The following is a 124,754-nucleotide window of genomic DNA, read 5'->3' as shown; positions in this document are numbered from 1 at the left end:
GCTCTGGAAAGGTTTGCTAGCAGAGACAGAAAAGGAGCTCGAACTCAAAGGCAGCATTCCACGTGGAGAAGGGGGAGGCGTTCCATGAGCCAGGAGCAAAGATGAGGTAGGCAAGCACAGGGCATGTTTCCGGGAACAAGTCTAACTTAGAGGAAAGGAATCAAAAATATACCTCATGGGGCAGGAGCCCCAGGTTCCAGACCTAACTCAGCCCCTCACTGCTGGGTCACCTTCAGCCCGTCTATGAAGCCAGCTGTCCCTGAGCCTATTTCTCTGAAAACTGGGAATACTGCTTCCTCCTCTGACACACGTGAAGGGTACTTGTAAAGAGCAAATGAGGTAATACACATGAGAACGCTTGGTGATACCAGCATAAGGGACAGATTAGAGAATGCCTGAAATGCCAGCCGGGCTTGACTCTAATCCTTTAAGTAATAAGAAGCCATCGGACATCTTTGAAGAAGGGGGTGAGTGACATGACAAACAAGATGTGAGGAACCTAATTCCTTCTTCAAGTCCCTCCTACAGCCGGGCAATCAGTCTCTCTTCTCTGCTGACAATTTTCTGTGATGTCTATTCAACATCTCCTGCAGGTGCTGGGAGGGAAATCCAGCCCAGCTCTTGGGAAGGGCTGTGCACGCCTTGAAACAATCATGCCATGTAAATCAAAGGCCTTGCTGCCCCTGAGCCTTCCTGTTCACTTGAGCATATCTATTGTCTTTGGAACGTCATCCAATTTATTCACATTTCAAGATGCCTCAGACTGTGTACAGAGAATTCTTGTACTGTATCACCAAAAAGCATCCTTGTTTTATGATGTGCTGTCTCTGGCTAGGCAGCTCTAAAGATCATTAGCTCTTTTCCCCATTTCTCTGCCTTGCTAAATCCAAACACACTTCTAAGCTCCTAAATCTTTTTCAATATTACCCACCTTTGGGGAGGAATAGGTTTACTCTTTCTTGTATTTGAATATCACTTTAATCACTACTAAAATTTATGATATAACAGAGTTTAACTTAGGGATGAGTCATTTTTCAGCAACAAATTAGAAAAGTATTAAGTTTCCAAGATATCAAATACAGCTAATTTTAAAAAGCATACTATCCAACTTAGATTTTCCTTTCTTTGTTTGAAACAACTGAGAGGTTTGAAGAAAATTAAAGGACAATCTCTAAAGTCCTTTTTAACTAACTCCTTTTGTGTGTTTCTGTGATTTTTAGTTCTTACCTGTCTAGGTAAATGACTAGGTGAATGAATGCATGAATGAATGAATGAATGAATGAGTTGAAATAATTAGATCTAGAAAAATATGTTTATTTATGTATCACTTCAGTTCCTTTAGCAAATGTTTCCCATAACGGGCCAGTCAGTAAATATTTTCAGGTTTACTCTTATGTGGATCCTGAGAAACTTAACAGAAGACCATGGGGGAGGGGAAGAAAAAGCAAAAAAGTTAGGGAGGGAGCCAAACCATAAGAGACTCTTAAAAACTGCGAATAAACTGAGAGTTGACAGGGGATGGGAGGGAGGGCAAAGTGGGTGATGGGCACTGAGGAGGGCACCTGTTGGGATGGGCACTGGGTGTTATATGGAAGCCAATTTGACCATAAATTTCATATTAAAAAAAATATTTTCAGGTTTGTGGGCCTCATGGTCTTTGTCACAACTACTCAGTTCTGCCATTGTAGCGTGAAAGCAGCCATGGCCAATACAAAAATGGTGGGTGTGGCTGTATTCTAATAATGTGTTATTTACAAGAGTGGGCAGTGGGCATGTTTGGCCTTTGAGGTGGTCTGATTAATTTGTTCTCAAATTTCCACGTGCACCAGGATGACCTGAGTGACTTGTGACCAGAAAAGATGCCGAGACCCCAGATTCTGATTCCATGGATTCAGGCTGAGGCTCGGGGTCCCAAGGTTATTCTGATATACCAGAGTTTGGGAACCTCTGCTCTTTTTCCTTAAGAAATGCAGCTCTAAAATGTTAACTACCAAAATTTTGATAAGAGACTCATAAGGGACTCATAGAAGGGAGGTTTAGACAAGAGAATCAAAGTTGGCCCTCTGACAATTAACACATTTTAAATTGAAAAAATAGAACAACTTCTACATTTCTAGAAGTTTTAGGGACCAATAATTTCGACCCGTAATTCTAGCTAGCATCAGTTTTCATAAATCATCTAAATTGTGGCATTCAAATAAGTTATAGAACTATAGCCATAGCCAAATAATATTTTGGATGTAGTCCTTAGGATGTAAATTGAATTTAAAGAATTTCAACTGATTTTAAAAGGTTCATCAGCCTTCCAGCCTCTAAAATAGTTTACTACTACTATTATTAAAATTATCTCAACCCAAAAATTATTTAATAATAAGAGCTTTACAGCCCATAAAATATCCCCATTGTTTTAGCATAGCATCAGTTGATACTTTATAAATCTGGATCCAGACTTTTTCCAAAAGCTTGTTGAAAGCTACTCAGCAAAGCAATGAAAAGATAGAAAATATTTTTTTCCATATAGAAATTGAGAGGAGCATGGGTCCCACCCTGTGCAAAAGCATTTCTCATACAAAGAAAAGACACTCAAATTATAAACAGATGGCCAATCACATGACAATCAATTAAAATATATCAGGTGAGGTCTGGTTCCAAATTTGAATTCCATTTTTGTTGGCTAAGCCCAAGAGTTTCCTTCACAGTGGGATGAACGGCTACGTGGAACTGTAGGCTCTGGCCACTCCCTGTCCTCCCTCCCAGAATGGCAACGACAAAGACTACTGAGTAAGCAGAAAACTTGGCATCTGTGGAAGTTTGCCTTGAGCCCATCTGCCAGCTGGTGGTGATGGATGGGGGAGTGAACGAGAGCCCTTCTTGGCGAGTGGATGAGTTTCCATTTGGCGCTCTTTTGTTATTCAACCCGAAATGAATAATTTTTATTATCTTACTATTTTCCTTCTTTTTTTCTTTACAGTATGCTGCCCTCCTGACATACTGTACAAATACTGGCAGGGTTTAAAAAAAAAAAACCATCAGAGTTCAATTCTCGAATTTTAACACTGGATCGATGAACATATACGCACAAATTGCCTCATTTCCTTGCACTGCAATTTTGATAAATGAGGAAATTACACTTTTTAATGTATTTACTAGGACAATAAACAGGTTAATCTTGCTGTAAGGCAGTTGGGTATTAGAACAGAGGAAGTTCAATAATCTGATATTTGAAGTTGTTTTTATTAAGTGATACAAAGCTGTTTCAAATATGTGGTTAATGATGCAAGACTTTAATGCCTGTATAATTAAGAAATGATTTTTATATTTGCATTTGGCAAATATAAACTAACTTATAAATGCTTAGTAACATAGTAATGATCTCTGCATGTGTCCAAATCCTCTTAAACCCAAAGTACCCCCTCCCAATGATGACACATTTAGTACTCTCTGGTTTTTATTTTGAAAAGCTGCTAATCCTCAGCTTGTCCTCACTAAAGCGAACACTGGTGATCTCATTGGTTTCGTTCAAAGCAAGGTGAACCACACTGAAATCCTTTCTGAAGCCTCTGGTAATGCCTAACAAACGGCTCTCAGCAATGAACGATTGTCTGCCCACACACCACACATGCTGATCCTTTTCCAGTGGATGGTCAATAAAACCCATAGTATTCTGGAACTGATTCTTAGAGGTCAAACTTGTAACTGCATTTTCCCCGAGATAGTGAAATAAAATGTCTTTATGTTTGCTTGATTTAATTTTCCCCCAAAGAACCAGCATCATGGCCCAAGAATGTTGGTTTACTACCAAAATGATATTTTATCTTAAAGTCACAATACTCTTAATTTATTCCTCTGGATTGTATTCCTCCCGTCTCTCTCTTCAGTTTGAAATCAACCCCTGTACTTCTCTCATATTGTGATCCAAGAAGATGTACATTCATATCACGTCTAATATACATCTCCCAGACCTCCACTGTATGACTTCCACTTTTGATCTTGAAGTTAAACAGTGATTTGCTTACTCACACCTCCTACTTGTAAAGTGAGAGATCTTTGAGTGGTTTCTTAACTTTCTACATAACGTGCTACTAGCCTCCTTAAGAACAACATAAGGAACATTTTGTTGAAAACTTTTAGGGTATATTTCTAAAAGCAAAGTGGATAAAGAAAAATAAAGAATGACTCATCCATACTAAAGGAAGACTTTGCTTATAGATATATACTTTTTCCTTTCTTTTTCTTCTTCTATCAAGTATCCAACTGTACTATATCAACATCTCAAATAAATAAGGCTCCACAGTTCCCAAACAAGAAAAAGCCAACACAAAGATACTCTTCTGGGGAAATTTGTGTCTTCAATTCTCTCTTCTCTAAATGATGATCCACCATTTTTGAAGTCAAGTATTCCCCCTCCACTATTGTATCGGCTGAAATCCTGTTCATTCTGACACTTGACCCAAGTTCTACACCCTCAGTAGTGTCCTCTAACCTGCTGCAACCAGGCAACTATACTCATTCTGATTTAATCTGTTTCTGACAGTATAGTGGCCATAGACTAGCCTTCATGATTTCATACCTGTGCGTTGTGGCTTGCCCAAGTCACATAACCAGTAAGCTCCTATGAAGAAATGAAACACCATGGCTGCCACGCCAAGTTCTAGAATCTTCCTCTCCACATCATGAATTGATGAATGTCCTTGAGCACTGCTGTCTGTCACTCTTTACTCAGAAGAAGGAAGAGGTTTTTCTTTCCCCAAAGGACTATAACTTAGTATTTCATGTGCTTTCCAGCTACTTTGTCTCCCAAGGTTACATTCTTCCAACTGGTTCTCTACTCCTTGGATTTCTCCCTCGGTCCTTCAGGGGTTCCTCATCCTCTTATCGCTCTTTGCAGTTTTGAAATTCCCCAAAGTTTATCTTCAGTCACCTTCTCCTTTTGCATTCTTTACATCGGTGACTTCATTTATACCCATGAGTTCAGAGACTGCTCAAGTGTAGATTACTTAGCTCAAGTCTCTAGCCCTATAGTCTCTCAAGTTCCACTATTATATTTTCTGGTATCTGTTTAACACCTGCAGAGTGTGTGTGTGTGTGTGTGTGTGTGTGTGTGTAATGATTTCACCAGTTTTCCTGTATCAGCTCTTTCTCATACCCTACCAAGTTCTCCCCAGAGAGAATAGCAAAGTTATCATTTCTTTCTCCCGCATCCTCACTCCAAATGCTAAGCAAATCATAGAAGTCTGTCCTTCTTTTCCATTCCTAGTGGCATCTCCTTAATTCAGGGCCTCTTCATCCTGCTTCATGAACAAGTACAATAGTTACCTCTTTTTCTCACTTCCTATCTCCCTGCTCCAGCCCTTCCTACACGTCACTTGAAGCCAGGGAATAAATGATGCCAAAGCAGAGGAGGCAAGTCTAGGCAAGTACCTTGACCTAAATAGATGGAAAACCAAGATTCAAAGATCAAGGCAGGATAAATCAATACATCAGTATTTTTAAACTATTGGAAAATATAGGTGGAAAGAGAGAGAGAGGGAGAGAGAGAGACCCTGAAGGGGTATCGTGATAGCCAAGTAGGGAGGAGCCAAATACCAAAGAGGTCAAAGATATTTCTTTATCTCTGATGCATTCTACTTCCTTACATCTATTTTCTTATCATATCACCAACAAGAAATCATATTTACATTAAAGCAAAATAAAAAATTGATGGCCAGTTCATTTTAGTTTTTACAATTAATTGCACCTGTCAGATTAATGAGTCTCAAAAGATTCATCAAGTAGGAAGTCAGAGCAGTATTAAATAAGATATAAACCTAGATCCTGGGAATGTGCCAAAGTGTTCTTTTTGTGGGAGCAATTATTTCTGCTGTATCAGTCTCAACACAATCTCCTTTATAAGGTTGTATTGTATATGTGTATCCACCAATGCTGAAGAAAAAGTGTTAGGTTTACCCCAGGTAAACATTTAGACTTAACGGAAAAAACAAAAAACAAAAAAACAGAATCAAACACATTGCATCCTTGAAACAAAGTGTTTCTCATTTGACCACACTTTACCATTTGCAACTGAATCAAGACAGGACAGAATAACCAACCATTAAAAACTCCTGGGTACATTCAGGCTCCAACCAAAGGTAATCAGCCCTGAGGAGGGTTTATAGAGTTATAAAATTCATATGCATCTTTATTTAGAACAGATTTTTGCCAACTGTGGTTTCCAACCCATTAGTGAGTTGTGAGAACAATTTAGTGGGGCTTGATCAACATTTTTTTAAAACCATGAAATACAATAAAACAAAATTGTTCGAATGCATCAAAAATTGTAAGACTATTATTTCAGGAAACTTTTTATTTCAGTAAGTATATTTGTGTATATGTGTGCACTACACCATAAAAGATATATCTTCTTGTGTGTTGTGGTCAAAAAAGTTTGAAAAATTTAGGGCAGTATAATATGCTTCCTGCTGCTTCGAAAAAAATAACAGCAGCAAATTCCATCAGATTATACTGCCTTCCATTATCCTAGCTCTTTCTAGAGAAGCTGCATTAAAAAGACACCCTTCCTCTCTCCTCAGCAGTACCTTCAGTGCATTCTTATGCCTGCGATTCTCAAAGTGCTGTCCACGAAACCTTGCAGGTCCCTGAGACCCTTTCCGAGAGTCTGCAAGTTCGAAAATACTTCGTTGTGACACCAGGATATTATTTGCATTTTCAGTGTGCTTCTATCTGCATTGGTGGAGCAAAGGCACAACAGCTAAAACTTCTGGGGCCCCAAGCACCAGCCGAGGCAGTGGCACCGCATCGTAGCAGTCAGTGTGTGTGGCATTGCCACGCATGCATCCGCAGATTTTTCTTAAAATGCCAATTTCGCTTAACAGTGACCTTGATGCAGCAGTAAGATGTATTACTTTTATTGGGGCGCCTGGGTGGCTCAGTCAGTTAAGCGTCCAACTTTGGCTCAGGTCATGATCTCCCGGTTCATGTGATGGAGCCCCGTGTGGGGTTCTGTGCTGACAGCTGGGAGCCTGGAGCCTGCTTGGGATTCTGTGTCTCCCTCTCTCTCTCTGCACCTCCCCCACTCGTGTTCTGTCTCTCTCTCTGTCTCAAAAATGAAATAGAACATTTAGAAAAGTATTAGTTTTATTAAATGTTTACCCTTGAGCACATATCGTTCTAATATTCCGTGTCAGGAAGTAGGAAGTTGTCATAAGGACCTGGATGCATCCCAGTTGTGATGGTCATGTCTTAAGGAGAAACCTTTGTGTGGTGAGCGAGCTAGCTGCTTTTCAGTGAAAGAGCATTTTTACTTGAAGAAGCTATGCTTATTCAGATGTTGGTATTTGGCAGACATCGTCTCTAAAATGAACAAAGTGAGACCATCACTTCAAGGAGAACAACTGAAAGTATTTATTGCCAAAAATAAAATTTCAGCTTTACAGAAAGATGAATATTTTAGAAAACTTGACAGTGTGGCAATACTTAAAGAACTGTAGAGTGAAATCAGTGGTGATATTGACAGAAGTGACTGTTCGATACGGTGGAATGAAATGTTTGGAACATTTGGAAGATCTGCATAACTCAGCGAACCAATACTTTCTGAACCACCACTGCACGGTACTAGTACAAGATAGACCGTTGGGTTTTACAGGGATGGGGTACAAAAAGCCACTGACACGGTTTTAGAATCCACCGACTTTTCAGAAACCAACCTTTAAGACACTATCACTTGCTGAGTTCTGGTGTCACATCAAAAGGGAACATCCAGTTATCTAAACGGGTTCTTAAAATACTTCTCCCTCTTCCGGCTACATATTTGCACAAGGCCAACTTTTCTTCATCTACTTCAACCCAAATGATGCATCGCGTGAGATCGGACGCAGAAGCAGATATGGAACTACAGCTGTTTTCTATTAAGCTAGACATTAAAGAGACTTATAAAAATTAAAACAATGCCACTCTTCTCACTTTTTCTCATTTAAAGCCCCTTATTTATGTTATTATGTAACTGGCTTATTATTTTTAACGGAAAAAATAAATTAAATTTTTTTTTCACGGCTTTAATTTCTAATACAATAAGCACTGGTAAATAAAACACGCATAAACAAGGCTCTCTGGAGTCCTCAATGATTTATTTTTAAGAGTAGAAATGACCCTGAGACCAAAATATTTGAAAACCACTGTCCTGGATCTTATTTGATTCTTCTTTTAAAAATCACCAAATCCAAAAATAGGAATGTATATTTGAGCTTCCGAGCCACCAATCAACTGTACTGTTTAAGACAAGCTTGCTAACAGGTATGAATTGGGGATATTTAAGGCCACTTCTAGATTTAAAAAATAAATTTCCTGGGGCGCCTGGGTGACTCAGTCGGTTGAGGGTCCGACTTTGGCTCAGGTCGTGATCTCACGGTTCGTGAGTTCGAGCACCCCCACAATCAGGCTCCATGCTGACAGCTCAAAGCCTGGAGCCTGCTTCGGATTCTGTGTCTCCTTCTCTCTGTCCCTCTCCCGCTCGTGCTCTGTCTTTCTCTCTCAAGAATAAATAAACATTAAAAATTTTTTTAAATAAATTTCCTAACTGAAGAATATTTAATGTTCACATCATATAGCAGGTAAAGTTCACATAGGGCCCCATATAAAACCCTTAATTATTCTCTCTCCTGCTGATCTTGATTTTTAAAGTGTTTGCTTTTAATTACTATATTGTCAAGCTGGGGATCATGTAAAACATAACCTCTATTGATCAGTATAAGCCACAATTCTAATCTGACACTTTAAATTCCTCATCTCACCCTAGCTGTGCATCACACACGATGCAAAATGCCTGTCACAGTGTTCCCCACATCAAGAGCTTTTGTTGATGAAATGTCAGTACAAGAACCCATGCCCCAATGTCTCCAGAACACTCCAGAAAAGACGTTAGCCTGCAATGAAAGTTTGTATGAAATCAACATGACTTAATTACATTCATCATACTGAAAATCAAATTCTGTGCCAATGATACATGGCACTTGGAGCTTATTTTACAAACATTAACTAATTAATCTGCAAAACATCCCTGAGAGGCAAGGCATAATGATATATGAGCTGACAACCTAATTATGTCTAATTATTCATAAGATTTCTCCCTTCCAAGTGTTTTCTATTGCCAGTTCAGAGAAACAGGCCTGCTACGTGCTTAAATCAGATGTGGAAATCAACTATCACTTATTCCATCCAGAATTCTCTTGCTAAGAGTGCCCACATTTCCTTTTAGAACAGATCATCCTGTACCATTTTCCAATGGAACAGTTCATAGAGACCCCAACGCCCCCCCTACCCCCAAACATTAATCTAGTGCTGAACTCACAGTTCTAGATCTTAAATGATAATTCTTTGCTCCTTTCTTTCCCCCAGGGCAATTTGATCATTATCCCAATTTCTCTGACCAGTTTTGCTCTATTGTCCTTTCTTCCCACAGTATCTTTTTCCACTGTAAAGATACTCACAGACACAGACCCAATTGCCATGCATTTTCTTTCCTCCAAATTTTGTCAGCAGAAGGCCAAAGCTGCCTTCTCTGTGCTTTCGTTTCTGTCGCCTCCTTGACTTGAACACTTTTGGGAGTTCCTCAAGCTCTCTGCATAATTCTTTCACTTCTCATCCCACTTGAAACTAGGCAACTTTGTTCTGATAATTCCACTTCGGCTTCTAAATTTTCTCTTTAGCAGCAAGTTGGGCCTTGAAAGTGAATGCCATATGTTTAAAAACATTGCTAGAAGACATATTGTGAAGTGGGATGTTACCATTTGTGGGGGGGGGAGGGTATTATACAATTCTGCCTAAAAATGCATAGATTATCTCAGGAATGGGAAATAAATAACAGTTCTTATGAGAACTATATTAGGGTTCCCCAGCAAAACAGAACCAACAGGATGTATGTGTGTGTGTGCACACGTGCATGTGTGTGCGTGTGTACAGAGAGGAGAGATAGATGTATTTAAGGAATTGGCTCACACGACTGTGGAAAGCAGTACATTCAAAATCTGCAGGGTAGGCGGATAGGCTGAAAATTCTAGCAAGAGTCGATATTGCAGTCTTGAGTCTAAAGGCAGAATTTTCCCATCTTGAAGGGAACTTCAATCTTTGCTCGTAAGGTCTTCAACTGTTTGGATGAGGACCATTCACATTGTGGATGTCTACTGATGTAGATGTACAAAGTCTACCGATGTAAATGTGAATTGCAACTAAAACATGCATACCTTCACGGCAACATCGAGGCTAGTTTTGACCAAACAAATGGGCACCGTAGCCTCGCCAGGTTGACACATGAAATTAGCCTCACAAGGTCCTACCTTGTTTCAGAAAGCATTTAAGGCAACCGTCTACATTTTCCATCTTTGTAACTTTACCAGCTAACAAAGTACCTCCTATACTAAGTGTTCACTCTTCGGTGGCCAAGTAAATAAATGTGTGTTGGACTTGTGTTTCCAATAAAATTATAAACTTGAGGGACAATATTTATCTTGCATTTCCTAAAGCAATCGAATAGTTTAACCCAAATTCTCCAGGGTAGTACTGATTTCAGTACTTGTCACACCATGTGTCCTCATTTTTAATTTGTAGAAAACGTGGTTACCATACCTCTAACAAGTAGTTTCATGCTGAACACAGTCCTTAAATCTCACTAAATACTTGCTGATTAAAATGGAAATTTCAGCCCGTGGACATTTTGCTTACAATTTGACAAAATGCAACCAGAGGAGATCATCGTTTCTCCTCTCATTTATTCATGAGACACAAAATGCAGTCTGGTTCTTGTGTTTTAAATTCTCCACGTCCAGTACAGGGTGTGGTTATAATGAATTGCCGAGCCAACGTGAAGTAAGATACTTGGTAATCAAGGGCAAGTTTAAACAGTGTTGAACATTTTTTTAGAGTGAGTAAACATGCAGGTAATACATCCAGGAAAGGGCTTGTGTAGAAAGGGAGGGGCACAATTAGACAAATAAAAATCCCTATTTATGGATTCTCTATGTTGGTAATATGACCTTACAATTTCAAGAGGAAGGTAGATGATTTTTTTTAAGACATAAGAAGACATTAGAATCAAAAAAAATAAATAAAATGTATTTCCAACAAAAATTACTTTGGGGCTTTTCTGGACTGCTGGAATTATTTTCCTACTTTATAATCTGATGTGATTTTTAAAACTGCTGGTTTGTTCCAAAATGATATCTCGAAGGAGTACACGTTATACCACTCAGAGTTTGGATAGCCTTGGTGAAAATTTAAAGCTATTATAGAAAAATGAGTGATGAATTATCTTCAAGGAAGCCAGAAAGTGCTTGAACCAAAGCCTTCAGATACTCAGTCAAAAAATCAGTGAGATTTAGTGATGGCTTGGGTACAGGGGTGAAGATATAGAAGAGATGAAAGATGTCTTAGCTGCAGGGGGGACTGAAATTATGCTGATCTCATTATGAGAGACAGAGAAATTAGGATAGAGAACCGGTATGGAATATTTAGCAGAGGAGTGAAGGTGATGAGTGATTTGGAACATGCTGAATGTAAGTGAAACATGGAGATACCCTGTAAACAGCAGGCAAGAAATCAGAACCAGAGCTGGAGTTCCTAGGATCTTTACAATGGAATTTAAATAAGGCCCTACCTGTTAACCACAGTTATTCCTTGCCTCCTCTATGCCTACCCAAGCCACAAATTTAGTCTTCCCAGACTCCAGCTGGATGGGATGATTTGCAGACCCCCTACTTTGAACCCTCTGGAACATGTGATTGTTCTCTTCTCACCTGGAATGTTCTCTTTCTTTCTCCAGCCCCACACCCAACAACCCCACACTCCAATTTTAACTCAAACTTCAGGTTTTACTTTAGATGTTGCTTCCCTGATTGCCCCTTACACACACACACACACACACGTACACACACAGACTCCTGTGTTAGGTTAGTTGCCTTCCTATGAGTTTCCAGAGAACTTAGTATTTATTCCCCCCATTATACCATGTTATAAGCTGCTGGGGCACCTGGGTGGCTCAGTCGGTTAAGCATCTGACTTCGGCTCAGGTCATGATTTCATGGCCTGTCAGTTCAAGCCCCAGGTTGGGGGCCCTGTGCTGACAGCTCAGAGCCTGGAGTCTGTTCCGGATTCTGTGTCTCACCTCTCTCTCTGCCCCTCCCCTCCCCCTCTCAAAAATAAATAAACATTAAAAAAAAAAAAGGATCCTGCTTACTCATCCTCCTGTCCAACCCAAGTTTAACATTCCCAAGGGCAGGCACTGACTGCATTCTTCCTGCTCGTTACCATGCTCCTAACTCTGCTGCATATAGCAGGCCCTCAATAAGTGAATTACCAGAGAGGGTTGAATAAAGGCCAGATCACAGTGGGAAAAGATCTCCAAAGGCATGACTGAAAAAAGAGGATGGTAGTTGACACTATTAGATCACTGATATTTCAAGTAGCAAGCTTGGAAATGCCTTGAAAAATTAATTCCCTGTTGTACGGGTATATCCTGTGGAATGGGCGTTGAGGCTATGGTGTTGTGTTCTCGTATGGTTTTTCTAGGGAGACATGTAAGGGCAGAGCACAGCCATGTGGGTGGTGGGTGTATCTTCTAAGAAGCCTGAAGCCTTTCTCTAGGGCAGCCACCTGGGAAATAAGTGGGTCCTCAGACAGGAAGTGAAACTGAAGGGTGGGTTTGAGGGTGCATGGAAGAAGAGGCTTGATCTTGCTTTCTTAGTCTGTAGCTATGCCTTCCAATATAGGGGCCACTAGACACATGAAGCTGTTGAGCACGTGAAATAGGCTCTCTCGGGGTGCCTGGGTGGCTCAGTTGGATAAGTGGCTGACTTCGGCTCACATCACAATCTCACAGCTTGTGAGTTCGAGCCCCGCATCTGGCTCTGTGATGACAGCTCAGAGCCCGGGGCCTGCTTTAGATTCTGTCTCTCTCTCTCTCTCTCTTTCTCTCTGTCCCTCCACTGCTCTTGCTCTGTCTCTCAAAAATAAACATTAAAAAAAATTTTTTTAAAGAAATATGCTGCCTGAATTGAGATCTGCAGCAAATTCAATACATACCAGATTTCAAACTTAATACAAAAAATATTAAATAATTTTGATTTTGATTTTAATTTTGATTATTTGTTGAAATGATAATATTTTGGATATAGCGGGTTAAATAAAGTACATTATTAAAATGAATTTCACTTATTTTTGTTTACTTTACCAAAGCTACTAAGAGTTTTGAAATTCCATATGTGGGGGGGTGCCTGGGTGTCTCAGTTAGCTAGATGTCTTACTCTGGATTTTGGCTCAGGTCATGATCTCGCAATCATGAGATTGAGCCCCACATCGGGCTTCACGCTGAGCATGGAACCTGCTTAAGAATCTGTCTCTCTTTCCCCCTCTGCTCCTGTCCCCTCCCTAAAGAGATAAATAAATAAACTTAAAAATAAAAATAAAATAAAATTCCATATGTCGCTCACATCATATTTCTTTTGGACAGGACTAGTCTGGAGTAAAGAGGGGGTCTCGACATCTCTGAATGTCCTCCTGGGTGGAATTGTTTAGGCAGAAGACGACATAAGCCTGAAAGCCTGAAAACTAAGCCAGGTCTTGTCAAAGAAGAATGACTTCTGAGCGTCTCTTTCTCGTTTCCACTATCAGTAAGGGCTTTCTTTCTGGGGTCCGCATGTGCTGGGCACCCTGCTAGCTACTGAAGCTATAGGATAAACCAGGTGGAGATGGTCTTGCCCTTATCAAGCATGATTCAATCCCTCTCCTCAGGACATTTTCCTTTCACTACTGCCACCCTTGGAGGAAAGCCAGTGGGGGAAGGAAGCACAGCACTTGTTATTACTTTTGTTTGTTTGCAATTGTGATGAAATTTGTGGAATGCTTGCTCTGTCTTCTTCAGGCTCAGTGAATGCCTTGTCTCGCTGAAAGTTCATTCATAATTCTACAAAGCAGGAATTATTATTATTGCCATAAAGAGCAAGAAACTGAGGCATGAAGAAGTAAAATGACTTGCCCAAGCCACACAGCTGGTTAGAGACAAAGCCCAGATTGAAACTCAGATCTGCCTTAATCCCGTTCCCGCTGGCAACTGCTATAACCCTACACTTCATTTCCTCCCCAATACACCGGCGACACTCATACTAATGGCTCCAGTTCATGGATATTTACTATGTGTAGGCACTGTCCTAAGGGCTTGATGCTTACATATTTAATCCTCACAATTCCCTTCAGGACTGTGGTTCTTGTCATTGTTATTATTATTACACAAATGAGGAAACTGAGTCCCAGAAATTGAAGGAACAGGTTCGAGATCATACAGCTACTAAATTGTGGCATTATTTGAATGTTAGTCCTCCTACATTTAGAGTTCTCTAAATATTCCATCTTTTGAAAATACCCATAAAAGATATTTTTTTAATGTGTCTGGTAGGGGGTGCGTGGGTGGCTCAGTCGGTTAAGCGTCTGACTTTGGCTCAGGGCATGATCTCATTGTTCTCCAGTTCGAACCCCGCTTGGGGCTCTGTGCTGTCAGCTCAGAGCCTGGAGCCTGCTTCCAACTCTGTGTCTCCCTCTCTCTGCTCCTCCCCCACTCATGCGTACACGCTCTCTCTCTCTCTCTCTCTCTCTCTCTCAAAAATAAATAAGCATTAAAAAAATGTGTTTCGTAGGTAAAAGCCAACTCTCTTTGATTAGGGACTAATATCTCAAGCCATTTTAGAGAGAGGAATGAGAACCTTCTAGAGCTACTCTCTCCTCCCTTAAGCAGCCAGAGGAGAAAAACACTGTCTGATGCAATTCAAAGAAGGTACAAATTCTCCTAAACTCATCCTTCAGAGTTGGAAACATTCTGCATGGTCATCAGTCCAAACCTCTCATTTCACAGATGAGCAAATGAGAGATAAAGGGACTTGCCTGAGGCCACACAAGTGGTTTGTAGCAGAGCAGGACTGGAGCATGTGTAGTTTCTCACAGTGTTTGACTCTCTCCTTAACCTACACAGCCTCCCGAGGACTGAGGAGGTCTGGGGAAATTGGAGGGAGGAAGTGAGCTGCACTATTGGCTGACAGGAAGCAAAGCTAACACTGTCTCGTCGCACGCACAGTTTCTATGCCGTCCCCAAAGCAAATTGAGCACAGCACTGAGCAGGGTCCTGCGGGAGAACCACTAGACCAGTCCACGCTTCCTTTAAAATCCACAGCACACCACTGCTGTGACAGGCAAACAGGACAAACCATAGAAAAACAGCATTAACTGTGCACGTGAAAACAGAGGCTTTTTCTTTAGTTGCTTTTTTTTTTTTCTTTTAATCAAGTGCAATTCCAGGCTTTTTCAGAGGGAGTGTGTGTCACTGGGTAGAGCAGCAGTGATTCTTGACCGGCTGGACAGGTTTAGGAAGTTGTGTTGGGGAAGAGACGCCTCCATGAGACGCAGATGACTCTCCGTGCTGATCCTGGAAAATTTCACACACAGTGACAAAATTTTAATTAGCAACCTGGACCTAAAGCTGTTCCTGGATGCTACTCTCCAGGCATCAAGCTGTTCGATGGCTCAGGAGCCCACTAAACCGGGACTTGCTGTCTGTCCCTGCACACACTGACACTTTTCACTTTTGTCCAGGGCGTTCTCCCTTCCTGCTGTCGTCTCTCTCCTTCCTGACACTTATTTTGGACGCACTCTTCCCTCAGGCCCTGCTCAAAGGTCAGAAATGTCTTGAAGCTTTTCCAGACCACTTTCAGCTGCTAATCACTCCTTTTCAGCAGTCTTAAGACGAAGGTCCCACCGCACTTAGCACCTAGTTAACTAGTTCATAGTTGGTTTGCATTTACCCGTCTCTTTACGTGTATGTTCTGTCTCCTGAACTGTAATTAAGCCACTCAAAGCAAGGGATAGATCTAGTTCTCCCCATGAATCCCAGATTCCTTCCTGGCACAGAGCTATGAGAGCAGCAGGTATTCAATAAACCTTGGCTACTGCTGATGACAGTATGATGATAATGTCGATGCAGGAGAAGGAAAAGGAGAGGCGGAGAAAGATAGAAAGTAAATCCTGTTCAAGTGAAACGGTCATAGAAAACCTACAGGGTAAATTGGGTTACTACAGAAACCAAGCTCCAGGCCAAAGAAAAGTGGTACAAATGATCAAATTTATGTCTGTGAGACTTGTGCCTGCCACATTTGTCACACCTGGTTCCACAGCCATTTCATTGGTATTCAATGCAACACAGGATCATCTTATTTCCCTCCTTGAGGAGCTCACTGTCATGGTTAATTTTAAATGTCAACTTGACTGGGCCACAGGGCACACAGACGTTGGGTCAAACATTATTCTAGGTGTAATGTGAGGGTGTTTCTGGATGAGATTAGGATTTGTGTCAGTAGACTGGTAAGCAGATTGTCCTCCCTGATGTGGGTTGGCCTCCTCCAATCATTTGAAGGCCTAAATTAAAAAAAGAAAGATTGAGTAAGACAGAGCTCCTTCTGCCTGATTGATGAGCTGGAACATCAGTCTTTTCCAGCCTTCATTATTGAACTGAAAATTTGACTCTTTTTGGGTCTCAAACCTTCTGTTTAGACTAGGACTGACACCATCAGCTCTCCTGGATCTCCAGCTTGCTCACTGCAGATCTTGGGACTTCTCAGTCTCCATAATCACATGAGATCTGTATCCATATCTCTATATTTATATCTGCATCTCCTATTGATTCTTTCTCTCTGGAGAACCTTCACTAATTCGCCCACCTAGCTGGCCTTCTTAACTGAGCAGCAGAAGTCTGGACTCCGCCACAGCACGGAAGATATAAACTGGAAGAAAAGGATAATACCAAGATATGGGTAACTACATCTTGACCTCGGGTTTGTGGCCATTTGTCTAGCCCTATATTTCCCACATCAAGGCATCTTCATTTGGCAATTACATCTAAAATCTGTTGTGTTGTCACCTAAAACTAAGGTTCTTATTTTTCTCTTAATGTCTTCTCCAGTTCATGACAAGCCCCATCAGTGACAAACCTATTATATGGTAAGAGCTGAGAGGCAACTTTGCATGCCCCACCTCCATCTGCCCAATTCTTATTCCTTTGACAGAAAAAATCCTTTGGGTTAAGATGTCATGTTACCAGGAGAGTCCGTTTAGAATGCAAATAGCCATGGAAGAAGACCTATTAACGTTAGTATCTTGGCATGCACCCATTCCTAGATGCCACCTTGAGAGTGGAGACCAAAGGAATGAGACACAACACAGTACAGTTTCAGAGGAGGCAGAGGGAAAGATGTTGGGGGACTGGCTGGGGAGGACCAGCTTGGGTGGGACACAGCCTTGGGAAGTCCCACACAGTCAGATGTCAGTAAAGGCAAGAGAGACAGGATGCAGAAGGAGGACAGGGGCTAAGGAAAGAGGCCTGGAAAGAAATCAAGAGAAGGTCAGAGTCCCAAAAGGGCGAGGGCACTAGACTAATATTTTGCCAGTTGGACACTTGTGTTAGGACTGGCTCTGGTACCCTTTCTCCAGGCCTGAGCCCAGATACTCTTATCAGCTCTCTCCTCCCTTGGCCTCTCTCACCTCCCTCGTGATCTCTCACTAAATCCTGCTGTTTTCAATTCCACGTCGCTTGGATCCTGCCTTCATGTCTGGTTCCCAGATACAATTCTGCTGCTGTCGGCCCTGAGGGTCACACCAGGACTGTGCTCCACCCTTCATCCTGGTTCCATCCTTGCGGGATATATTTCCCACTTCGAAAATTACCTCCCTCTCATGTGGGTGATCCCAACACTCCCTTCTCCCTCAGGCCACCTGTGGCTTCAAAGACACGCGCTAGTAAGTGAAACTCTTGACTCTCCCTTAACAGACTCCTAACCTGCTCCCTACCTAAGGTCCTTTTTAGGAATAGCTAACACTCGTATAGTGAATTACAGTTTATGGAAATATTGCCATCAACTATAACCTGGTTGGCACCCCCAACACTGAAACCACCCAGGCTTCTATTGGTCATTATTGCCAAAGCCAGTGAATACCTTTCATTTATTGTCTTGCCCTTCTCTTTGCCACCTGTGGCATAATTCAACATACCTTCATTTTTGTTACTCTCCCCTGCCCGTCTCCCTGGCATGACTGTATGCCACTTCTTCACGGCACTGGCTGCAGCCTTTGTCCACTCAGCCTCCCTCTCCTCACCTTGGTAACTGCCCCCACCTCCCTGAAGAGAGTGAGCAACAATCCCTGTGGGCCAAGCATAAAACCAAATCTCTCTGCTCTCAGTAACTGAGCCAGAGATGGGTCACACGTCCCAAATCAGGCCAGTTTTCCACCAGGACTTCTAAATGAAGCTGGTTGGGGCACACCTTTAATGGATCTGTGTTGCTGTATAACAAATACTCTCAAAATCTCAGTGGCTTATAACAACCAATATTTATTTTCTCATCCATGAGTCTGTAGGCCCGATGTGGCCAGGATTGGCCTCAGGTGTGCTTCCCAGGCTTCATTCTCTCTGGACCAGTGGCTACTTAGGGCCTACTCTTCTCAGAAGAGAGCCCAGGAATATAGAGCAAGATGAAACACAGGATGCCTCGGATGACCTTGACCCAGAACTGTCACATTGTCACTATCCACATTTCCAAAGCAGACCGTGTGGCCAAACCCAGCATCACTGAGAAGCTGCCTGTAAGTGGGAGGAATTGCAGTCACTTGGTAATTGGAGGGGAGGGAGGTGGGGAGGAGTGGGAGTAGATAATACAAATATCCCTGCATGGGAGTGGGGCACGAAGAACCGGGAACAATAACCAACCTGTCACACTCCCTTTACCTTTCTGAACCCAGGCTCAGATATTAGGAGTGGATGGACATTAGGAGTTGCTCTGGCCATGCCCCCACCATGTGGGGCTGGCCTGAGGATGAAGCCCGTGCCCAAAAATCAGTTCCTGGATCTAGTGGTCCGGCTCCATCCCTGCCGTCTAACCCTGCAGGTTTTAGTTATCAGTTACTGAACTTCCCTTTGGTTTGGGATTCTGTCACTCACTCGCCAAGAGGACCGGCAAGTTTCTTCTCTTACCTCTCAAGTGGTCCTTGTTGGCCTTGTGTTCTGCACTCGGCTCTTCTCTCTCTAGAAAAGGAAGGAGTCAGCAAACTCTGGTTTGTGCCAGCCACCTGTTTTTTGTAAACAAAGCTTTATTGGAACACAGCCATGCACATTAATTTACATACTGCCTGTAGCTGTTTCTGCACTGCACTGGGAGAGTTGGATAGTTATGGTAAGAGACCATATGGTCCACAAAACCTATTTACTATTTGGCCCTTTATAGAAAAAGTTTGCCTGGTCCTACTCCAAAAGATGGAGGCCATGTGGTTTCCCTGGCCAGTCTCACCCACCTGCACACTGGTGACTCCCAAATCTCTCTGGCCCCAGGCCTCACCCCTGCATCTTAGGATAATCGTGCACATCGTTTTCTGCTCAGATGCCCCACAAGCTCCTCAAATTCAAGGAGCCTTCAACTCCAGCTGAGCTCACCCTCTCCCCCTAAACAGAATCCTCTTTCCTAGTCCCCAGTGTGGGCAAGTTGTGCTGCCTTAGCAGCCAGTAGCCCAAACTAGAACACATCGTAGACTCTCTCTTCTCTCTCGTCCCGCTACTTCCCATGTCCTCCCCCTCATTCCCTTCTTCTCTCTCCCTCCCCTGCCCCATCAACAGGTTGTGCTGGTTTTGCTTGGAAACATTTCTGAAATCTCTCCACTCTCCAGCCGTCTCGTCATGTATCCTCACTTGAGTCATTGCAGCCTCTTAACTTGTCTCTCTGTCTCTGGTGTTTTCCACCTAAACCATCCCTGCCCTTCCGGCAGGGAATCTTTTAAAGCACCAATCCTGACCTGTTGTAAACTTACTCAGTGGCTCCCATTAGGAGTCAAGTCCAACCCTGATACCCCAGCACACGAAACCTAAATTTCCTGGCCCTGCTGGTCCTCCTGTCCCTATTCTAGGGTAGATCTCCTCTCACCCAAGACTAATGTGGAAATATGCACACTATGCTGTCTCTGGCCTCTGGCCTTGGTTTATGCCTGTTCCTGCTGTCAGCCCTGCTCACCCCCACCCCTCTTCTGCACTGGCTAACTCATCCTTCAGGATTCAGAACACTCATCACCCCCTTCTCGGTGACCCTCTCAGGTACCACTTACCTTCCCAAGCTGAGCTGCGAACAACTTTTTTCTTGTCTCCCAGCTCTCACCCTAAAGTTACCTGTTTACCTGTCTGCTCACCTCGCTGTCAGCCCCTGGGGCACAGAGCCCATGTTTTATTCATCCCTGTGCCTCTGGCTCCTGGCACCAAGTGTTTGGTGAACAGAGCTGACTGTAAGGTGTTTCTCGCTCATATTACCAAGTACTGAATGTTTACAACAGCCTTTGAAATATCATTCCCAACTTTATGAATTAGGAAACTGACTTTCAGAGAATTTGCCCAAAGCCATGCCGCTGATAAGGAATAGAAGACTGAACTTAAATCCAGGTCTACCGACCTTGAACTGTTGGGAAATTTTGACCACAAAACCTTGCTTTTTTTTTCTTGATTAATCCATTGTATTAGTTATAAAATATATCACAGTTATGAAAGTTATGTCACAAGACATAAATGTGTATCTTTTGTAGTAATAATAAAATAAAAAGCTATCCAGTCAGTAGTATTTTGTTATAGCAGCCCCAATGAACTGAGACAATATAAATTAAAAAAAATTTTTTTGCTTTCCTGATTATCGGTGAGATGGAACCATTTTATATATTTATCATTTTACTTTACCTTATGAAAAATGCCTGTTTATGTGCTTGCCCATTTTTCCACTGGGTTATCTGGCATTTTCTTATTGACCCATGGGAGTTATTTATATATTCTGGATGTGAGCCCCTGTCAGTTATGTGTCGTGACAAATAATGTTCTCACTTTATGACTTATCTCTTTATATTTTATGGTCTTGATTTATGAAAGTTCTTAATTTTTATTGCAATTGCGTGTATCAATCTTAACCTCTGTGGTTTGTATTTTGTGTGTGTTTATTTGTTTAAGGAATTCTTCCCTCCCCCAAGGTCATCAATAGTAAAAGATAGCATTTACTGAGTACTCTCTATGTTTCAGTACTCATTATCCCCCCTTTTACAGATGATGAATGCAAAGCACAGAGAAGTCAAGCAACTCCACAGCAAATCAGCCGTGGAGTCAGGTTTTGGCTTCAAATAATGTGGCATCTGAATAGAATTCCTTGAGTTAACTGAGGAACAGACCTCCACCATTTCAGCACTAAAAATAGGCAGTTGATTAAAGGCTTTTGGTGTCCTGTAAAGTGAACAGGACATCCCCTGAAGAAACCTCCTAAGAGGTAGAGGCCTTCACAAACCCCAGAGCAGCCTCCAGCAACTCCTACGCAGCCGGGACCAAAATAGCTCACACAGCATTCCTGCCGCCTCCTTGTGAACTGTGTGGAAAAGAACATTGGTCACGAATTCTTTGTTCCAACCACCCCCACACACCAGGACAGCCACAGCAACTTCAGGGGCATCTTGGAATCTGGAGAACAGCATGTCACCGGCTACACATCACACGGACCTAGTCTGTACCAAGTGCTGTCTTCCTCCACAATTAGAAGTTGTTTAAATAAATGCAAAGAAACAGAAAATGATTTTTTTTAATTAAAAAATAAGATGGGGGCGCCTGGGTGGCTCAGTCGGCTGAGCGTCTGACTTCAGCTCGGGTCATGATCTCACAGTTTGTGAGTTCAAGCCCCGCATTGGGCTCTGTGCTGACATCTCAGAGCCTGGACCCTGCTTCAGATTCTGTGTCTCCCTCCCTCTCTCTCTCTCTGCCCCTTCCCTGCTCACACTCTGTCTCTCAACAATAAATAAATGTTAAAAAAAAATTTTTTTAAGAAATAAAAAATAAAATGGGAGTGAATTGAGTGTAGCAGAGTATGGGGGTCAGATTATAAAGTGTCTCATATGCCAAGCTTAAGAAGTGTGAACGTTATTGTGTCAATGGAGAGGTTTGGTAGCATTTTAAATAGCAAAGTAACACGATCCATTTATTATCTTGCTTGTTAGAGACTGTATGACTAGTTACAATCTGGCTGATAGAATATATTAAGCAGTGGTTGTGCCAGGCTCTGCTGATAGTACCCTCCCACCCCATCCTGGTTTCTTCCTTGCTGACAGAGCTCGCCTCCCACTTTGGAGACTGGAAATGCTCAAGAATCACCTTCCCAGCCTCCCTTGCTGGTAGAACGTGGATGGGCATGTGACCCTAATCCTAGCTAATGGGACCTGAAGGGGAGTCTGCTGGGAGAGTTTGAAAAGGTTTTCCTCTCCAGTAAAAAGATGCATCAGAAGAAATGCCTTGACTTTTTTTTTTTTTAATTTTTTTTCAACGTTTATTTATTTTTGGGACAGAGAGAGACAGAGCATGAACGGGGGAGGGGCAGAGAGAGAGGGAGACACAGAATCAGAAACAGGCTCCAGGCTCTGAGCCATCAGCCCAGAGCCCGACGCGGGGCTCGAACTCACAGACCGTGAGATCGTGACCTGGCTGAAGTCGGACGCTTAACCGACTGCCCCACCCAAGCGCCCCGACGTTTTTCTAAATGCGGTCATGTTTGCATGTGATGCCTGGAGCCGCCACTGTGCAAAGGGAAAAGCCTGATACATCAGGCATAGTAGAGCAGAAAGATTCAAGTGATGACATCACAGAGCCACATAGAACCACATTCCCTCCAGAGATAACAGGTGTTTTTTCTCTAAGCCACTTGCACTGGGATATTCTGTGACTTGTACCCTAAAGCATCTCAACTGATGGAAGCATTAATAAATCGCCAACACAATGTGATATTACAGAAGATATTTAAAAAAACATTCTTCCTTCAGATACTAATTTGAAATAAATGAGCCTCTTAAAATTGCAAGTAGTTAGCTACCATATTAACTGTTCCTTGAACATTTTGGGTGCTCAAGCAAAAAACTGCAGAACTTGGTGATTACTTGCCTTCATACTTCTCTACCTAAAATGATTTTTTTTTTCTCATTTCCTTCTCTCACCCATGCACTTCCCCTAACAAACACTGAAAACTTTCTCCCAGTTTTTCCACTAGGCAACTATTCTCTTTTCATGAAGGTCTCTCTGTAATGAAGTCATGGCAGTCAAAACACGTTATGTAAGAAGAACCTCAGCATTTTGTGAACAAAAGAATTGTAAGTTCCAGTGCTTCAGGCAGCAATATAGAATCTTAAAAATCTCAAGATATCTTACAAATCCTTTGTAGTAACCCAGTAGAATTTAAAAAAAAATTTTGTTTTTACGTTTTATTTATTTTTGAGACACAGAGAGAGAGAGAGAGCCTGAGCAGGGGTGGGGCAGAGAGAGAGAGGGAGACACAGAATCTGAAGCAGACTCCAGGCTCTGAGCTGTCAGCACAGAGCTCCCATGTGGGGCTCGAACTCGCAGACCGCAGATCATGGCCTGAGCTGAAGTTGGGTGGTTAACCGACTGAGGACACCCAGGCGCCCCCGATTCTAACTTCTTATATCCAGTAGCTGGCAAAGTTTCAGCAATTCCTTCTGGTTCCATCGGAAGGAAAACCCATTTCTGAAAGAAACGTTGGGGTCCTCCATCCTCCAGCTCCGCAGATTCCTTCCTTCCTTGCAGGGATATTTACTGAGGACCTATCAATTGTTGGCATAGAGATGTAATCGATCCAACCTTTATTCTCGTGTTGCTTACAGTATTCCCGGGAACTCGTGACTTTCCCACATACAAACAACTTTGAAAAAGCAAGTGAGAAAAGTCATAGCTGGAGCTGCCAGGTACAGACGGGGCGAAGGGAGGAAGGTGGATGGCCGCGCTGGGTTGGGCGCGTTTGTCTCCCATCCACTTCCGTGCGTTGCTGCCCGAGCGCTGGCCGGGGTTGGCAGCGAGACACCTCCCTCCCGGCCCTGCAGGTGCGGTCCCCCCGGCGCGCTCGGGGGATCCGCCCTGCGCGGTCTAGTGCGCCGCGAGCCGTCCCGGGAGGCCGCGGCCGGCCGGGCTCCCCGCGGGCACCTGGCGCGGGAAGACTGAGGCCGCGCGGGGCGGGAGCCGCACCTGCCGCCGCGCGGGGGGGGCGGGAGCCAGGTGGCCCCGGCGCGCCCGCCGTCCCCGGCGCCGAGCAGGAAGTGGCTCCGGCGCGGCCGGGGCGCGGCCTCGGCAGGGCGCGCCCTCTCTGCGGCGCCTGGCGGAGCGGCGGGGCCGGGAGCGGCCGGAGCCCGAGCCCGAGCCCGAGCGCCGGGAGCGAGCCCCAATGGCCGCCGCCTCGGCTGCCGTGGACGAGCTGTCCCGGAACTTCACGTACGGGGCGCTGGGCGCCGGCAACGGCTCCCTGTCGGGTGCGTGGTACCGCAGGAACCAGGTAAGGGCCGGCCGGGCCCGTCGCCCGGTGGGGACACGGGCGGGGCCGCCCGCCTGCCGGCTCTCAAAGGACACCGGGCTGTGATGTTGCCAGCCGTTCACTTAACTGCCCCTGATTGGGGAGAGCGCGGGCGCCCCCGCCTTCGTCCCCCGGGCGTCGGTCCCTGGGACGGGGGCGCAAAGGTCCGCGGCTGTGACCTCCGCGGGGTCACTCCTGAGCCTCTCGGTCCCGAACACTCCCGCCCCTCCAGCCTGAATCCGCCTTCTCCCGGAAGGATTCTAGGAGTGTGGGGTGAATCTCGTTCCACCCATAATCCACCCCCCTCCCAGGATCGTTTTACAGTTAAAAAAATAATAATAAGTGACACTCCATTCTCAGAAGCAGGGAGCTCATGAAGGGCAACCAAATGTCACCTCCGTGCAGATGTTCTGCGTGCGTGTGTGTCCCCACAGTGTCAGCACACAGCTTTTCCATTTCCGTGCGAAGAACACCGGTATTCTCGGGTTGCAGCTGCAAGACTCCCTCCTGTCTCACCGGAGTATTATTGGGAAAACATGGTCGGCCTAAACAAGGCCAGTTTATGCTGGAAACATACATTGAACGAGATCAAAAGGGATTGGAGCTTTCCCTTTCTTTCTGGCTTGGTTTAAGATCAGAAACACAGTTCTGGCGAGCCCATCCTCTAGCCGTGTTCATATTCTTTCAAGTGGGGGCCAGTGATCTTGATGTAGTGGATCCCAGGCTTCCACCTGTGATCATAAGGGTGTTTTGTCTTGTTCTTTAACAAATCCGTGGGCCGCCTTATTTTACAACAATGTAATCAAACTGGTTGTTACTCTTGGTCTAAATCATGGTTTCATCAATAATAACAGGCCTAGCATTCCTTTTATGCTCGAAAAGCGTTCTGAATATACATTTCTAAAATGTTAAAATTTTGTTTTCAGAGATTTAACACAGACGATTACTTATATAAAGACAAAATAAGCATGTTCACCCTACTAGTTTTCAACAAAGAGGAGAGTTATTTGCTTTAAATCTGTTTTACCACAAAACATCCTAAAGTAGGAAAAATGAGGGAACTTTGAGCCTCTTTGTATGTAACCTATTGGACCTCTTCCTTCGCATGAGTTACAAAGAAAAGAATTGCTTTTTATGGGAAGCTCTTTGAGTCTGTTAAACGATGCTTATGCTCCTATAGATTATAAGCATGTTACAATGTGCTTATGCTAGAAGTACTCCCAGTAAAGGTTTAAGAATGGACTGTTTTTCTTTTGGTAAAGAAATTAGAGGGTCAGTAGTTGTGACCTACAGTGGCATCATCCAGAACAGGAAAAAAACATTGTTTTCACAGTGGAAACCCCTGTAATCAGTTTTCTTTGATGTTTCCTGGAATTCAATATTGTCTTGGCTCTCTAACATCAAACCACGTTACCACATGACATAAATGTGAGGCCTTAACTTTATGTTTGCAAGGTCTAACTTGCCATTGACAGTATATATTTGTACAGGTTTAAAAGGATGTATCTAGGATATGTTCGTTGAAATTACTCAGCTGACATCTAAACTATAGCTCGTTTGAGGTAAGATTGTATCAACTTTTCCCATTATTGTAGAAATTTAGGCCATCTTTTAAGACTTACAGGACTGTGAAAATTGATTTTTTAAAATCCATTCAGCAAACATATTATTGAGTGCCTCCAGTGCTGGCCAGGTCAAGTAAAGATAAAATGGAGTCTTTTTTTTTTTTTTTTCTTTTCTTTCTTGACATAGTTGAATGTAGATGACTGGAAATGGGGGTGGTTCCAGAAAAACAAAGTGTGAGATACAAGTTTAAGATGCTCCCGCTCAGAATTAGCTTTGGTTGCTGGATAGTCAGGGTTTAATCAATTTTACCACAACTAAACTATTTGATGACAGTGTCTGTTCGCCAACAGCTCAGTCTCTCTCTGTCTTTCCAAGTGATAACCATCAGACTGATAAATTAACCTTCCTCATAGAAAAAGACCAACACTTTCACATAACAGATGAATATTTAACAGTGGTCTCTTAGCATCAGTGTTGTCCAAGGCAAAAACGTGAGTGCTTCTAGAGGAGGAAATCTCAAAGCAGGTAGAAAGTAGTAGTTCAGTGGGGAAAATGTTTTGGGGAACCAGAGAAGTGAGGTCTTTGCCCCTTTTTTGGTCACTCAGGATCTACCTATGAAAGTACAGACGCAATAGAATTCTGTAAAGGTATTTTCTTCCTGTTCGACCCACAGGTTTTCAGTATAAAAGGTAATATTTCTAGGATGGTTATTGAGCCCTCTGCTTTGTACAAAACACTGTAGTCTTCAGATCCAGACCCTTCCTTCTAGGAGTGTTGCTAGGTGCTTGGAGAAATGAACTATGCAGGTAACTCCAAAAGCAGGCAGCATGCTTTAAGTGTCACGTGAGTGGTATAAAGTCCTAAAGAAATTCGGAGCAAGGTGGCTTTTCATAGGGGCCATCAGGGGTATTTTGTGGAAGGGTGGTATTTAAGCTGGGCACTTAAGGGTGGACAGAGTTTCGCTGATGGGAGTGCACAGGTGGAAGTCATTCCAAGAGAGGGAAAGTCTGGGGACCAAGGACAGACCGTGAGGCCGGGTCAGGTGTCTTTTTGAATATTTTTGTACCTGGTGTACAGGTCACTAGCCATTCTGGTTGCAGTGGAGCATGGAGACTGTAAGGTGGAAATACAATTGGGGGTCTTAAATATGGCCATGGATTGCCTTGAAGGACTGGTTAAGAAATCTGGACTTTGTAGACAATGGGGAGCCATTGAAGGCTTTTTGAGCAAGGAGTGTGAGAATCAAAGCAAATTAAATAAAAGGAACTTAAGGTTAGCAGGATGCAGAGGCCTCAAATTGGCTAAATCCAGCCCACAGATGTGTCTTGTTTGACCGGCAGAGAGGCTTTAAAAAATGTTTAATACATTGCCAGCCTTAAAAGCAAGTCGATTGTATATGAAGTTTCAAGTTTCAATGATATCTTTAAATGTTAGAAGTTCTAGCAGCACTTGGCCCTCTTCCCCACCTGTCCCACAAGCTAACTGCGCGTTGAAGTTCACAGTTTAGAGCAGCTGTGCTCCCCACCTAAGACCCTCCCTTTGCTCTCATCTCTTTTACCTACTGGCCCCTGTAGGCATTTATTTTGCAACCAGTGTTAGAGGCTGTAGTCTAGTCTCTGCTGTGAACTGGAGAGTGTGGTTAGGCAAGTAACTCTGGGCTTCAGTTTCCTTTCCAGTAAAACTAGGGTTGGAATAAAAGATCTCCAGTCTCCCTTTTGCTATCTGATTGATTAAGTAGTGCCAAACCAGCAAGGTTGTGGAAGGAATGGACAGAAAGGATGAATGTAGGAAATATTGTGAAGGAGGGGTTTTGACCCTGGTTCTTCAAGTTTAAGCATGTTGCTAAGTATCTAAATTCACAAGGACATTGTCAAAAAGGTTTATTCTGCATAGGGTGAAATGAAAATTCAGAATTTTTTATGTCCTTTATTTGCACTTTTAATTTCCAATGGCTTGAATTTTTAAAGTCAACATATTTAAAGGAAAATTGATATGACTTGGCAGAGAAGAGGCAAAACCAAGAGACTGACATTTGTTATGCATTTACTATGTGACACTTTATAGCTGTTATCTCAGCGGAGCCCCCCCAACAACCTCGTAAGGTACAGATTATCTTCTCTGTTCATGTAAGGAAACTTGTGTTAAATAATTTGCCTCTAGATCTTATAACAAGTAGGTCTAACTACAAGCTATTCTTATTCCTTGCCTGAAGGCCATTGCTTAGAAACTAAGGCTTGAAAAGAATGTGGCGGTAAGAGGAAAAATGAGGGGGGAATGAATAGGGCTTGTTTCATTGCACCAAAGAAGAATCACATTGAGTTTTATGTTGCCCTTTTATTAATTTTGCTTTGCTACCATCTATTTCTTTTCTGCTGGTAGCTCACCTGGCTATCTCTTAAAGAAAGAACCCAAACTTATAAATAACCAAAGGACTGGGTAGAGGTTGCTGGTCCTTTCCATTTCCTTCCCAAGAAAAATCCCTTTTTTGTTTTGTTTATGTTTATTGGGGTTTGTTTTTTGTTTTTTGTTTTTTTGCCTTCCTTATATATCCAACGTGGCATTGTCCCATTACCAGGTTTTCTGTGAGATGCCTGTATTATGAGGCAGCAAGAGGAAGGAAGAAACAGATTACCTCAAAGCAACTATATCAAAGCTTTCGTAAAAAAAAAAATAAATCATCATCATCATCATCATCATCATCATCCCATGGTTTTGTTAGAGGAAGAGTCTTAATGCCTCCGTGAATTTGGCAGACAAGATGTTTGCATTTCAATCTACCTGATATCCTCCTTATGGCTTGATTTATACTAACTAGTTATAATATTTGTATTGATGCAATCAACAAAATTCAGGCTATGGGAAACTTTGTCATTTTATAGGTTTAAATGGTTCCATTTCTTCAAAAATCATTTTTACAACAAAAAAAGGGAGAGAATGAATAGAGGAGCTGTAGATTAGAATAGACCTAAAAAAATAAAAAATAAAAATTAAATTAAATTAAATAGGCCTAAAAACCGTATCTGAAAAAGGATGCACACTTGGGTGATAAAACTAAAGGGAAGGCAAGAAAATGATTGCAGTCAAGTCAGGCCAGTGGTTCCTTGTGGGAAGGGAAAGGGTTGCGATGGGGTGAGGCAAAGGGAGGGCTCTGGGTGTGTGCCCAATTTCTGTGTTTTGATCTGGATGGTGTTATAAGAGTGTTTACCTTATAATAATTCATTTAAGTAATTTATTCATCTCTGTCATTCTCTCTGCGGTTGTCTGTATCCTACAATTTTTTTAAGTTTAAAAAATAATATTAGCATTGCTACAGCTGTTCAACTTACATGCTTTTTACCCAGGTAGACAATGGTATACCATATACACCCGGTGGGAAGTGGTATGCCATTGTCACTTTGCTTAAACAAACAACTGAGAATTATTTAGGCAGTTTCTTTTTAAGATGTTGATGATTGTTCACGTTGGCATTTGAGAGCTTACCATGGAAGGGATGATATTCCCCTAAACTATCCTTTTTGGTTTTGTATAGTGCAGTTTTAAAAGCTCAGTCTTTTTACCAGAGGTGTTGGCAAGTTTCCTAATTTCTCCAAATCTTGGCTTTCTCTGTTGGAATGGTAATAACAGTATGCCACATACTTTCTATGGTTGACAGAGGAATAAGAAAAGATAATGTATGGGGGAGCCTGAGTGGGTCAGTCAGTTAAGCACCTGACTTTGGTTCAGGTCATGATCTCACGGTTCGTGAGTTCGAGCCCCATGTCAGGCTCTGTGCTGACAGCTCAGAGCCTGCAGCCTGCTTCGGATTCTGTGTCTCCTTCGCTCTCTGCCCCTCCCCTGCTCATGCTCTGTCTCTCTCTGTCTCAAAAATAAACACTAAAAAAAAATTTTTTTTAAAAAGAAAAGCTAGTGAATGTCCAGAAGTTAGCAAAGTGCCAGGCACAGAGAAAGTACTCAAATACTGGCTATTATTACTAGTCGTATTGCAGTCAACCTATATTATAGGAAATGCCATGAAATATATATTTCTAATAATTAGTAATTGTTGGACTTAGTTCCTTGTAAATGGAAAGAAATAAGAGAAATCATACTAGGTGTTTGAGGTAACTTTTCTTTCTTTAATCTAAAACCACTGACTTCTCTATCCAGTGCCTTCCTCATTCCCTCTGGTGTTTGCTGCCCCTTCACTCTCCAAACGTATTCACATTCCAGAACACTTCCTAATTGCAGTAATTTCCTAACTGGAACGCTTGGTATCTTGAAGCACTAAGGCAAGGATTCTTCCTATGGCTTCGGCCACTTTCCAGACTCCTGGGCCAGGGAGATGGCTGTGTAGCACTGGGAACAGTGACAGACGTGTTTGGTAGCAGCAATGTGGTCACAATACCAGACACTGATCGTAGTTTAAGCAGAAGGACCAGCACTCCCAACCTGGGAGGGACTGTTAATGTTGAGACTTCTGTGCCATTTATTTTAGCTTGGGTGTGCTTGTTTATTTGTTTTCTCCCAAAGACCCAACATTACTCTATTCCGTTTGTACCTCTTGATAATTCATCTCCTGCTGTGTTCCAGATAAACCTACCTTTTCCATGAAGTAAAGCTCATTGCCCAGTCTTTCCTGCTTCACAGAATGTCCTGACTGCCTGGAAGCTGGAAGGAATAGTCCACGTCCCCTCACATAGTTCCCTGCCTGTACCTTCTCTTGTCACTTGCCTGGCCCTTGGTCATTCTTGGCATGGCCTCCTGTCATCTTTGGCACATGTCAGGAGGTACAGACTATTCCCTTATATAAATACAAGCTAACATATGCTTCATCCTGAGCGCTGCACCTCACCAAGGATTGTGTTTGTCCTGGCCTGACCCCTTCAGAGACCCTGGCCTTGACAGGTCGTTCCTACAATGAGAGTCCTGGTGCTTGCCTGCAGTCTCACACTGGTTTCCTAAATCACCCACCTCTCCTTCTGTGTACCCCTCCAACTGGTTTCTTCTTGGAGTAACTTGGACCACTGGCCTTTAGTTCTGTCTTCTAGCTTAGCTTAGCTTCCCTACCAAGAATGTTTTGTAATTAAGAGACCTTAGTTTGCAAGTCACAGAAAACCTGACATTAACTGCTTAAGTAAAGGAAAATTGATCAGCTTAACATGAAAGTCCAGAAGAACTCTGGGTCCACCTAAGCCTTGACCCAGAGGCTCTAAAAACATGGTGAAGGCTCAGTATCTCACTGTACTCTTCAACTTTTGTTCCTTTGTTCCTTTCGTTCAACTTTTGTTCCTAGAGTTTGTTGGTTCCACTTTTAGAAGATTTGCCCCACTAGCCCACATTCTCCCTTCCACTTCCAGGAGGGGAAGCTTGACTTTCTCAACCGATGAAAATAAATGGGCTTTAGTCTGACTGGATGAGGTTAGGTCCATGGCCTTTCCCATGCCAGTCACCAAAGCTAGAGTTACGGGGCTTGGTGTCCCCGAAGAATGTGGGAAGGGCTGGCTGCAAGAGGGGTCCTATAACCAAGAAAAGGAGTTACTATATGGCCCTAACAACAGTGTCCTCCTGCGGATTATGGTCTTCTTGGGCAACTCTCAAGCTAACACCCTTTGCAACTCATCTAGGACCTTCCTTTTCTGTATCCTGTCTCACATGAGCAGCCCCCAAAAAGTTGCCTCCTATTTAGCCTGCTTGTCTTTGTGGGTGAGACCTGACTAGTATAATCTCCTTAGAATCTTAGATTATAAGATCAATTTCTAAAATATTTTTATTAGCACAAGGTCTAAGTGGTGGCTTACTTCACCCCTCACACACCTTCAAAAAAAAATCTACAAAGGCCCCCTCTCTTTCCTATTGATGGAAAAGTCAAAGGGAATCATTTGGCAAAGGTAGTATACCTTGCTTAGTCTCTATCTTGACTCTACCTGCTTAGAAATTTCTTTACCATCAGCAATCACCTCTTCAGTAAGTTGGAAACTCCTAAAAGTTTGGTGGATTTAGGTGAAAAAATGTATGGTATATGAATGCAACACTGTGTGCAATCCTAGAAACCAGGTTAGCATTTCTAATATCTCATTCGAGTTTGGTGTTAATCCTGTGAATTCTGGGGTTTTTAAAATTTCTTATTCAGTCTCTGGACTTGTAGATGTCTGATTGTTCCAGGGCTGTTAGGGACATAACTTTGTGTTCCCTGTTGTCACAGCCCATATTGAGCTTGATCAGCTAATCAACAAATGAGAGCCTAAAATGCAGTCAGTATTCCACTCAATAAAAATCACATGCAGAGAGCCCTTCTTAACAAAGCAGTGTTGGACAGTGATGTCAAATAAATCAGAAAACATGGACCATGTCCTCAAAATGTAGACATATATATGATGTATCATATATGTGTGTGTGTGTGTTGTGTGTGTGTGTGTGTGTGTGTGTGTGTGTGTGCGCTTATGAGAGAGAAAGAGGGAGAGGGTCAGGGAGAGGGAGAGACTGTTTTATAATTACTTGATAAATAACATTTGAAGGCTGGTGTGAAGCTACCCCTTGCTTATACTATCTGATGGACTGTTTACATTAAGCTTCCAGACTAACATAGTACAGGTATGTATTTGTAAATAAAAGAGCCAAACAGAAGAGGAAATACTATCATATACCTTTAGATATGGCTCTCTGAGTCACAGCAGTGGAGAAGTTGAGTGGTTCTTTGTGAGCAAGGTACAAACAGACCTCATATTATAAGCAGCTGCCACAGCCATAAAGTAGAGAAGAATTGTGAGTTACATGTAGAATGTTTTATTAATCTTTGGAACTACATTTGCAGACCCAAATCATAGTCACTATCATTGGCCCGGAATGAGGAGCTTGGGGATAGGGGAAATTATCTTGGCTGTGAGGAGTGACCCTTTAGAGGTGATGAAATGTGCAAGTCACGGTGCCTAAGAGGTGTAGAAAATTTGAACTTGATTCCTGGCTTCTGTCAGGAAGATCTGGTGTGGTGGGTGGTAAGGGCCACAGAAGTCTCTGGCAGAAGTCTGTCAGAGAATGGCAATGTCGTTATTTCTCCCTCATATTGAGGCAGAAATTCCCCTGGTGGCTGATGCCTGACTAGGTGACAGAGTTCAGTCTCCAGGCGGATGGAGCTGACCAAACACAGAGTTCGAGGCAAGCCAAAGGCCTTTTGCTCTTCAGAAGGACAGGTACCCCAGAAACTCAGACAGATGTGCAGGAAGGAGTTATAACTATGAGAGCTCTCAGGTCCCCAGCTTTAGGGTGGAAAGCCTCTTCCACACGCGAGGCTGGCCCCGCAAAAGGCAGACTGCAGTCTTGCTGCTTTGAAGACAAGGGATTACAGAGTTTTAAAATTATTATTATGAATGTGTCCTTGCAAAATTTGAAAGTTATGGGACCTTATATCTGTCTGGATGGGAACAGTAGCATTCTTTGTGTTCAGCATGTCTGACTTTGTTTCAAAGATTCCCTTCCCAACCTTATATGAGGTTGATTTGTTTTATAATGGAACCAAGTTTAAGACTTCCTGAATTCGTATCTCACCTCTCTTGACTATTGTTGCTCTCCTTTTAAGAAAGTGTTAAAAGCACCCAAAGGACATATTATTAAATATATTACTTTTCCCATAAATTTTTTCTACTGTAGCTTAAATTTCTCTAAGGCAAAAAACATGATGGCTTCTTGGTAAGCTTAGGAAGGCTTATCCTTAATGGAGTTTGGTTTTTAAAAATAATGAATGTACAGTTATGTAAGTAAATGTGTTCCCAAGGAAAAGACAAAATGTAATAGTTCTTAATTGTATGAGAAGGCAATATGTTGGGCTTTTTCTGCCTAGGTTTAAGGTTGATTACAATTTGGCATGGAACTGCTTGTAGGATAGCAACAATATACTGTGTTATGTAATGCACATCTATTCTTTTGGCTTTAAATCACCAGATTTGGATCCAATATCATGAGACTTTTTCAGGATATAAAGGTAATAACCTTATAGCATACAATAACCAAGATAACAAATTAAAAATCTGTTCATGCCTGAACATTTTCTTTCTTTCTTTTTTTTTTCACATATGGGATTATAGTTTTAACTCAGTTTGGAGTATTGCAGACAACTCAATTATCTACAAGGGCAAAGGAAATTAGTGGTAAGAACAGTCTAACCCATTCAGTAATCCAAAAAGCATTACATATTTCAGGTTGTCTCCAGTGTTTACCACTATGAATATGAAGATTGTTTCTCCCTGGCCCTATTGTGATTAACTCTCCCATTGCCCCATTGCCCCTGCTTCTTCTCTGAATTCCTGAAGTAGTCTCCTGAATGGTCTTCCTGTTCTCTGGTCTTGCTCTGTGCCAGTCCATCCTCCACACTGCAGCCAGAATAAGTCTTCTGCTTTTTTTTTTTTAAATGTTTATGTATTTGTTCTGAGAGAGAGACAGAGAGTGTGAGAGGAGGAGGGACAGAGAGAGACACACACAGAATTCAAAGCAGTCTCCAGGCTCTGAGCTGTCCGCACAGAGACTGACATGGGGCTCGAACCCATGCATCGTGAGATCATGACATGAGCTGAAGTCAGACGCTTAACCGACTGAGCCACCCAGGTGCCCCAAGATGAGTCTTCTTAAAAGTAAAATCTGGGGGTGCCTGGGTGGCTCAGTCAGTTAAATGTCCAACTTCAGCCTAGGTCATGATCTCACGGTGTGTGAGTTCGAGCCCCACGTCAGGCTCTGTGCTGACAGCTCAGAGCCTGGAGCCTGCTTTGGATTCTGTGTCTCCCTCGCTCTCTGCCCTTCCCCCACTTGTGCTCTAGCTCTCTCTCTCTCTCAAAATAAATGAACTTAAAAAAAAAAAAAGGAAAATCTAGACGTATCCTCTAGTTTAGAGTCTTTTGTGCCATGCATAACACCACCTACAGATTCATGGCACACAGCGTCTCCTGCCTGCCTCTCCCGTCCAACTCTGCTGGCATCTTCTGCTGCAGGGCCCTTCAAGCACCCTGTTTACTGCAGACATAATTAAGTTAAAGATTTCGAGATAGGAAGGCTGTCCTGGATTATCTAGATGGACCCTAATGCTATCTTTGTGTAAGAGGGAGGCATAGGGAGATTTCATACAAAAAAAAAAGAGATGAGGTGGCCACAGAGGTTGGAGTGATAGAACCATAAAGCAATGATATGTCAGCAGCCGTCAGAAACTGGGAAAGGCAAGATATGAATTTTCCTCTAGAGCCTTCAGAGGGAATGTAGCTCTGCCATCTTGGTTTCAGCCCAGTGAAATAGACTCTGGACTTCTGGCCCCCCAAACTGTAGGAGAATGAATTTCTCTTGGTTTTTTTTTTTCAACGTTTTTATTTTTATTTTTATTTTTTTTTTAATTTTTGGGACAGAGAGAGACAGAGCATGAACAGGGGAGGGGCAGAGAGAGAGGGAGACACAGAATCGGAAACAGGCTCCAGGCTCCGAGCCATCAGCCCAGAGCCTGACGCGGGGCTCGAACTCACGGACCGCGAGATCGTGACTGGCTGAAGTCGGACGCTTAACCGACTGCGCCACCCAGGCGCCCCAGAATTTCTCTTGTTTTAAGCCGCTACCAGGTTTGTGGTAATTTGTCATAGCAGCCACTTCTGTGGCTAATATACTCTCCAAACTAGGCAGATGTGCACTCTCTGTCCCTTCTGTTTCCATAGCATCTATCTCTAGTACAGATTTCACAGGTGATAGTCTGTTTGTAATTGGTGCTCTTTCTACTTCTTCTGAGCTCCTCGAGGGTACTTTGCATCCTCAGTTCCTGACATAGAACCTAATGTTCAGCAGTTGTTAAATAAATACCAAACAGACGCATGACTGAATGAATAGCACCACAGGTGAGCTTCCTCAAGCTGTCTGTCTCCCATATCTAGCAGCTTCTCTCCAATCACTTGCATGGCATGTCCTTTCCCTCTACATTGTGCGTTTTTCCCAGGCAGTGTCTACACGTGGCTTTAAGTTAAGTGATGGTTTTATTTTTCTCCATAATATCTTTCCTTGGTTCAGCCAGCTTGCTTTGTGTTTCTTGCTTTTCTTGCTAACATGTCTTCTTTTAACTCTTTTTAAATGAATCCATATTCCCTTTAATTTCATTGAGTCTGTAAAGCAGTGATTTTTTTAAACTTCTTAGTTTGAAAATTTTCCAACTTCTAGAAAATTAAGAAGAGTGGATAATAAACACCACATGTCCTTCACCTGGAGATTCACCAGTTGTTAGCATTGTGAAACATTTCTTCTCTGTGTGTATGTTTTGTACTTTATGTTATGATATGCCATTTGGAAGTAAGTTGTACACATTATGAGTCTTCATGCCTAGTACTTAAGTATTACGAAGTATTACGAAGAATGTGGGCATCCTCCTGTCCCTTTCTAACTGTTCTAGAGATGAGGTAGTTGTCTACCTGTTTACAACGTGCAAATGCAGAACGGCCCCAGCTCATTCCTGAGAGTTTCCCATGAGACACGGTGAACTGAACACCCATTTCTCAGACGCGTCATCCCTTTGTCAATTTGGGCTCTTAACGGTCATTCCTACAGGGATTAGTTGACCTAAATCACTCAACCTGTGGCATTTCCAGTACTAGAAACTAAATGTGTCATTTGCGTGTTCAGGCATATTTTACTGCCTGGAACGGGAGAGACAGCCTTACTCCAGCTGCAAGGTGAATATGACTATTGCAGTGTTCGAAACTAGCCCTGAAACTGTGGTTCTTTTGAACCACGCACTAGCTCCACTGGGTTCTGATTCTAAATTTATGTTTGAAGGCAAAGCCAGGAATATGTTTGAGTTCAAAGCCGGAACTGAGACAGACTATTACCAAGTCCATACATCCCTGTTATGTCCCACCTCCATCTGGCCAAACCACCCCCACCCATGGATTAGAGGTCAACAACTTTATGCAAAATATCTGAAGAACCTTCTGGCACAAAAGGTAGGATAGAAGATAGTTCTTCCAGAGAACACAAAAACATCACTGATCCTTCTCAGTGCTGGTATTTTGAATCTCATTCCAGATAAATTCCTAGCTGTGGCTCCCACCATCTGTTTACCAAGACATCCTGGAAAAGTCAGGAATTAAGCTACAGTGGTGACAAGAGTCAGCACTGAACGAATTGAGGGTATGTTTCTGTGTGTCCGGCCCATGCTTCTAAGTGCATTATTAAGGGGCGGAGCAACCTCTCCCTTTGACTATTATCTTTGCTTTATTTTACTTGCACTGAGAGAAAGAAGCAGACTCTGATTTTAAAAGTGTAGTAAATTGACACTGACTAGCCAGAAGGTTACCTATTGCAGTCAGAAATAGTGATTCAGACACGAGCTGGGTGCCTTGCTGCCAAAGTTTGCCTGCTTCTAGCTGTGTGACTTTGCACAAGACACTTTCCTTCTCAGGCCCTCTGTTCTCTTTCCTGACCAGTCTCCAAATCAGTGAGGGGAGAAAGGGGGCCGGGGAAGGAGAGGAGATCTCAACTTCCAGTAATTCTAAAATGCTACAAAACATAACACTCTGAATAAAGTAATGATGTAAACTAGACACCTGTAATTTAAATGGCAAGTTTATAAGGGCCTGCTCACTATATGCAAATGATACTCCTGTTTGCAGATGAGGATTTTTTTTAGTTTTTTAACATTTTTTCTTCATTTTGAGAGAGAGCAAGCAGGGGAGGGGCAGAGAGAGAGGGAGACACAGAATCTGAAGCAGGCTCCAGGCTCTGAGCTGTCAGCACAGAGCCTGACATGGGGCTCGAGCCCACGAACCATGAGATCATGACCTGAGCTGTAGTCGGACACTTAACCAACTGAGCCACCCAGGCGCCCTGAAGATGAGGATTTTATAGCCATTAAAGCACATTTACCAGAGCCTCTAATTGCAAACAGCATTTAATCTTGGTGACTTCAAGTTACTGTATGTTCTTGAAGGTAATTAAATCATCTTATTTTAAAAACACTGCAGATTTGAAGTTTCCCTCCTTTCAATTAGGGACATTAATGAGGATTTACTGCACTACTATTATTTATAATTATGTGTGAAATGAACTTAATGAGTATGCAATTAACCTTAAATAATCAGGTAAAGTTTCTGAAAAATGAAGAATAAGATAGGCCAGTTTTACTGAGTGTTATCAGGAAACTGTTTCTGACACCTGCTTTATACCTACATATTTCTTATTCTTTGCATAATATGCATTCACTAGATTTTTAAAGTCGGCAAGCAGCTTTTTATTGTACACTGGTAGAAACTCTTAATTGTTGAAATCTGAGTTCCTGGGCAAGCTTGTGTTCTCACAAAAACTGAGAGCATGGTGTATTCAAACTCCAGTTGATTACAAAATATTCCCTTTGAGATCTTCCTAGGACCAAAGGCCAAAATGTACTATTTCTAGACAGTTTATAATCAGTTCAAACAGCATTTAATAAACAACTTCTTTGTGCCAGTTCCTATACTAGTCATTAGGGTTACAGAAATGAGTTGATAAGTAAGTCACAGCTCTGCCCTCAAGGAACTTAGAGTCTAGAGAGGAAATGAGCTTGTACAAAATCATCACAGTACAGCCTAGTATATGTAGACATAGAAGTGTATAAAGACTGCTCAAATCAGAGGAGGGAAGTCAGGAGACTGACCTAGAAGTCAGATCTGAGGAAATTATCCAGAATTCAGTTTACAGACATAAAGAGTTGGAAAACATGATATTTTAGGAAACAAGGAGGATAGAATTTAAGAGTCTCACATGCTGGTAACAGGAGTTTCCATGTGGAGGGAATAGAACAAAAGGGGGATGACATTCAGAGAGGAGGGTTAAGAACTTAACTCAATTGGTGAAAGACAGGAGTCCTCAAATTGAGGAAGCATGAGTTCTAAGCAGAAAGTAATTCACATGCTGAAAAATGGTAGGGAAGCTGCTGAAAACCAATGACAAAGACAATCTTAAAAGCATCCTGAGAAAAATACCAGACTACCTGCAAAGGAGCGGCAATTAGGTTGACAACCTACTCCTCAACAGCAAGGGCCGGGAGACAATGGAATGATATTACCAGAGCACTGAATGAAGTAACTGTCAGCCTGTATTCCTGTACTCAAAGGGAAAGATGACATAAAGATTTTTGCAGAATAAGAGAGAACTGGAATTCAAAGCTTTGACTGAAAGAGCTAATTGGGGCTCCTGGGTGGCTCAGTTGGTTAAGTGTCTAACTCTTGATTTTGACTCAGGTCATGATCTATCTCACAGTTATAGATGGAGTCTCGTGTTGGGATCTGTGCTGGGCATGGGGACTGCTTAAGATTCTCTCTCTGGCCCTCCAGCATGCACTCTCTCTCTCCATCTCTCTCTCTCTCTCTCTCTCTCTCTCTCAAGAAAGAGCTACTAAAGTTTTATTCAGGAAGGACATTGAACCCAAAAGAAAAACTAAGATATGAGAATGTGATACCCAAAAAGTAGAAACAACCGAAATGTCCAACACCTGATGAATACATAAGTAAAATGTGGTATATTCTTACAATGGAATATTTCCTAGCCGTACAAAGGAATGATACATTCTACATACCTGATACATGCTGATGCATGCTACAGCATAGTAAGCCTTGAAAGCAACATGCTAAGTGAAAGAAAACAGACACAAGAAGTCACATATTGTATGAGTCCATGTATATACAAGGTCCACAGCAGGCAAATCCATACAGACAGAAAGTAAATTGGTGGTTGCCAGGGACTGAGGGGACGAGAGAATGGGCAGTGACTGCTCACGGGTGTGGAAGTTGTTTTGGGGGTGAGGAAAATGTTCTGAAATCAAGACAGTGGTGGCAGTTGCAGAACTCTGAATGTTCTAAAAGAGTGTTGAATTGTACACTTTAAAAGGGTGAACATGATAGTATGTGAATTATATCTCCATAAAGCTATGTTTTTTAAAAGAACAGTGATCAGCAAAGAAGTAGATGAATGTGAACAAATAAGCAAGTATTGATTGTATGAAGGAATCATAACGACAACTCGTTTGGGGACATAAAAGCAAGGTGGAACTAATAATAGACCACCAAGAACATAGGAGGGAAGAGACTGTAGCTAAAACAAAGTTTTTATAATGTTCAGGAGGATAGAATGTTTATTAACAGTGGAATTTATGTCAAGAATGCATGATAGATTTAATATTAGAGCAACTGTATGACTCATACATATTGCTGTTGGGAGTGTAAATGGTACAGCCACTCTGGAAAGTAGTTTGGCAGTTCTTTTCAAAACTTAAAATAGGCTTACCGCACAATCCAGGAATTACACCTTTGGCATTTATCCCAGAGAAATGAACTTATTTTCATGCAGGATTTGTATACAGTGTTCATAGCAGCTTTATTCATACATCCAAAAACTGGAAACAACTCAAGTGTCATTCAGTGGGTGAGTGGTTAAATATGTTGTGGTACATCCATACCATGGAATACTACTCAGAAATCAAAAGGATCAAGGATTATTGATCCAACTTGGATGAACCTCAAGGCTGATGCCTTGTAGCATTTGTGAATTAATATAATTCTAGAGATAGAGAACAGATTAGTGGTTGCTACAGGTTAGGGTTGGGGAGGGGAAGAAGATGGGTGTATCAGTAAAGGGGTAACAAGGGAATCTTATGGTGATGGTACAGATGAGGATCTTGTCACACACACGTGCACACGTGCGCACACACACACACACACACACACACACACAAGTGCTAATATAGCTGGTAAAATCTGAACAAGATCTTTACCAATTCTGATTTCTTGATTTTGATGTTTTAGTATAGTAGTGTAAAATGTGAACTGTGAGGGGAGGCTGGGGGAAGAGTGCTTGGGGGGTGCCTGGGTGGCTCAGTTGGTTAAGCGTCCAAGTCTTCATTTCGGCTCAGGTCATTATCTCATGGTTCTGGAGTTCAAGCCCCACATCGGGCTCTCTGCTGTCAGTGCAGAGTCTGCTTCAGATCCTCTGTGTCCCTCTCTCTGTCCCTCCCCTGCTCATGCTCTCTCTCTTTCAAAAATAAAATAAACATTAAAAAAAAAATACAACCAAAAAAGAGTGCTTGGGACCTATCTTTACATTTATTTGAAGCCTACTGTGAGTCAATAATTATTTCAAAATAAAAGTTGGAAAAACACAAGAATTACTAAAAGAATATAAATAAGGTGTATAACTTCCTAGCCAAAAGAGTAAGGGGAAGAAAAAAAAGTGCTCAATCAATCCAAGAAGACTCTGGAAAGGAGAAATTAGAAAGCAAAGAAAAAGCAAAATAACTGAAAATACAAAAAAAGATGGTGGAAACAAGTGAAAATATATTTTTAATCACAATAAATAAAATGGACTAAACTTCCCATTTAACAGAAAGTCTCAGGTTTTTTTTTTAATTCAGTTATTTTCAGTGTATAAGAGAACTGACTAAATACAATGACACAGAAATGTTGAAAGTACAGTGATACGGAAAGTGGCAAATATCCAAAGAAAGCAGCTACATTATATTAATATCAGATAAAATAAACTTTAAAGGGAAAAGGTTATTGAGATTAAGAGTCAATATATAATGATAAAAGCAATAATTAACTGGAAAGATAAGACAATCCTGAACTTTTATATACCTGCCTAACTCCATAGCCTTAAAATATGTAAAGCAAAATTCAATATATTTAAAAGGAAAGTGGATACATCCATGTTTAGTTAGATTTTTAATATACCTATATTAGCAATTGATAGGCAAAGCAGTCCAAAATTTATTATCAAAGATTTGAGCAATGAATTAATGGAGATAGGTAGATAGATGGATAGAAAAAAATACATATATAATATGTTAACCCAACAATTAAAAATACTTTCTTTTCAGGAGTTCCTGGGTGGTTCAGTGAGTTAAGCATCCAACTCTTGATTTCTGCTCAGGTCATGATCTCACAGTTCGTGAGTTCGAGCCCCACATCGGGCTGTGTACTGACAGTGTAGAGCCTGCTTGGGATTCTCTCTCCGTTTCTCTCTGCCCTTCCCCTGCACACTCTCTCACTCTCTTTCTCAAAACAAATAAACAATTTTTAAAGAATATTTTCAAGCATACATGGAATACTTATAAAACTTGACCATACACTATTAGGTCACAAAACAAATTTCACTTTCCACCATATACTAGGTGAAAAAGCAAATGTTAATTTACACACAGCATATTTTCTGTCCACAACTCAATAAAATTAGAAATCGGTAAGAAAGCAATGACCAACATCCCCATTCATTTAGAAATATTAAAATACAGGCCTCTGAATAATATAAGGTTCAGATAAAAATAATACAATATTTATGAAATATTTACAACTAAATGCCAATGGAAACTGTGCATGCCAAAAGTATGCATGGAACCAAAACAGAGGGTGTACTTAAAGGAACATAGGGGCGCCTGTGTGGCTCAGTCGGTTAAGCATCCAACTTCAGCTCAGGTCACGATCTCGTGGTCCGTGAGTTCGAGCCCCACGTCGGGCTCTGGGCTGATGGCTCGGAGCCTGGAGCCTGCTTCGGATTCTGTGTCTCCCTCTCTCTCTGCCCCTCCCCCGTTCATGCTCTGTCTCTCTCTGTCTCAAAAATAAATAAACGTTAAAAAAATTTTTAAAGGAACATATATAGCTGCACTTGCATATGTTATTATATAGGAAGAAAGAGGAAAAGCTAATGAGTTGAGAGTCTAAATGAAGATGAAAAACTCAGTAAAGAAAGATAATAAAAGCAAATCTAGGAAGGAAAGAAATTGATCTAAATCAACTTCAGGAAAAAGTTAACTTCTCTTCTGGAAGTGAGAAGAGACTGTAAGAGAGCTAGCTACATTGGGAACGTTTTATTTCTCTGGACCAAAAAAAAAAAAAAAGTAAATACTTTGTGTACTAAAAATTATTTTATTGTTTGTAACAACTTCATTAAAATGTAATTCATATAGCATACAGCGCCGAATGCTGTAAAAACACTGGTTTTTAGTACCTTTACAGAGTTGTGTGACCATCACCACAATCAACTTTAAAATATTTTCATCACCTCAAAAAGAAACCTTCCACCCTTGAATGCAAACTGGTGCAACCACTCTAGAAAACAGTATGGAGGTTCCTCAAAAAAGTAAAAGTAGAATTATCCTATGACACAGCAATAGCACTACTAAGAATTTATCCAAAGGATAGAGTGCCGATTCATAGGGGCACTTGTACCCCAATGTTTATAGCAGCGCTTTCAACAATAGCCAAATTATGGAAAGAGCCCAAATGTCCATCACCTGATGAATGGATAAAGAAGATGTATACACACACACACACACACACACACACACACACACACACACACACTGGAATACTACTTGGTGATGAAAAAGAACGAAATCTTGTCACTGCAACAACATGGATGGAACTGGAGGGTATTATGCTAAGTGAAATAAGTCAGTCAGAGGCAGACAGGTATCATATGTTGTCCCTCATAGGTGGAATTTGAGAAACTTAACAGAAGACCATGGGAGAAGGGAAGGAAAATTAGTTACAAACAGGGAGGCAAACCATAAGAGACTCTTAAATACAAAGAACAAACTGAGGGTTGATGGGGTTGGGGGGTGCAGGGAAAATGGGTGATGGGCATTGAGGAGGGCACTTGTTGGGATGAGCACTGGGTGTTGTATGTAGATAAATCTTGGGAATCTGCTCCTGAAGCCAAAACTACACTGTATGTTAGCTAACTTGACAATAAATTATTAAGAAAAAAAAAAAGCAAATAAAAGAAACCTTCCACACTTTGGCTGTCATCCCCAAGCCCTGCATCCTCCCCATCCCTAAGCAACCACTAATCTGCTTTCTCTATTAATAGATTTGCCTACTCTGGACCTTTCATATAAAAGGAATCCTTTAACACATGGTCTTCTGTGACTAGGTTCTTTTACATAGCATAAAATTTTCAACGTTCATCCAGGTTGTAGCATATACCTATGCTGCATTCCTTTTTGTGGATAAATAATATTCCATTGTATGAATATATACTACGTTTTGTGTATTCATTTGTTGATAGACATTTAAGTCAGTTTCACTTTTGGCTATATTATGAATAATACTGCTCTGGACACTTGTGTACAAGTATTTGTGTAGATATGTTTTCATTTCTCTTGGATATATACCTAGGAGTGGAATTGCTGAGTCAAATGGAAATTCCACGCTTAAAATGTTGAGGAACTGCCAGACTGTTTTTCCAAAGTGGTTGCAACATTTAGTATTTCCATCAGCAGTGTATGAGGCTACTGATTGATCTACATCCTCACCAACACTTGTTATTATCTGACTTTTTGATTATAGCCACCTTATTTGGTGTGAAGTGGTACAGCACTGTGTTTTTCATTTGCATTACCTGGTGACTAATGATGTTGACATCCTTTCATGTGCTTGTCAGACATTTGTCTTCTTTGGAGAATGGCTATTCAGGTCCTTTGCCCATTTTTATTTTTATTTTTATTTTTATTTTTATTTTTTATTTATTTTTGAGACAGAGAGAGACAGAGCACGAACAGGGGAGGAGCAGAGAGAGAGAGGGAGACACAGAATCCGAAGCAGGCTCCAGGCTCCGAGCTGTCAGCACAGAACCCGACACGGGGCTCAAACTCACGGACCATGAGATCGTGACCTGAGCCGAAGTCAGATGCTCAGCCGACTGAGCCACCCAGGCGCCCTCCTTTGCCCATTTTTAATTGGGATATTTTTCTTTTTGTCATTGAGTTGTAAGAGCTTTTTTTTTATATATATTCTAGGTACAAGTCCTATATCAGATATATGATTTCCAAATATTTTCTCCCACTTTATGGATTGTCTTTTCACTTTATTATTAGTGTCCTTTGAAACATAAAACTTTTTCATATTAATAAGGTCTAATTATTTTTTCTTTTGTTGCTTGTGACTTTGATATCTTACCTGTAAGAATCCATAGCCAAATCCAAGATTATAAAGATTTATTCCTGCTTTTGTCTGAGAATTTTAGAGTTTTAGCTCTTAAGTCTTTGATTTTGAGTTAATTCCTGTATGTGTTGTATGATCAGCAGCTGTACTATTTTACATTCTTTTCAGCAGTGCACAAGGGTTCCAGTTTCTCCACATCCTTTCCAACACTTGTTATTTTCTGGTTTGTTTTAGAGAGAGGGCTTCAGTGAGGGAGAGAGGGAGAAGGGGAGAGAGAGACTCTTAAGTAGGCTCCACACTCAGTGCGGAGCCCAACATGGGATGGGGCTCAATCCCACAACCCTGTGATCATGACCTGAGCCAAAGTCAGAGTTGGCCGCTCAACAGACCAAGTCACCCAGGCGCCCCTGTTTGTTTGTTTGTTTGTTTGTTTGTTTGTTTGTTTTTATTATAGCCCTCCCAGTGGGTGTGAGGTGGTAGCTCATTGTGATTTTGATTTGCATTTCCCTAGTAATTAGTGCTGTTGAACATCTTTTCATGTGCCTATTGGCCATTTGTATAATTTCTTTGGAGAAATGTCTATTCAAGGCCTTTGCCCATTTTTATTTTTTCAGTCATTTGTGGCTTTAATTTTTTTTAATATGAAATTTATTGTCGAATTGGTTTCCATACAACACCCAGTGCTCATCCCAACAGGTGCCCTCCTCAATGCCCATCACCCACTTTCCCTTCCCTCCTACCCTCCATCAACCCTCAGTTTATTCTCAGTTTTTAAGAGTCTCTTATGTCCTTTGCCCATTTTTAATTGGGTTATCAATTTTGTTGTTGAATTGTAAGAGTTCTTTATGTATCTTGGATATCAATCTTTGTCAGATATATGATTTGCAAATATTTTCTCCCACCGTGTAAGTCACCTTTCACTCCATTAATAGTGTCCTTTGTTGCACAAAAGATTTTTTTTTAATATATGAAATTTATTGTCAAGTTGGTTTCCATACAACACCCAGTGCTCATCCCAAAAGGTGCCCTCCTCAATACCCATCACCCACCCTCCCCTCCCTCCCACCCCCCATCAACCCTCAGTTTGTTCTCAGTTTTTAACAGTCTCTTATGCTTTGGCTCTCTCCCACTCTAACGTCTTTTTTTTTTTTTTTTCTTCCCCTCCCCCATGGGTTTCTGTTAAGTTTCTCAGGATCCACCTAAGAGTGAAACCATATGGTATCTGTCTTTCTCTGTATGGCTTATTTCACTTAGCATAACACTCTCCAGTTCCATCCACATTGCTACAAAGGGCCATATTTCATTTTTTCTCATTGCCACGTAGTATTCCATTGTGTATATAAACCACAATTTCTTTATCCATTCATCAGTTGATGGACATTTAGGCTCTTTCCATAATTTGGCAATTGTTGAGAGTGCTGCATAAACATTGGGGTACAAGTGCCCCTATGCATCAGTACTCCTGTATCCCTTGGATAAATTCCTAGCAGTGCTATTGCTGGGTCATAGGGTAGGTCTATTTTTAATTTTCTGAGGAACCTCCACACTGCTTTCCAGAGTGGCTGCACCAATTTACATTCCCACCAACAGTGCAAGAGGGCTCCCATTTCTCCACATCCTCTCCAGCATCTATAGTCTCCTGATTTGTTCATTTTGGCCACGCTGACTGGCGTGAGGTGATAGCTGAGTGTGGTTTTGATTTGTATTTCCCTGATAAGGAGCGACGTTGAGCATCTTTTCATGTGCCTGTTGGCCATCCGGATGTCTTCTTTAGAGAAGTGTCTATTCATGTTTTCTGCCCATTTCTTCACTGGGTTATTTGTTTTTCGGGTGTGGAGTTTGGTGAGCTCTTTATAGATTTTGGATACTAGCCCTTTGTCCGATATGTCATTTGCAAATATCTTTTCCCATTCTGTTGGTTGCCTTTTAGTTTTGTTGGTTGTTTCCTTTGCTGTTGCACAAAAGATTTTAATCGTGATGGAGTCCAGCTTATCTAGTCTTGTTTTTTGTTGTTGTTGTTGTTGTTGTTGTTGTTGTTGTTTTTGGCCTGTGCTTTTGGTCTCACATCCAAGAAATCATTGCCAAATCTTGCTACCAATTTCTAAACACTCAGCCTGGTAGTGAGTTCAATTCAAACTATTCAGTGAGTGATTTAAAGTACTGAAGTAAGTTATTTCTATTCTATAATTTACTGTTGTAATTGTGGAAGATTTCAAAATTATCCATTCAATCCCAAACTTCTTATGAAACTTTATTTTCGTGATTACTGCCAAACGCATTCGATTATAAATTGAAAGCATGGAAATAGCACAATTATGATACGATTTTTCCCCATGAGGAATAGTGATCAAAATTATTGCCAAGTGCCTTTATTAGGAAAAGAACATTCTTAACTGATTAAAGGCTATGGATATTATATATCAGCTATTAAATGGGTTTTCAACTTTTCTGCTTCATTTTTTAAAAACACTGAATTTCACTTCAGCACATATAATAAAGTTTTAAAACTTCAAAGGCATTTTGCATTCTGAAAAGAGCTCCTTGTGGTTATAATATTCTTTTGAAATTCAAATAACTCCTTGGAATTTGAAGCTAGCTAGGAGTTGTGTACTGTAGAAAAAGAAGGGGGAAGATCCCTGATATCGCTGCTAATTTATCCTGCTAGAAAGATATGATGCTTTTGTGCCTTGATAGGAGCAGTAAATGCATCTTTTGAAGTAAACATGTTCAGCAATGTGTAGAAACTTATTTTTTTTAAGTTTATTTATTTTAAGAGAGAGACAAAGAGAGAACCAGTGGGGGAAGAGCAGAGAGAGAAGGAGACAGAGATCCAAAGTGGGTTCTGGGCTGACAGCAGAGAGCCCAATGTGGGGCTCGAACTCACAAACTGCAAGATCATGACCTGAGTTGAAGTTGGATGTTTAACTGACTGAGCCACCCAGGCTTCCCAAGCACTTATTTTTTAATCTCTTTTTAGTTCTTGTTTTAAACCATTATATACTTTTTCCAGCACGTGTTTTTCAAGAGCCCCTAATTTTATAAAGTAGATGATGTAGGAGATCCAAGAGAAGCCTAAGACATGGTTCTCTTCCCTCAGACAGTTTGCCATCTCTTCATAGAACCTAGTGATGCACATGACATTCTAAAAGAAGAAATAGGGGTGCCTAGGTGGCTCAGACGGTTAAGCATCTGACTTCGGCCTAGGTCATGATCCTGCACTTCATGGGTTCGAGCCCCACATTGGGCTCTGTGCTGACAGCTTGAAGCCTGGAGCCTGCTTCAGATTCTGTGTCTCCCTCTCTCTCTGCCCCTTCCCTGCTTGCACTCTGTCTCTGTCCCCAAAAATAAATAAATTTAAAAAAAAAGAAGAAGAAGGAATAAAGGCACTTACCATGTAGAGTCTGAGAAAGCAAGATCAGAGAAAGCCACAGTGTTTCTCTACAGTCAACTACATCGAATATAAAACTACTTTACCAGTTCCCCATAAGCCGTCCTCATCCCGACCATACCACAGCATATTTAATGGAGTAGTAGGAAAATGTAGTCTACCCCCGATGGAGATCATAGAACTTTAGAGGGAAGGGGATTTTAGAAACATCTTATTCAACATCTTCTTGTTTACTGAGGCCAGGGAGCTGAAATAATTTGCTCAAAGTTACCTGTTAGAAAATAGCAGATCTGGGGCGCCTGGGTGCTCAGTCAGTTGAATGCTCGACCCTTGATTTCAGTTCAGGTCATGATCTCAGGGTTGTGGGATCAAGCCCCATATCAGGCTCTGTACTGGCCATGGATCCTGTTTGAGATTCTCTCTGTCTCTCTCTCTCTCTGCTCCCCTCCCCTGCTTGTGCTCTCGCTCTCTCTCTCTCTCTCTCAAATAAAAAAAATGTTAAAAAAAAAAAAGAAAATAGATCTGAATCTCAGATTCATCCTTTATCTCCAAGGCCAGTGATCTTTCTTTCATACTACAGTCCTCCAGAATATGTTAAGAGAAAGGAGAGAGGGAGACCAGATGGGAAACAATTTTACGGTCCATACTTGAGGCAATGAACACCGCAATCAGGGGGGTTGCCGAGGAAAATTGACAGAAAGGATAAATAAGAAGCACCTTAGAAAAAGAACCTGCTAACTATTTTCTTTATTTTAGTGAATTAAACAAATATCTAGAGAATTCAGTAAAGCATTGAGCTAGTTCTAAAGGATAATATTTGACTAAAGTGAAAAAAACCAAATTCTGACAAAACCACTATTCATAATCCAAATGATCCTGGAAAATGGGTGCTATGTAAATATTTGCTGAATGAATGAACAAATGAATGAATGTATCAACTTAAATTTTATTGTTTTTTTGGGGGGGAGGGGATCTTTAGTAAATATCTTACAAGTGTTACTGAAAAAAGAAAACATTTTCTTTTACAGATTCACCTTTTTGGAGTTTTGCTGGCCATTTTAGGAAACTTGGTAATCAGTATTTCCCTAAATATTCAGGTAAGAAGTAGCTTGTTTTTCTAAGTGTAGTTTGATCTAGGGACACATTATGGCTTGAAGGGGTCTCAGGCACTTTTGCCCTCCTGGGATCCTTTCTCCACAAAAAATCTAAACAATTATATTTTATGACCTCACTGACATAAAGACAAATATATCTTAGGCTGGATTGCACTCACTTTTTTCTTCTTCTAATTTTAAAAGAAATTAATTATTTTTGTGGGCATCTTAATAGTATTGCATATCCTAGGCAAGGTGCCTCAGTAGTTTGTAATTGGTACCACAAATTTGTACCAAAGTTGTTCATAATCTTGGCGTAAACCAAGATTTATTTTTAATGTTCTGTGTTTTCTTCTAGTACTTTTATTATTTTTTTAAGTCTTCAAACATAATCTAGAATTGTATATACTTCATATAAGAAAGTAAGTTCAGTTGTCATAAAATCAATAAGTAAATTGGGCTTTATGTAATGGCCATGAATATATATGTTTCAAATACAAAAAATACTCAAACCAGATGTAAATAAGCATCTATCACCCCAACCCCCAACTATCAAAGCATTCTGCCTTGCTATGTTTATTGTGGTAGCTACTTTGACTCATACATTTGAATCCATTTTCAAAGGATTTTCCTTTAGTAACTTATTGTTTTTATTTCCCGAAATATTTATTTTGGCATCTGAACTTTTTCGGCATTCTGAAAGTAGTGTTAAGACATTTAACTCCTTAACATACTCCTCATCTTTGGAGAGGAAGACTGGTACTAACTTTACAGTTATCAGAATTAAGCAACATTCCTATGTGAGAAGGCCCTTTCCTCCACAAAATTCTCCATCAATGGGAGTCACTTCTACAGTTAATATGTTTGGAACAAGCAGAAAGCCATAGCAATTGCTCTGTAATAACCTGCAAATAAAAGCCATGATGCAAATGCACAGGACCAAAACTTTTCAGGGCAAGTTTTAATTTGTCGTAGAGATATTTTCTTATTTGCATCCTGATTTCCTTCCAGAAATATTCTCATGTCCAGTTGGCACACCAGGAACACCCAAGGCCATACTTCAAGAGTATGTTGTGGTGGGCTGGGGCCGTGCTCATGGCCGTCGGGGAGATGGGCAACTTTGCAGCCTACGGATTTGCCCCCATTACTCTCATCGCTCCGTTAGGCTGTGTGTCTGTTACAGGTGAGCCATTTCTCTGTGTTTTGACAAATAGAAAGTTTTGGACATCAGAATAATTGGCAGAAAAACATACAACTTAAACAACATGCGAACAAAGGAATGAAGTCCTATTTTCTTAGCAGGTTAACTTGGAACGATTATACTGCTGGTTTCACTTATGTGCCATCATGCTGCCACATTAACCACAAAGAAACTTGCATTTTGTAGCTGTAGTATTGATGTTTGAAAGCCTCATTTCCAGTGTGTGCGTCTTAATAAATTAATAGTAACAGCAAATGTTATACCATGCTTTTTAAATCGTTAATGAATTCTCTAAAAACATTTGTACAGTGTTGTATTTTATTCAGATGTTAAGCTGATGTTGCTTGTAGTTAGAGCATTTGATGCCTCGTCTTGACTGCATAGTCAGTATCTCTTTTACACTAAGGATGAAATATTGGTTATTCTCCATTACTATAAGAATGTGTACATTTACGGTAATGTCACAATTAACCTATTTTTCAAAATTTATATGATGTACTAAATATATATAGAAAAGAGAATATGAGATGTTGCTAAAGACTAAAAAAAAAAGAGCAAAATCACTGCGAAAAAGATGAATAAATTTTCCAAGACGTTAAAATCAATAAAAATCCTTTTACTTTTACTCTTTATTTGCTGCTATGGAAACAGCATGTTTCTAAATGTCTGTGAATTTGAAATCTTCACTGAAATAGAAACAAGTTGATGATTATTGTCTGGTAACAGCTAGATCAAGCATAAGATGTGCTCATGTGTCCCGATTTTAATATTTCTCCTAAGAATATGATATTCTTAAAGAAAGCAGAATTTAAACCAAAATAATGTGTATTCAAAGAGAATTTTATTTTATGTTGAAAGTAGTTTCTCCTTCTTAATCATTCAAAATATCTTACTTAAAATACTTCCGTGGTGTACTAGGGTAGAATATTTAGCAAAGAACACTTTTGTAGCTTTCTAGAAATTGTTCAGTTAAAATTACCATACTGTTACTTCTCTGAATAGGCACACAATTTATATAATCATTTACCATTTTTAACATCCCAATAAAATGAGCAATTTTAGTGTATCTTCTTTTTGCTATACATACTATGTATGTGGACATTGTGGATTTCTTTTTTTCTTCTCAAGATCTGACAAATAATAGATAAAAGATCTCGTTATATTGTCACCCTGGGACTTCTATAGGCCCCAGTTATTCTGAAAACGTTGTGTTGTTCTTCATAATGACTGTATATTTAGAGCTGGTTTTTATTTTTGCTTCTTGTTTTGCTTTATGCTTCATTTCCAGGAAGTAGACAAAACAGTGTCCAGGAATATAAACAGACACCTGGAGGAGGGTTGGTACACTCAGTTGAAATTCTGCAGTTATCTCGAGTCACTCAGCACTGGGAATCCTTTCCTCTGGGAGCAAGAAAAAGAGAGCTGGTCCAACTAGCTCAAAGGAAGGGGAGTGTGGCTGGACTTGTTGTAATGGTCAGAGATTTCACAGAAATGAAATATAGCCAAGCTCTGTGGGACCTAAAGTGAGAATTTGGAAGTCACCAGAGATTAAGGTCACCTTGATACCCTTCACAGCCCTTCAGCTGAGCTGCCTGAGAGGCTGCTCCTCTTGGCCTGACTTGCTCAAAGCTCTCATTAGTAATAGGAAGCTGAAGTTTTCCCACTCACCTTAGACAGTGCCCTGTCCTCCCCAAGCCCCCTGTGGGGCCAGTCCACTCATGTTCACACTCTGAGCTCACTGGTTTAACAGGTGGACCTTTCTTAATGCTACATGCTTTGTGTGCTTTTAGCCCCAGTTGATATTTCAACGTTACAATCTTTTTAACAGCCTCCCTCTCTGCCCATAAAATGGTTCAAAGAAGTAAACTTACAGCCTCAAATACAAGCCATTTCCTACTTTACAATCTTTGCAAACTAGTATATGCTCACGAGTAAATATTCCCACAGCATTCCTGAGCTGCATTTAGGTTGTGAAGTGTCGTGGGTGGGTTGTGGACCACTGGTGATTGAGAATAGTCCCCAGCACAAACCTCTACCACCCTGAGGTTCCTTATAAAGATTCTAGAAACTCTAAAGGACCTGAAACAAGAAGGAGAGTATTTTTTAAATAGCCATATCATATGGCTCTGTCTACAGATGAGGCAGAAAAGCGTCCACACTTTTCTGTGCTGGAACTTTCCCCCCACTGTTATGTCTTGAGAAATTCATGAAAGAAATCAAAATTTCCTTCTGAGTTAAAAAAAAAAAAAAAAAGATAGATAGTATACATTGCAGTGTTGCATGGGATGGGAGAGTGCATATTCTTGCCTGGTCTGTCTTCTATCTTTTGTTACTTTTAAAATTAAAAAAAAAAAAAAAGAACGAAAGAAAATTAAAATCCAAAACTTTAAAAAAAAAAAAGCTTGAGCTCTGAAGTCCAGCCGAAGGGTAGGTACTTTCTGCCCTCTTCCTCCCTCTGCCGAGGTGATCTGGTTCACACCAACAACACCATGCTCCTTTATTCCTTTCCGGAAGTGAGGGGAGATACCGTGTGGGTAATCATGTGTTCTAATCTCGCTACCCACAGCATGGCAGGCCCCCTAATATGTCAGACCCGCTGTTTTGCGTTACATAATCAAAATTCCTTTTCCCTTTGTAAGTTTAACTGAACAAATTGTTTTTAGGACTAGTATGTAAGAAACACCATGGTAAGCAGTATGGCTATCTCAGTTTGTGCTCTTCTCACAGTCCTGCCTCAGAGCATCTTCCTTTCTCCTTGCTTTCCCCTTCTCCATGTGTTCTGCCGCTCCTTGCTGACAGGCTCACCTTGCAGCCCCGCTCCTCAGGCCCTGGTTTTACTGGTGGTTCCAACGGAGGCAAAGAGCTCCATAATCAAACAGAGTTCTGTGATATTGGTTTTTTTTTTGGTTTTTTTTTGTTTTTTTTTTTTGTTTTTTTTTACCGTTTATTTATTTTTGAGACAGAGAGAGACAGAGCATGAATGGGGGACGGTCAGAGAGAGAGGGAGACACAGAATCCAAAGCAGGCTCCGGGCTCTGAGCTGTCAGCACAGAGCCCGACGTGGGGCTCGAACTCACAGACGGTGAGATCGTGACCTGAGCTGAAGTCGGAAGCTCAACCGACTGAGCCACCCAGGCGCCCCTGTGATATTGGGTTTTAAATGTCAGCCAGATTTCATTAGTGTCGGGTTTCTGGGCACACTGTCAGTCTTTCAGAGGCAGGTGCAGTAGGCCAGGTTTTTGGAACCTACCGACCACAAAACGTTTTTATATGAAGCATCCTCAAAGGACAGCAGTTCTGGGGCACTGGGCGACTCAGTCAGTTGAGTATCTGACTCTTGGTTTTGGCTCAGGTCATGATCCCAGGGCCGTGGGACGAGCCCTGCGTCAGGCTCACTCAGCACCAGCTCCGTTCCACACTCAGTGGAAAAAAGAAAAGAAAAAAAAGCCTGCTTGGGATTCTCTCCCTCCCTCCTTCTGTCTTCCCCCCCCCCCAAAAAAAAGAGAAGAAAAGAAAAAGGACAGCAATTCTGCAAAAAACCCTTTAGGGAATTCTTAAGGCAGTGCTCACATTAATAATTCTCTAATCTCCACTGCCCGGCACGAGCGAGTGATCTAGCCTGTCTGAGTTTTAAGGATTGGATAATGGGAAATAATCCTGGCAGATCTGAATGCCCAGGCCTGGGTCCAGCTTTCTGAGAATGTCAGAGCCCTAGTATTCTTGCGTCACCTCATGCTTTCTCCCTGAAGGTCTTTCTCACTGGAGAATACGTCCAAACGCTCATTCTGACTGATAGGCTAGTTACACTGGCAGTGTGGTTAGTTCTAGATGTTGACTTGTGTTTGTGTTTCCATTAATTAAGAAAGCTTAGCGGTTATTTCTCAATTTCGTCTCTAGCCTAGGCTGGATATTTGTCCCAACCAGACAGGGCAGTTGAATGGTCCAGAACATGAGCTCTGGGGCCACACTGCCAGGGTTCAAATCCCAGCTCTGCCGCTGGAAAGCTCTGTGGCCTCATACAAGTTATGTAAACAGGTTCATGCCTCAGATCCCTAACCTGTAGAGTGGAGATACAAAGACTTCTTACCTCAGGGGGCGCCTGGCTCGCTCAGTCGGGGGAGGAGCGTGCGACCCTCCATCTCAGGGTTGTAGGTTCAGGCCCCATGCTGTGTGTCGAGATCCCTTAAAAATAAAAAAATAAAGAAGAGTTCTTACCTCAGAAGTTGTCCTGGGGAAAAGCAGAGTAAACACAAATGGCTAAGAACAGTGTTGGATACGAACTGCAGAGTTTGACATGTAGGCAACACTAGCTACTGTCACTGTGATTTATAATTATTAGTATTACTTAGAAACAAAGCTCATTCTTCATAAGGGCATCCCTTCCCACGCCCCCAGAAGATGGCTGATGATTAAATTCTCTAAAATGGAGGAACCAGTTTAAGAAATGCTTTCCATTGTTCTCATCCATGTAATGGCTCATTTTCAGGGAGCAGAAAAGTAGGATCCTCACAGCTCATTTGTTCAGCCATGGAGCAGCAATTACCCCTTGACCGTTCCACATGTTTCCTACTGAAATGTGTTGGAAAATACCAGAATTTCCAAATAACCTACCAAGACAAAATACATTTAAAAAACACACACACACACAAACAAAAACAGGGGCACCTGGGTGGCTCAGTCGGTAAAGCGTCCAGCTTCAGCTCAGGTCATGATTTCACGGTTTGTGGGTTCGAGCCGCCCATCAGGCTCTGTGCAGGCAGCTCAGAACCTGGAGCCTGTTTTGGATTCTGTGTCTCCCTCTCTCTCTGCCTCTCCCCCACTCACATTCTGTCTCTGTCTCTTAAAAATGAATAAATGTTAAAAAATATTAAAAAAAAAAAACAGACACAGAAATTTGTCCTAGGAAAAGCATAGCAGCCTAAGATGTGAGTGTAACTTTCTGTCTTCTTGCTCTGGCTTCCTATCACTTCTGTTTACTTGCTAATTAACTTCAGAGAGGCTGAAGGGCAGATTTCTTTCAAGGTCTAACTGCAATTTGAGAATGTGTTTTTAGAGAAACTGTTATACCAAAAATCTAGTAAAAAGAAATAAGTTGGGTATTCTGTGGAGTTTGTAGTACAATTTTAAACTACTACTAATCCCTCCCTCCCCAGAAGGTCTTTCTTGGCTTCTAGACTAAATTAAACAGGCTTATTCTCTCTGTTCCCTTAGCACCCTACAGGGCCCTCTTCTTGTCTACATGGTGTCTTTTTGTGAATTAGAAAAAGGCAGCCTTTCTCGTGATACGTTATTTCTGTTTGTCTGCAAATTACTGTGATACAGTGATTTCATTAGTACAGCATGCTTGGGCACCATCTGTCATAGAATTGTCCTGAGAGATATACAACTCAGCAAGATGTGAGATGTGGGTGGTGCTTCCTCAGATTTTGTGTCTTTGTGCACTATACAACCTGCTCAACCACACACAGCAGCCCTGGTCCTGCATTTCCCCTCCAGCAACTCTCATCATGCTCACAATGACCTGTTTAATACCTGTCCTTACCATTTAACTGAGACCTAGGAGATGTGCCTGCGTGTGTCTGCTTGCTTTCCATCTGCTTCCTCCAGGAAAGCGTAGTACAGGAAAATCACACAATACAGCTTTGTAGAGCTGGTTTGAATTTGAAGTTTGATAAAATGAGGATAGGATGTTCTGTTCTTGGGTGTTGGAAGAGAAAAACATTTGCTTAAAAGCATAATGGTTAAGCATTTCATTGCAAGGAACTCATGGATATTCACTTTTGTAAATACTTAAAAGTCTTTAAGCCTGTCCTTTGGGGGTTAAGTTAGATTATTTGTGTATCTACAAAGTACAGGCTTTCATTTCACATTTTCCTTTTTTTGTTCATCCTCATGACTGATCTATGCTGTGCTGTGCATTGAGAGATGGTTAAAAATCATGAAGCCATCAACAACCGAAAGAGTTGAAGTCACATGGAATTAAGGAGATTCATGGTAGACCTTACTCGATATAAATTTAATTTGTGGGGGCACCTGGGTGGCTCAGTTGGTTGAGCGCCTGACTTCAGCTTGGGTCATGATCTCGCGGTTCATGAGTTCAGACCCCACATCGGGCTCTGTGCTGACAGCTCAGAGCCTGGAGCCTGCTTCGGATTCTGTGTCTGCCTCTTTCTCTGCCCCTTGCCCACTCATGGTCTGTCTCTTTGTCTCTCTCAAAAATAATATCCATTAAAAAAATTTTTTTAAAAACAAACAAAAAAACCAAAACAACAACAAAAAATTAATTTGTGTAGGGGTGGTGAGGGAGTGGAATATGAAGGAAGGTTGTTGTAGGGCCAGGGAGGGTGGGAGAAATAGGACATTAGAAGCACCAATGACATTTCTCTGTTCCGTACCTCTGAGAGTATATTGATTTAAAGTAATTTGAAGAGAGTTCACAGACTATATCAGCCTTTTCCAAGTTAAATTCAGGCAGTAATTTAGAAATAAAGGCAAGAAACAAATATTGAATGAGCATCCACTATGTCAGGTAATGTATGAGACACACAAACTTGCTATTTTACTTCATTAATGCCCAGATGTATAGAAGTGAGTAATGAGTAGATGAAATTTGAGATGAATTGTATGAGATCAAACACTTGGCATTTTACGTGGAATGATAACATCGATAGCAGCGAGATTTCCTTGGCCCTCAAATAATTTCCTAAGAGAAGTAGTCACTGTGTGATGGGCTAATTTGGATGAAAGTTAGAGAGCCAAATGCCCTGAGAAAATGAGGAGAGAATGAGACATGTGACTCTTAAGTCTTTTCCATCTCCAGTTTTCCCTAACATGCTGGCTGTGGCCCAAATGGAAATTCATGATGTGGGATATATGTTGTTTCGTGTATTTCTGTTGTGCCGTGATAGAGCTGTAAGCTGAAGTGTGTCTGTAACCCATTAGACGATGGTCATAGTGTAGCCAGAAAGCCCTGGTGAGGCCTTTTTGGAACTCTAAAGAAGTCATCTCAAGCAGAAACTTTGGTCTCCAAGATTTTTATTAGAAACAAATGAAAGGAAGCATAAACAGACCAATAAGCAAGTGACCTGTAACATTCCACAGACCTAGATGCTACGAATTCTCTCTGTCCTTTGGAGCCCCGTGCTTAGTGCCAGCCTGGATGAAATCACGAGAGCTCTAAACCGCATGGGCTGCCTGTGGGCACTTCACGCAGACGTTTATTTTCATGTTGGAAATATGCAGAAAATATCCCTTTCTCAGTGGCTTTGGGTTGTCTGCTCCAGCAGATTTGTCCCCAGACCAGCCTAAATAAAATGCGCAGAATTAAACTCTGAAGTTCTCATTTTATGTCTGCTCATGCACTTAGCTGAGAGCATTCCTAAAACCTAAAAAACTCTATTTGAAAGGTCTTTTCCACCCATCCTGACTTTTTGAGGATGTGTTTCTAGAGAAGTTGCTACTGACGAAGTAATGTGCTATTGAATTTATAATACAGAGTTAATCCTCTCAGCGACAGAGTTTTTACTTTTTCAGAGTCTTTTCAAGCTTAATCACTAATGTGTGTCATGACAAATGCAGAAAAGAAAGGACTGTTGTTCTTAATCCAGGTACATTTCCTTGTTTGAAATTATACAAATTACCTTTGAATAATTTCTCCAGTATCTTCAATAAGTGACACAAGCAAATTTTATATTAATATGAACAACTTGACTGCTGCATTCCTGCCGGTATGGGTGGTAGGACTTTTTTTCTCTATCAAGAAACACTTTTCAAACTCTCACATTTTCAGATTTTCAAATCCTAACTCCATAGAGTATGTGGTAATTGACCTACTTTTCCCCTACAGTTCTACAACAGGGAATGATAATTTTGGGTCACTCAGTACCTCCATACAGTTAGAGTTGATTGAGCCTGGGAGCACGCTCAATGTGTCCACATGTTTGAAGCTTGATGGTGAGTGACGGGAAAGTGCTTTCGTGGTTTGCTTTTTAGCAGTACAATAAAGTTGCCATTGTAAGTGGTCAGAAACCACAAGCCAGATATTTACATGTGAGGATCTGTTTGTAGCATTGTTATATAAATATGTTCTTTTCATGTCATGGGTTATTTTTTATGAAATGGTTTCCTTTACTACTTTGTCTTCTACTTGACTATATTATAAAGATATAGCCTGGCTTCCCTTCAGATCACAGAGGCTAACCAATGAACGGAATGTACACTAAATGAAAATTGATGACATTTTCATTGCAGACTAGGTGAGATTCCAAAAACCGGTGTCTTGTAGATCAGATCTGTGCTATGTTTTGTTTGGCTTAAGCAATGCTTTTAAAGAATACAAACTAATTTTCCAGTTTAAAAACTGGACCATGAAACACAAAAAGTGGTTTGCCTTAAAGAATCAGATTTGGTAACCCTGGACTTGCATGTGGCTAGAGCTGAATTATGGCTGCTACTTTTCACTGATCTTGTATATTCCAAGTCACCACGGCCCTACTGCTCCCCACAGCTACAGCTCCCCGCCCTCATCACACCAGCCCCCCAACCTCATCATCACACCCTACCACCCTTCATCGCCCCAGCCCACCATCTTCATTACTTTTTTCCTCTATAGAGGATTGCCTACTTGGCCCCTGTATGCATTTGAATTTGTAACCCATGGACCAAGGGTTTGTTTGTTTGTTTTGTTTTGTTTTGTTTTTTATAACTGAATCAGATATGAATATTATAGCCATAATCACAGATGAGTAAAGTGTAATTGTTTTAATTTGGGGTTAAATGTGTCTTTTAAGAAGTGGTCACAGTTGCATGAAAAAGAATAAAATACCTAGGAGTAAATTTAACCAAGGAGGTGGAAAACCTGTACACTGTAAGTGTAAGACATTGATGAAAGAAATGGAAGATGATGCAAATAAATGGAAAGATAGTCTGTGCTCAAGGATCGGGAGACTTCATATTGTTAAAATGCCCATACAACCCAAAGCAATGTATAGATTCAATGCAATCCCTATTAAAATTCCGACAGCATTTTTCACAAAACTAGAAAAGACAGCCATAAAGTTTGTATAGAGCCACAAAATAGCCAAAGGAATCTTAAGAAAGAAGAACAAAGCTGGAGGCATTACGCTCCCCGGCTTCAAATGATATTACAAAACTATAGTAATCAAAACTCTTTGGTATTGGCATAAAAACAGACACAGATCAATGGACCAAAACAGAAAGCCCAGAAACACATCTATGCCTATGTGTTTAATTAATTTTCTAAAAAGGAACCAAGAATATGCAATGGGAAAGATCAGTCTCTTCAATAAATGGTGCTGGGAAACTGCATAGTCACATGCAAAAGAATGAAACTCGACCAGTCTCTTACATCATACACAGAAATTGACTCAAAATGGATTAAAGGCCTGAATGTAAGACCTGAAACCATGAAACTCCTAGAAGAAAACATAGGCAGTAAGCCCCTTGACACTATTCTTGGCAATGATGTTTTTGGATTTGACGCCAAGAGCAAAGACAACAAAAGCAAAAATAAACTACAGTGGGACTACACCAAATTAAAAAGCTCTGCACAGCAAAAGAAACTATCAACGAAATGAAAAGACAAACTACTAAATGGGAGAAAATATTTGTAAATCATATATCAAATGAGGAGTTAACATCCAAAATATATAAAGAACTCACATAATAGCAAAAACAACAAATGATCCAATTTTAAAATAGGCACATGATCTGCATAGACTTTTTTTTTAAGAAGACATACAGATTACCAACAAGTACATTAAAGATGTCCAACTTCATTAATCAATAGGGAATTGCAAATCAAAACCACAATGAGATACCACCTTATACCTGTTTGAATGGTTATTATCAAAAGATAAGAAGTAACAGGTGTTGGCGAGGATGTGGAGAAAAGGGAACCCTTGTGCACTGTTAGTAATGTAAATTGCACTGTTAGGAATGTAAATTGGTGCAGCCACTATGGAAAACAATATGGAAGTTCCTCAAAAAATTAAAAATAAAATTACCCTGTGATCCAGAAATTCCACTTCTGGGTACTTATCCAAAGAAACAAAACAGTGACTTGAAAAGATAATATGCATCCCTGTGTTCATTGCAGCATTATTTACTATAGCCAAGATATGGAAGCAACCTAAGCGTCTATCAATGGATTAATTTTTTAAAAAATGGTGAATATTCATGATGGAATATTATTCAGCCACAAAAAAGAATGAAATCTTATCACTTATGACATGGATGGACCTTGAGGGCATTCCACTAAGTGAAGTAACTCAGAGAAAGACTAATACCATATTATCTCACCTATATGTGAAATCTGAAAAACAAACAAAAAAATCAAGCTTATAGATACAGAGAACAGATTGGTGGTTGTCAGAGGCAGGAAATGGGAGGTGGGTGAAATGACTGAAGAGAGTCAGAAGGTACAAACTTCCAGTTATAAAATAAATAAGTCATGGGATGTCATACACTGCATGGCAACCATAGCTAATAGTACTGTGTTACATACTTAAAAGTTGGTAAAAGTAAATTTTAAAAGTTCTCATTATAAGAAAAAACATTCTGTAACTATATATGGTGAGCAATGTTAACTAGACTTAATATGGTGACCATTTTGCAATATATACAAACATCGGCAGATTTAATGCAATCCCTATCAAAATACCAACAATGTTTTTCACAGAACTAGAACAAATAACCCTAAAATTCGTATGGAACCACAAAAGAATCGAATAACCAAAGCAGTCTTGAGAAAGAAGAACAAAGCTGGAGGTGTCACAATGCCAGATTTCAAGACATGTTACAAAGCTGTAGTAATCGATGGGGCGCCTGGGTGGCACAGTCGGTTAAGCGTCCGACTTCAGCCAGGTCACCATCTCGCGGTCCGTGAGTTCGAGCCCCGCGTCAGGCTCTGGGCTGATGGCTCAGAGCCTGGAGCCTGTTTCCGATTCTGTGTCTCCCTCTCTCTCTCTGCCCCTCCCCCGTTCATGCTCTGTCTCGCTCTGTCCCAAAAATAAATAAAAAACGTTGAAAAAAAATTAAAAATAAATAAATAAATAAATAAATAAATAAACAAAGCTGTAGTAATCGGAACAGTACAGCACTGGCAAAAAATAGACACAGAAATCAATGGAACAGAATAGAGGGTCCAGAAATAAACCCACACTTACATGGTCAATTAATCCATGACAAAGGATGCAAGAATATACAATGGGAAAAAGACAGTCTCTTCAACAAATGGTGCTGGGAAAACTGGGCAGCCAACATGCAAAAGAATGAAACTGGATCCCTTTCTTACACCATACACAAAAATAAACTCAAAATGGATTAAAGACCTAAGCGTGAAACCTAAAACCATGAAACTCCTAGAAGAAAACATAGGCAGTAATTTCTCTGACATGAGCTACAGAAAAATCTTTCTGGTTATGTCTCCTAAGGCAAGGGAAACAAAAGTAAAAATAAACCGTTGGGACTACATCAAAATAAAAAACTTTTGTACAGTGAAAGAAACCATCAACAAAACAAAACAGCATACTACTGAGTGGGAGAAGATATTTTCAAATAATATATCCAATAAGGGGTTAATATCCAAAATACATAGAGATCTTATTCAACTCAACCAAAAACAAAATCCAATTAAAAACTGGGCAGAGGACCTGAATAGATATTTTTCCAAAGAAGACATAAATGGCCAACAGATATATGAAGAGATGCTCAGTATTCTTACGGAATACTCAGAATTCTTAAGGCAATCCCTAATGGTAGAATCTTTAAAAAAATGATTTTAAAAAATTGAAAAAACAAGCTAAAAGCAAAATCAGACCTATAATTATAGAGAACAAACTGATGGTCGCCAGAGGAGAAGGGATGGGGGTTTGGGCAACATGGGAGGAGGAGAGAGGAAGATACGGGCTTCCAGTTATGAAATGAATAAGTCATGAGAATAAAAGGCAACAGCATAAGGAATACAGTCAATGGTATTGTAATAGTGATGTAACGGGGCAGATGGTAACTACTTGTGGTGAACACAGCATAATGTATAACCCTGTCAAATCACTAAATTATACACCTAAAATTAATATAAGATTGTGTGTCAACTATACTAAAATAAAAAATTAAGTTTAAAAAGAGTGCACTAATCTTGATGAGAACTGAGAAATGTATAGAATTGTTGAATGTTGTATACCTGAAACTAATATAGCATTGCATATAATTATACTTCGGTAAAGTATTAAGTGAAAGAATCTTAAAAAATAAAACAGAAATACAAATATAAAATCATTATGTTGTATAACTGAAACTAATATAATGTTGTATGTCAATTATACCCCAAATTTTAAAAAGGATTTAAAATATTAAGTTGTCAGGTCACCTGGGTGGCTCAGTCAATTAAGTGTCTGACCTAGGCTCAGGTCATGATCTGACCGTCCGTGAGTTCGAGCCCTGCATCGGGCTCTGCGCTGACAGCTCAGAGCCTGGAGCCTGCTTCTGATTCTGTCTCCCTCTCTCTCTTCCCCTCCCCCACTTATGCTCTGTCTTTACCTCTCTCAAAAATAAATAAACATTAAGAAATTATTTTAATAAATAAAAAATTAAGTTGTCATAAAGGGTAAAAAATGAAAAGTAGTAAATAAATGTGAGCAAGATATTTTTCAATGGCCATAGTATAATGCATTAAATAGTTATTGAACTCTTCTGTGCCATTAAACCTTTAGTAAAAAATCATTATTTGGGGGGTAAAGAGAGTTTAGTAAAGTGCACATATATCTTAATGTAAAAAGGGAATCCTCAGTTATCTATTCTACAGACACAAAGATCTAAACTCACCTGTAAAAATCTACCCTTGAGTTTGATTGTTAACATCTAGAAGTTTGATGCTTAACTTCTGTTTTACTGATCCCCATTAGTAGCTATTACAGAAGAAAATCCAAATCAAGTTTGTACAGTCTTTCTGAATTCTCATGCACCAGATTAATTTATAGTTGTTTTTGTTTTTTTTTTTTTTCCTTTCACCTGAGGCCTGCTATGGATTTTAGAGCATCAACTCTTATAACAGCCAGTCCTTGGACCAAATCTGAATGATGTCAAAGGAGGCAAATCAGGGACAAATGTGGGATTCATTTCAGGGAGGGTTAGGAAGCCCAACACCAGGCCACAGCCAACCCCTGGACCTGGCACCCTCGCCCACATCTAGACTTGGTTCAGCTGAAGCCACCAGAATCTTGGTTGGCCTTTATCTAATTTCTTCTGGAAATCCAAATCAGAATTCCCACATGTACATTTCTTTATATCAACCTTGACTGGACAGGATACTCTGTTCTGATTACTAATCTGAGTGACATTTAATGGCCAAAAACAGAACAGTTGACTCACCCATAATAATTGTTGTTGAGTCTTCCTGATAATGAAGCACTACAACTTTAGGGCCAAATGAATACATTAATAATTGGCTCCATAGGAACACTGTAGAAGCTTTTTTTGTTTTTTTCTCCCAACAGAAAATATTCCTGCTATCTTCCCCCCGCCACCCAACTTCTACATAACCACTGATTACATTTTGGTACATTATCTTTCATATGCTACCTTTCACCTTTTCTTTTTTAATGCATTGTGGTCATTGTGGTTCAGTGTCTGCCTCTGGGGTCACCATATGACACTGTGTAATGAATTTAATCCAGCATCCACAAGTACTCTCTGTGTAGACCCATGTCTGTGAGCACTCTGTATCCATCTGTGTCCATATGAAGGCTAGAATGGAAAAGTGTTCTTGAACCTCTTGCCCAAATATGCCTCAAGTCAAAAATGCACACAAAATGTGAGTGCTGACGTAAATGCTCAGTAGTAACTATAGGTTGATCATACCTAGTCCAAATCTGTTTAGTTTACAACTGTGTCCTGTTTTAATGCTTTTTAAACTATTGATCTTGGGGTGCCTGGGTGGCTCAGTCAGTTGAGCATCTGACTCTTGATTTGGGTTCAGGTCATGATCCCAGGGGGATTGAGCCCCACCTCAGGCTCTGCGTTGAGCGTGGGGCCTGCTTAAGATTCTCTCTCCTTCTCCCTCTGTCCCTCCCCCTCTTACATGCCCTCTCTCTCAAATTAAAAAAAAAAAAAAAAGCAAAAGCCAAAAAAACTATTCTTCTTGAAATGCTCTATTTTTGAATATTAAGTTTCACTACAGGAGCAAAAGCATAGTGGTTCTTTCCTCTTCCTAGATGTTCATCAGGCAGTGGTGGTGGTTATAGCAACAACTAGACAGGGTTGAGTTTGACAAATCTCTGATTGCAACTATATATGAGGCACTTCAGTTTATTTTTTCTCATTTTAAAAATTTACTGTTCTACTTAGAAGTTATGTTATTAGCTGTTGCTCAGATACTGTCTTTTTGCTCAGCACAGCTCTCATTTTAACCATATTTTGAAAGATAAATGAATTACAAGTAAATGTTCCTTAACAGAATGTTCTTTTTTATTGCTTCGTTTGCTAGATGAATAAAACTAAAAAATCTTATTCTCTTATCTAACAGTTTTGTAGAAAACCTCATATTCTCTTAAAACAGAAAAAAATGAGTATGGAAATGCATTAGATATAAGTTCTTTCAGAAAGTAAAAGCATATTAATGTTCTTAAAACTCTGATAAATATTTTGTAGCCGATTGATATAATTTGATGCATATAAGTATATGTCAAGCTTATTGTTACCAATCATGTCCCATTTTTCTTTTAGCAATGAAATTGTCACCTACCTCTTTTCCCCTATCCGTTCTTTTTTGTTTTTAATGTTTATGTATTTTTGAGAGAGAGAGACAGAGAGAAAGAGGGGGAGGGTCAGAGAGAAAGGGAGACACAGAATCCGAAGCAGGCTCCAGGCCCTGAGCTGTCAGCACAGAGCTCGATGTGGGGCTTGAACCCGCGAACCACAACATCATGACCTGAGCCAAAGTTGGATGCTTAACTGACTGAGCCACCCAGGTGGCCTCCATGGGTTCTAAAAATGAAATTATTTTTGAAACTGGTTGAGCAACAAGAAAAGAAGGAAAATGATGCCTTTCTACCTTCAAGGGAGGCAATGGAGTGTAGTGTACCAGAAAGAGCTCTGGACTGGGGATAAGGAAATGTGGGCTTTGGTTCTGATTCTGCTGTAATATAAATGTTTGTTAGTGATTATTTATTTTTGACGGGGGTGGGGGGGTGCGGAGAAAGAAGGAGACACAGAATCCCAAGCAGGCTCCAGGCTCTGAGTTGTCAGCACAGAGCCCCACGTGGGGCTCAAACTCACAAACCATGAGACCATGACCTGAGCCGAAGTCAGATGCTTAGCTGACTGAGCCACCCAGGTGCCCTGTAATATAAATGTTTATTAAGTGAATGGATCAACGAATGAACAAACAACTCCTCTGGACCTGTTTCCCAGATATAAAGTTTAGAACCTGAAGTACATTGTCTTTGTATCTCCTATCAGCTCTAAGGTTTCCTCATTCCATGTAAGCAATGTCTGCCTTCTTACTAGACTCCTTTGCTGTGAAATAGTCATCTTAAGGATTGTTATAATGGAATGCATTTGGATTTGGTACGCATTAGTAGTGATAATTCACCTATTTTTTATTGATCGATCTCCCTCCACTTGAAAACATTCCTTATGTAATTACACAGGAGGTCAGTGATGGGATGGGAATGGGGTCTTGTTTTTTATACTTTTTCTAATTCTCTGAAATGTTAAATTAGTTTCCCTGAATTGTTTTGGTCCAAATATGAAATGGAAAATTTTCATACATTTTTACCCCTGTCCTGAACTCAATTCTTAACCTAATGGGCTATGTATCTGTACAGGAAACATTGCTTTAATGTTTTAAAGTCACATCACCCAATTAAGTTCATGCTTGGTGGACATTTTTCACACTCCGTTTATTCTGTGTGAAATGTCCATTCCGATAAATAACCTGCCCAGGAGAATTTTGCAAGGACTTGAATAATAGCTCAACTTGAATAAGAGAGAGCGAGGTTGAGAAAAAGATGGAGAAAACATAGGAGAATCCCAGCTTATCTTGAATGAGGGTTTCTGGTATGGATTTATTTTGTTTTAAATCAATTGCCAGAATAACAGATATAGTTATATTCAAATTTAATTGATTTAATGGATTATTATACAGGCTTATTAAAATTTTTATCTATGAAAAAATTTTAATGATGTTGCAAATTGTTTGTAATATGGTAGCTAAGGAAACTGAAAAAAAAAATTGCATTATAGTTTCAACTCCGCTAAGGTAAAATAAATGTGCCAACATACTAACTACAATTTTCTCGAGGTGATGAGTTATTTTTATGATGACTTTGCTTCCCTATTTTCTTCTGTATAGTTTTATTTTAAAAAACAAACTTAAAAGCCTTGCTAATAATTTCTGTTAAAAATTTAAAATTCAAATTATGATGTGTATTATTTTGTAGTATTGCAAGTTTGGGTTTTCCCATGCCTCTACTCATAGAGGAATGGCTCCATAAGAGGAACAACTCAGAGAGATTCAACTTACCCTACACAACCTGAGGCCATAGAAACAGGTCAAGGCTCAGTTAGAGGCTGAGGATTCAGTAGCCTCAGTAATGGGAAAGAGGGTCTTATACTATGAGGGCCAGTAAATGCAGGGCAGAGATCCCACCAACTCTCTTATCTATGTGCTAGCTACACCTGGGAGATCTAGAAAAATAAGACATCTCAGAGTAAAAGGAACTGATAGTCTTTTTGGGGGTGGGGGATAGGCAAATAAATCTTCCGTGTAACATGAAAGCTATATGACAAGGGGTAATCAATCGCACCAAAGTGTGGATTGGTCGACTGGGTCTGGGGGAATCCAGAGGTGATACTTGAGTCTAGAGTTGGTCTCAAAACTGGAGGCAGAGTTGCAAAGGGAATAACATGAATAAAAGTCCTTTAGAATGAAACTAAATGAGGGTGCCTGGGTGGCTCAGTCAGTTAAGAGTCTGACTTCAGCTCAGATCATGATCTCACAGTTTGTGGGTTCGAGCCCTGCGTTGGGCTGTGTGCTGACAGCTCAGAGCCTGGAGCCTGCTTCAGATTCTGTGTCTCCCTCTCTCTCTGCCCCTCCCCAACTAGTGCTCTATCTGTCTCTGTCTCTCAAAAAAAAAAAAAATTGAAAAAAAATTAGAATGAAACTAAATGATGGTTCTGGGAATTATGATGATTTTAGTAAGGGTGGGCATAGAATATAAAAGAGATCGAGGACAAATGTGTGAGGAAAGTGGCAGGAGCTTGAGGTCTATGCCTGAAATGAAGCCCAGTGACCGTGGACTGAAGAGGAGGGTGAACTGGACAGTTGGTGAAATCTGGACCTGACAGACCCAGGATGCTGTTGGACGTGTCATATGAAGGAGAGTGGAGACTGGCAGAAGTCCTAGGATTCTGGGGCTCCTTAGAGGTGTCATTGGAATAGACTTTACCAACTGAGCCACCCAGGTGCCCCTTGGAATAGGAATTACAGGAGGAGATGAAGGGAAATAATGAGTTTCAGTCTGGCATATATCGAAAATTAAAACTTCCTTCTTCCCATTCTTTCTTTCCTTCCCTTCTGTCTTTCTGCCTTTCCATCCCTTCCTGCTCTATCTACCTATCTATCACCTATCTATCTATTCATCTATTCATTTAGTTATTTAGTAACCTTTATTTTGCCCTTGCTGTCCATGGGGCACTATCTCAGCCACTGTCCTAGGTCCATTGTAAACCAGGCCAGTTTTTATGTATCCTCAACCATGAGGGGGCGAGAGGGAGTTGTTTTCACAGCCACAGCTGCTGGATGTCTCTGACCAGAACATAACTAATCAGGTATAAGACACAAAGAGCTTAATTTCTTTCAGATGGTACCGTATAATGTATGTTTTTTACATTGGAAACACCACTAATGGCCATTTCCTTTCTAGGTAGTGCCATTATTTCTGTTATGTTTCTGAAAGAAAATTTAAGAGCTTCAGATTTACTAGGTAAGTAATTATTTAAGTCATGTAATTATAGCACTGCTTGATCAGGAAATAAATAATATTATCCATAAAAAAAATGTGCTTTAAAAACAGGTAACAAATTGCTGAAATGGATAAATCTCATTTAGAGGTGACCAGGATTCTTTCTTGGAGTTGCCATCCGCACTTTCATGTGAAGTATTTCTGTTTTCATTGTGCCCACTGCCCATGCTATTGAACACAGCGCATTATTATTTTATACTATTATTATGAATGTTATGAAATTTTCATGAGCATAATAAAATCCAAGAAAACATCTGTATTACCTAATAGAGTCTTCCACTTCAAAGGATGTATTTGTTACATTGTCAAGTGAAAGTCCTGCATAAAAATGAAAACCACACAAAAATTAGATGCACCAATTAACCACCTAATTTGTATTTTGCTCTTTCCAAAAACAACAGAGAACATTCCCCTTCAGATTTTCATTTAGAAATACAGCTGTTAGTAGAAAATAATAACAGCCTTCCTGGCTATAAGAAGGGTTGCTATTATATAGCAGAGCCATCATGTTATTGATTATATCTTCTACGTTTTACTAGAAATATCATTTGTGAGAATTCTGGAGGTTCATATTTTCTTCCTTGACAAAGTCTTCTCTGAATTGCTGCTGACATATGATAACGAATATGATACTTTAGGCACTTTAAATAAAGGAGCGGCTGCTTACTTCCAAGGAGATCACATTTTTAAAAAAATTTGAGCTTTAAATGTGACGCCAGTGTTGGTATGTTGAGCATTTGTTTTCCCTGATTGTGTTTCCCTTGAGCCTGTTGTCTTGAAAGTGTTTTTGCTTTTTCTTTTTCCTCCTTGGTTTGATTCTGCTAGTAGAGTTTTTAGTCCACATCATCAAATGTGTCATGGTTGAAATGTTTTTCCAAATGCACTCATATATGCATTGTATCTTTTCAAATATATTATTTTTCTATACTCTTTTTTTTTTAATATATCTTGGTTTGTGGAATCATTTGGGGAAGATGTACAGAATTAGAAATAAGAATGAGCAATGCCTGAATTTTATAAATTAAAAACAAATTACATCTTACATTATTTTTCTCATTTGTCAAATGCCTTAAGGAAACTCTAAATCATTTTATCTAACATATGTCATCTTTTATAGTTAATGGTTGATTAATGTTTAAATTAATCAAAAGTATTTGATGAAGAAATACAGATGGATATATAGGGAGACTTGCTAACTATTGTGAATACTGGTGATAAAAAGATGGCGAAGACGGAATCTCTGCCCTCAAATAATACAGTTGGTGATAAAATATATACATAAATAAGTTTTTTAAAAGCAGAAAGCAGTATGTATCCTAATGCCTTGAGGCTTTAGTTAAGAACAGGATCTCTCAACCTCAGCACTGCTGACATTTTAGGCTGGAGAATTCTTCTCTGCGGGGAGCTGTCCTGTGTGTTGTAGGCTGCTTACCAGCGTCCTGCCTGGCTTTTACCCATTAGATGACAGGAGCACCCTCCGCCCTAGTAATGACAACCAAAAACAACCTCAGATATTGCCAAACGTCCCCCGAGGGACAAAACCACCCCCAGTTGAGAACCACTGGTTTAGAATAAAGAGAGGTTACTCTAGTTGAGAAGCTCAGAGAGAATTTTTTTATAGCAGAGGTAACATTCGTATCAGTTCTGATAGCTGGATAGGACAGGCACGGGCAATACCCAAGCATTTGGAGGAGGGTGTACAGAGGGACGAACACAAGAAGTATTAACAAAGGTGCAAAAAGGCAGGGTAAGTTTTCTATTTAATATGGCACTCAACTGCTGCCAGTTAGGATCGGGAAAAATTAATGAAAGTCACAATTATGGAAAGGGAAGAAATAGAAATATCAGTGTATGCAGATGATTTGATTATATACTTGGAAAACCCGAGATCAACAGAACATTACTAAAAGCAAGAAACTAGCTCAATGTCAAAGGATGTAAATTAAACTCACTTTCATAGGTTCAAATCTGGATTCAACTTTCGCTGTCAGCTATGTGGCTGACATGATATTACCTAACTTCTCTAAGCCTCAGTTTGTTGACAAACATAGAAGACTGTTCTAAGGATCAAACTGGATAATTCATATAAGCACTCTGAGAAATATAAAGCCCTGTTGATGTAATTGTCATGTCTATGATCAACTTCATTCCTGAAAGGTAATATTAAAAATGTAACATAGGGAATAAGAAACAGACATATACACACACACACCAAAAAATAATAATAGTAAATTAAACCTCTATTAATTCTTTGATTCTTTGCTAATTTCTCTTATTTTAATAATAGCTAATATTTATTAAACATTTCCTCTTTCCAGGTACTATCAGTGTTTTACATGAACTATCTCATTTAAATGTAGGAACAACCTATTTACAGAACTGACAGTTAGGTTAAATAGCTTGTCCAAGGTCATATAACTAGTAAATGGCGGACCAGTATTCTAATAATGGCAGCCTGATATAAGCATAGCGTAATGGTTGAGGGTGAGTCTCTAGTGACAGAGAACTGTGTGACCTTTCAAAGTTACTTACTCTCCTTAAGCTGCATTTTCCTCACGTTTCAAATGAAGATAATATTACCTATCTTGTAGGATTAAGTGAGTTCCTAGAGGTAGAAGTCTTAGAACAGGGTCTGTCATGTAATAAATCTTCCATGTTAGCTATGATCATGATTTTTTTTAATGTTTATTTATTTTTGAGAGAGGGAGAGGGAGAGAGTGTGAGCAGGGGAGGGGCAGAGAGAGAGAGACGCAGAATCTGAAGGAAGCTCCAGGCTCTGAGCTGTCAACACAGAGCCTGACGTGGGGCTCAAACTCAGGGACCACTAAGATAATGACCTGAGCCAAAGACAGATGCTTAACTGACTGAGCCACCCAGGTACCCCCAGCTTTGATCATTATTGCTGCTACCACAGTCATACATCCCTACACTCTAATGGTTCATCAGAGGAAACATTGATTAGGATATTTTTGCAAACTTTAATAATTCAGCTAATATTTTCCACAATTCTAATTGGGTATTTTTGCCTTCCTAATTTAATGCTTTGTGAGTAGGGCTCTGTAGCTGATCCCATATTTGTTTTGGACTATAGTTAAAAGTGATCAATTCTTAACTTTAATCTGTTGTCATAGGAATAAGAAAAATTGTAGCCACCTATCCCATACCCATGCCTCCAAGAGCAAGTCATAAAATTATCTTGATCTGAAATGTAATAACCCATTTCATACTTACAGAGAAAGATTTTTCCCCAACCTCACTCAGTAATGTGTTAAATCACATGTATTTTCTTTGTGTCTGTATTGTTGTTGCCTTGGGAAAATTTAGCTCTTTCTGTTAAAAGCTAAAAATGCATTTTTTTTTTCTTTACAGGGACTAAAACCAAACAGAGAAAAGAGTAGTTAGTGGCTTAAAAAAAAAAAAAAAAAAGATTAGCATATAAGCATGCTAAAAATTAAATTGTCAAAATGTGCAAAAGAAAATCATTTATTTTTCCCTGCCTCAAGCAAATGAAAGTTTGTTTTTCATGATGGAACAAATGAAGATTTTTTGGGCCATGTGGAAACAAGCTGAACTAATTTATTGCCAAATGTTGCTCTGTGGCTATGAAGCTTTTCACCACTAGCCTCAAAAAATGACCTCACAAAAGCTATGTCTGAAAGGAATTGCCAACTATTATTAACTCAATGACAGGGTTTGGACTGTGCTCTGATTCTTAGTGGATTAATAACTTTAAATTATTTTAATGATTATTTTTCCTTTAAAAAGCACCAGATTTCTCTCCCCTTCATTCAGCCAAAACCTATAGTATTTCCCCCTCTCTCCTCCCTTAGTCATCAGAAGTACTAAATCTAATAGGCTGTGAGAACCTAGTTGACTTAAGTCCAGATAGTATCATCATAAGAAAAAAAAAAAATGACAGTCAATTCATCAGTACTCTTCAGAGACCAGTAACTTGATTATTTTAAGTCACCTATAAATGGTTTCCCTGGATAGAATGTCAAGAGATTAAAAATGACATGAAGACCATCTCTTTCCTTCTTTCTTCCACACCAAATGGTCAGCTTGATTTAGGGCTAGTATCTAGAATACTAATCTAGCCAAACAAACCATCATTTCTGGTTGAAGGAACAGATTGGCTATTTTGGTTTCAGGGTTGCCTCAAGAATGGGAGACTTTCTGGTGGTAGGTTCAGGACTATTTGGATTCACTACATTATTGAGACTTCCCAATCCAGGGCTTCTTTAAGATTTATGTATTATGGAGCGCCTGGATGGCTCAGTGGCTTAAGCGTCCAACTCTGGATTTCAGCTCAGGTCATGATCTCACAGTCATGATCTTAAGGTCATGAGATTGAGACCTGCGCTGGGCTCCACACTGGGCAAGGGACCTGCTTAGGGATTCTCTCTCCCTCTGCCCCTCCCCCAGTCACAGGCATGTGCGTGCTTGCTCTCTTTCTAAAAAAAAAAAAAAATATATATATATATATATATATATATATATATATATACATATATATATATATATATAGCTACTATGAGCATGAGGAATCTGGAGAGATTGTTCTGAGGGGAAGACATCCCAAATGGTTTGGTGTTAAGGGAACCAGTTTATTCTGTGACTCCTGGTCACAAAAGCAACAGCGAGACCCCCATTGATCAGGAGACATACTATAAGGACCAAGAGAATTAGATGCAATATTTGTGTTGGAATCAGGTTAGCTGAACATTAAAAAACTCTTAAGGCTACCAGAAGTCAGGTCAAGCCAGAGTCCAGAAGCTAGACACTAGTTAATTAACACTAGCTGGCATCCAGTTGGGGAGTGGGGTATTTCAGGTTTTACCTAAGGGGAAGGGTGGGTTGGGAAACCAGATGTCAGCTGAAGAACTGTACAAAAAGATCTTAGAACCCAAGGCTTCCGTACGTGAGGAAGTCAGCTTCTAGGTGCCAGTGAACAGAAGCAACAGAGGAACCTGATTCCAGGCTGTTTTCCCTTTGACCACTTTTATACTTCATTCTTAGCCCACAAGTATCCATAGGAGACTTTTACAACAGAAGATCAGTAGCCTCTTGAAACAGAGGCTGCGTTCTCACAGCTGGATCCAGTTAAATGTCAGGCATTTCCCGAAGTATAAAATATTCCTCAAAACACTCCTTCAGGATGATATAAATGGTCAGATATGTTTAGAAAATATTACAATTATATCCTCTTCTAGGAGATTCACAGTGAACACTAGCACATTGAGGATCTGAGGGGGTCTTCTAGTAAAAGAACTATTCAAGTTTGTCTAACCCATCTCTTCCCAAATAGATTTGACTTGAGACTCTTTTTGGTGGAGCATCTGCCTTATGAAGCTGGTTCCAGGGAATACCAGTTTGAAGATGCTTTTCTAAAGGAACCTCAGGGCTAGTCATGAAGCCCAGGGACCACTGCCAGGGAGAGTTGATTCTGTCTATCCCCAGTGGGGATGTTGCATCTGGCTTTAGGTTATGCTTTGTACAGCTCCTGGCCTGTATACCTAGGCTGGGGCACCACCCACTGAGCCTACAACATGAATGACAGCCCTGAGTTGTCCATTCATCAGCCCTGGCTCTTTATGGATACAAGAGGTGGGAGAGTGTAATCGTTAAGCAAATGGACTACCTAGGTTTTCATCCAAGCTCTCCACTTAACAAGAACATCCCAAACAAGATCATTATATAGCACATATATAGTATAATATTTTAACAATATAGTTATTTTTCACAGATTTGTTGTAAGCATTAAGTTAATTATATATAAAGCATTTAGAATTGTGCTTAGAAGTATTAGGTATTACTATTATTATTATCATCACATTTTAGTATGATGGTGATGTAATGTAACTCTCATGTCAGCCATACTTGTCAATGAAATTAACAGTTTTAAGAACACGACTTCCAAAAAAAAAAGATTACCCTCACTTGGCATGTACCTTCCCACCATACCTAGTCCGTTTACTATAAAGAGCAGAGATGAGCTTGTTTCCCTGTTGTGCATATGTGACAAGTTTATAGGAAGAAATTTTATTAACATCTGTGTATTGTGTCAAGCTAAATCTGAAACTCCCACAAGCTCACTGTAGAAATTTAAGTGACTTGAGTTTGTATTTGATGAGAAAGTATATTTTGTACAGGACTGGCCATGAGGGTGGCAGATGCATCATGTCCAGCACCCATTCACTGACCCCACCTGCTGCTCACCCACAGCTGCCTGACTGCTCCGTCTTTGGTTCCCTCTGAGGCTCAGCTCTTGGTGCTTTGTGCACTAGTCTGCTGAGATTAGCAGTGGGTAGCAAACATAGTCCCACTAGCATTCTCTGTGTTCTGTTAAGTGTGTTATTTCCTTTCTTCTGTCTTCTTAAGACCAGTGGGGAGAAGTCTTCACCAGGCAGTCAGAAAACACCAACCAGTTCCTTCCTGTTCAGTCCTTCCATTCTCAAACTGGATTTTTACCCTTTTAGAGACAGCCCCAGTGACAGTCCATGATCTTCCCTGGATCATAAGATTAAAGATACAATTTTGAATACATTTTTTTTAACGAGATCATAAGGAAAGTGGAGCCATCCACTATTTCAACAAAGCATAAAGCATGTTTACCAACAGACCCAAGTATCCTCAGTTTCTCTGCTGTAAGAAACCAAAAGCACAAACATATGTTTAGTAATTAATGTGTTAGTATTTTATCTTGGTTGGAAAAACTTAGATAGCCAATGAATCCAATCCAATTTATCATACAAGCAAAACTTTAAAGTTTCAGATTATCAAAGACTTTGAAAGTTATAAACATTTTCATTTAATCAACCTAGTTGGGTTTTTTTAAACAATTACCCATGAGAACTTTAAGACAAAATTAACCGTCATTTTAAGTCATCTTTTTGCTGACAAATTGCAACAAAGATAACACAGGCTTATTTAACTTTCAGGAATCCTTGGTAGAATAAAAGTTTTATATTTCATGCTGATAACTCTAAGGACATGTCTATCTTAATTAATCCAACAAACTTAAATTAGTTTACCGAATATGTTGCACCTAGGTCCACTTAAAAGCCAATCAATTTGTTCCCCGCTGTCAGTTTTTTACCTGGGGAAATCTGAAGTGGGTGGTTTAAGTCCAAGGGGGTACTCTTTGCTCTTTGATAGCAGGGTAGGAGGAGCAGGAGCCAGTAACACCAGAGGCGCGGAGGATGGTATAGGAGCAGGTTATTCGGGCTGTGCAGAAACAGGAGGAGGGCAGGGGAAGCAGAAGAGGTGAGGTGCTGCTAGCAAGGCTGGAGGCAGGTAACAGCCCTGAGGGCAGAGAAAGAGGATCCCTGGTCCTAAAGACCAAGCTCAGACAGATGAACAGACACATACTTTCTTTCCACCGACAAAAGGTGAAAACAGCCAATCCATGTCAGGCCAGAGAAGACAGGGAATCTCCCTGAAACAAAAGGAGTTCTGGCCTCTGCTTAGGAATATTCTTTAAGCCCCTGTCCTGAGGTTTAGCGACGACCACACACAATTGGCTCCAATTATCATAGCCATTAATAATTCAGGCAGAAGCCCCCACATGCAATAAGAAGCCTCATGTGTTTCGTCCTCTCAAGATACATTTTGAGAAGAAGTAAACAAAGATGAGTAATTCGGGAAAAAGAGAGAGACATGTACAGAACCCTGGCAGCAACTTGTTTACAGGGGAGACAAAGGATTGGCACATAGAGAACAGGACAAGACACAGGTAAGGTGGTAGAGGGGCCCAAGGCAGCTGAGCTGGTGGGTTGAAGGTCGAGGGTGAGGAGAGGGGGGTCCTCAAGGCCTGTAAAAGAATATGGACAGATCAGAGTTTGGGTACAGCACCACAAAGGCCTGGCCATATGGGATTTCGGTCCATTTTCCCTGACATTTACAAAAAAATTCTAATTGATAAATAGTATTGAAGTTTAAGTATCTGTTAATGGGCCATTTTTCTTTGTCTCCTACGGAGTACTGAGGGTATGTGTTATTGCAGAAGAAGATGAGTCCTTTCTTCATTAAATCTTGCAATCCAAATTGTCTCCAGTGGGTTAAGAGACATCCCAAGGGGGAGTTTTTGGGGAATGAAGAAGAAAAGTCCATTACCATAATCCCCCTGACTGTTGGATGGCATTCCACTCAGGATCATATCAAGGGTTCCTAGTGTTCAGAGCAACCAGAGCTTCCCTCAAAAAGTTGTTGATGAATACCAACCTGTCTACTGAAGAGATGTCGATATCCCTGCATTTCCCCATTGCATTCTAGACTACAAATTGGTGCCAGTGAATAGACTGAAATACCATGGAGAACCTGCCATTTTTAACCGAGGGAGACACTAAAAAAGTTCTACAAGGCGAAATTACCAAGTATTGTAATTCAAGTAGTTAGTAGGGGACATTGATGAAGAATAGTAAAGATAGAAATCCATCATAGTCTAAGTGACATTCCAATACATGTAGTCTTTACAGACAACTTCCCAGGAAATGGTCCCCTGTTGGGTTTTAATTCAGTTGATATTGACATTGGTTTTGGCTGGTTCCCAGTGGTCTCATGGCCAGAAGTGGCTAGACCAGGGATGTGGAGGGGATCACATTGGACCAATGAGGAGGAAACCTCGCATGGAAGTCTTAAGGTTGTCAGCAATCCTAGTGACAGGTGTCTGTCCCATGCTTTGTATAAGAACAGGGATAAGAGTGCCTGGGTGGCTTAGTCGTTTGAGCATCTGCTCTCGATTTTGGCTCAGTTCATGATCCCAGAGTTGTGGGATCAAATCCTGTGTCAGGCTCCATGCTGAGTGTGGAGCCTGCTTAAGATTCTCTCTGTCTCCCTCTGCTCCTCTCCCCTGCTCACACTCGCTCTCTCTTTCTCTGTCTAAAAAAAAACGAAGGGGTGGATAAAGAGAGGGCATCAAGTTCTGGGTCTTGTTACCATTCTGGCCAGGGTACTAGCTTCCAGTCAAAAGGCAGGCCTTTATCCTCCCTGGAGAGTAGTCACAGGCTCGAGGGTTGCAGCCAGAGCAGTCAACATGAGATTGTTCCAATAAGACCATATTTCTTGAAAAGCCCCTGGAGTTAAAGTAAAAGAAAAGAGGGAGTAACTTAAGTTTGTACCAAGGCTCGAAGTCTAGAAAGAAGAACAGCCCTAGGTTGGGCACCAGAAATGTTGTGGGGCTGCTGAGTGAACAGTCAAGAAAGAATTCTTAAGATACTTTCAGTGCAAAAAGGCGCTTTTATTATAGCCCAGGGACAGGACCCAGGGGCAGAAAGAGCTGCCAGTTTGGGATTAATTTTTAAACTTCTCTGAGATAGCTTTTGACTCCCAGTGGTCTGTATCCTGAGGTAGATCTGTTCCAGGGTCCTCTGTCACATCAGGCTTCCGGGTGAGCTTTCAAATCTATTCAGCTCTGCAGAGCTGAATTTGGCCTCTTGCTCAGCCAAATTCTGGAGTCTAGCAGGTGTGATAAGTTCATTGTACCCAGAGATGAGGAGACTAGGTCACAGAGGGATAAATAACATGCCTAAGCTCTTCCAGCCAGCAAATAGCAGCGAAATTTGAAATCTGTGGGGGCAGTTTCAGCATGGATTAGCCTTTCACGATCCAAGTTTTGATCTGTAATGTAATCATTTCCATGGGCAAAGGGCATGCCAAGGGCTGCTTCCCTTCCTGGAGTATCTTATGCTACCAGATTACTCCCTTGGGCAAGTGGGCCAGCAGAAGGTAAATTAGCAAGTTTCTAACTTAGAAATCTGTGTCTTTCAAATGAAAGAATATGTGTGGCTTCACTGAGAAAAAAAATATCAGGAAATGACATCTTTTAGATGCCACTTTTAGAAAAAGATGGGCTATAAATACATTTTAAGGAAATTTATTTAAGGAGCTGCTAATGACTATCTTCAACACTTTTACACACTTATGGAAAATGTGCACATGATCCATACAGGAGACAGTGAATCACACAAATACAAATGATACCAAGTAGACAAGCATATAACAGGTAGCAGCTCTCTAGAACTGCCTTTGTAATTGTCACAGGAAGCTGAAATTAAAATTATAAAAAGAAAGAATGTGCGACCTATTGAGCTGCCATAGAGTTCTTTACTAGATTCCCACTGATATGGGGCTCAAGTGAAATAATGTGTGTACAAAAGTACTTTGAAAGTACAATTGCAAAATCATCAGTCATTTCATTTGTGTTCAAGGAGTTTTGAAATGGAGAGAAGATCTACCTTGGTGAAAATGGGCACAGTATGCAAATGAGGAAGCAGATGTGAGGCAAGAAAGGAGATGTCAGGATGTGAACCAGGGACCCTTTTGGAAAGTTAAGTGAAATAATGCAACATCCAAAAATGAGATATTATGCAGACTTGAAAAGAATGAGGCTGTCCTACATACACTGATGTGAAATGTTCTCCAAGATATTCTGTTAAGTAGAACAAAAGCAAGTGTGTATAATCTGCTATCACTTGTGTAGAAAACCAAAACTTATGCAGTCTCTCACACACCTGCATAAAACATCCCTGGAAAAGGAAATCTAAGATTTGGTGGCAGTATTAACTTCCAGGAGGGGAACTAGTGTGCCATAAGGGTGTGAGAAAGATTTAACTTTTCACTCACCACCCTTGTGTGTCTTTCAGATTTTTTTCACCTTACGTTGCCCATTCAAGACTAACTTTAAAAAAAGAAATTTAAGGGGAGGGTAGGTGATGGGCATTGAAGAGGGCATCTTTTGGGATGAGTGCTGGGTGTTGTATGGAAACCAATCTGACAATAAATTTCATAGATTAAAAAATAAATAAATAAATAAAAATAAAAAAATTTAAAAAAAGAAATTTAATTGACACTAGATACAGTTAAAGGAGATAAAAAAAATACTGGCAGAGGAATTCAATAAAAATAAGAAATTTGGACTTCACAAAAGGAAGTTGGAAGTCTCTGAGATTTTTAAGTTGTATTCAATGGATTTATTCTACTTCAGTATACCAAGTTTAGAAAACTGTGTGTGTGTTTTTTCATTCCATCCTCCTAGGAACCTAATATTGAACAATTTTCTTACAAGATCTTTTTTTCTTTTCCAAAGAAAGGACAGGGCTGAACAATAATTTTGCCCAAGTTCTTATGTACGATTTTTATTATTTTCTCTTTATTGCAATGCTTAATAATGTATATTGTTTTTTCATTTTTAAAATTCTCATTAGAAATAGCTTTTACAATTTTGTATGTAATTTCTGCCTTCACAAAGTATTACAGAGTAAGTTCTTACATTAGAAGAAGCTTATTTTATAGCTTCTACAAATACCTTGAATAGCTATTGTCTTGCTTGTGTGAAAAGTCAAATGCTATTTGTTCTCAAAAACTAGAGTTCAAAACCCTAAATCATTTGATTAAGAGGAACAGGAAATTGGTGTCTTTGAATTGTGAGATTTTATAGACAAACCAAATTGCTTCAGGTTGGAGTCAGTGCTGGTTGTAAATTATATACACAACAACACTGACCTCAGTTATGAAACAAGTTGAATTATGTTTTCAAGGGTGCTATCTGAAAAATGCTACCTATATAATTTTTCTTTGCTGATTATTAATAAATAAGCAGTCTTCAGTGTTATTTGCAAGGTCAAGGCCTCCCTCTATTCCTCCTTATGTGGCCCCTCTTCCCATACACATTTCTTTCCTCCATTATTTTTTTAATATGAAATTTATTGTCAAATTGGTTTCCATACAACACCCAGTGCTCATCCCCAACAGGTGCTCTCCTCAGTGCCCATCACCCACTTTCCCCTCTTTCCCACCTCCCATCAACCCTCAGTTTATTCTCAGTTTTTAAGAGTCTCTTATGTTTTGGCTTCCTCCCTCTCTAACTTTTTTTTTCCCCTTCCCCTACCCCATGGTCTTCTGTTAAGCTTCTCAGGATCCACATAAGAGTGAAAACATGGTATCTGGCTTTCTCTGTATGGCTTATTTCACTTAGCATAACACTCTCCAGTTCCATCCACGTTGCTACAAAGGGCCATATTTCATTCTTTCTCATTGCCACGTAGTACTCCATTGTGTATGTAAACCACAATTTTTTTTATCCATTCATCAGTTGATGGACATTTAGGCTCTTTCCATAATTTGGCTATTGTTGAGAGAGCTGCTATAAACATTGGGGTACAAGTGCCCCTATGCATCAGTATTCCTGTATCCCTTGGGTAAATTCCTAGCAGTGCTATTGCTGGGTCATAGGGTAGGTCTATTTTTAATTTTTTGAGGAACTTCCACAGTTTTCCAGAGTGGCTGCACCAATTTGCATTCCCACCAACAGTGCAAGAGGGTTTCCGTTTCTCCACATCCTCTCCAGCATCTATAGTCTCCTGATTTGTTCATTTTGGCCACTCTGACTGGCATGAGGTGGTATCTCAGTGTGGTTTTGATTTGTATTTCCCTGATGAGGTTTCCTCCATTATTTTAAGTAATGTGAAAGGCATGACAGTAACACATGGCTTACATAGGTTTATAATGTGATATTTTACTAAGTTACTCCTAGAATTCTAGATTCTAAATTGGATTAAATAAATCTTACAGCAAAGTCAGCATTCACCTTTGTCATTTCTGTTAAAAGGTCTCTAATAAATGGCAATGATTAAGGTGCTCTTTTACCAGAGTTTCAAAGTGTAAAATCACGTGTGTGTGTGTGTGTGTGTGTGTGTGTGTGTGTGTGTGTGTACAAGCTGCAAAGATGAGTGAGTAGATCATCAGGTGTTGAACTTCCCCACTCTCTGGGCTCTGATGGATCTATCATTTTCTTAGTGGTCCATGTGGAAACAAACAGCCAGCTTGGATGTGTTTTCATGTCTCCAAATCACGTGTTCTGATCTTTCCCATCTTTGGGGAAAGGTTTTCTGAGGAGGCAAGGATTCATCTGAAACAACAAGAAAAATCAGAAGTCATGTCCTACCCCATCCTTTCCCTGGCCCTTATCCCCCTTTTAAAGATAATGCTATCATGTGGATGCAGGATGCTATCTAGGGATGGTTTGATGAATTGTATTTTAACAGGGAGGGGCTGTAGGCATTTTTACAAGCAATACTCCGTCTATAGGTAATGTTTGCATTGACAAAAAGGCTTAAATATCCCTTTTCAACTTGGTTTGTCTTTTCAATTTTATTTAAAGGTATGACACTGGGATTTGCAGGAACCTATTTATTGGTGAACTTTGCTCCAAATAGAACTCAGTCTATCTCTGCAAGAACAGTACAGTATTACTTTGTTGGCTGGCAGTTCCTGATCTATGTGGTAAGAATTAAAAAAATTTTTTTTACTATCCCATAAACTATATTATCTAGACCACTTGTACCTACAGATGTTAGAGAATGAATATAATCTTTGCCTCTCAACATTAATATCTCATTAAACCATAAATAGATTTGACTAATACCAAAGTATTTGAAACACTAAATCAGCAATAGAGCACCCCCAGTTTCCCAAGTATCCTATTCTTGACCTGTCACTGGAACAATTTCCACAATATTTAATCCAACAAATTCCAAAGCAATGTGTTTTAGGACAACTCAAAGTAAAAACACAAACCCCAAAAACCTCTCTTCCCAGGTCAAAGGGAAATACCTGAAGACACATTTTAATTCATTGGCTTTAATTCAAGATAGATATTTTCTTCAAAAACGTGTTCATTGAGAACATGTACCAGATTGTCTGGGGAGAAGTAGACAGCAGAAGGATAATGCTGAGAGATGTGTAAAAGAAAGAATGGAATGAGCTGATATAGAAATTTGAAGCCACTAACTGGGATACTTTATTTGATGTAGTGGCTGTACCCCGTGAGTATAGAGAGAACGTGCTTGTGGTGGTTGATGTGTAACTTGTTTCAGAAGTCAGTTTATATTGAAGAAAAAGCGTATTCCAGGAGGGGCAGGTGGTAAGAAGAAAACTGGGATAGACCACGTGACCTTTAACCAAGAACTATATTAGTAAAATAATTGTGAATTCAACAGGAAGAATCAAAGCACAGAGAATCATACATATTTAGCATCAGAAATGATTTTGAAAAGCTATCTGATCTAGTCCTCTGCCATTGAAATAGGTAAAATAGTATGACCCTACTTCATATACCTGTTATTCAAAACTGTGCCATTGGCATTTGCAGGGACATGTTTACTGGTGAACTTTGCTTTAAGTGTAACCCAGGATACTACAGTGGGAACTATATGATATTACATTATTATCTGGCAGTCCTTAATCTTTGTGACAGGAATTCTATATATCTCGCCATCTCTGATATAGAATTCCGACCACCAGAACACAAACGCTTACAGGTGTTTTCTCTTTCTAGTCTCCCTCTATACTGCTTTCTTTTACTTAAACAAATTAGGTTTCTCTGTTTTTGTTTTTGTTTTTGTTTTTAAATCCTCATCCATACACACTCTTCAACTAACTGTCCTATTTCCCTTCCACTCTACTCTCCCCTCTACTTTCCCAACTCCTATTCACTCCTCACTCTTTATCATCTGATAGATCCGTGCCCCTCCCCCCGCAACAAATTGCCAAATGGAATTGCTTTTTTGGTCCTGCTGTTTTTTGAACCTTGTGCAGCATTTACTCATAACCCACCATCTTCTCCTTGAACCCCTCTCTTCCGTGGCTTCCTCAATTTATTTTCCCGACTTCTCCTCTTCCTCTCTGACTAGGCCATCCAATACTCTTTGTGGGCACATCCTTCTCTCATGCCAACCACTCTTGATCTCTTCATGCTACATATTCTTCCAAGGTTTTCTAGTGTGATCTCATTGACAACCCCCATCATTCTTTAGAAAGACTTCTAAATCCAGTCTACATCTCTCTCCCAGGCATCTTCTGAGCTGCAGTTCTGTGTTCTCATCTGTCCACTGATTGCTCATCCCTGTCTTGGACGTGTCATGGGTTCCTCGAATGTAACGTCTCAAAAACTGAACTCAGTGTCTTCTCTCCTGAACTCTCCTCTTTATATTGGAAGGCTCCCCTTCCCCTGTACATCAGACTTTAGGATTGGACTGCCTAATTCAGATTAGCCTTCTTCAGGTCTGTCATTCTTTGTGTCTCTCCTCTGCCCCATTGTAACTTCCTGCTTGTCCAGCAGACCCAGCCCGTTAACAATCGCAGATTTTATCAATCAAATCCATTTTCATGATAGCTGAGGCTTGAAGTCCTACCAACGTATTATTATTATTTGCCTACAAGCAAAACAGATTCTTCATCCAGTAAGAAAAGGGTCACCCAATCGGTGACCAGAAAATGAATAGCCCGAGTTGAATCCTTGGGAGATTAAATATGCAGCAAGATTTGATTTCCTGGAATAAGCAGCAGTGTTTGATGATGACGTGTCTTATATTATTTTAACACCAGAGAAAACATTTAAAAGAACGAAACTACTCTTTCTTAAACCTTCTATTTCCACAAAAGAAACTCTGACATTACTTGTATTTTGCCGTTTTCCAAAGTCAACTCTTAAATTCATTCATTCATTTATTCACTAGTTCATTCAACAGACTGGACATCCAGGGTATAGAGAAGAAGTCCTGTAACAGGAATTTTACAGCCCTGGGAGAGACCCATATTCCCATAAAATAATGAAAGTATATTTGAAAGTAAATGTCATCCAAAAATGTAACTAATTCCAGATATATAAGATAGCATAAAATAAATCTTTAATAAAGTCACATTTGAATAACACTATGGGGGAGCGCCTCTCACGGTCTGTGAGTTCGAAACTCGTGTCAGGCTCTGTGCTGACAGCCCAGAGCCTGGAGGCTGCTTCAGATTCTGTGTCTCTCTCTCTCTCTCTCTCTCTCTCTCTCTCTCTCTGCCCCTCCCCCTCTCACGCTCTGTCTCTGTCTCTGAAAACTGAATAAACCTTAAAAAAACAATTTTTTTAATAACACTATTGGCTTTAGACTCTAAAGGGAATATATCTACATTATCTTAGTTTGGAATTTAATCCATTTTATGTTACCTCTCTAAAGACTCTAGATGTTACCAATTACATGCTAAGCTCTTGAGCTGAAGTTTGGCTTAAATCTGACATCGATGTTTAAGTTTGGCTTAAACATCGAGGTAATTAATATTTAATCCTTAGAGATGGAGGTTTCCATGCTTTTTCTGCAAACCATGACTGCAGAGATCATAATTACAGCAATTAAGGCTATTCTTTGAAGGATCATTCATCTAGCTACTCTTGTATTACACTGAATAGAAATGCAGTACCTGAATTGCTTTTTAGGACTGATCAAATAACTACTAAAATGAATAAGAAAGCATTTTAGAGTCTGAATAAGCTGTACATGTCTTTTTTTTTTTAATTTTTTTTTTCAACGTTTATTTATTTTTGGGACAGAGAGAGACAGAGCATGAATGGGGGAGGGGCAGAGAGAGAGGGAGACACAGAATCGGAAACAGGCTCCAGGCTCTGAGCCATCAGCCCAGAGCCCGACGCGGGGCTCAAACTCACGGACCGCAAGATCGTGACCTGGCTGAAGTCGGACGCTTAACCGACTGCGCCACCCAGGCGCCCCTAAGCTGTACATTTCTCAAAAGAGGATTGTAAAATTGTATCCCAGGCTGGCTAACAGCATCTCCCTGTCTCGGGTGTTTACCGGCACCAGATGGATGTCCATCGAATGTCCATGTTCGTGTTACGTTTAAGGCTTGCGTGAAGTAGAAGCCTCAGAAACAAGGCCCAGGAGCCTGTATCTCTTTTGTCACATCATCCATGGCCCGCCAGTACTCCTCACCACCAAAAACAGGGTGATGAGTGCCTTTAAATCTAATTAGATGAGAGAACCAATCCAGAAAAACCCAGAGTCAATTCAGAAAACTCATCCTGAAGATTCTGTTCTTCTGGAAGGACTTCAGATACCAGAACCTAAGTTAGCTTCCAATTACTTCCATAACGAATTGCCACAGACTTAGTGGCTTAAAGCAATACAGATTTATTATCTTACAGTTTTAAAGGTCAGAAGTCCAACACGGGTCTCACTGGGCTAAAATCAAGGTATTGGCAGGGTTATATTCCTTGCCTGTGCCTCTGGAGGAGAATCCATTTCCTTGCCTTTTCCACCTTCTAGAGGCCGCCAGCCTTCCTTGATGCTGTTCTTTCTCATGTTCCATCTCTCTCTGACCATGCCTGGGATGGTTCTCTGCTTGTTAGGACTCGTATGATTACTTTGAGCCCTCTTGGATAATCCAGGATAATCTCCCCATCTCAAGGTCCATAGCCTTAATTGCATCTCCAAAGCCCCTCTGCCATGTAAAGTAACATACACACAAGTTACAGAGATTAGGACATGGGCATCTTAGGGAGGCCATTATTCTGCCTACCAGACCTACGTCATTTAACCCCTCTGAGCCTTGGTTTCTTCATCTGTAAAATAGTGCCTGCTTCCTCAGGTTGTGAGGATTGAGTGAATTGGCACAAGTAGAGCGGGTGGTGAGCCTGCAGTTAAGTGCCGTTATTATTTCTGACCTCTGAGACAGAATCAGCAAAGCAGCCTCTCCCTGGGTCTCAGCAACCTGTAGAAATCACAGCCGCTTTAGCAATGATATTTTCAGAGAGGGGGAGAAGTGTTGCTAGGAAAAAAAATTAACATTAATTCATGCTGCTTGAATATTTTATTCCTGGGAGCTCCGTGACCTCTTGCCACAAGGCAGAATGCAGGGCAATGACAGCCATTCTGTGAGTCATAGGAGCTCGTGTTAACCACAGAGATGGAATTTGGAAGAGAAAGAAAGAAAGAAAGAAAGAAAGAAAGAAAGAAAGAAAGAAAGAAAGAAAGTCATATTTGATATTTAGAACTGATAACTACCCTCATTTCTCCCTTCCCCCCAATTAATAATCCTCCCACTAACAGATTTAGCTAAGACACTCTGTGCATTAATGCAGGCTGAGCCACCTTCTTTCCAGCAACAAATACAGTTGTTTTCCCGACTTCTCCAGTGGTCCCAAATGCTGCCGTGAGTTGTTTATGTCAGTGTGAGAAATGGAAGCCTGTGGTTGAGAGGGGAGTGAAGCCGACAGGGGTATTTCTGCTAACGATTGATGAGCTGCACAGAGGTGGGGACACCCAACCCATGTTGTGATGGCAGTTTGGGGGAAGACAAAGTGACAGGAGTTTAATAGCCTTTGTAGCATGGCTTGATTCAATTAAAGACCTGGCAAAAAGTCCCTTAAGAAAAAGTTAAAGTAATTGGTTTAATTTACCAGGAAAAAGCTGAGGGATGACTTAATCTTCCACATGAGATGAAAGGTTTTTAAATGAGGAAGATATGGTCTTGCTGCTTTCCATGCCCACAGAGGATTAAAAAAAGAAAAAAGCAAACCTTGAACTGAAACAGTAGAGATTCATGTTGATTTAGAGATGGCTCCATAAGTAAAATATAGTCCTGAATGTACTGAAGTCCGTAACTCTAGTAATTTTTAAGGAAAAAATTAGTGGTGGTGTTTTTATGTCAGAAAAGTAAACATTCATATTTACGATTTCAGGCCAGGGATACTACCTCTTTGAAAAAAAAATAACTTGCATCAGGCTATCTTAAGGACTTCAAAAAAGAAAAAAGTGAAAACAAAAATAAAACTGAGAACTCAAAGTTACATTAGAGTTTTCTTATGGGCAGGAAAATTTTAGACATTCAGTCAATTAATATTTATTGAACACTCAGTTTATTAGACATTAAGTCTTGGTTTTTGGCAAGGTGTTCATAATAAATTTGAGGTGTAATTTATTCATTAATTCCATAAATACTCATTGAGTAACCGACTGTGCCCAGGCACGAAAGACAGTAGCAAACAGGACAGATAAAGTCCCTGTTCTCATAGAACTGATGTGCTAGTTGGGGAGACAGACAACAAACATACAAATGCATGAACAGGAAATATTCTACACTCCACAGTAAATGAGGGGTGGCTCTGTTAGCGCAGTCAGAGAAGACATCTTGGAGGAAGTGATGTGTAAGCTGAGTGACTCCTTTGAGTGACTAGAGTGACTAGAAGGAGCCATTGTAGGGAGATCAGGGAAGGAGTATTCCGGGCAACTCCAACAGTTAGTGCAGTTAGTGCAAAGGCCAGAGCAATCTGAGCATTGCAGAGAACTGGCAGGGGGTGGGGGATCTGTGCCTGGCAGAGGTGGGCCATCCAGGATTTTATTCTTAATGTGATAGGAAACCATAGGAGATTTAAGCAAAGGAATGACTGGATATAATATATAATTCTATTACATATATCATCCTGGATAAATCTCATAAACAATGCACAGTGGGGGAAAAAAGCAAGTAATCAAAACCAAGTATGATTCTGCACGTATAAAGTCCAGACATGTGCAAAAATAAACAAGGCGCTGTTGGGAGACACATGAAAGGTGGTAAACCATAAAGAAAATGAAGAGTAAACACAGAACTCGGTGTAGTGGTTGCTGGGGAAAGCCGAGGAGGAGGGGGGTGCAATTGGGGTGGGGTGCACAGGAGACCTCAAAGTATGGGTAGGTTCTCTTTCTCTGGCTAGGTGCAGGGCACATGACTACTTGTCATATTATGTAAATACCTTATATGTGTATCATATACACTCTCTTTGAATGACCTAGTTCATTATTCAAATTGTGCTTTTAAATGATTCCTCTGGCCGCTGAATGGCTGGGTTGTAGAGGCAAGAGTAGAATCCGAGACGAATTGGAAGCTGTTGCAGTGGTCAGAGAGGGCGGCAGGGAGTGATGGAAAGGAAGGAGTTGCTGGCTGGTGCAAAAGGTGTGTGGTGAGGCCATTCGTTGCAGGGATGAAGGCCCCACGAGGGATAGGTGGGGAAGGAAGGCCTTCAGGAATTTACTGCCTGCATTTGTGTGCTATGCTATTAAATGTACGCGTGGAGATGTCTAGAAGATAGTTGGGTAAATGAGATCAGGGTTGCCGATCTCGGCATCGTTGGCATATAGGTGAGGTTAGAGCTCTGGGTCTGGATGGCTGAGGTTCCATATATTGTCCTCATATGTTTGTAATTGTCCTCAGGAACGCCAGGCACCCTCAATTCTCACAGGGGAACGAACTGTTGCAAAACCAGAAAGAGAAGTGTGGCATTCAGAAGACTGTGTGTAAAATAATTGATACTCTACTCTTTTGCATCTTTTTCACTTCTAGATTTTCGAAATATTAATTTTCTGCACCCTCCTCTATTTCCATAAAAGGAAAGCAATGAAGCACATGGTGATCCTGCTAAGCCTGGTGGCACTTCTAGGTAAGAACATACTGTTCTCTCATTCTCCAATCTAACCATGCTAAGTGAAAAAAGAGGTTTGAAGGAGAACACTTAAGCATTCTGTTCCTTTCTCATTGTTTCTACTTTTCAACTCTGATCTGCAGAAAGAAACCCAGGCTCAATCACGCAAACTGTATTTTGCACATCCATATCTACAAGTGGTGTCTGTTTAGTTCCTTTAAAAACATGTCAGCGTTTTTACTTCTGAGTAATTTTATTTGCTCTCTGAAAGTTGGAGGATTTTGTTTCTTAGGATGTAATTGAAAAATATTAAAAGAGGAACAAAAGAATGATCCCAATTGAAACTTTTTTATCAGGAATTACTTACCAAAATATGGCTAATATGAAATGTAAATGTAAGCAGTATGGTTTTCTTAAATACAACATTTCTTTCATTCATTGTTTATCTACCCATTTCCTTTTTTTCCCCAGGATTTGAAAACTGATGGTTCTGTAAGCCCACTGTGTATTTTTAAATCTGCCCTTTCCCCTCCTCTTACACACACACACACACACACACACACACACACACACACGCACACATACACACACACACACACATCTTCATATAAATCAACACTAGGAGCTCTCACTAATCACTTGGAAAATTGCCTTTTAAAAAGTTATTTATAATTTTTTTTCCTCTTCCTTGCCAATAAAATGAACCATACGTCGTGTGTTGTTTGCTATGATTCTGTAGATTATACCTATACCACTGGGACAGGCAGCAACCTTCATGCTAAGGAGGGGCTGAGTTTCATTTGTCCATCTTCATTTCACAAACTAGTTCTCTCCTTTGAATTGGAAGATTTGTACCTGTGATGATTACTTGTAGAAATGAATTTATACCACAGTCAGGTATGCTGTTGATGAAAAGAACGGATGATGAAAATTTGCTTCTTTCCAAATTGCCAGATAGGGAGAACAAAAGCAAACAACTAAGAGATAAAATGCACATTATATAGGAAAATATTGAAAATAAAGGACATTTTAAATAGGAAAATAAGATAACAGAATTAAGATCATACATAGCAGTTATGATCATAAATGTAAATAGGGTAAATTCACCTAATAATAAAGAAAGATTCCCATATTGGGCTTCAGAAAAATTCCCAGATTGATTTTGAAAAAAGATTCTGAAATTGGATTCATCCACAGTTCTCTGGTTTAGCTCCACAAGAGTTGTAGAAATGGTGACCTTTCTAACCGGCCCTTGCTGGTTGTGAAATACTCTGACTTCATACATAAATGTCATCTAAAACAAGTTAACTCAGACTGAAAGGAAAAGAAAGCAAAAGAGCATACTATTACTATCTAAGTTAAAATCCAGGCAGAAGCGTAGGCTCCTGGAGGCCCCATATTAGTATTTAGCTGCTCATCGTGGCAGAATTGAGGGTTGGGAGGGGGAGACACCAAGGCCAGGGGCCCTCAGGAGATTCAGGCAGCAGCTCTTTTGAAAACGATGTTAATAGAAATATGAGAGGAGTAGAAGACTTCTCTTAGTTCATGGAAGGTAGGTAGACAGAAAGATCTATAAGGACAGAAGAATGAGTCCTCAACGTTGCTCTAACGTTGAACTCTAAATCCTGAAAACAGACCATACACCTGCCTTCAAGTGCCTGTGTGACATTTACAGAAGTTAATTGTGTAATTGCCCACAAAGAAATCCTTGATAAATTCCAGGAATTTGAAGTATGGACCACATTCTCAGATCACAGTGAAATAAAAACAGAAAATAATAACAAAAATAACAGAAACCAGTAAAACTGTAACATCTGGAAATGCTGACACTACTTTTAAACTGCAGCTGGGCCCAAGGAGAAACGAAGCTTTCATTGCAGCATATATTTTTAAATTATTATGAAAACACTTAATATTAAGCCTGTAGTTTATGACTAATGCTGTATTCAGAAGGAAATTCATTACATTAAATGTAAGTCAAGCACTCAGCTCAAAACGGGAGGGAAAAAAACACTGAAATAAAGCTGAAGCAAGCAGAAAGGAGTGATTAATAAAGGCAAAAATTAATGAAATAGAGCACAGAAAAACAATGGATTGATAAATAAACCCAAGAATCTATTCTTTTTTAATTTTTATTTTTTTAATTTTAATTTTTTTTTTAACATTTATTTATTTTTGGGACAGAGAGAGACAGAGCATGAACGGGGGTGGGGCAGAGAGAGAGGGAGACACAGAATCGGAAACAGGCTCCAGGCTCTGAGCCATCAGCCCAGAGCCTGATGCGGGGCTCGAACTCACGTACCGCGAGATCGTGACCTGGCTGAAGTCGGATGCTTAACCGACTGCGCCACCCAGGCGCCCCTCTATTCTTTTTTTAAAAAAAAAAATTTTTTTAACGTTTTATTTATTTTTGAGACAGAGAGAGACAGAGCATGAATGGGGGAGGGGCAGAGAGAGAGGGAGACACAGAATCGGAAGCAGGCTCCAGGCTCTGAGCCATCAGCCCAGAGCCCGACGCGGGGCTCGAACTCACGGACCACGAGATCATGACCTGAGCTGAAGTTGGCTGCTTAACCGACTGAGCCACCCAGGTGCCCCAAGAATCTATTCTTAAAAGACATTAAAAATATCCTTCATAAGACAAAAAAAAAAAGGAAAAATCTCAAATATACAAAATTAGAAATAAAAGCGACAACAAAGATGAAAATTTGATTAAATTGATTATTTTTTAAAGGAAAATAGATATGGAAGACATGGAAGAACGGTTTAAAAAGCTACATCCTGAAAAGAACCAGGCCTACATACTTGACTTTCTTTTTTTTTATTATATGCAATTCATTGTCAAATTAGTTTCCATACAACACCCAGTGCTCATCCCAAAAGATGCCCTCTTCAATACCCATCACCCACCCTCCCCTCCCTCCCACCCCCCATCTTTACTTTCAACCTAGAAGGTTAAATCTTTAAGAAACAGATTCTGTTTTGTTGTTGTTGTTCACACTATTTGAGGACATAAGAAGAAAGCTTTCCCGTTTTGTTTACATAATGAGTATCAATACTGATCCCAAGTAGCACACAGTAAAAATACCCTGTACTAATTTCCCCACTCAATATTAATGTAAAAGTCTCAAAAAATTAGCAAGTAGAATCCAGAAAAAAAAACCCTGACATACTTCATGACCAAGTGGTCTTAATGAAACCGGTTCTTTTTCTCTGTAACGCTTACAAGTTTTACTTACATATCCTACTTACATATTTACATTCTGATATTGCTCATCTTCTCCACCTAATCAGTTCTATGAGGACACAGCCATGTCTGTTCTAGTTACACTGTATATAATTACCTAGAACTGAGGACAGTGAGCACAGAGAAAACATTTGAATTAACTAAATTAATTATGGGAATGAAAGCATGGTTCTTTAAGAAATCCATTGATATGGGGCGCCTGGGTGGCTCAGTCGGTTAGCGTCGGACTTCAGCTCAGGTCATGATCTCACCATCCGTGAGTTCAAGCCCCGCATCAGGCTCTGTGCTGACAGCTCAGAGCCTGGAGCCTGCCTTGGATTCTGTGTCTCCCTCTCTCTCTGACCCTCCCCTGTTCATGCTCTGTCTCTCTCTGTCTCAAAAATAAATACACATTTAAAAAAAAAAAGAAATCCATTGATATAGTTCATCATGTTAATGGCTCAAAAAGGGAAATATCATGTAAATATCCAGATGCTGAAAAGACATGTTAAAATTTAATATCCGTTCCTAATAAAGAATTTGAAATGTAATCAGAATGGAAAGATATCTGTGTTAAAAACATATTTCTCTTTTTAATAATTTTCACTTTATTGGGAAATTATTGACACATAGAGTGTATGTATTTAAGTACACCACGTGGTAATTTGATGCGCATATACATCACAGAATGATTACTGAGCTCATGATAATGACCGCATTTATCACCCCCTATAGTTAACATAGTGAACTGTGTGTGTGTGTGTGTGTGTGTGCGTGTGTGTGCGTGTGTGTGTGTGTGTGTGTGTAATGAGAATGCTTAAGATCTCTCAGCAACTCTGAAGTATACAATACCGCATTATTAACTGTAGTCACCATGCTGTGTCTTAGATCCTCAGAATTTACTCTTCTTAAACTAAACATTTAGACCCTTTGACCTACATCACTCCCTTCCCCCTACTCCCTGCCCCTGACAACCACCATTCTAGTCTCTGTTTCTGTGAAATTGGAAAAATATATATCTCTTAAACCAAAAGCTGAAGCCTACATGCTGGAGAAATAGCACAAGTGCTGTCATCATACTAAGAAATGAGAAAAAGATTGCCCACTTTTCCCTTTATACTTACCTGTGCTGGTTAGGCATTTTACAATGATCACTAATGACTTCTACAAGAAAAAATGATTATGGAAACCATGTAGCAGCTTTGAAAAATAGTTATAGTGTCAAATTAAATGGAAAATGTAGCACACAACATGGTACCTACCTTCGTTGTGATTAAAAGGGCACATGAAGCAGACGCTGGAGATGAGTGAGAGGTAACAGTAGTATGCAGGTGGATTTGTTTTTACTTTATTGTTAATATTGTTTATGTGATAGATTAAAAAAATGAACTAAAAAGAAAATAGAAAGTGAGGGCAACCAGGAAGAAAGGAAACTGGCTTCTGGTGAGGGGCTCCCCAGGCCTGTGGCTGCAGTCTTTCTTAAGTCTTAAGACTCCCAACCGAATACTTCCAACTAGGGGCGCCTGGGTGGCTCAGTTGGTTAAGCGTCTGACTCTTGGTTTCAGCTCAGGTCATGGTCTCACGGTTTGTGGGTTCGTGACCCGCATCAGGTTCCACACTGATGGTACCGAACCTACTTGAGAGTCTCTGTCTCTCCCTCTCTCTTGCTCTCTCTCTCAAAATAAATAAATAAAAATTTTTTAAAAAGATGCTTTCAACTGATCAGGAAGCTGAGAAAGCTAGGAAGTCCTTCTCTATGCTTAGCATACTCAGATTATGGAAGCCAAATCAATAAGTGATATATTTGTGGCTCTAATAAGGAGACATTGGTAGCAATTTGGGAAAGTCTCTGGAAGGAACAGTTGATGAAGTCGGAGGAAACCGAGAAGGCCAGATTTCAAACACAGGTCAGCTATGTCAGGCAAAAGCAGTACCACTGTGATGACGAAAGTAATACATGTCTATTGTTGAGAAATAAGAAAAACAGAGAGGGCCATCAAGAAAAAGGTAAAAATCCATGTAAATGAACACTGCCTCACAGTACTATGGGAATGTGACTGATAGTTTGTAGAAGGCAGCTTGCCAGTATATTTCAGAAGAACAGCATCTGTCACCAGAGCCCCACCCCCACCCCGCTCCCCCGCCCCATAGCTCATTTTCCTAGGGCAATTGGCAGAGTGCTTTGCAAAGATATATGTTCAGGGATATTTATCACAACCTCATTTTTAATTCCAGAAAAAAAAAAAGGATGTACCTAAATAACCTAAATATGCAAAAAATAGGGAATTACCAAGATGAAGTATAATTCATGCAAAAGCATACTTCACAGCTGATGAAAATCATGCTCAGAAGAATATTTAATGGCATAGAAAATACTTGATGGCAGTTGAAACTAGGTTCCTAAATAGTATATACTATTTGTTATATATATATAACATATGTATATACATATGTTATAATGTATTCATATCCAGAGACAGGAAAATAGCTACAAAGAAATATTCCCAAATGTTAAAAATGACTTGGGGATGAGTGTTGAGATTACAGGTGATTTTCATTTTTCTTTCCAGGCTTTTCTGCATTTTTCCAAATTTTCTTAAAGGAACATATAAACTTTTATAGTTTTAAAAAATGAGTTTAAAGGCTCTTCATAATCCCAGTGCCTAGAGATAACTACCAATAGGATCTTGACGTTGTTTCTTCTGGCATTTTTTCCTAGCTTTTTTTTTTTCTGTATATAAAAAGAGAAAATATATAAGCACTTTATATTTTTTATGTATACATTAGAATGATAGCATATTAAATTTTGTATTTTCACCTGTCCTCACCAACCACATTCCCACCCAAAAATAAAACAGAAGTACTTGTCACCAGCCTAGAAATAACTTGCAGAGTTACAATAAAGAGTGATTAATTGGTTGGTGATTGTACATGCTTTGGAAATACAGTGATTAACTATATTAGCAAACCAATAGTTGGTTTAGCTATTTAATAAAAAGTCTAGTTTTGTTTTTGTTTTGCGGTCAAGTACAATTTAACATCAGATGGTAGTTGCATTAGATGACCTTGAAGGGCCTTTGCAATCCTGAGGTTCTGAGGCTAATGGAATAGTGTGTTCAACTCCTTCCCCATTAATGATCCCTTTGGGAAACCTGGCTGTTCAGACCACAAGGCCATAACCACATTGTAGTCTAATTTCAAGCAAAATTTTGAAGAGGAAATCAAGGTCCCTCAAGAGCTACCCTTACAAACTTAAACCATCAAGTGGCGCACATCACTGCAGATAAAATTCCTAGATTAGCTGAGATAGGACTATTGTCATAATCTGTAGAAAACATGTAAGATGATCAGGTCAAAAGCTATTTAAAGATGAAGAGGGACCCAGTTGTAAGGGCCTCTTTGTTCAGATTGGGGGTTTGTTTTTAGAATTTGTCACCTGTTCTCTGTTACGATTTTTAGTGGAAAGGAAAATGCCTGATTTGGAAGTGTGCCCTGGTACTCTTCAAGTTGAAGTATATTTTCAGTTTTTGGAAAAGGAGGTTATGGGAGGCTTTCCCTGGTTGGCCATCAGCTGCTATTTTAAATTTTTTTTTCAACGTTTTTATTTATTTTGGGGACAGAGAGAGACAGAGCATGAACGGGGGAGGGGCAGAGAGAGAGGGAGACACAGAATCGGAAACAGGCTCCAGGCTCTGAGCCATCAGCCCAGAGCCTGACGCGTGGCTCGAACTCCCGGACTGCGAGATCGTGACCTGGCTGAAGTCGGACGCTTAACCGACTGCGCCACCCAGGCGCCCCTCATCAGCTGCTATTTTAAACATTCTCTCTATATAATGCCTTTTCAAAAGCTAAAAGGGATAAAGCTCAGATATATCATGACCAGGTAGACCAACAGCACAAAGAAAATGTTTCTTGTTCGCATTGCCTTTGACTTAGAGTTATTTGATTTCACGTAAAAAATGATTTTTTTCACTTTCTGTAGGTTTCAGCTTAGTTACGGAATTAGATGCGACATTAAATTTAAGCAACCTAAAACCAAAAGAAAACGCTATTTTCTTCCTACAGAGACATGGTGTTTCTAGAAAATGCCTCATTGCTTTCATATTATAACCTTATCAAGTCACTTCTTCATTGCTGTTGGGAACCTATGAAAAATTGGTTTGCCTAAGGCCAGGTTCCTCTTTAACATAAGAGTATAAATAGAAAGTGCTTATGTAACCCTTAGATTTATGGTTGACTGAGAGATGGATGCTCAGCTCTGGTCCTGCTTCCTATTACTGTCTTCAAAACAAATACTTTTTCATGAGACTTCTAGACATTTATGAACAAAAAGGCTCAGACATAGACTCAGTACAATTCTTAGTAAACTCACAGAGGGAGTCGCTTTCCACTCTCCGGATTTTCTCATCTATTTGGCTTTCGATTTTTCAGGATCGTTTAATAGTTATTTTCCCACTCATGTCACATGGACTGTCTGACTTTGCTTCTCTCCCCCACCTTCCTTGTTTTCTCCTCTCCCATCTCCTAGTAATTATAACCTCTGCGACATCCTTTCAGCAGTGAGGGCTGGAAAATAAGCATCTTGCTCCCAAGATAAAAAGCACCCAGTCGCGTAGCAGATCTTTAGCTGATTTAGGCAAATTCAAAGTGCCGCACGGCTTGAGCGGCCGGGCCACCCCTTGTCCGAAGCCACGTCCTACCCCCACCTCTCACAAGCCTGCGTCCTGAAAGCATGACTGGAGTATTGACCACTCTACTGTGTAAGCTTCAGGTATTGGTTGGTAATTCCGTCTCAAAAATGTATTTTATTTGTGTCTCCTGTTTTCTTTTTCAGCCTCGTTGACTGTCATTTCAGTAAAAGCAGTCTCAGGCATGATCACTTTTTCTGTGACGGATAAAATGCAACTAACTTATCCCATCTTCTATATCATGTTTATCATCATGATAGCGTCTTGTGTTTTCCAAGTCAAGTAAGTTAGCTTCTACCTATTCACTAATCTTTCAACATTCCCGTGCTTCTCTGAGCATTAATCTTTATTGGCGTCCGTGGATAATTAAAATGAGGTGTAACTGATTTCTGAGGGTGAAGGGCCTTCAGCTTGTCCTCAGCCAGCACGCCTTGCTTTCTCCTTCGCGTCCAATAATAAGTTTTTGCTAAGCTTTGCCTTCATGTCTTGTGAGTTCTAAAGTATGGCCGCAATCTAGCTAAGTGCACTTTGATACTTTCCTGATGCTCTTCTGCTTGTAATTAATATCCATCGTACGCAGGTTGTCATTAGCAATAAATCAAAGGGGAAGGTCCACATCCAGGATTTCATTCTAAATATAGGAAATGCATGAACCCTTCACCTTCATTCTTAGCTCATGCTCATTAATTGCCCAGGGATGGACAAAACCAGACGTTTGGCCGGGAGGGAAATCCTTTCCCCAGAACTTTGCATCCTTGGCCAGGATTTTCTTTGTACCCATGGGATCGCGGAATGATTGTTTTATGTTTCTCTTGGGGCCTAAGAGTGGTGACATGGAACATTTTAAATTTCTGTTCTTCTCTCCCCCCCACCCTCCGCCACCTCCTTCTGCTCCAGTCACTTCCCCTCCGTTTCACATCATGATTATGCCTTTGCCTGCGAGGCTGTCTTTAGCCAGCCAGGAAGTTTTCTGTTTATCCCAAAATGCTGTGCAAAAGCTCCATCCCGGAGCCAGCTGGGAAATCAGGGCCTAAACTCGGGAAGAGTTTAGGGAAGAGTTCCCTCCATAGATGCCAGCAGCAAAGCCTAATAGTTCTGGGTCGGACATGGGCCTGTTGCAGGGAAGGTGGAGAGTGACTGGAAAAACCCAGTGTTTTGTCACTGTTTCATTTGTCATTTCCTTATGAGAATGAGTGTGTTTCTAATGCTTGAGCCTTGCCACTTTGTTTCATCTCCCTTTCTTCTTCAAAATTCATCAGCACGGCTGTAACATCTTTTTGGAATTTGGTGATTAGCATCATTATCTTTAAACTCAGCTTTATGAATTTAAGAGGGAGGTCCAACCCAAGGCACCCTGCATTCCCACCACCCTTGTCCCAGTCCCTGCCTCTTCCACACTGGTGCCCCGTGAATGCACTAGAACTGTAGAACTGGCCACCCATCAAAACCGCCTGAGGAGTGGTCTTGTTTGTTCATAGATAGGTACATATACACACACACATATACATGCATGCATGTACACACACGTGTGCTCAGGCACACCTGGGATCTACCCACAAAGCATTTCTTTTTAATTGTGCTAAGACAGGACCTAAACGTCAGTGCTTTTTAAAATTGCTCAGTTGACGTCAATGACAGGGCAGCACGGCTTCACTGTGGGAACCTGAGTCGCGCTGGTGGCCAGAGTGCGAAACTGAGCTCCCCACATGTGCTGTGCAGCTGGAGCACGGAGCATTGTTTTTGAAACATTAAACATTCCTTTACTTCTCCATCTTCCTTCTTGGCATGTGGCATGTCAATGGATAGCTACACTATTCCCCAGATATGATATTTAACAGATTCTAGGGTCTATCCTAATGAATCAGCTCCAGTGTGATACTGGTCCAGCAGCTTGACTCACTTCCAACTCAAACTTCTGTGGCCTCAGAATATGATTAATTGCTTTTCATTGTTACTGTTGTTGGTTTAAACAGACCATAAAACCTGACATCTGATCTCATACATCAGATGCATATAAGCTATGACTGCTGATTGGAAATGCCCTTTTACTGCACTTCCTTTCCCTTTGTAGTTGTAGCTTAAGGACATGCGTTTCTTGAGGTTACTGTTAACTTGTTGCTGAACGTCTCTTAAAGCCAGAGCTTCAGTAAGTGCCTTCTGCTCTAGGTTCCTGAATCATGCCACGAAGCTCTACAACACAGCGATGGTGGTGCCCATTAACCATGTTTTCTTCACGACCAGCGCCATTATCGCAGGTGAGCTTGGGTTTTCTCTGCTCGGGTGATTCGACCCCCACAAAAGCATAAATAAAGTTTCTCTCGGAGTAAACAAGACAGCCAAGCAATCTTCAGTTAAAAGGACACACGTAGCCGGTATCATACCCTGCTCACCTCCACCCGGATCTGAATTTGCTCCATAACATCCTCGCAGACAGGTTATTCTGCTTTGTGGGAAGGCTTCCCAGTGCTCTCTGTCTCCCAAGACAGCTCAGTCCTGTTTTGGATCCCCCTAATTATTTGGAGTGCTCTAATTATTAGAAAGTGTTTCCTTATAGTGGGGTTGAAACTAGCCTCCCTGTAAATTCAAGACTCTCATCTTAGTTCTGCTTTCTGGAGTCTTCTCCTTGCCAGCCCTTCTTTTAATTTTTTTTTAATGTTTATTTTTGACAGAGAGAGAGAGAGAGAGAGAGAGAGAGCGCGCGCGCGCGCGCACAAGCGGGGGAGGGGCAGAGAGAGAGGGAGACACAGAATCTGAAGCAGGCTCCAGGCCCTGAGCTGTCAGCACAGAGCCTGACACGGGGCTCAAACTCGCAGACCGCGAGATCATGACCTAAGCCGAAGTCCAACTGAGCCACCCAGGCGCCCCTCCTTGCCAGCCCTTCTGATAATCAAAGCAGCTGAAGGGTCCTCTTGTGTCTTGTCTCTGGGCCAAACTTTCCTCTTTCCATTAACTCCTCCTTCCTTGCCCCTTACCACTGATCACCTAGATCAAAGACTGGGGTCCAAAACTGAATCCAGTGTTCCAGGGAAAGGCAGGCAGATGAGAATAGAAGCTACTATCTTCACTGCTCTGGCCTCTGTTTTTCTACTATTACAGTCCTTTTGTATTTATTGACAATTCAGAAACATATATATGTGAGACACAATAGCATTTTTTTTAAAGCATAAATTTGACTTCACTCATATGAGGACTTTAAGATACAAGACAGATGAATATAAGGGAAGGGAAGCAAACAATATAAAAACAGTGAGGAAGACAAAAACGTAAGAGACTCTTAAATATGGAAAACAAACAGAGGGTTACTGGAGGGGTTGTGGGAGGAGGGGTGGGCTAAATGGGTAAGGGGCATGAAGGAATCTACTCCTGAAATCATTGTTGCACTGTATGCTAACTAACTTGGATGTAAATTTAAAAAATAAATTAAATTTTAAAAAAAAGAAGAGATCAAAAAAAAAAAAAGCATAAATTTGAAACTTGGTCCAATCCAAAATATAATAGATTCCAGTATATCACTCCTAAGGTTAGTACTGTTATGCCCTAGTTTATTGGCTTGTTGGATATATTTACTACCTTCTTATATTGGAAGTTCATTTCCCAGAGCAAAGTTTATGTATTTTGGAAGCAATTAGAGATTATGTTTCCTAATTGACACACCTTTCTTATTTCATGGCAATGTGACTGCCAGTGGGCAGTTTCTAAAAGTAATCGATGCATTTTTTATTTCCCAAAACTGAACCTTACGTTTAAAGAGAAAGATCATATACCAAGACATCTGATTTTTTTTTTAGAATTTTATGCTTGCTGACAAAAGAAAGTATGAAAAGATGGCACATTAGTGTGCCCTAGAATTGTTAGAAACAAAAATAATAGGGCCCCAAAAGAGGTACAGGCATGACATACAGCCTAATAGTTAATGTTGTAAAGACGTGTAAAAAATGTACTTCCCTTGAAAAGAACATTTCTGTAGTAGGACCAACAGGGCTGGAATCTCAATATTTAGCACGCCAAGTAATTGATGAGTCAGAGAGGCTGGAACTTTCTGGAAGTGATAATAGTTCATCTGCTATTACTGAAGTATGGAATGGAGATGAAGCTTCTTGACTAATTTTCCTTTTTTGCCCCCATCAAAAAGTCTAGCTTAAAATTACAATGTGGTATCATATTTTGCCTACGAACTAGTGAAGTTTTTGTTTTGTTCTTTTTATTGCAATAACTAACGCCAAGAAGGCTGCAGTATTACTGGCACTCTCGTGGAGTTGGGTAGCATGGCACTACCCTCCGAGAACTGGGTTTCATTGTCTTCATCAAGAGCCTTAAAAATGTTTCTAATCTTTGATCCTACAACTCAACAACAACAACAACAAAAATAACCCAATTTAAAAATGGGCAAAGGACTTGAACAGACATTTCTCCAAAGAAGATGTATGAATGACCAATAAGCACACGAGAAGATGCTCAACATCACTAATCATTAGGGAAATGTAAATCAAAACCACAAGGAGACATGACCTTTTACCCATTAGGATGGCTACTAGCAAAAAAGAAAAAAACAAAAAGAATTAACAAGTGTCAGTGAGGATGTGGAAAAATTTGAACTCTGTGCATTGTTGATGGGGATATAAAATGGAGTAGCCACTCTGGAAAACACTATTCCTCAAAAAATTAAACATAGAATTACCATACAGTCCAGAAATTCCACCTCTAGGTCCATATCCAAAAGAATTGAAAGCAGGGACTTGAACAGATATTTGTATGCTTGGATTATAGCAGCATTATTCACAACAGCCAAAAGGTGGAAGAAACTCAAATGTCCATCAACAGATGAGTGGAATAGTATGTCATACAATGAAATATTATTATCCAGCCTTAAAAAGGTAGGACATGCTGAGACATGCTACAACATGGATGAACCTTGAGGACATTATGAGATAAGCCAGTCACAAAAAGACAAATGCTGTAGGATCCCACCTATATTAGGTATCGGAGTAGTCAAACTTACAGGTACGGAAAGTAGCATGGTGATTGCCAGAGGCTAGAGGAGGGGGAAATGGGGACTTGTCATATAATGGGTAGAGACTTCCAGTTTTGCAAGGTGAGAGGGGTCGGGACATTAGGTGTACAATAATGTGAATATACTTAACACAACTACAAACTTAAAAATGGTTATGATGGTGAACTTTTTGTCATTTGTATTTTACTATGGATTTTAAAAAAAGATGTTTCTACTCTTTGAAGCAGAAATTCTGCGTTAAGCAGCAGTAACAAGAAAAATCCTGGGGTGCCTGAGTAGCTCAGTCAGTTCAGCAACCAACTCTTGATTTCAGCCCAGGTCATGATCTCACAGTTTGTGAGATCGAGCCCTGCATCAGGCTCTGCACTGACAGTGTGGAACCTGCTTGGGATTCTCTCCACCTGCCTCTCCCTCCCCCCATCTGCACATGCGCAAGCTCTCTAAACAAATAAACAAGCAAATTAACAAATAAATAAATGAAAAATCCTAAAACGCTGAGAAAAAAATACGTATGAAGAAGTTTATCACTAATTTTCTACAGCAAAAAAATTTCAAAACAGCTGAAAATGCCCTTAAAAGAAATGAATATTATAGGGCAGTTACTTAGAATAACATGGAAACATTGAAATGATTACACAAAAGTGTGCAATAACATGGAAAAATGCTTCCAAACCTGCTCATCCATTCAACAGATATGTATTAGGACTGAACGTGGATCCTTCCTGTACGAAGTTTATTCTCCGAGCACTCCTTTCATATAGGGCTCTGTCTTGTTCATCGTGGTGTCTGTAGCACCCCGAACAGTAGCTGGCCCAAAGGACTCAGTAAATATTCGTTGGCTAACCAGCAAGGATAACACCGCACACACAAAAATCCAGTTCCAAGTAATACATAATTTAAAGATGGCTTTAAGAAAAAAACAATTCTATGAAGGCTTTGGGACCTTAGACCAAGAAGAAATCCTTGAGACCAACAAGGAGAGAAGAAAAGTTCCTCATAGTAAACAACGCATCCAAGTTTTCCTTCCCCCAAAAGGGCGACCAGAAGAAAGAGAAGGGAGAGGGGGTTGACAGTGAGAAATGGGGCTGGGTGGAACGACTACGGTGCCCTCCAGTGGCTGAGTGCACACGGGGCATTGCCAAGAGTGACAGCCTGGGCAGCCAACAACTGCCCTGAAGGGAATGCTGTGTCAGAGGCCCCAGAGTCCACGCAGGCTCTCAGGTCAGGCTTGCTGACCCCTGGCCTAAAACTGTAGGTAGGCAATGGCACTAGAGTTTTGTTTTCTTGCGTGTTCCAGTGGGCTAAATCCTAAACTGGATAAGAAATTTCTATTTGCAAAAGTTATGTTAATTGTGTTGATTGTGTAATAAGAATACATTACATAGAGCCTACGAATCTATGTTCTTTTTGAAATCACTGAAAATCTGAGTGTGGCTTGCAAATATTTTCAAACTAAGCTACAGGATGTGCATTTTAAGGGTCCCTATGCCTAGAAAAAATAATACATTAACATAATTTAAAAAACAGTGTGTAGCTTTTATATATGTTCTTACCCTAAAATTAAGTTTGTCTTTCGTTCCCGTTATAGGTATCATATTTTATCAGGAATTCCTTGGTGCAGCTTTTCTTACCATATTTATATATATTTTTGGGTGAGTAAGTGTCTCAGAAGTAAGGAATGTGAAATCCTGTTACTTTTATGTAGGATTTTTGGCATTGTACCTCAGGTATAGAAAATTGGAAGGTAATATAAGAAAAATTAGTTTCCTGAGCTCTTAAAAGAAACATATTTTTCAATTTAACACCCTACACAGGGTGTTATATGACCCTACACAGGACTCCGTGTCTTTGACTTGGTGATTTGGGTATCTCTCTGAGGGTTCTAAAACTGGGGATGTTCAGTTCCAGCCAAAGTCTCGATAAATCCACTGGTTGTTGTAGCTACTCCATGACCTTTTTGTACTAAATCAGATTTACCTCACTCTTGGAAAATTCTAGGTTAGATCTCACTCAGGAACCACAGATGCCTCTGGGATTATCTAGAATAAAAGGTCAAGTCTAGGACAGATTATTAACTTTGGACCTAATAACATCAGATTGGTGGTACCCCTTCCTTGTATCTGGACGCCCATCATTCCCCCTTCCTGGAGATTTGGTGGGCATGATTGCTGACATTCTTGCAAACAGAGGGCAGAATGTTGACAGAATGTCACCGATGTCTAAGATCCTCTGTTGGTTCCAGCTGGCACTCCCTTAGCACTTTAGCTGTTTCTTGATCTGGTGTTCTGCATGACCATTGTTATGCAGACTTGAGCCCAGACTATTTTCAGTGTAGAAAACCATCTAGCTTGAAAATTCAATTTCATAAGATGCTTGGGCGAGCCTAAACTTCTAGGATCTGGAAACTATGACTATTCTTATGGCCAAGGACAATTAAATTTCTTAGAAAATTAAAGAACTTTGTTTTTTTTTGTTTTTTTTTTTTTTTGTTTTTTGCTTGTGTTGCATGCCAGTAATGGGTCTGGGCATGCATGGATAGAAAATGAGACCTAGTGTCTACCCAAAGGGTTTAGAGCCTGATTTAGCCTCCAGATGGTAAAAACCTGGGGCAGAGATTTATTGGAAGCTGCCCAGGTCTTGGTTCTGGGGGAAAGTATTATTGGCTGCAGCAATTAAGACAAGTTCTAGAAGGCTTACCATGAAAAACAGGAAAAACAAAACCAACGGAATTTGTGTCATCATGTAGAATATGGAGCTCGGTTATTTAACACCATGAGTTGTTTCAGTGTTCTTGTGTTCCTTATTAATATTACTCTTACAGGTGTTTCCTGTCATTCCTTGGTGTGTTTCTGATCACAAGAAATCGAGATAAGGAACATCTGCCACAGTCTTACATTGACTTTGGAAATATTCCTGGTAAACTGTCTATTCTTTAATTTATGATGGAAAACTTTATCCATATAAATTAGTAGTCGCTGCTATTATTTGGGGTGTTAAAATTACTATAAAACATAATTCTTATCCTTAAAAAATGTACATTTAGCGATGAAACCAGAAGTGATGTTTTAACTGTAAGTGTTAGTAATCATTTATTTGAATGTCAATTTCGCACAGAACACTGAGGATATAAAAGAACTGGCCCTGTTTTCTTGATTTGGGTGATGTCGCAAATTTCCTTTTTGGATTTCCTTAAACTGAAAAAGGGTGAGGGGTAGGAGTGGGGAATGGCTGCCAACAGCAGACCCCTGCTGCTTGGGGAGCCTTTGAAGGAACATCTAAGGGCAGGAGGTTGGGCTGCTAAGGAATATAGTTCCTGGAAAGACTGCAGTGGCCTCTGCACTGTGGGACCAAAAGGGATGTTCTTCACAGTCACCTGAACATGAATAGCTTCTTCCCCTCCCCCACATTTGCCTTCATCCTGATCCACGTAACATGCACCGTCTTCCCAGCCCCCCACTCTCACTGGGAAATAACTTGCTTTAGTCACGTAGACAACAGAAGCAATGTTCAGAACAAAGCAAAGTTTGCTGTGTCCTCACCCCCTCTCCTGCCCACCCAGTATTTCCAGCTTTGCTAGGGATTTGGGGTGACCTATAGGTTTCTAGACGGAAGTTAACAGTGATCTGACAGCTTCCTTTACCATTCTGTTAGGCCCAAACCTTCGAAGCAAAATTCATTAAAGCCTTCTCCCTATGACTGGGAAAATATGGCCCAAGAAGTTCTGTGTTCTCTTTCCCTCTTGAGTCCCCTAATCAGCTAAGAGCATTCAGGGCAAGAATTGGCATTCGCGGCAAGGGTGTGCATTATAAATGACGTGTATGGTTAGAAGTTCTTGGGTGGAAAATAAAGTTTTCATATTTTTAACCCGAGTTTTCATTTCACAAAGCCCCATACATAGGATCAGTAGCAGCTTCCAGAATCTGCTATGAAAGTCTGTTTTCTCTGTTGTTATATACTTAGAACAAACATGGAAAAGGGGGAAGGACACCGGGCAGGAAGGTGTGGAGATGAGTGGATGCTTCATGTCCCCCCCGTGACTGATCCAACCTGGTTTCCATGCCCAGCACAGTAGGCCCTGTGCGGTGGGGAGACAGCTCTCTCCTGTGGACGGCGCATGGTCGCAGTCAAGGGACATGGAGTTCCGAGGCCTTTTCTTCCCGGTGTTTATCTCTTGTTTAGAGGGTGACCACATATTATAAAAAAAGGTGGAGGGGAATAAAATGTGGCTTGGAGAGAGGAGAAATTATTAACACTTATCCTTTTGTATGAGCGCAAAAGATTTTCTGTGATTACTATCTCCACAGGGAAACAAACACTGGACAAAATACAACCAGATTCAAATGGCTTATCCTATGGAACTTTGCCTGATGGAAGTGACTCAACGAAGAGCCAAAGCGGAGAGAAGAAAGAGGTCTAAAATGCCGAGAGGGATGGCTTCTGGCCTGTTATTCGATATCACCTTTGAAAAAAAACTGCACATGTTCCATTTGTGTCCACAGCTTTTCTGTGCTGACATGTGCTAGCTAGCATTACTGGTCCTTCACCGTGTCTCCATTTGTGCGGACAGCGGGGCCTTCCTAAGCCTTGACAGCCTCATGTCTTCATGGAATGTAATTTGAAGTGTTCCCCACACCCTGGACTTGCCCCTGGTGAACTTCTAACTGGCTAGATCTTAATTAGGGCCTGGCTACTCAAGCAGGACTGTCACACAAAAATGTGCGTTCACGATTTGGCTACAGAGTACATAGGCTGCTCTTCCCACTCGACTTAGAGCGTCAGCTGCTTTGCTTTAAAGAGACATGTTAATCCCACAACCTCATTCTGGTACCAAAGGTTTGAGAACATTCATTTCTCCTACGACATCTTTTATGAGCCTCCCCCATAAAGATCTCACCTTTCTATTCCTAAGTTAGAATGGTGAATCATCTTTCCTGAAAATGAGCCCTATTATAACCATCCTTTTATCTTTAAAATTAGAGTTTGTAAGTGGCATTCTGTGATGGTGTGTACCTTGGCTGGTGAACTTTTTCAGATTAAGAAAGGAGCCACCTCAGAATTAGGACCAATTTTTCAAAAAAACATAGAATGATGAACATTTTCTTCAGCTGTATGATCCTATTATACTTGAGTTGAAATTGAAAACTTCATATCCTATGCCTGTATTTGTTTAGTTCTTATGACTTATCTACTGGGTATATTTTAACTCCTGACACAAGGGTCAAACTCATATTTAACTTCTTAGTGTTACCTTCACTAGCATACCATGTCTTCCCCAAGTTATTATCTCGAGCTTTATAAATTCTTCTAGGCAAAAGGACAGCTATGATTGGAGACCTGGATTTTAGCCATTGAAGTCTGTAGACATAGCCAGGTGGCCCAAGCTGAGACCAGAGAGGAAGGCCATGTGCTGCTGTACCCTGCCTGGCTCCACTGCTGTGACTAGTCAGATACCTACTAAGATATATTTGTAGGGAGAGTCCATAATCATATCTGTTATTTATGAACTGCTAATATATTTAAATGAGAAGAAAAAAGCTAGCCTTCACTGTAACCAAAATCAAGTAATAAGCCCTATCCCTAATGACATTTCAAAACCTTCAGATCACGTCTGACATGCCAGTCCAAAATTGTTCAGGCCAGTTGTCTGGCATTTGTAAAGGCTGTTATCCCGGAGCTCTTGAGACTGTCGTCTGAACTGCTTTGGGTCTTTCAGCCTCGTTCCTTGTCATAACCTATGCTCCTGACCAAACCTGGCCACAAAGGCAAGATCCGAATCTATCACCCACGTATGAATAATAGCCTAGAGCCCATGTCTGGCTTTTGAACTCCTGGTAAGAATTCCTGCTATTGTGGAAATTATCCCCCTAATTCAAATAAAACAGTCCTATAATTTATGGCATGTTTTACTGAATCGGTCCAACATGTTGGCACTTGAAGGCTCAGCTAAGAAATGTGTCTGGTGTCTTAAACTACAGATTTCTGATGACTCTTAAAACTGGTTTCAAAGATTGCGAAAATATTTAGACTAAAGAGTTGTACTTGAAGTGGGACTCCATTTATAGCTACAGCACGTGGTTTTGAGCACTGCAGAATTTTGCACAGACACAAGCATGATGCCAATACTTTAGTAGTTGCCAACATTCGCATCTTTTAAAAATTTTGTGAAATGACATTGACTTATGCACATTTGAGCAATCCAGCAACGCTTTAGAAGTCCAGGCAACGTACAAAATATATCGAGACCTAATTTTACTTTCCACGTTGCTTCTTCAAAGCCAGGTGAATAGGAGTTTTAGTTGTATTGGCTCATAAGATTTTTTAAATTACAAAGTGCATGACAACAACCAAAGCCAACCCAGTCCTTCTCTTGGCATTGTGAATTGGGGACCTTTAGCCAATACTTGACTCATTTGACTGTTTGTCTAGACGAGGGGCCTGCAAAATTTTCCTGTAAAGACGCACAGAGTAAATATTTTTGGGTCTGTTGGCCAGTGTTGCTTGTCGCAGCCACTCAGCTCAGCCATGATCGCATGAAAGCAATCATAGATGATACGTAATGAATGAGCATGGCTGTATGCCAGTAAAACTTTATTTACAAAACAGGTGGTCAGCCCTAGGCCTGTAGTTTGCCAAGCCCTAATCCAGACTCCCTTGCCCTTGCTATGCAGTGTCTTTCTTGTTCCTTGGACATTCAGGAGTTGAAAAAGTGGCACTTCATGGTCCATGACACACTAGGATGCTATGGCATGGTGGAGCCATGTCTTGATATTTACATTAGGATCTTGTTGCTTATATAAGATACAGATGGAAGCGGTGAGTTCATTATGGGTGCCCAAGTTTCTCTTGAAAGCAGTGGTTCTTTTGTGAGCACCGCTACCTGAACTGGAAGAGCCTTTCCAGTCCCATAGTCCAAGTTGATAATAGCCTCAGAAGTGAGTACGAGCTACCTTTCATCAAAGCAGAGGACTTTACCATCTGATTGTTTTCACTTTAAGTGTTTGCTTAGTCTATAACCATAATACTTTCACTACCAGAATCACTTGGGAAAAAAATACAATAAAAACTTCTCAAGCAGTGACTCAGAATGTGTTTTTCAACACCCCCATCCCACCCCCACAAGCTCCTGGAAATTCTATTTTGTGGCAAAGAAAGAACAGGAAAAGGCAGATTTCATAGATTATTGCAATGTCAGTGCTAGTGAAGAGTAATGGTGATAATGTGCAAGTTTGGCTCCAAAAGAAGCAGGTGTAAATGGTGGGTATGACTTAAATGGATTGAAACACTGAGCCAAGTTCCTGGAAGCCAAGAACCCTCTCTATGCTCCTTGTTTCCAAGCGCACAGCTCATCCAGGGATGGTAACCGTCTGCGCTCGGCCACGCTAAAGGCTGCTTCATACTTGCCAATTTAATAGTGATGTTATGGACATAAATACAGCAGCAATTAAAATGAACCTTCCCACCCCCCACCCCCCACCAGACTGCTTTCCTTAAATTCCAGGGCTGGTTATGGAGATAATCCTTGCACTGGCCACTGCCTACCTAATTCACATGTCTGACGCTAGTGAACCTGAGTGCTTTAGTGAAGTTGCTAGATAAACACCACACGTGTTGAACTTTTAGAAGAAGATCTCAGAATTGAGCCTAACGTGATTGTGTGGGAAATTTAGGAGCTGCTTCTAATCGTTGGACTCATCAACAGTCTGGCTCTTATTATGGCTGTCTTGGAATTAAAAAAGAAAAAAATCCACACAAACATGGTTTCCATGCAAATGCAGACCAATCTTGCGTTTTTAGCAGTTGTGGTAAGTGCAGGGAAAAGCCTTCCCACCCAGGAATTCTTGAGTCTGTCCCCTTTCTTACCAGCCTCAGGGTACCACACAACATGCAGCCCTGTGCCAGGAGAGCAAATCAGTTACAGGAGCTACGACCCGTCCAAGGAAACATTTTTTGCAAGAAAGAGAGGAAACTCCTCCCTCAATGTTGGTCCTTATTGAGAGTTAATGAGTCCCAACCACAATGTAAGAGAGGCATATCAACTCCAGTATCAAATAAATGTGGTGTTTTGGGGTGCACCCAGCTGAGCCAGAGGTTGCCAACAGTTTCACAGAGTTCCAGGCAAGGTGCAAGATAGCCCCCGTGTTCCAGGAAAGAATCTCCTTCCCAGGGAGCTGGCAAGTGCCAGAGAAGGAGCCCCTCCACTCCTGACGTGACCAGCACGCGTGAACCAAAGCCACTTTGCACATTTGAGCTGCTGCTACCCAGACGCAAGCTAATCCTTCCAGTGTGCACACATCCCACTTTGGGAGACTTTTCCTTCATGGTTCTAATTTGAAAACCAACCTCAGCAATTTTCTGAGGTTTGGGCTCTAGTCCTTCCGTCCAAAGTTCCTCACCTAAACCTTCTAAAACGCTAAACACGAACAAGGAAATGACCCAACTCAAGCACTCTTGATCCAGGGTCTTGAAGTTTGAGTTGTTTGCCTGATTATAGACCCAATCACCACATGCCTCAAACTTCCCAAAGACTAGGGGCGCCTGGGTGGCGCAGTCGGTTGAGCGTCCGACTTCAGCCAGGTCACGATCTCGCGGTCAGTGAGTTCGAGCCCCACGTCAGGCTCTGGGCTGATGGCTCAGAGCCTGGAGCCTGTTTCCGATTCTGTGTCTCCCTCTCTCTCTCTGCCCCTCCCCCGTTCATGCTCTGTCTCTCTCTGTCCCAAAAATAAATAAACGTTGAAAAAAAATTTAAAAAAAACAAAAAACAAAAAACAAAAAACTTCCCAAAGACTGATTAATTCGCTTAAACGTAATTGATCACATACCATTTTCGATGCAGTGGGTTTAAGGTTATTAGGAGTATAAAAATGAATTCGACATGAAGACCAGCTCTGCAGGAACTTACTGTCTGGTAAACAACAGCTTTCATTTCTTGAGCCCCTATGATGTGCCAGGCGCTGTGCTGAGTCTTTCACTTGTGCTACTCATTTAACCCTTATAATTTCTGTACCAGGGAGGGCATTATCCCTATCTTAGAGATTAAAAAAACAGGGCAAGAGGCAGGGCAGGGACTAGGGTAAGTCAAGAGAGGCACCTGGGGCACGGGGCCCTGAGAGTGAGTTGCTCCTTAAATGTTGTGCCCTAAGCACCTCCTTGCATCCTAGTTCTAGCAAAATAAGTGAAGTGGTTCAACCAGTGTCATTCAGCTAGCGACTGGCAGAGCTGGGATTTGAACCCAGGACATCTAACTCTGCAACCCACACTCTTATGGCTAGTATCGCTATACCTACACTGCACAAGACAACATCAACTGTTCCTTAAAAGACTTGAATAAAGGCTATGGGAGCCCAGAGGGGAAAGCGGTCATTTTTGACTAGGAGGCAGTCTTCAAAAAGAAATTGGGGATTATGGTGGGTTAAATGGTTCCCCCCCCCCAAGATTTGTCTACCTCCTAACACCCAGAACGTATGAATATGACCTCTTTGGCCAAAGGGTTATAGATGTAATTAAATTAAGGATCTTGAGACAATGTCATCCTAGATTACATTCTGGACTACTCAATCCAATAATAGGGTCCTTATAAGAGATGGAACAGGAAAAGATAACAGACACACTGGGGGGAAAGCCACATGAAGATAGAGACAGAGATTGGAGTCACGAAGCCATAAGCCAAGGAATGCCAGGAGCCCCCGGAAATGAGAAGAGGCAAGGAAAGATTCTCTCCTAGATCCCTGGGAAGGAGCACAGCCTGCCAACACCTTGATTGATCAGAGGATACCTTTCTATTATTTAAAGCAGCCCAGTCTGTGGTACTTTGCTGCGGTAGCCCTAGGAAACTAACGCAGGTATTGAGCTGGCCTTCAAAGTCTATATAGAATTTAGACCTAGATGGAAGCCCGTGAGCAAAAGAGAAGCTGAATAGCTCAGAGTAAGCTTGGAAACGTCTGCAACATGGAGTCATGCGAAGAGGAAGGCAATTGATAGGACAAGAAAAGCAGGTTAGAAGGCCTTGAGTGGCCAGCTCTGACACAGAATTAAGGGCTTGGGTTTGATTTGGGAAGGAAATGATGGCATTAACTTCAGTTCTGGGGGTGCAGGGTGGACCTAAGGACATAATAAGAAACTCGCCTCTCAGAATTTCATGACATTCCCCTTTATCTTTCTTAGTCATTCACCATCGATATTAGATGGCATAATAAACATTCAAGAAGCAAGGACTGAATTCAGGCTTTGCATTTGTGGCACATCACATCCTACCAGAAATGACCAGTGTAGCCAGGCCATAAAGGCTGGGTGGTGTCCCCTGAAATGGCCTTGGGCAGAAAAGCTGGGCCCAGAGAAGGATGTGCCGGGCCAGCCAGAACTGCACTCCCCAGAACCTGAATTGGGAGATGTGGAGAGTGTCAAGGGGTTAGGCGGGGAGCTGTGGCTGGGAGCCCTCCTGGGGAGGTGTGAAGGCAGAAGGGACAGCAAGGGCCATAGCAAGCCATGGTCAGTAGGAGACTGAAGTTATAGAGAAGAAGGAATTGTGAGCATAGAAGAATCAAATCTGTTGGCAAAGCAAGAGAGGCAGTAAGCAATACTATAAGAGAAGTAGATCCAGAGTGGGGTTGACCAGCGAGTTTCGGTGACAGATAGCCAAGGCCCAGGCCCAACATGGGAAGGTCCAGGTGAGTGAAGCTCACCTTCTTCCACTCAGAGGCATGTTTATAATAAACAGCCAACCGCCAGGGCGCCCTGGGGGGCTCAGTGGGTTTAGCGTGCCACTCTTGATTTTGGCTCAGGTCATGATCTCACAGTTCGTGGGATCGAACCCCACATTGGGCTCTTCTCTGACAGCACGGGGCCTGCTTGGGATTCTCTCTCTCTTTCTCCATCTCTCTGCCCCTCCTGCACTTGCCGTCTCAAAATAAATAAGCATTAAAAAAAAAAAAAAAACAAAACAAAACAGCCAACCCCTTCTCCAGCTGGCTGGAGAGACTGCGTTCCTGGCCACGGGAAGGGTCTGATTTTTCCCAACACTCATGGGGTTAACAGAAAACAGTTAGATGTGGCTGCTGCTAGCACATAAGGGGAAAGGATGAGTCCATTTGAGAATCGCTTCACGAAATTCAGGAAGAAGCTCTTCCCAGCATTCAAAGTACAGGGCAGCACTGTTCAATGACAGTCCGTAACCAGTAGGGGGCGGTCTTCAGATAGGAGACAGGAGAAGGTGGGCCCAAGAAAATGACAAGTTTCTGGTGGCTCCTAGGCTTAATCTTAATGAACATCATATCCTTGTTCTTTTTTAAAAGTGTAGTAAACCTGATATATGGTAATTTAAGAATAGCCAAGGCATCTGCTTGGGGGGGAGGGGGGGCGGGATGAAGACAGGTGTTCCGAGGGGAGGAGCAGACATAATGGGAAACCTTCCCAATGTAGAGGGAAACATCAGTCGCACCTAAACATACAAATAAGAAAAAGTCCCGAGTTCAGTAGCAAAAGAGGCTTATGATCACCTCATTCCTTGAGTATCCACCAGCTCCCTACAGGTGGCCCCACGGCAACACCAGAGAAATGAACAGGGCAGGGGTGGAGGAAGGCATCTCCAAGCAATGCAGCCCTTTGGCCAAACGAGGAGTTCCTCCTGAGGAGTTTGCCCTGCTTCAGGACCAGTCGGACATCCCTGCAGACCGAAGAGCCATGGCCACGCTCTCCCCGTGGCGCAGAGGTCTCCAGCCTCCAGCCCCAGGGGCTGACTCTGATGGGGACGTGATCAGGAGGGGACATGAGCAGGAGCGCCCCCCTTCTCCGCTGCTGCCGTGGAGCGGGGTGGGGAGGGTAGGCTTCTGAGGAGGAGGACGGAAATCTGCTACAGGGGCCCAAGTGCTCCCCTCGATTGCCTTTCCACGGGCCTCCTCTAAAGCAAGCCACCTGCTTCCTGCACAGCCAGCCCCAGCCTCCAAGGTCTCGGCAAAGAAGAAACTGATCCAAACCACCGCTGAGGATCGAGAGCCTTGGCATTGCCTCCGCTTATATTTGTTGTTCACTAAGGAGTTTTGTGGAATCCAGACTCATTTTCCACTGAAACAAGGGAAAGTAAAGACAGCACCAAATAAAAATAGATTCCTGGCGTTTCCTGTTTACTCAGCGCCGCTGCTCTCTGTAGGCCAGGGGCTTCTCTGGACATCTGGAGAGAACACCCCCTCCAAAGAACATAAAAGTGATGATTTCTTCTCTTCGGTGTTCCCACTTCCTTTTCTTTGGTTGCTTGTAGGTTTATCTTGGGGAGTCTGCTGGATGAATCCCCAAATCTCCTTTTTCTAGCTCTATTTAGAGGGAAACAGATTTCTGGGTGCCTGTCTGCTTCTGGTGACCCTGTTTCCCCACTTATACAGCAGAGCTCATTATTTCTGGCCTGCTGGACCTCAGAGAAGATACAGGAGGGACTGGGTGACTGCTAGAAAGAGGGGGCTTGAGGGCTGGAACAAAGACCTCACGTCCTCCTTCAGAATAATGCAGGCAGAGCCCGGGGTCCCCAGCAAAGGCCCAGGGTGACAAGACAGAAAAAGCTTATTCAAAAGGACTAAGCAGAGGGGCCAAATATATCGGGCCTAAGGACACATGTGTGACTTTAAGTCCTTTCTGACAACCGTGGGGACGTCAAACAGGTTTGGAGAAAAGGTCTGAGTGGGGAACCAGGGGTGCCTGGGTGGGCTGGGGGTGACGGGTCCTCGCTGCAAATTGGTATATGGCCCCTGTGCATGGCCCACGTGCCGAACATGTTTTCCCGTCCAAAAGCAATGAGAACAGCCTCACTTTGCCGACTGACTTTTGCACCACAACAATAAAGTTAATAATGGAAAAAACATTTATCCCGTGGCTAGGGACACTCTCCACTACCAGAGTGTTGGATCCACACTCTATCAACAGAAGTTGCTGAGAGCAAACCAAAGCTTATTAACTGATTTTTATGAATGATTGAAGCAGCAAAGCAGATTTATTTCATTTCCATAATTTAGCAATTGACAATTACATAAATAGCTTTCTAAAGTCATCAGGATGAAAACCATCCTGTTCTTGAGAGGAAGGGAAATGAAGTGACAAAAAAGAGCCAAACCAACGTGCCACTGTAGGGGACGGTTATGGGCTGAATTGTGTCCCCCACCCCCCACCCCCCACTCAAAGTAGGCGCTGAAGTCCTAACCCCCACTACCTCAGAATGTGACTTTATATGGAAAGAGGGTCTTTACAGAGGTAATCAAGTTAAAAATGAGATCAGTTAGGGCAGGCCCTGATCCAGTTACCGCTGGTGTCCTTGTGGAAAAAACTGGGAAATTTAGACACAGAGGTCCACAGAGGGAAAACAATGTGAAGATGCAGGGAGGAGACAGCCATCTATGACCCCAAGAACACCTGAGGCTCCCAGAAGCTAGGAGGGAGGCATAGAAAGATTCTGCCCTACCGCCCTCCGAAGCCACCGATCCTGCTCCCACCTTGGTCTTGGACTTCCAGACCCCAGAACTATGAGCTAATACACTTCTGTATTTATGCACCCCCAATCTGTGGTTACAGCAGAACTAACCAAGTAACCTAGGGGCTTGTGCCTCCTGTGGCTTCCAGCACGTGACCCCCCCTGTTTGGGGAACCTCCATGGCACAGACCTTGCTGGGAAGCGGAAACTCCCCCCTCCTCCCACTCTGAAAGCCGTAAGGCAAGACCCCCTGTCCCCAACCCCCGGAAGTTCACGCTCCCTCCCGGAACACGGAGTCTGAAGCACGAGACGGGTAAGATTGTATTCATTTGTCACCGGCAGGGGTCGGCATCCGACGTTCAGTTGTCACGCCAGTGCGCCCGTGCGGGTGACACCACCCAGTGCTTGCCGAAGCCAGCCAGTTGGTTTCACCTGGCTCCTGCCCCTTTTCCCAGCCTAGTCCTGCAGACTTCCCGCCGCTTCTGTGATCTCCTCAACAAACAAATCGGCGCAGATCAGCAGAGAGCGGAGTGTGGCCGTGGAGCTTTGACCGGCATTCCCAACCCCTGCTTGGCCACGGCCCCCTGGACATCTTGGTGTCAGTATGTCCAAAAGCAAAGTCATCGCCCAACCATCTCTCCTCTCTTCTGCACCCCTGCCATCCAGCTACTTCTTTTAAGGGCACCCCTATGCTCCCTAGGCCCAAGCTGGGCCTCAGGGCCATCTCTGACTCCTCCCTTGTCTGCCAGCCAATCACCGCACAGATCACATTAGACCTCTCTCCCAAGCATCCTGCCCATGCTTCCCCTTCTTCCTAGACCCCTAGCTGCTGCCCTCATTTTAGGTCCTCCTGACCTCCTACCTGAAACAGCTCCCCAGCTCCCCCACCAGTCTGCCCCAATCTGTTCCCTCAGATTCAGGCTGAGGCAGGAGAGTAGAGATGGAGAAAGAAAGGCCTCAGCCTGTCCCGGCCTCTCTGCCCTTCCTGCTTTTCCCAGGCTGCAACTCCTGCCCTAACTGACTTCCCACATCTGTTCCCCGTTGGAACCCCCCACCCTTCAAAGCCCATCTCTAACACTTGAAGATTTAATGATTTTATCAGCCAGATGTGCTCCTTCCCTCTTGAGAATCCCTTCTTTCTTTTGCTGTTGTTTTGGTGCAACTCTTAGGTTATTCCACTTAGAGTTAGTCATCTACAAGCTCATCTGATTCCTGGTATCTAATTATAACTCTTTGTGGAACAGGATTTGCCCTGGACTTGTCACCACCTCCACTGTCATAACTATCATCTCCCACTGGATTATTGCTATAGCCTCTGACTGGTCATTCATGTAGAAAGGCCCAAGTCCAAAGACCTTATGTGATCTGACCTCCATGACCTCTCTGCCCTGAAGGCCCCCTCCTACCTCCTTCTCCAATTCCCCTCCAGCCTCACTGCCTTCTCCCTGGTCCTTGAACATACCACACCTACTTCTGCCTCAGGGCCTTTGCACATGCTGTTCTCGCAACCATGCTAACCCTGAAAGTTGTCTAAATCTTTGCTCAAATGTCACTGACCACCGTATTTAATGCTGCAACCCATCCCACCTTCACCCAGCACTCTTAGTTCCCATGAGCTTTTTCTCTTCCTCCTCTTTTTCTCCATAGCATCACTCCTCCTAAAATACTGTATAATTTGTGTCTTTATTATGTTTATTGTTTGCTGTCTGCCTCTCCACCCTCGCCTGCCACAGTGGGAACTCCCCAAGAACAGGGATCTTTGTTATGCCCTCCGATGCCTCGAATGTGGTAGATGCTCATCAAATATTTGTTACATAAATGAATTTCTGTATTCTGCATACACAGGGCTATGACAGTCACTAGGTTCCCAAATCATACTACTTTTTTTTTCAAGCATAACTGCCTGGTTGCTTGGCTGCTCTTCCTGGTGCTGCCATGGAAACCAACAGCCCAGGGACAAGTTGCTTCTCATCAAGTCAGGCAATGTGTATCGCCCCCCACTGCCCCCTCCCTACAGAACACACAGCAGTGTGCCCGTGCCCCCCACGGCCTGAGGACATGATGCCATGGCCAGTCAGCTGGAAGTATCCAGGATGCAAACAATAGAGGGACAGGCCCCTCTACCGGCTGGAGCGGCCTCAGGCTTTCTTCGTGACCCGGAGCAGCGAGCAGAGGAGTCTCCCTGGAGGATTCACCCCCGGCTGACGTCTGCCCACATAGACCACACATTCTGTTCTCAGGAGATTCTCAAGTCCAAAAGTTCCCATTGCCTCCCCCAGGCATCATTTTTTTTTTCTCTATTCCCAATAATAGCAGACATTTATGATGCACTTTCTAAGGACAAGGCACTTCGCGTGTATCATCTGCAAGCCTCAGAACACTGCAAAGTAACCATTATCATTCCCCCACCACAGTTGAGGGCCTAAGGCGCAAGGAAACTGATCAGCATGCCTTAGGTCACAGAGTTGAGTGGTGTGGGGACCCAAGGCACGGCGCAGTCCTCCGCGCACTGCTCCCGCCCTCCTTGCTTGCTCCCCTCTGCTGCAGCTGTTTCCCACCCTTGCACCTGCAGAAGGGGGCAGGGGGCAAGCGGTGGGGGCAGATGGTCCTTGTCTCTGCAGCACCCCTGGAGCGTGCACATCGCACACATGCACACACACGGCTCAGCGGCACGGCCTGGGGGCCGCTGGCTCTCACCGGAGTAGGTTTCCGAGGGAGGCCGAACTCTCTCCGGAGGTCTTTGAAAACTAACAACAAATAAAAGATCAGCCCTTCTCTCAGGCATGACGTATGTGTGGTCATGCCTAAAAGCAGAGATGAGCTGACCCCTCAGCTTTATGACAATGATGAACCATTACTGGACAGGCGGACTGACTGCTTGGAGCATTACTAAATCTGTTTTTAATAACATCACCAATCCAGGACCAAACCCTAACCCGGCGCTGCAATAAAGTCCATCATCGCTGGAGAGAGAGCACTGGGTCAGGGAGGGCAGAGCGGGGAGGCTGGGGACGGCCTGTTTGTTCTGAAGTATGGGGCTTCGTGAGTCATAGACCAGCTCGGGGAGGAGTGGAGGGCTTGAAGATTTATCTCAGATGAGGTCTGAGGAATGAAGAAGAAAACAATGGCAAGGAGACCGTGTTGGAGAAGCAAGGATAACAGCCCGGCTTGAATGCTGCTGGGCAAAGGGACGAGGACGCTGTGCTGTGGGCACCCACACAGCGTGCAAAGTGTGGGAGTCAGAAGCACACAGAGAGAACACCTAATGTGTCCAGGGTTATCAAGCAAAGTTGGTCTCGAGCACCGATTCCGTGAGTCAGATATTAAGTAGTACGATGAAAGTCCGCCACCAGCACAACCTCGTAGGTGCCGAAGAAACAAGAAGGGTCTGCAGGGCAGAATAGGAGCCCAAAGCCACCATCCAGGAGCTGCAAGGCGGTCATGGGAAATGGAGTGTGACGAGCAAAGAGGAGAGTGGACAGGATCTCAGGGCAGTAATGCCAGCGGCTCTGTGTGAGCATCCCAGGGCATTTGGCTGGCCGGCCCGGGCCCTCAGACACTGCTGGTGTTGATGGCACTCCATCACCTCCAGTCCCTGCCAGAATCTGGCCGTTTGGTGTCAGAAGGAGTAGGACAGAGTCCTATTGGGCAAAAGAATGCCAAACTGAGCAGAGGAAGGTCCGAGGTTCTGCGTGTGAGCTTTCAGATAGCTGAGAGGCAAGCCGTAGATGCTGCTTGGTGGAGAGACTAAGGTCCCTAGAGCCCCAAGAGTGTGGCCGTGCAGTTCCCCTAGGCGACACAGGCAGGGGAAGATGGCCTCCTATCTGCCCCTGCACAGAACCTGCACTTCACCAGCTTCCGGAGTCCATGGTGCATCCAGCCTGGTGCTCACATGTGGGGCTCCAGTGGACAAGCAATAGCGAGGCTCCTCATGGCTCCTGGGAGAGCGTGTGTCTGGGATGGGAGCGGGGGAGCCCCTGTGTCCCTGTGTCCCTGCAATCCCAGCCAAGGGCTTCGCGTGTAATGCTCCCGGGGCCCCCTTAGGAGGGAAGGGTTGAAGGTCAGCAGATGAGGGCGGGAATCCACGGCTGCTGAACGGGATGCCTGGTGGTGGGGCCGCAACGTGGAACTTGTGACTTTAAAACACTCCCAGGGGCGCCTGGGTGGCTCAGTCGGTTGAGTGTCCAACTTCAGCTCAGGTCATGATCTCACGGTCTGTGGGTTCGAGCCCCAAGTCAGGCTCTGTGCTGACAGCTCAGAGCCTGGAGCCTGTTTCAGATTCTGAGTCTCCCTCTCTCTCTCTGCCCCTCCCCTGCTCATGCTCTGTCTCTCTCTCTGTCAAAAATAAATAAACACTAAAAAAATTTTTAAAAATACAAAATAAGACATTCCCAGACTGCACTGCGGAAGTGGGCAGTTCAATTACAGGAAGGGTCTTCATGTCTGAAATTCTACCCTTTGAGTCCTATGTGTATTAATTAGCTAATGCTGCATAACAAGTCCTTCCAAACCTTAAGAGACGTAAACACCAATACCCATTGATTATCTCTAATCATTTCTGTGGGTCGGGAATTCAAGAACAGCCTAGGTGGGCATTTCTGGCTCAGGGGACGGTCATGAAGTTGCAGGTGGATACCAGGGAAGGCAGCCATCATTTGAAGACGTGGCAGGGCTGGAGGATGCACTTCTAAAATAGCCCACATGTGACTGGCAAATTGCTGCTGGCTGTGGACGTGGGGCCTGTGCTCCCGCCCACGTGGGGCTGTCCCCAGGACTGACGGCTTGAGTCTCCCCATGTCATGGCGCCTGGTTCTCTCCAGAGCAAGTGATCCGAAGACCAAGGCTGCGGTGCCTTTTTGACCTGATCTTGGAAGTCACCCCCCATCACTTCTACCATAGTCTATTCATCATGCAGGCCAGCCCCAATTCAATGTGGAGAGGGATACCCAGAGGTGAGTGCCCTGGGAGCTCCCTTGGAAGCCAGTTACAACCTGTCTTTTTTTTTTTTTTTTTTTTTGAGAGAGAAGTAGGGAGTATGAGTAGGAGAGGAGAGGAGAGGGAGAGGGAGAGATAATCCCATGCAGGCTCTGTGCTGACAGAAGCAGGGCTTGAACTGCCAAACTGTGAGATCATAACCTGAGCTGAAAACAAGAGTCGGACGCTTAACCAACTGAGTCACCAGGTGCCCCACCACCCTGTCTTCTGTGACATCCAGTCATTGCCCACAAGGGCCTCTGGGAAAGGCAGTAATTAAATCACGTCAACCCAATTCTTACCCTATTGGAACTGACTTCTAACTGGGTTTTATTTCCCCAGGCATGAGGGAAAGTCTAAGGGGGTGCTAAACGAACATGACAGTGAATGGGGGGAGTGGGGGTGGTGGGAGACGTGGGAAAGGAAGTGAGATCCAAAGGAAACAGGGAAAAGCTGAACAAGGGTCTTCTCTCCTGCATGCCCAGGGCTCCCCTGCTCATTCATTCACCTCTAGAACAAACAGGGATTGCACCATGGTGTGCTAGGGGCCCTGCAGTGACCCAGCCCTCCCATCCAAGTTTAGAGTTCCAGGTGACTTCTGTTCCCATGTGGGTATCAAGGTCCAACAGGAGCACAGAGGAAGAACTGCATGGAGTCTGCGGTGGGGGAGACCAGGAGGGCTTCATAGAGGAGGTATCAAAGTGAGCTTTCCCAGTCTTTATCCAGTTGGAGAAATAAGCAGAAAAGGCTGAGCATCTCATGCCCTGTCAAAGGAAGTCACAGCCAAGTTTTCTAACCTCCGGCCACCAAACAGCACATTGGCAGACTCACGCGGGACACGGCTCTCTGGCCGTCGTGGGGAGGTGAGCCTGGAACCACAGGGCTGGCAGATGGCCGGGAGCAGGCAGAGACACCACTGCCGCTTACCAACATGAAGCCCAGGCGGGACCACAGGCTGGCGGCTTTCTGTCCTGTCACCTCCAGAACCGGGGAGGCAAACCTCGGTAGCCGTCTTCACCCAGTCCCATCTGGGCAAACCGCCCTCGCCCAGGGGACGGTCTTCCAAAGGCCCAGCGCCAGCCTCTTTGGCTGGATGTTTACGCTAGTTCTCACCATGAGAATTGTCACAGTCACTGCACGGTGTTTGCCTTTTTGGGCTGACTTATTTCACTTAGCAAAATGGCCTCGGGGTTCATTCATGGTGCAGCGTGTCAGAATTTCCTTCTTTTTTAAGGCTGAGTAATATCTCATTGTATGCATATACCGCATTTTGTTTATCCATTCATCTGTTGATTGATCCATGAATTGCTTCTCCGTCTTGGCTGTTGTCAATAAGGCTGCTGTGAACATGAATATACGAGTCCCTCCTCATAGTCAAGTATCTGCTTTCAATTCTTTCGGATTTATATCAGAAGTATAACATTGCCGAATCATATGATAATTCTCTTTTTTTTTTTACGTTTATTTACTTATTCTGAGAGAGAGAGAGAGTGAGAGAGCAGAGGGGAGGGGCAGAGAGAGGGAGAGACAGACAGAATCCCCAGCAGGTTCCATGCTGTCAGCACAGAGCACAATGTGGGGCTCGAACTCACAAACCTCGAGGTCATGACCTGAGCTGAAATCAAGACTCAGACAGACGCTTGCCTGACTGAGCCACCCAGGCGCCCCTCATGTGGTGATTCTATTTTTACTTTTGTGAGAAGGCACCATACCATTTTCTGAACCAGTTATTATGTAACAGCTAATAGCAGTAGAAGGGTTAGCGAAAGCAACCAGCCTGCAAAGCCCTATCAGCACCCACAGGTCTTTCTCATGTAACTCACGGATCTGGGCTCAGATCCCGACAGAGAACCTGCACTTGCTTGTACTCAATGTCGCTGTCATAATTAACCTTTCCAAACTCTGCTCCTCTCACAGATGAGACTCCTCAGTTGAGCTGAGGAAAGGGAACTTGTCATGGGCAATAAAGAGTCGGGGCTCGAGAGACTTGAACCCTGGCAGCCACGCTCCCATCTGCCTCAGGGAGGTGCGGTTCCGAGCCGGGGTTAGAACTGGAGCTTGTGCAGCTGTATAGCCCAGGTCATGCCCCTGAAATGCTCTTTGCCTCAGTTTTTCATCTAGAAAATGGGTCTAATGGCACTGACCTAGGTATTTAAGGATTAAGCGAGGTGACTGTCTTAGTCTGCTCTGACTGCCATAACAAAATGCCATAGACGGGGTGACTTAAACAACAGAAATGTATTTCGTATGGTTCTGGAGACGAGAGGTCCCAAATCAAGGTGTCAGTAAGGGAGTTGTCATTCTGAGGCCTGTCCTCTTGGCTCATAGGTGGCTGCCATCTCACCATGTGCTCACATGACCTCTTCTCTGTGCAAGCTTGGAGAGAGTGCAGGCTCTCTGAGGTTTCTTCTTAGAAGGACACTAATCCCATGTTGGGGGCCCCACCCACATGACCTCATCTAAGCCTAACCACCTCCCAAAGGCCCCATCTCCACACTGGGGTTGGGGGAGGGGGGAGTTAAGAGCTTCGACATAGGAACTGGGGGGTGGGGGCAACATGCATTCCATCCATAACAGCATCTTACAAGGAGGTGTCCCTGTGTGCCAGGCCCAGTGCTGAGTGCTTCACCCCCATTATCTCACACTGCCCTCAACACTGCCCAGCAGGGCTGCCCAAGGCAGGAGACTTTTGCTGCTAACCGCACAGGCTCAGAAACCAACCGCCGGACAAAGGGTAAGTGCTCAACCAGCACTTGCCATTACTTGCTCTACAGATAAGGAAACGGAGCCTAAGAAGTTGGCAGAGGTGGGGAGCTGGGCCACGGATCCAGGCTGCTTGACTCCAGGCTCCCTGTGGAAGGTGCTTCGTATGCTTCCTGGTGCAAGGTAAGTACTCAGTGACGGAGGTACTGTCCACTGATGACAATCGTGATGTCTCCTTCTAGTTCAGGCAGCTGCCCTGGCCGCGGTTGCCTGGGTGTGGAGGGCAGACCCCAGAGGGACAAGCACCTGTCCCTGAGGCCACACCCACCTCTCCACACTGTTGTCTCGGCCTCTGATCCTTCCCCACTCCCGTTAGCCACGGCCCAACTGCAAGATGCAGCTTCCCATACTGCCCTGGTGCTGATGTGGGGGCTTCTGATGGTCACAGGAAGTCAAATGTCACAGCACGCAGAGCCGCCGTGGCGTGGCTCCAGCTCCTTCCCGCCCTTCCCGCGGACTTGCCTTCGGGAGTCAGCTGCACCCTGCGGTGCTTTCGGGAGCTACCGTGTGCAGGGGTCTGTGCTCTTCCCACATCAGAGGGTTGAGTTGTACCCATGCTCCTGAGCCTAGTCTGAAGACTCCCAGAATCGCTTCGCAATCCCCCTCTCCCCACGCACACACACGCACATGCACATGCGCATACACACACACACACACACACACACACACACACCCTTCAGCACCGTCTCCCACCTTCCACTTTGTCTTACAGTTATTAAAATGCATGTGTTGTCTTTCTTGCCAAACTGCAAGCTCCCTGCAGGCAGAAACCAAGAGGACTTCGTGTTCTGAGTGCCCAGACAGGTGCCAAGCCCTAGCCGTCACTCCAAGAATGCTGATCAAACTGGAGCGAACTGTCAGAGTGAAATCCAAAGCTCCCAGGGAATCTCATTATCTCCTGAGCCGGGCCAGAAATGCCCGCAGGAAAGAAAGTCTTTGTGTCCCAGACACTCGCTCCAGGCCTCTCCCAAGAGGGTGGGAGAGATCAGTCAACACCGAGGGCTTAAAACCTCTGCTTTTTTTTTCTCTTTTCCCTTTTAGGGCATGTTTATTGTTATAATTGGCCCAAATATTTTAATTCCCACAAAGATGTGTCACCTCCAATCTCGGCAATGTCAAAATGTCATCGAGTAACCTCCCTAAAGTTCCTTTGAGCCTCCGTGTCAGCCAACTCCCCCAGGAGGGTGCAGCACAAAGCCCGGTGAGGGTGAGGCCATAGGTGTATTCCCCCACCTGCTTCTCCCGCTTCTATATATATGCAAACTCGTTCCGAGAAATAAAACAACCGTCTCTGGTGCTCAAGCTAAATCTTGCAAAGATTATGTCTTGCTGCTCTCTATAAACCGCCCAAGAACTGCTTGTCTCCAGAACTATTATCCTCAGAAACAGAAAGAACATTAGCATCTCTCCGCGTCATCCTTGCTTTTGCCTGCTGCTCTTCGAGCTTTCCTCCACAGCAGCATTTTGCTTTCAGTCCTAAGCATAATACTTTGCTAAATAATGGTGCGGGGAAAAAATCTTTTTTAAGAAACACAGCCCTTTTAATTTCCCAGCCTGCAGATTTGCTTTACACATGTCCTTTCTCTCTAGTTTTTGGACACGTGGTATGGTGCAAGCTCTCTGCGTCTATGGTGGCGTTTCATCTTTAGTACTTGTGTTGGAGCATGACTCATAGGTGTGTGCGCTCACGTATGTGTATCTTTACGTGGATGCGGGTGCATTTGTGTAGATGTATGTGTATATAAGCACACGTGTGTGTGGTTTTGCGGCAGTGTTTGACCCAATATGC

At 41.8% G+C, this 124,754-nt stretch overlaps 1 protein-coding gene across 1 annotated transcript; it reads left to right on the top strand.

The window, feature by feature from the left end:
• Positions 1 to 24,105: 24,105 nt before the first annotated feature.
• NIPAL2 (NIPA like domain containing 2) lies at positions 24,106 to 108,859 on the top strand. The gene is made up of 11 exons (XM_047842476.1): positions 24,106 to 24,410; positions 49,310 to 49,378; positions 50,387 to 50,558; positions 68,522 to 68,581; positions 81,780 to 81,901; positions 88,778 to 88,874; positions 96,917 to 97,052; positions 98,937 to 99,025; positions 103,370 to 103,433; positions 104,603 to 104,697; positions 106,086 to 108,859. The coding sequence occupies exons 1-11, from the start codon at positions 24,303 to 24,305 to the stop codon at positions 106,196 to 106,198; spliced, it is 1,125 nt and encodes a 374-aa protein (XP_047698432.1). The 5' UTR covers positions 24,106 to 24,302; the 3' UTR covers positions 106,199 to 108,859.
• The last annotated feature ends 15,895 nt before the right edge of the window (positions 108,860 to 124,754 follow it).

This window comes from Prionailurus viverrinus, chromosome F2 (genome assembly GCF_022837055.1).
Source record: "Prionailurus viverrinus isolate Anna chromosome F2, UM_Priviv_1.0, whole genome shotgun sequence".
Classification (NCBI taxonomy): Eukaryota; Metazoa; Chordata; class Mammalia; order Carnivora; family Felidae; genus Prionailurus; species Prionailurus viverrinus.
Note: the sequence above shows the minus strand (reverse complement) of the source record. Positions and strands in the feature narration are given on the sequence as shown.

Bases quoted from the DNA above. Each gene is read 5' to 3' on its own strand.
- NIPAL2 (XM_047842476.1), top strand. From the start codon at position 24,303: ATGGCCGCCGCCTCGGCTGCCGTGGACGAGCTGTCCCGGAACTTCACG. The intron at 24,411-49,309 runs GTAAGGGCCGGC...TTTCTTTTACAG, and splicing joins CGTGGTACCGCAGGAACCAG to ATTCACCTTTTTGGAGTTTT. The intron at 104,698-106,085 runs GTAAACTGTCTA...CTATCTCCACAG, and splicing joins TGACTTTGGAAATATTCCTG to GGAAACAAACACTGGACAAA.